Source organism: Chionomys nivalis, chromosome X (assembly GCF_950005125.1).
Source record: "Chionomys nivalis chromosome X, mChiNiv1.1, whole genome shotgun sequence".
In the NCBI taxonomy this organism is placed as follows: domain Eukaryota; kingdom Metazoa; phylum Chordata; class Mammalia; order Rodentia; family Cricetidae; genus Chionomys; species Chionomys nivalis.
The window spans coordinates 70691161-70827350 of NC_080112.1; the positions used below are offsets into that span (position 1 = coordinate 70691161).

At 46.7% G+C, this 136190-nt stretch overlaps 2 protein-coding genes across 5 annotated transcripts; one reads left to right on the forward strand and one right to left on the reverse strand.

Moving 5' to 3' along the window:
• The first annotated feature begins 12067 nt into the window (after positions 1-12067).
• On the forward strand, positions 12068-103899 carry Nhsl2 (NHS like 2). Of its 4 annotated transcripts, XM_057758957.1 has the most exons (6): positions 85018-85117; positions 85411-85603; positions 87961-88092; positions 89235-91553; positions 93477-93609; positions 94392-103899. In XM_057758957.1, the coding sequence occupies exons 1-6, from the start codon at positions 85115-85117 to the stop codon at positions 94711-94713; spliced, it is 3102 nt and encodes a 1033-aa protein (XP_057614940.1). In that variant the 5' UTR covers positions 85018-85114; the 3' UTR covers positions 94714-103899. The 4 variants fall into 4 exon arrangements, with proteins under 4 accessions (XP_057614941.1, XP_057614942.1, XP_057614940.1 ...); XM_057758958.1 differs by lacking the exons at positions 85018-85117; positions 85411-85603 and adding an exon at positions 12068-12188; XM_057758955.1 differs by lacking the exon at positions 85018-85117 and having other exon boundaries at positions 85326-85603.
• Rtl5 (retrotransposon Gag like 5) lies at positions 78461-83013 on the reverse strand. The gene is made up of 3 exons (XM_057758960.1): positions 82688-83013; positions 79259-82563; positions 78461-78827 (listed from the first exon to the last, which is right to left on the reverse strand). The coding sequence occupies exon 2, from the start codon at positions 82503-82505 to the stop codon at positions 80709-80711; it is 1797 nt and encodes a 598-aa protein (XP_057614943.1). The 5' UTR covers positions 82506-82563; positions 82688-83013; the 3' UTR covers positions 78461-78827; positions 79259-80708.
• Positions 103900-136190: the final 32291 nt, after the last annotated feature.

The following is a 136190-nucleotide window of genomic DNA, read 5'->3' on the forward strand; positions in this document are numbered from 1 at the left end:
CCTGCAATTTCAGCTACTCAGGGTGCCAAAGCAAGAGTATTGCTAGTTCAAGGCCTGCATGGGCTGCTGGATGAGTTCCAGGCCAACCTGGGCAATATAATGAAATCTTGTCTTTTTTTTTTTAATTTTGTCTTAAAACAAAAGAGGTCTGGGGCTATAGTCCAGCAGAAGAGTGCTTTTGTGCCTAGCATGCACAGAAACTTGAGTCCAATCTGAGGAAATCTGCTACAGAGGAAAGAAAAGAAGATGAAAATGGAAAAAAAAAAAGATCACTGGGAAGCTAAGACAGGAAGATTTCAAGTTCAAGGACAACCTAGGCCACATAGCAATACTGAGTCTCAGTTCCCCACCACCAACACCTACCCTGTGTTTCTCCCACTGCTTTCAAACTCTAGTGGCTTCTCAGTGTGCTTCAGATTAAACCCAGCCTTCTCCCCTCGTTTCTTCCGCGTCCGATATACTAGCCTTCTTTCCATTTCTCAAAGACATTGAGTGCCTCACCTCAGGGACATGGCACTTCGCATTCCCTTTGCTGGTTTCTTCTTGTGCCCAGTTTTCAGCTTGAGAAACCTCCCCCCCGCCACACATCCATACTGGTTCCTCACAGTCACCCAGGGGCACAACCCCTTGCTGGTTTTCTTTCCAACACTGCCCACGAGGTTATCTTGCTTTGCTGTTTTGCATATCTGGTACATCTGCCCCCAATATCTCTCTGTCCCCAGTGTCCACATGTTTACCCTTTCTTTTTGCTGCCTTCACCATCTGACTATATGGCAGAGGGCTCTTCTGCTAGAACTGGGGCCTCCAAAGCTGAGAGTGCATTCACCTATTAGAATGTGGGAAGAAAATATTGGAGTTTCTATTAACATTCATTTTAGCATTTTAATTTCCATATTTGCCCATGTTTTATCATTTTAAAACCCAATTAGCACAATATTACATATATATAGTTTATATATAAATACACATATCTTGGAGCACAGGCTTAAAAATACTTGGAGAACACAACCGGTAGGAAACAAGTAAGCAGACTGTTGGCAGCGTGATACAGATCCACTGGGTTGGGCCAGTGCAGATGTCTAGATTGGGGTATTAGAGGATGAATGCCTTGGGATTAAAGTAGGGATGGAGAGGGCCATTCTTCCAGCACATATGTTGCCCTTTTTCACAAATGGCCCTGCTAGTTCAGTTCTTCAGAGAGACTTGCAACTTTCCCTTTCTAGGAGTTTTTTGCTTGTTTGTTTGTTTTTTGGAGACAGGGATTCTCTGTGCAGCCCTAGCTGTCCTGGAGCTCTCTATGTGGACCAGGCTGGCCTTGAACTCACAGAGATCTGCCTGCCTCTGCCTCCCAAATGCTGGGATTAAAGGTGTGTACCACCACTGCCTGGCTCCAGGAGAGTTTCTTTTGCAAGTCTCCAGAGAACCTTTGACTCTAGAGCTTGGCCTTTTTCCATCCCCAGAGGCAAGCATGTACGGGGAAGACTGGGGTCAGGGACTTCCTGAACACAGGCTGGTGTTTCTCCCATTGGTGCGTTCTCTGTAAGCAGAATGGCGCCTTGAGTGCGGTGGGTGTCATCCTTGCTGATCAGCATCAGTACCCATGACCCCCCCCTCCAAGTGTCTGAGCCGAGAGAACACTGAGGGAGCAAGCAGGCCCATTGTTTCACTGCCAAGATAGAAACTAACTGGGGCTCAGAGAGGCTGGGGCTGGCCCAAAGTTGTGGAACGTCCAGCCATCCTTGTTTTGTGCCTGTTTCTCTGCTTAGCCATTGTGAGGAGTGCTCGTTTACCACCATGGGATCCTTGGCCTGCTCCTTACAGCTCCCGTTCTCCAAAACTCTCTGGCTTTCTTACTGGGGCAGGAGCCAAAACTTGAAACATTCCAAATTACAGTTCCACTGCCTTCACCAAACCCACATTCTTTTTCTTTTTTTTTTTTTTTTTTTTTTTTTTTTTTTTTTTTTTTGATTTTTCGAGACAGGGTTTCTCCGTGGCTTTTGGTTCCTGTCCTGGAACTAACTCTTGTAGACCAGGCTGGCCTCGAACTCACAGAGATCCACCTGCCTCTGCCTCCCGAGTGCTGGGATTAAAGGCGTGCGCCACCACTGCCCGGCTCAAACCCACATTCTATAGACCTGCCCACTCTTTCTATGGGTAGTAATAATGTCACTGCCCTCCCAGCTGATTGGGTCTCAATTACAAAGTATTCAGCTTCTACTGAGTAGATGCTACTAGATCTCAGACACTTTTTTTTATAGAACATGCTTCAATTTTTTAAAGTGTGTGTGTGAATGTGTGTGTGTGTGTGTGTGAGAGAGAGAGAGAGAGAGAGAGAGAGAGAGAGAGAGAGAGAGAGAGGAAGACGGCATGCATGTAGAGGTTAGAGGACTCTGTTGTGGAGTTACCACGCTCCTTCTACCTCTGTGTGGCATCTAGGGATCAAACTCAGGACTCTGCAGTTATGGTGACTTGAATGAGAATGTCCCCTATAGAAGCAGAATTTTGAATACTTGTTCCCCAGCTCATAGCACTGCTTGAGGAGGTTTGTTCCTGGGAGTGGGCTTTAAGGTTTCAAAGTCACACAGCATTTCTAGTTTGTTCTTTGTACTCTGTGCTAGAAATTTCTTATGGATGATTAACATATGCACCAAATAGTGCGCACACCAGCTGGTGATCACCAAGTACACCCAGGGCTTGGGAGTCAAGGTGTGAGCCCTCAACTTCTGCTCCAGTCCCTATCTGTGCCTGCTGCCATGCCTTCCTCTCATGATGCTGAACGGATCTTTTTTTTTTCTTCTTAAGACAGGGTCTCACTATGTAGCTCTGGCTATATAGTCACTCACTGTATAATCCAGGCTGCCGTCAAACTCACAGGAATCTGCCCATTTCTGCCTCCTGCGTACTGGAATTAAAGGCATACGCCACCATATTTGGCTTGGTGTTAGCCTCTTATCCCTCTGGTACTTTAAGCCTAAATAAGCCCTTTTTTCCATAAGATGATGTTGTCGCATAGCAATAGAAACGTAGCTAATATACCAGGAGTGAGGAGTATGCATCTTTGCTTGCTGAATCATCTCAGCAGCCCTAGAAATTCTTCATGGGCAATTAACATATGCACCAAAGAGTGTGCACACTGACTGTGTGCACTTGATCACCAAGTACACATCTTGTACTCAGTCTCATCTCCCCTGCTTGAGATGCTGACTGGGACCAGGAACAGGACTGCAGCGTCCTCCCCTGCACTATTGCAGACGACTCTGTGAGTAGTTTAGTCCAGTTTACAAACACACATTATTAGTCTTTAAACCAACTGATTTAATTTTGCTACAAATATCCAACAAATTAGGCTTTTCTGACACAGTCAATTTTTGTTATTAGATTCTATTATATACCAGCGTACATGTAAATTTACAGGTCATGCAGATACTTCTAAAATCCTCCTCTGCGCTATCAGCACATATCACTTGCCAAGTGTGTGTCACATTTTCTGAGACACCGTACTGGGGGGATTAGTGTGAGGGGAAGTCTGTTTCTGCTAGCAAATATCAAAAAGCTATCCAACCTGATGGGGCACATCTATACTGAACCCAAACTTGGTGGCCCAGATGTGGCTATGCAGAGGTGCCCTCCATTCTGATAGCAAGTCTCTGAGAAGATGTCCTGAAAGTGCTTGGGTTGGGGCTTGAGAAATGAGGCTGGCTTTTCATGAGTACAGTTGAAAGTGGGAGAGAAAGCATTCTTCTGGGGATAGAAAAGGAGAAAATTTCATCGTGGCTGAAAGAATGCTCTGCTTCACGTTTCAGAGCTATGGTTGTGGCCCCATGGATCAGAATCTCTCAGACCAGGGATAAGTAAACTTGCATACAACCCATGAGCCCTAGAATGGGCTACTGGTAGACCACTGGGGTCACAGTTGAGCTGTGTCTCAGAATTCAGTGGCACCAATAAAACTTCCTGAAAGTCCCCACACCAAAATGAAGTGTGTGCAGGTCACGGCAGGTGTGGCCAGCAGTGTGACCAAAACCTGGTCTTAAAGATGGTTAACTTGGGTCCAAGACACAGCCAGGCCACTTTCTAGCTCAATCTCTTACTCTAGTCTATTTTTCCATCTTCTAATTGGGCCCCGTGAGCCAGGGCATTACAGAATGAGAACAGAAGAGCGACAGGCTGGCTCTTGTCCCAGTTTTGGGGATCCAGGTGGCAGTCTGGAGATAGCAGACTGCCTCCTTCCTGCCCACTTCTCCACCCTTCCCTTCACCATCCTTGGAGATTGGAGACTCTGATGATGACATGGCAAACAAAGAACATTAATCTCTTTCACTTTGGAGACATGTCCCCCAGTGTTGCTTTCAAGATCCAGATTTCTCTGTCTCTCTTCTGCCGATGTATCATAAGCATCAAGTATGGTGAGACTGGAGGCAGGAGATACTAGCCAAAGTATCCCACCTCTCCCTCCAACCCTCCTCTCCAGACTTGGTTGCTCCTGGTTTGACTCAGTCTGAGCTTATTCCGGAAATTCCTCACTCAAACTCTATATGAAGACACCGCAGAAGTGAAGCCCCCGCCAGTGTCTCTCTCTCTCTCTCTCTCTCTCTCTCTCTCTCTCTCTCTCTCTCTCTCTCTCTCTCTCTCCTCCCCTCCTTCCCTTCCTCTCTCAGCACTCGCATAGTGATCAGGAGTGAACCTTCCTAGTCCCACTCCACAGACAGTCACTTCAGACCAGGGGACTAGCCAGAAGAGCCACCAACACCCTGTGCATCCCAAATATCCTTTCTGATGAGCAAGAAGCTGGAAGATTTGAGTATGTGGGGCACAGGGAGCAGCGTGTGAAGCTTTCAGAGGAGCCACCAGGAAGGAAGATCGGGGAAGAGCTGTAGGGCAGAATGGCTGGCCCCATGGCTAGGACCTAACTAGCTACTGGCTGGGTGCTCTCTTCTCACTGACAGAAGCTCACTGAGGCATAGTCTATGCCAGGCCATCCCCAAGGGGAAGCCTCAAGCCACCCTACTCCCACACAACCCTCCAGGAAGTAGAGACTAGCAGGCAGGGAAACCTCACAGCCAGTGCTAAAAGTACTCAGAGCAAGAGCAGGGTTCGGGGGAGCATAGTGGCATTTGAGCTAAAATTTGAGGAACTGCCTATAGGGCTTGGAGTCTCACATGGGGAGCAGAAAGAAAGGGAGGACACATTTTAGCAAATACTGACTGTGCACCTGGTATCATGTCATAGAAGACTTACAGTTCCCCCTTATACAGGGTGAGTGTATTCCTGGATCTTAAAACTACCACTAAGACTGAACCATGAATAGACTATGCTCTTTTCCTCATAAATACACACATGCCTATGAAACATTTTAATTTATAAATTGGGCTCAGTATGAGGTTGACAGCTATAACCATTAACAGAACAAAACACAATATAAAATAATAAAGTGATGTGACCACAGGTTCTCTGTCTCTCAACACATCCCGTCGTGCCATGATTACCTTTATTGTGATGCGGTGAGATAATTCAAAGTCCATGTGATGAGATCGAGTGACATGAATCACGTAGACACTATGGCGGTGTCAAACTGCTTATGACCTGAAAATTTGTCAAGAGAGCTGGGCGTGAAGGCTCACTCCTGTAATCCCAGCACTTGGAGGCTGATGGTTGTGAATAGCAAGATGGCACTCCCTGCTCCCTCTTACACACACACACACACACACACACACACACACACGCTCACGCCTTTTGGGTGGGGAATGATTGGGTGTCAGGAGATGATGCCAAAGGCTGGGGATATTTCATACATAGGTCAAGGTTTTTTAAACAAAGGGTTTTTGGAAGATTTTGTAATCAGAAGTTGTTCTCTTCGAGTCTCATGTCCCAACGATTGTTACAATTTTACCAAATGTAGGTTCTCCTGGGTTTGTTCTTCCAGAAGGGTCCGTGGAAGGCTTGCTTTGATGCTGGAGGTCTAGCATAATGCTGGAGTGCTTGTATGACATCCACTGGGGCCTGGGCTGGATACCCCAGCACCTCAGACACACTTCCTGTGGCTGGTAGCTCCTCTCGTTAATCAACTTCTTCAGCTCCTCTAGAACTGAGACAGCAGCTTCTTCGCTGGTAGACAGACTGTCCTGACATTTTTCTATTTTTTCAGCCCAAACCTATTCTTGAATCTGTGTAACCAGCCCTTACTTGGGAAACATGGCTTGATGTCACTCCCTTCCTAGCTTCCTTGCTGGAGTTTTCTCATAGGCTCCATGGCTCTGATGCCACACGCTGCCAGCAACAGTTGGAACGCGTTTTCTGTTCATGTCTTCCACCCACGAATTTAATTCCTTTTGCGTGCATTTCTTCTTCCTTCACGGTTTTGCAGATAGATTTGTTCTTACCATAGTTTTAGCAACCTTGGCACACAACGCCTCTCTTTCCCTCATTAGCTTGAGAACTTTCGCTTCACGGAAGCTCTTGGTGGATTTTCTTTGGCACAGCCAAATTGTTAGGTAGCTGGTTAGATATTAGCAGGCTTAGAGGGATTAGGGCTGGACTGCTGTCCAATACCAGCAGCTTGTGAAACCAAGTGTTCCAACTGCAGCCTGATCATCCGAACGGGACCTGATTCTTATCTCTGGCCTAGAAGGGGGGAGGGCATCCTGAACCGCTCAGATCATTAATTGAAATTATCCAAACCTGGTTCAAGGATCCCTGAACCTTATAAAATTATTGTGAGTAGGAGGCTTTCTGATAAAGAGTAGGGGTATACCATTGCCCCCTCTTGAAGAGACCCAACCAGCCTGACAATCACCTAGACAGGAAAGCACCCCTTAGGAAAGCTGTTCCAGAGACAATGTTAGAAATAATAGAGTCTGTCTGGAATGTAATTCAGCAGATAGTCAGTCTTACTGTTGTCACTCTCGCTGCTTGAGAGTGTGTCCTACAAAAATCCCCTTAGTCACTGGCCTTTCTCTACTCTGTAATAGATGCTATCTGTCTTCTATATTACATGTGTGCTTCTCATCCAGATTCTTTTGATGGCGATCACAAGGACAGAGGAAGGAGCCAAGGAGTGGAGAGGGGGCAGATTTAAGTGACCATCACTCTTTTTGAGATTTGGGGCCATTATTAAGTAAAATAAGGATTGCTGGAACTGAGATAGCCTCTAAGTGATTAAGGAGCAGGCAGAAGACGCAGTGTATGGACAAAAGATTGATGTAAGTCACCAGTGGCCCAGAGTGCTAAGAAGCAAGATATTATGCTACTCAGAACAAGGCACAAACTAAAACTAATTGTTTATTTCTGGAATTTCCCTTTTCATGTTTTTGGACTTTGACTTCAGAAAGCAAGGCTAGAGAAGGCGAGACTACCATAGCTTTCAGGTTAGGTATTTTCATTGCCTTCCCAAAGTGAAGAGGGATGTAGTGGGGTTTACAGAAATCAGGTGAGCATGGGCGACACAGGGTGTAGGCTCTCCATATGAAATGAGGATTAAGAGGGATGATGAGGAATGCAAGGAGAAAGGAGGGACCCAGCCTCTACAAATCTTTGCTCTTTGTGTTGTTTTCTAAACTTGTAACAGATTTAGTAAATGTAAAAACCCAAAGGAAGAAGAAATTCCTAGGTGTTGCTAGAGATTTTATAGAGTCACAACCTGGGTCCTGGCCACCATAACAAGCTAGGCTCAGCTACTGGTTCTCATACTGATTAAAGAGACAAGTAATAGAACCTGGTGCGGTGATGCCAAACTTTAACCCCAACACTCAGGAAGCAGAGGCAGGAAGAGCTCTGTGAGTTCAAGGCCAGCCTGGTCCATATATAGTGAATCCCAGGTCAGTCTGGGTTACATTGTGAGACTCAGTCTCAGAGGAGAGGTGTGTGTGTGTGTGTGTGTGTGTGTGTGTCTGAGAGAGAGAGAGAGAGAGAGAGAGAGAGGAGAGGAGAGGAGAGGAGAGAGGAGGGGAGAGAAGGAGAAGACAGACATAGGGGGAAAGAGAGAGAGGGAAAGAGAGAAGAGGGAAAGGGAAGGAGAGAGGGAGGAAGGGAGAGAGAGACTATTAATGTTGAAAATAGGGAAAGGATGTCAGTATAACCTCATTGGGAAGAACAACAAATAAAGGAGTCATCTGTCCCCAAGTCCATCTGCAGGGTCCTAGTATCGTGGTTTTAGGTTTAAATAGAAGGCAAGAGGTGTACATAACTGTCCTAGTTTCTGTTGCTACGCTACAGCATTGAACAAACCCAACCTGGGGGAGTAACAGTTTTATTTGGCTTACACATCCAAGGTCACAGTCCATCACTAAGAAGTCAGGGCAGGAGCTGAAACAGGAAGAGAGGCAGGAACCATGGAGGGGTGCTGCTTACTGACTTGTTCTCCATGACTTGCTCAGCCTGCTTTCTTATACACCCCAGTACCACCAGCCCAGGTATGGCACTCCTCCCGGTTGATAGGACTCTCCCACATCAATCATTGATCAAGAAAATGGTCCTGCAGATCTATCTACAGACAAATTTAATAGAGGCACTTTCTCAACTGAGGATTCTCTTTCCAAGAGACTCTAATTTGTGTGAAGCTGACAAACTAGTGCACACGATAACTAACCAGTTCTGCTCCAGGCATGCTCCCACCCAGGCGCCATTCTGTTGTAAGGAACTGCGGACTGCGTTCCTGCCGCCAGCTCCTGGCCGCCTGGCTAGATTATGCCCTGAAATAACAACACACAAACTGTATTCTTTTAAACACTGCTTGGCCTATTAGCTCCAGCCTCCTACTGGCCAACTCTCACATCCTTATCAACCCACCTCCATTAATGTGTGTAGTACCACGAGGTGGTGACCTGCCAGGAAGATTCTAGCGTATGTCCATCTTGGGCTGGAGCTTCATCATGTCTGCCCTGGAGAGCAGAGGCATGGCGTCTGCCTCACTTCCTCTTCTTCCCAGCATTCTGTTCTTTTTACTTCACCCACCTATGTTCTAACCTATCAGGCCAAGCAGTTTCTTTATTAAGCAGTCTCTATCCAGAAAGGGAGTCTGATTAGTTGTAAGAAGTGTGTGAAATTTTGTGCTGCAAGACAAATTCTTCCTTTTGGCGGACACTAGTACTTCATCTTTCCCCTCTATAGCATGGTCTTCTTGAGGAAATTCCAGTTCCTTGGGGTTATTTTCTCAGTGATCTGATCGCCAAGGGGATGGGCACATGAGTCTCTTTTGAATATCTTCTTTCCAGCCAGTAGGGTTACATAGAGATCTTGGCCAAGCTGTCTCCATCTCTTAGCCTCTATTCGGATTTGGTAGAGTGAATTTGAGCAACACCTGTCAAACAGGGCTGTGGTGAGAAAGATTTGTGATGATGAATTTGAACTGTGCTTTGAAGAGCTGAGGATGAAGCCAGTGGTCAGCCACTTACCTTCCTCGCCAGACCCTGGTTTCCATCCCTAGCGCTGAAAAGAATGCTTTGGGGCCGGCTTCTGGAGTCCCTAGTCATATTTAAATTAAAATTTGTACTACATTGGTTCATTTTATTTTATGTGTATTTTGCCTGAACGTATGTATTATACTGCATGTGTGTTTGGCACTCAAGGAGATCAGAAGAGAGCATCAGCTCCCCTGGAACTGGGGTCACAGATGGTTATGAGCCACCGTGTGGATGCTAGGTATTGAACCTGGGTCCTCTGCAATAGCAGCCAGTGCTCTTAACCACTGAACCAATTCTCCAACCCTGTATTCAACTTCTGGCTCAGGGCAATGAGTGCACAAGTGTATTCAGTTTGTGTTCATCCATCCATCCATCCATCCGTCCATCCATCCATCCATCCATCCATCCATCCATCCATCCATTCCTCATCCCCTCTTGCCCATCTTCTCTCTGAACACTTTCAAACCTCACCTTTTTTGTTCATACTCCCTCACTTCATTGAGGATATAATCTAGAGTCCCATGTGTACGAATCAGTTGAATTTTATTCTGTTTCAACTTCCAGAATGTGCCTCACACTATGCAATTAACTCACAATGCCATGATCACCTTTATAGGTTTCTCTGAGCTTAATTTTAGTCCATTTTTACAATATTGAACCCCCAAAGACTCGTACTTAAGACCTAGCATAAAGATATTTTTTTTAAAAAAACAAGAACCAAATGTTTCCCAAACTTCAGTTATTCACTTATCACCTTCAAGATTTTTACCAGGTTCATTAATCTCCATGATTTGCAAAAATCACATTCATAAATCTATTTTCCCAAGATGCTTTACTATGGGTACTTCCTACTTGCTCTGGGGCTCTTTCCCTATTTTAAACCCCTACTTTGGTCTCCTGTTGGTGACATTGGAGACATCTTGTCACATTCCACAGTGAGTTGCAAAGCCCAAGGAGGGGTTTCATCTTGTTGCACTTTGGTGTTTTGTTTTTGCCCTTTCTTCCTTGCTAGGTCAATAGTCTGAGGGATGTTTGTGAATTTGCTGAAGCTTGAAGAGACCCTTGTCAGCTGGGTCCCTGGAGCTTGCTGTCCCTGGGTTACCAGTATGCTCTTTCCTTTTCTAGTCACCTCTTCATCCTGCCTAATGTACACCTCACCCCTTCCGGATGGAAGCATTTTTTTCTCTGATTCTCCTTTAACTCCGTTAATTCTTCTCTTTATTGTCATCGCCTTTTGATGTTTCAGTCGCCCCTCCTAGGTGACTTGTGCCCCTTGCCCCTACTACTAGCATAGGGCTTGGGTAGAGCAGATGCCTAGGAACTGTTCTCAGAACGCCTAAATTAACAGTTGAATGAGGGGGAATGTGGGCAGATGTGTGAATTGATCTCATTTTAGATTTCTTGTCCCCAAATCAGAAAGCTCTGACCCACGCCCACAATGCTCTGTGGCTGTGATTATGACAGACGGGACCCCTGTCTCTGTGTCTGATGACATCAGCACTGAACAGTCTTACTACTCGCCTAAGTGACTCAGGGCTGTCTGGCTCTTGCAGACTCGATTCCAGGACCGATGGCCCTAGCTTACTGCCAGACTGTGGGGCTGGAACAGGCTGCTGAGCCAGCACCACCTGCCCCTTGTCACTTATCCCACAGGGCTGCAGCACTCGCGACAGGCTGCTGCATATGTGTGTGAGAGCGCGCGCATGCGGCGCGCGCATGGATTTTCTGTGGGACATGAAAAGAGCCTTCTCATTGGCTGCCGAGGGTCCCAGTTCCAGTCTGTGAATCTCTGGGCTGCTGGCTCTGCCCTCCCATGGGAAGGCAAAGCAGGCAAGGGAGGGGAGAGTGGAGTGAGGCTTCAGGTGTGTCTGACAAGGAAGCAGGTACGCCTGGTGGCCGCATTGGGCATTCCAGAGGCGTCTGGATGTGCTAGCGCCAAGCCTGCAGCCTGGAAGCCTCGTGCTCTGCCCAAATTTCTTCAGGTTTCTCTTAGGACTGGCGCCCAGAACGCACTGGCAGCTGTCACAGAACTGGATCCGTCCCCCAATGGAACAGGGAGCTGTGTCACTTAGAATTCCTGGGTAGCACATTCCTTCACTGGTCCTTGTCACACTCATGGATGAGGCTCTGTTATTGGCCCCTCGCTCCTGCAAGCTTCTGCAGATCCAGAGAGCAAGCGGCAGCAGGAATGACAGCTCTGAGAGCAGAGGCAGCCAGGGACAGTAAGGGCAAACGAGTCGGGTCCCGGGGGTTGCGGGGGCTGGCCCCATGTGCAGATTCGGATGAGGTGGGGCTTGCACTCAGGGTTTGCTAGGGTTCTTTTTTGGAACCTGGGCTGCTAGACCTGACAGGAGCGCTGAGCAAGGGGGAGGGGATAGAGAGGGAGGAAGGGAGCGAGGGAGGAGAGAGGAGAGAGAGAGAGAGAGAGAGAGAGAGAGAGAGAGAGAGAGAGAGAGAGAGAGAGAGAGAGAGAGAGAGAGAGAGAGAGAGAGAGAGAGAGAGGAGCCCTAGCAGGCTCTAGTCCAAGATCTGGACAATACTGTGCCAAGGGCACAAGTGGGATTTGGAAGAGCCATGTGTGTAAGAAGCAAAGCTGAGGTGATGTAAGCACCTGGGGAGGAGCACAGGTCGAGGAGGAGGAAGAGGAGGAGAAGGAGGAGGAGGAGAAGGAGGAGGAGGCGGTGGCGCGGCGGCCGCGGTGGCTGCCAGTCCAGAACAGAATGATGGGCAACTCTCACCACAAGCAACCGAGGAGTAAGAGCCAAAGCAGCAGGATGCATTCAGCAACAGGTACTCTCTTTCCTTCCCTCCTTTTCCCCGGGCTTCTCTAGCCAGGGCCTCCCTGGCTCACAGGGCCCCTGACCCTTGGCGTGACTTGCAGGGGCTGGCAGGGGGCGGGGAGAGAGCCTGAGGGAGATACAGGGTGAACTCCCAGCTCCCTTACTCCAGAACCAGGCTGAATTGCATAAGTCTGAGCTCCCTGAGCAGGCAGGAGCTGGCTCCTTAGCCAGCAACTCCTTGCAGCCTCTGGAGGGTGGCTGGAGCGCCAGCAACTGAAGTTTATTGCTAGCACTGTGCTTTCTCCCTGGAGCCTTGCAGGGCTTACCCTTCAGGAGTCTCCTTTGTTATTCAAACCTCCGGCTCTCCCAGCCCCCAGCCCCGCCCCACACGTGTACACCTACACCTCTCCGGGCTCTATCTCAGCTGCTGCCTGCTCTGAGTGAGCCAAAAGAGGCTGTTTCTTGCTGTGTAATGCCCTGCCCCCCACCTCCTGGCCCCAGCCCTTACTGAGATACTCGACTTGCGTGGACAGAGGGGCGCATTGGACAGCCTGGAGTCTGTTGTCCTCCTACTTTCAATGTGCTCTTCTTTGTCCTCTGTGTCCCTCCAGAGGTGGACTCAAGGGTGCTGGCATAGTTTTCCCCCAACAACTTCTTCCTAAACCTCACAGTGTGGGGATTAGGGTCTGGAGACAACTTTTGCTAGCTTGCCTTTGCACTGCAAGAGGACTATGGGAGAAAACTGTTTTATTCCTACCCCTAACAACTTAACTTTTATCCCCTTCCCCCACTTTTGGAACCTGGGCCTCAGACATATTCAGCAAAGTACACCACCACTGAGCTGCACCCCCAGCCCTGCTCTCTTGGCAGAACCCCATTTTTCCCTCCCCCTCACACAGAGTCCCAGAAGAACCCAGAGTTTCCTCTGTGCCCATTTGGGAAGCTTTCATCCACTATCCAGGATGAAAGGAAAGGGAAGTTTCTGCCAAGTGTAGCCCAAGTTTAGCGTAGAAAGTAGTAGATGGGTCAGTGCCATTCTCAAGCACAGAGGATGCCTCTATCTGGTCCTGGGGCTCTGCTGGCTGTGGATGTGACGGTAGTTGTCTAAGGCAGCTCTAGAAGTGGAGGAGCTTGCAGGAGGTTTGCGGGGGGGGGGAGGGGGGGCGAGCAGCTACAAGAAGGTCAAGAGGCCATGCCGATGAGCCTCACTCCTGGAGCCTGCTAAGAAGAGTATTTATTGCTTTGTACTTCTGGGTACGCTGAATTGGCTCCTTTGGTGAACTAAGTCAAGGACAAGATTCTGAGTATTGGCTTTTCTTTGTAATATTCTGAGAACACTCTTTTAAGGCTATATTAGCAGGTAAATGACCTAGCCACCACCTTGTAGCATCTCTCTTCTCTGCCATGGAATTGGAGGCTCAGTACCTTCAGGCATTACATGGTGATGTTTTGCGCAGCTTTGTCCAGGAACTGGAGGAGAGTTTTCCACTTGCCAATGTTCAAAATTTGGGCAGTTACTGGCTGGTGTTTCATTTCTTAGCAGTTGCTTTGTGTTTTCAATGTCTGTCCCAGCCCAGGGTCATCCTGCTAGGCAGTAGCTACCAGAGCAGCCTCTGGCAGCATGAGGAGGTGTCCTCATGACCCCTTCTCTCTCCCTAGTACCCTCCACCTCCTGACACAGGACCATGCCTGCTCACTTACTGTCTCTAGGCAGCCCCAGAAGCCTGCAGGAAAACTCCCTCCCACTGGGCAGACCTAAAGAGTAAGTGTTCAGTTGCCCATCCCTTGTCTATAGAGCCTCACAGGCTGCTCAAAGAGGGAGAAAGGTGCAATCAGCCATGCTCTTAGCGAAAAGCTGAGAGCCTGCCTATTGGAAGCCCTGCAGTGACCAGGAAAGCCTTCCTTCCTTCTCCCATCATTAGAAGAAAGTGTCCTGTCCTCAGAGCTGTGGCTTAGGCCTGCTTTTCCTCCCACTCTGCACCTCTCCCTTAGCAACCTAGGCTACCCCGAGGAAACCACTCTATAGGCTTGACCCCTGTATCTCCGTCTCCTGCCAAGACTAACATAACCCACTGCTCCAGTTGCAACCTAATGTCCCAGGAGTACCCACACTTGCTGAGCACAGCTTGCTCCATCCTTTCCCTTCTTGGTTGCCTTTCTCCCGTTTTACTCTTAATGGCATCAGCATCCTTCTAAGAAAGCAAACTAAGAACCTAGGAGTTATCTGTCGCTCTATTCTTACTGATCTCACTGTTTTATTTGCGCATCCACCCAGACCTCTACCTGCCAATCATTTGTTGCTAAGGCTTCCTCTGAGACATAGCCCCTGTTCCTTTATGCACTGCCAGTGTCCACTCTTGCCTGTTCTAGGACTGATTCCTGGCCTTTGCCTCTGACCTACTCCTAGCTAACCTAATAGCCACCATAGTACTTTCTTGTGGTGGGTCCGAACCTTGCTGACTTTGGAGTGGGAGTATCAAGACTGTCTCCCTGTGTGGAGGTAGATCCCGAGTGGCCCGAGGATTATCGTGGATGCTGGGGAAGAAAGCTCTTACCTTTCAGTTCTGTAGGTATTGTAACACATATTAGAAAAGTCTACATAGTGTATCAAACTCTGGTTTCTCATAGTTTTTATTAGGGTAAGGTTAAGCACTTGTAAAATGAGTCTCTTTGGATAAAATGATTAATAGAATTCCCGCTGCGTGGAAAAGGCTAAAGTTGAGAAACTGAAAAAATAATGCTTGAACTTTGAGGGGAAAACAGTTTCCGAGGCACATTTTAGTGACCTCCATGCCTGGAGCCTGCCTGTTTCCCCAACCTCACCTGCGGTCACTTCTTCCCCTACACTCGATGATGCAGTAATGTTGAATGGCTTCTTCTTTCTCAAAGTCACCCATTCACCATTTCTGTGATTTGCTGAAAGTGTTTTCCTCTGCTTGGAGTGTAGCTTCCAACCACTATTGTTTTGTGGTGACTCCCTGTTCGTCCTTGTCTAATGTCATCTCTTCTCGGAAACCTTCCTCCTCTAGTCTCCCTCCTTCGCCACTCTTTCCTTTAGATACACTCGATACATTTCCACAATTCTACCAGTGCGGAACTGTTATTTGCGTCCTTATTTATTTTTGAAGTATAGTCTTACTTTGTACTTCGTGCTGACTTCGAGCTCCTTTTGCAGCCAAGAGTGGTCGTGAACTCCTGCTCTTCCTGCTTTAGCCTCCCCAGTGCTGAGATTCCAGGTGCACACCACTACACTTGGCATTGTACTTGCTGTTCATTCATTTACTTAATGCAGTACTGGGTGTTGAGCATAGCGGCCTTTGGCAAACTAGGCAAGCAGCTCTACCCTTGAGTTCCACTCCCCGTGCTGGAGTTGGCATCGCGGGCTTAAATGGATTTCAAAACTGCACATCTGGGAATGAGAGTGAGCCCATGACTAGGACTCCTGGCTTTCTTGCCCATGAACCTGCAGGCTGATCTTAAGCGAGTCACTTGCCCTGGCTTTTTCCGTCTTTTGTTAAATAGTCAGGGATCCTTGGAGGGGACTCTTAGAAGCCGTGGCAGGGAGTTGTGAGAATGGAGTATGAGCTAGGTTGGAAAGCTGTTTTGAAAGTTGATGTTGCTTTCCAAATGGGGAAGATGATGATCGCAGGAGGGGACACTGTGGGCTGTTGCTCTCAAGCTGGAGACAGAAATTGCCCCTGCGTGTTTCAGAGAATACCAGGAGCAGCCACTAAGCTCAGCAGTTGGTATCACTGGATGGGGAAAAAATCATTTACCTAGTAGGAGAGGCGGGATGCGGAGAGACAGTAGCAGCATGTGGAATCCCAGCAGGACCGTAGAACATAGTAGGCTGCTTGGAGGGGAGAAAGCTTCTCTGGCAGCTTCACAATCTGGAAATGATTTCTCACGAGCCTTCAAGCCTGTCACTTCTTGATCAGATGTGGCTCTACCACCCTGTTATTCTGTTTGTGGCGCAGTAGTTAATGTGTGCTTGTGGCACTGTTACTCCCTAGCATATGCATGGCTTGCCGCATGGGAGCCATTCACTTGAACTAGTACCTTGCCGAGAAGGGAGACGGACCTTGTATTCATCACACACCTATTACATGCCAACACTTTACATCCACTCCTTAACCCTGCGAACAGCTACCAGGGATGGATTATTGACGCCTTTTTACAGATGAAAAAATGAGAAGAAAAGGGCAAGGGTGGTCCCGTGGTCTGATAACAAGGTCTTGTAACACGGTCTGATACAAGATATAGAAGGGAAACTCGAGCTCATGTCTGTCTGCCTTTTGAGCGGGACCTATTATGGCATGTCATGTGCCTCTCATCATCTTTGTAGCTGTGACAGGAGTTAGTAACCCTGGAGACTGGGTGCTGTGGAAAAAGGAGACCATGGCTCCGTTCTGGTAGGATGAGCAAATCTCTATAGCAACAAAGACTGCAATGCCCAGCTTGGTAGAAGTCCCACCATATGTCTGTTCGATAGCACGTTTGTATTGTTGCAATAATTGAACTCATGAGGCTGTGTGTTGGGTCCAGAAGCTAGAGCAGGGGATGCCCGAACTATCAAGAAAGTGAGATTCTTGTTCTTAAGCCTAAAGTAGGTGTCCGGAGAAAGGCTTCAGGTCCCACGACTCCTGGTATCAATGCTGGCTTCCAGCGTCCCCTCCCTACAGGTGAATACTATGAGAACAATGACCCTGTTCTCTTTTCTATATTGAAACGAAATGAAGGAATCATTCGATTGCATTTTCAAGGCATTTTTATAGTTGACCTGACTCTTTCATCTTCACAAATTTATTGAATTTATAGCATCCTTGCTATCATAATGGAAGGTAAATGACAGAGACTTAGCAGGAAGTCAAATTACTTGCACCTCTTCCTCTGGGGTCCTTCTTCCTAAAGACATATTTCCTATTCAGACTTAATGATTCCATTGGAACACATGGAAAGGGTTAAAATTCTAGGACAGTGAACAAAAGTATTTCCCAGAAATCCTTGCCTCCTATAACTGACACATAGCCTTATAGCAAAGGTGTGGTCCCTAAAGGTCGATGCCCATTGTGGTACTAATAAATTGTATTAGTTATTTTGCACATCTGTGACCAAAACACCCAAGAGAACAGCTTTAGTTCGTATCTTGGGGGGCTCAGCGCATGGATGTCATGATGGAAACATGTAGAGATCAGGTTCTCCACCTATGGGAGCTGGATGTAGAGCATGGGGAAGGGACCAGGTGGAAACCAGGTAAAACCCTCCTTCCGGTCACCACACATTCTAAAATTCTGCCTCACTAAATAGCACTGCCAACTATGGACAGAACAAAACACATAAGCCTGCTGGGGGACATGTCATAGTCAAACTGTGACACCCACATCTGGAAGGAAGTGAAAGAAGGTGTAAAGTAAGCAAATGGACAAAAGCATCGTGGCCATCATAATGTCAAATTACAGGGAAATTACTAAATTGAGAGCATCCAACTTCACCGCAATATGGTGGAGCTGTGTGAGAGCGGATTAAGAAAACTATTGCACAACATGGACCATGCTTATAAAATATAAAACATGGGGGGAAAAGGGAAGGGGAATGCCATGATCATAATCTCAAGAATAAAAAATTAGAAAATACGGAACATAAAAATACACAAGACAAAACCATTTCTGCCTGAAGTCAAGAGTGAGAACAGGATGGTGGAGAAATGCAAACTTGATTGACTGTGAAGTACAGGGTGGGTGACTCTTTCGCTTAGATTCCCATTAACAGTGTTACATGGTTTGTGCAAAGAATAATATACACCATTAAAACACAGAGCAATTACACTGGCAAGTCATTCTCACACTGAAAAACCACATCGTATCTTCCTGACCCAGCAGAAGCCCTAAATGACGTCATACAAAAATCAGGTGTCTTCTTTAGTGGGGGCTAGGGAGTGTGCTGGAATGAGTTGGGGTAGCCCGTGTTTGAATGGACTCAGATCCTTATGTTGCATCTTTAGACAAGGTGTTTATTCCAGGCCTCATAATCTCAGTTTCCTTATTGATGATATGAGGATAAGAATAACACAGCTGAGCTGAGTGGTGGTGGCGCACGCCTTTAATCCCAGAACTTGGGAGGCAGAGACAGGCGGATCTCTGAGTTTGAGGCCAGCCTGGTCTACCGAGTAAGTTCCAGGACAGCCAGGTTTACACAGAAACCCTGCCAAGAAAAACCAGTAATTGAAAAAAGAAAAATAGAATAACACATAACCACCTTTCAGAGATGTGATCAAGAATAAACAATCAAAGACGTTTTAAAGGATCCTGGGAGGTATAAAATGCTGACTAGTGTAAAGCAGCAGTTCTCAACCTGTGGGTCGTGACCCCTTTGGGGTTGAATGACTGTTTCACAGGGTCACCTAAGACCATCATAAAATATAGATATTTACTTTATGATTCATAACAGTAGCAAAATTACAGTTGCAAAGTAACAATAAAAATAATTTTATGATTGGAGGTCACTACAACATGAGGAGCTGTACTGAAGGGTCACAGCATTAGGAAGGTTGAGAACCACTGGTGTAAAGTCTTATCATATACTTTTTTTAAAAGAAAAACTGTTAGGTACACCAGGTAATGGTGGAGCACACCTTTGATCCCAGCACCCAGGAGGCAGAAGCAGTCAGGTCTCTGAGTTTGATGCCAGCTTGGCTTACAAAGCAAGTTCTAGGACAGCCTAGGCTGTTACACAGAAAACCCCTGTCTCAAAAAAAAGTGTTAGGTACTGTCATGATTTGGATATGCTTCAAATGTGTCCCCTGGAGGTCCGTGTGCTGGAAGCCTGATCTTCAGTATGGCAATGCTGAGGTGACAGTACTGACGTCACCAGAAGTGTACCCTTACTGGAGACTACGGCAGTTCCCTTAAGACCCTAGTTAGACCCCACAAGAGCAGGCTAACCTATGACCTCAGACTTCTTGTCTCAACACGTGCTCCAACCTCACACACAACGCTAAGAAGGCGCTCCCCCAAGGCCAAACAGATAAGACCACCTACCTAATCTTGCTTCTATTTTCAGCTTCCAAAACATGAGTTAAATAAAGCCTTCTTTCAGCAGTAGCCTCCCCTCAGTACTTTGTGTAGCTTCAGAAAACGGACTCGGGTACTGGTTCCTACTGTGCCCTTCTATTGACCCCCAAGGCCATTCTGGACCCACGCTGCTAGTGGCTTCACGTGGCAGATGCCTTGTCTTCTGTGAACACTGGGTGCCCCCGAAGTTTGATTGGGCAAATGGACTTTTCTAGTTTTAGTCTTGGAGGAGGAATAATCTGGAATATGTTATGTTCTTTTTTTCCCCTTCCCTGAAATGCTTAAATTCTATGGAAGGAAGTTTGAATAAGTGGTAAAGGACACAATGAAGACGTCCTCGGTTGCTTACATCCTCAGACACACTTGACCAGTTCTGAGTTGTGTGTCTTAGGCAAGTGACCTTAGTTCTCAGAGTGTCCACAGCCTCCTTGGTCTGTGCCTCCTTCATAGGACGAGACAAGGTGCTGCATGAGAAGCACCTACTGTGTAGTAAACAATGCACGTGAGTCACTTGAGACTCCCAGGGTAGGGAGCGTCTCCAGGAGTTACCTGAGCTCAATAAAGGAGTCTTGGATGGACATAGTGTGTGTGTATGGACATGTCCATTTTATTTATTTTACATTTCCATGCAGGTATATATTATATGTTGAGTACCTCCACACACCTACCCTTCCTTTTCCAGCCCTTTCTCCCTTCTAGTTTATCCCTCATTCCCTAGACAATTTCCCTTCTGCTTTCATTCAGTATAGATGGGCTTGATTTCATGTGACTGTAAAAAATGTCGGAACCACAAATGAGAGAAAGCTGGATGTTTGTCTTTCTGAGACTGGCTTAATTTGCTTAATGTGATTATCTCCAGTTGCATCCATTTTTTCCAGCAAATGACATCACTTTGTTCTTCTTTCTCGCTGAACAACCCTATTGTCTCCATATGCCACGTTTTCCTTCCCTCCTGTGTTTCGACACCTAGGTTAGTTCCATAACTCAGCTGTCATGAGCAGAGGTGCAGTAGACAGTGCTGGGCTAATACAGAGCTTTAAACTATACGTTTGGTGCTGGCGATGGAAGCCAGGACCTGGGCATGCTGGGCGATCCGTCATCATTCAGCCCCAGCTTCATGATTATCACATTTTTGCATGTCAATATTGAAGTGTCTTCTACGGGAAAAGCAGACATTTTGTCTCTTGCCACATTGGAACCCAGGAATTTTATTTCATTTTATTGTGTTTATTGAAGAGCTGGGACATCCAGGTATTTTAATAAAAACGAGATGTGTGTCTGGAAATTACTCACCTTCCATCAACCTTTCAATTTAAAGACCCGCAGAACTGAGGTGATATTGCCAAGGTCACTCGGCTACAGAGATTACTAGGGGCAACAGTTCAGCTGCTCCCCTCCCTGCTGCTGCCTGTGATGCGCCCGAGTTGTCCTTTTGACCTCTAGAGTTTTCTCAGGCCCATTGTGCGGACACTTTGGGCACATGGCTATGGCATGTAACCATAGTCCACATGGGAGAAACTAGACAAGGCTCTCTCACTGAAAAGCAATGACATTTGATAAAGAAGTCCCTGGTAGGAGGTCTTCCATGCTGACAGGTCAGCTCTTCGTCGCCCTTGTGCAATATCTCTGAATGAGTTGGGCTCCTGCAGCTTTCTAAGTGCCATCGTTGTCCCTATGGAGTAAATGGGCTTTGGATGTAACCTTCATTTTTCTCAACCGCAAATTTCTTGTTTTCGAAGTTAGTCTCGTGCTCAATTCTCCACAAGCACAGATGGAAGGATGTGGGGTCCTAGGCGTACCTTGCTCACTGTCACTTAGAGTCCTGTTCCTGATATTGGGGAGGGTGACACAGAGTCACCTCTGGGAATTCCTTATGGGGTTAGGACAGGGGTAAGCAGTGCTATTTACAGTCCTGAAAGCTTGTCTCAGAGAAGATACACTGCTGCCTCGGCCACTCAGGAGGTGAGCCATGTCCACCATCCAGAATACAGCTCCCTTAAGTGCTTTGGCTCACCTGTGAGTGAGCAGGGGCGACATGTGAGCGGCTGTCATTCTTGTTGAAGACCCTTGGGCTTTGGAGCCCCTGCTCCTGCTTCTGAGCTCTGGCGTGGAGATTTCTGACTTCCCAGGCATCTTCCCTCCTGCCTCTGATCTCACCGCATGGTTGCACAGTATTGCTTCCTCCGGGACCTGACCTGGGGAACTGGGGCTCTGCCTGGGGAAAGGAGTAAAGTTTCCAAAGTTGAGATTTCTTCTGGTGGCCAACCAAGTGACAGTTGTAATCCACAGAACCCAAAGTCACACTACTGGCTCTGGGGATGATGGTGGCTCTCTATCCCTACCATTACCAGGGTTCCAACCTTCAAAGGCAAAGTCTGTGTTCCAGAAACTTCCACACACCATTTCCCTCCCCAGGGACATTGACCCTGACAGCACCCAAAATCTAAGCAGGGGTGTGGTAGGGGAAAAATGTTAATATCGACTGGGACTTTAATCTTTAGAGCCGTCGAGCGTTCAGTAGTACCTCTCTGACTATGTGGGATGGCAGCTCCAACAGCAGTCAGCCTCGGCTCGAGGGGGACCTGAAGTGAGAAGTAGCTGCAGCTGGGGAGGACGGTGACAAGCTGAGGCTTGTGAAGCCACGCCAAAGGTCACAGCCACTGAGATCCCTGAGCCAAGAGCAAGGCCAACAACATTTTCAAAGGGAAGCCTTCTTGACCCTTGGAAAGAGGCCTGGAGTATAGCTGAGATAAGGCCCTAGGAGCAGCTCCAAGAACCGTAGGCCAGCACCGGTAGAGCTCACATTGAGCCGGGCACTATTAGCAGATATTAGCTCAGTCAAGACAACACTTGCGTAATGTATGTGTTTTTATTGCCTCTCAAAGGGAGTGTATAGATTTAAAACCATGCTTTATGCAGCTAATCTGTGGAGGCCTAGAGAGGTTAGGTGTTTAAGAACACACAGGCAGTAAAGGAAGAGGCCGAGATCTGAGCCTGGTTGGCAGAGCTTCCGAAGTCTGTCATCTTAGCCCCTATACTAACCTGCCCGTGTGAGGGCACCCCGGCTTTGCCCCTCTGCAGTGGCCACACTTTAACACTGAATTTCAGCAACTCCCAAGAATTCCCCTAGCTGGACATGGGGACACAGCTTGTCACCCCAACACATAGAAGGGGGATTGTGAGCTCGAGGTAAGCTTGGGTTACACAATAAGACACGGGGGGGGGGGAGGATGTTGCGTGATGGTTCTCAACCTAGGGAGATTTCAAACAAACTAACTGGGCTCTACCCTTGAGAAGGCTTGGTCTTATTGGTCTCGTATAAAGCACAGCCTGTAGGGAGCAGTGGAAAGTGTAGACCAGCAGACTGCACAGCCACGCCTCATTCCATCCACACCATCTGACACCATCCACAGCTTTGCTTGTCTCTCCACCTATGGCTGTCGCTTTTTCCTCTCTAGCAACAACCACACTTCCCGAGTGGTATTCCTAGTCCTCGTCCCTTCCCTTCTCTAACCTGCTACAATGTGGCCTCTACAAAACCACCTTTGCCGAGTTTACCCCATCACTGCCTGGGCACTAGGCAATGCCTTTCTTAAATGGAGTCCCTTAGTCTTTTTGCCAATGGTTTTTCTACCATGCTGCAGAAATTGGGCCTGAAGTTAAGAGCCCAACAAGCTCCTGAGCCTGTGCTAAAGCAGTTGAAAATCTTAATGTAGGTGATTGCCACCCAACCACCGGAACCTCAAACTGCATTCCCATATCTGTGTCTCTATCAGGAACAGATGAGAGCCCAGCTCACACGGTGTCTCCTCCCACACTGTGGGCAAGAACCAGCCGTGCACCGTTTGGATTAGAAAATGGTTTACTTGGACACAGGCTCAGTCCCTGGCCCATCTTCATTTCATCAGTCCAGCCATTTAGTGCTGGGTAACAAGGGAGTCCATTTGTAATTGGCTCCTGACTCACACGCCTTGCTTCTGTGTCCTTGTCCTTCTAAACCTACAGAAACAAATGCAAACAAGTTGTGCATTCAGTACTTTAAAGCCAGCGACTCCTTCATGCTTTGTGCCCTGGGAAACAGGCTTTGCTAGAATTTGTGATCCACTGTCTAACGGAGGTAAAAGAAGCAAGAGGAAGGTTAGCAGTCTGCTCCTAATGCCACAGACAGGGGCTTGGCCTCCAAGTCTCATTGCCTTCTGGCACATGTACCTTCGGAGAGCCCCTGTCTCTTGTTGAGCTTCCCTTTCTTCGCCTGTTACATGGGACTAGCATCTAGTTCTTCTGTCCGTGGTGAGATGCCATGGAGTAGGTCCTTGCTAAGAGCTGGAGAGACTGAATTGAGTTACACCCAGCTATAGTTTATAGACTTGTTCCAGGCCAAGAGGGAAAGTGTGTGCGCTCCAGAGACCTGCAAAAAACAGGGCCTATCTCTGTGCACGTCTCTCCTCTGGGAAGGAAGGGGCCTGCACAGTGACAATAGACCAGGCCGCTGACTCAGACAGCCAGTTCCTGTTCATTTCCCCTCTCGGCAGGACGACCGCTGAGCAGGAGGTCAGCCCTCCATGAGGCTGGTTCTCAGCCTTTGGCTGAGAGCTGAGATCCTTACCTAGAGAAAGATAAGCCTAACTCACAGACAGCTCCCCTCACTGTCCATCAGCTGTGACCTGGGGGAAAGAGAACCATTGAGCTTGTGGGTGGAGAGCCAGGGGTGAGAAAAAAAGAAAAGCGAAACTCCCGTTTTTGAATCCAGAATTGCTTTACCTGGACTGGACTGCCCAGGAACTTCGCTGGGCAATGTGATTGATGGGGCCAAACTGACCCAGCCACAGTGCTGGGAACTGGCTAAGGACGTGACTCTGGGTACTCTACCAAGGAATCTAGGGACAGGTTTGGAACAGCGTGGAGCCCTTGGGCTCTCTGCTCCCAGAGTGAGCCTGGCACACCCTTCTCTGTTGTGTGACGATTGGCTACAAGTGGATCCTTGGGTATCCACACCACTGGGATGGAAAGAGGCGAGTCTCTCACCCTCTTCTGGAGCCGGGGAGGTAAGTCGTTGTGGAAGAGGGGAGGGGTGGATGGGCAACTTGGAGAGGGGAGAGGGGAAGGGATTATGGGCTCTTGGTGGAGGATTTATGCTGTAGTGGTAGCCTGTACTGTCCCAGAACAGAGAGAGACCTCTGGTTTTAGAGGTGTGCAGGGAAGCCCAAGAGGGACACTTGGAAGGGATGTTGCACAGCAGAGCTGAAATGGGCTGCTTCTGGATATGCAGAGGGTGGATGCGATCACATCCCAACCCTAACGTCTTGGAATCTTAAGGGATTATAAAAGTGACCGAAGAATTGCATGCACGTGCACGCGTGTGTGAGTGTGTGTGTGTGTTTATACATGCCTGCGTGCACATGCGCACACAAGTTTGCATATCTTTTATTTTCCTTAAGTCATCTTAATGTAGATTCTGAGGCTTTTAGTTCAATTGCATTTAATTTGGGGACTTACCCTAATTCTTGGAAATGCACTAAAATGCTGGATTTGCTTTTGCAAAGCATGGTCTCTGGGAGAGGCAGGTAAAGTGTGTTCATCGCTGGCCATCTCTCCTGGCCATCTCGTGCTGTCTAGATCAGTTCAAGTCAGACCTCCTGGCAGCAAGATAAGCTCGGGGTCCTGGATCACACTGGGAGCTTTGTCTGGCTTCTGCGAAGAGCAGCCACAATGGGCAATGTAACATGGCAGCTCTGTGTCTGGAAACATCTGGGAAACTGCTCTTTTAGTGGAGGCAGCCGGCAGGACAGAAGTCCATGAGGTGCCTCTGGGGCTCTAGTCAGCCCTCTGTGGCTCGGAAAGCCTTTATGAGCTAAAGTGATTAGAAAAGCAGAGAGATGCAATCAGAAAGAAGTCATGTGGGGACCATGGATTGCAGCCTGGCGCGGGGAGAAATCAGAGGTGTTTCGTCTTCAGGTCTTTGAGGGGTTGTCGCGGGGGTGTGTGGGGTGTGGAACGTAACTAGATGGGGTCCGTGTAAAGTCTCGTGTGACCCAATTGGGGCCTCTAGATCAGGAGGAGTTTCCTGACGGGCTCTGCATAGATGCATCAGGCAGGAGGAAAAATTCAGCACCCTCGCAGGGAGTGCCTTCTCCCCAGCCAGAGCCGCAGCCCTTGACGGGAAGCAAGCATGGCCTTCCTCTTCTGCAGGAAGGAGAAGAAGGAGGGGCAGCTGTCACCTGGGATGTCGCCCAGCCCCACCCTGCAGTTGCCTCCCTCCTCCCCCCTCCACAGCTGCTCCTCTGGTTGCAGCCCCCTCATTTCCCTCCCTCACACTGGGCTCCCCGCTTTCACTCTCCACCACTTTTCCCCTCTCCAAAGCCAAGGGTGTCTTTTTAAAACAGACCCTGCTGCTCCAAATCCTCCAGCCACCTCCCCTCACCCCCTGGTGAAAGTCCCCATTTCTTTTTTTTTCTTCTCTACTGCCTCCTTTCTACTCTAAAATCAGAACAGAGATAAGATTATTTCTCACTCTAATACCGCTCTGACATTTCATAAATCTATGTCCTAGACAACTGGAAAGGGCTATATTTAACCTTGCATCTTGTAGCTTTTAATGGAGGGACTTGCTGAAGGCTCTGCCTTCTAACGCCACAGGAGACCCAAGGCTTGTCTTTATTCTCTGCTAGCCCTGCCAGCAACCTGGAAGGCCAGAGCAGCCTCCTCTTCCAATGAGATGCCCATCCCTCCATTCTCAAGCATCCACCATCCCCTCTGCCCCTAGGTGAAGAAGGTCCCTGTCCCACTTTCTAAAGTGTGCCCCTTAACTTTCTTAGCTGCAGGTACTCTTCTTGACCCCCTAACTAATGTAAGTGGGGCAGCTGGTGAACACGGGTTAGAACAGATAGCCTGGAGGTATTGGCTAGAGCTGGGCTGGGAAACAGAGCCAGGAAAGAAGAAAATGTGTTGTTAGGGGTCTGTTGAGTCACTAGACAGGGGGGAGAGCGATGCTAAGTAAGGTGTGGCGGACTTGGGACCAGAAGCACTGCCTCATCGCCTGATGTGACTGTTCCATCCTGTGAGCTAGTTACTGGCATTCGCCACATTCCGCTCCAGCGAGGAGACTTGGACTAAAAGGAATTAAGTGACTTGTTCAAAGTCATTTCTATTGAGAAAATGGCAACAGGGGTCAACGCCAGGCTGTCAAACTCCAAAGTCTAGTTACTTTACCCAGACCAGCAGATCCCTTATTGAATTGGTCCTGGCCTTCGGAGCATCTCTTATGGTTGCTCTTGCCACACTGCCAGTCATCTTGTCCGAGGACCACCTCAATTTCTGCCCCATGCCAAGGAGTTGAGCCTGGTTGTTGGGTTTTCTTGTGGTTGATTTGTAGTTATTTTTGTTTGTTTGTTTGTTTTGTTGGGAAAGAATCTCACTGTGTAACCCAAACTGACCTCAAACTTGAGGATCTCCTGCCCCTGCCTCTGGATCTGCCCCTGCTTCTGGAGCACTGGAGTTACAGGTGTGTGACATCATCATGCCCGGCAGCTTTCTGCTCTCCAGCCCTGGGGCTGGCTTTTCTCCCACTGTTCCAATCTGCCTTGCTGATAACAGCTACTCGAACCACTAACAAAGTAAGCTCTTCCACATTTTTTTTCCCATTTCTGCCTCCCTACTGCTAACACTAATGCTTTCTGTGGCCTGGGACAAATAATATCCCCATTTTGTCCCAATTTCCCCAGCTGCAATGTGGGATGGAGGGGATTCTCTAAAAGCACTTCTGGTTCTCTGAGTCTAGGATGCCCAGGGTCCTGTCCCCTGAGCAGCCCTACTCCTGATGCCTTCTTAGTGGTGTTGGGATAAAGGTCACCACAGATATACGTTTGGAAAGCTTTGCTGAGCCAAGCGATTGCTCCCGAGCCAATCGGCAAAGCCACAGCTCGGCGATAACACCACACGGTCAGGCCTTTTTCTTGTTTACCAACTTCTCGCAGTGGGCAGTGTGTGTGGGGGTGGGGTGGGTGGGGGCTTCCAAGGCGATTTTCATGGTACACAGTGCTGCTGTAAAGAACACTGAATTACATGGTGAGAAAATGATTCTCTCTCCCACTTTCTGATTACCTTAAGGAGACAGTCTCAGTGTGGTACTATTCTTTGACCTCTATAATGCTTGCTAATCTTCTGCTCTAACAAAGTTAGACCTGCCTCAGGCTCAAATACAGGGACAGGCGACAGCATCTACTCAGAATTTTAATTACTGTGCTCTGTTTCTATTGCATTTCTTTTTACAGTTGCTTTCTAATTATGGCAAGTGATACTTCTTTGCTTTCTGTTTTTATGTTGCTCATTTCTATGTTTGTTTGGGCAATGCTGGAGGTCAAACCAGGACCTAGCATGTGCCTGCGAAGATCCATCACTGATATATCTCTCTAATCCTTTGTTGTTGCCATTGTTTTGGGAGGTTGCCACGTAGCATTTCTTTCAGCATAAATATATCATTATTATTTTGTAATTTTTTGAGCAGGGAAGATGTATATTTACTAAGGAAAAACATAAAGCATCTTTAAGCGTGGGAGGGATTCCAGGAGAGGAATACCTTATTTACTTATTTATTTAGTTTTTTGAGACAGGGTCTCATTATGTAACTCTAGCTGGCCTAGAACTTGCTATGTAGAGAAGGCTGGCCTCAAACTCAGAAAGATCTGCCCGCCCCACCTCCTGAGTGCTAAGATTATAGGTGTGTATCACCCCCCTCTGCTTACCCTATTTATATCTGGGGCAGTCTTATGTATACCAGGCTGCCTTCAAACTTGCCATGTGGACAGGGTTGACCTTGAATTCCTGATCCTCCTGCCTCTACCTCCTGAGTATTAGGATTTTGTGTACTGCCATACCCAACTTTATATAAATCCATTTAAATATATGTTGTACATATATAAGTATATATGTGTATGCATATATACACATAGGACTGGAGAGATTGCTCAGGGTCAGTGATTGTCATGCAACAGGAGGACTAGAGTTCAGATCCTCGAATCCATGTAAATGTTGGAAGTGTGGTGGCCCACCTATAATTCTAGCCTCAGAAAGCAGAGACATGCATGGTTCCTCAGAGCAAGCTAGTTGGGAAGACTATCCATATCGATGAGCTCTGGGTTTGGTTTACAGACCCTGACTCAACAAATAAGGTGAAAAATTGATCTAAGATGATTCCTAACAGCAACCTCAAATTTCCATGTACACACACACACACACACACACACACAGAGAGAGAGAGAGAGAGAGAGAGAGAGAGAGAGAGAGAGAGAGAGAGAGAGAAGAGAGAGAGAGAGAGAGAGAGAGAGAGAGAGGCATAAACACATGAAAATGAAAAAAGAAAAAACATTAAAAATTTTTCAACCAGGCCTGGTGGCTCACACCTTTAATTCCAGTACTCAGGAGACAGAGGCAAACAGATCTCTTTGAGTTCAAGGACAGCCTGGTCTACAAAGCAAGTTCCAGGACAGCCAGGGCTACATAGAGAGATTCTGACTCAAAAAAAACTATTATTAATTAATTAATTAAAAACAGAAGAAAAAGACAAAGTAAATAGTAAATTCAAACTTGTGGGAATGGAAACAAAATGACTGTGGCTTGACCCATAGTGGAATGTGCTACTCATTCCATGGACGTTTCTAGAGTACCAAGCTATAGAAGGCCTTGCATGACTTTCCTCTATTGTCCTACACTCCATTGCCCCATTCCCTTTAATCCTAGACTCTTTCATGCATCCTGGCATGCTGGTCCCTGTCTGAAATGTCTCTCACATGTCCCTATCATCCTGTCAAACTTCTGCTCATCCTTCAAGACTCAGTTTAAATGGCTCCTCCCCTAGGAAGCCTTCTTCCAAATGCCCAGGTTGAGTTTCTGCTCCTGAGAAGTGTGGCATGGCCACACCTCTGCCACAGCCTGTCTCCTGTCACTGAACTCATTTGTTTTCAGACCTAAGTCTCCCGCCCTTTGGGTCCCAAAGACATTTCCGAAGGAAAACTTGGAGGGTGGGGCAAGGATACATAAGTAACTGCAAATGAAGTCTGTGACGGCGACTGTGCCCTGGGGACTGTCCGACTCCTGGGGTCATTTGTAATGGAGACTTCCCAGATTCAGAGCCAATGCTCACACAGGCCACAAATCCAGTCTAGGGACTGCTTTTGAGGCTCCGTGTAGGAAGATTATTGGGATGTCTTTGGGACTTGCTGTCTGAAGGCAGAAGGAAAGCAGAATTGGTTTGAGGAAGAGGTGGACTAGGAAAGCATTTTTTTTTTTTTAATTTTATTGATCTCTACATTTTTCTCTGGTCCCCTTCTTGCCTCTCCCCTTCCCTTCAACCCTCTCTCAAGGTTCCTGTGATCCCAATTTACTCAGGATATCTTGTCTTTTTCTACTTCCCATGTCAATTAGATCTATGTTAAGGTCCTCATTTGTCTAGGTTCTCTGGGAATGTGATTTGTAGGCTGGTTTTCTTTGCTTTATGTTTAAAAACCACATATGAGTGAGTACATGTGATAATTGTCTTTCTGGGTCTGGGTTACCTCACTCAAAATAATGTTTTCTATCTCCATTCATTTGCCTGCAAAATTCAAGATGTCATTATTTATTCCACTGTGTAGTACTCCACTGTGTAAATGTACCACATTTTCCTTATCCATTCTTCAGTCAAGGGGCATTTAGGTTGGTTCCAGGTTCTGGCTGTGACAAACAGTGCTGCTATGACCATAGTGGAGCACATGTCCTTGTGGCACGATTGAGCATCCTTTGGATGTATACCCAAAAGTGGTATTACTGGGTCTTGAAGAAGGTTGTTTCCTAATTTTCTGAGAAATCGCCACACTGACATCCAAAGGGGTTGTACCAGCTTGTATTCACACCAGCAATGCAGAAGTGTTCCCTTTACCCCACAACCTCTCCAGCATAAGTTGTCATCAGTGTTTTTGATCTTGGCCATTCTTACAGGTGTTAGATGGAATCTCCGAGTTGTTCTGATTTGATTTCTCTGATGACTAAGGATGTTGAACATTTCCTTAAGTGTCTTTCAGCCATTTTAGATTCCTCTGTTGAGAGCTCTCTGTTTAGGTCTGTACTCCATTTTTTATTGGATTATTTGTTTTTTTGATGATCAATTTCTTCAGTTCTTTGTATATTTTGGAGATCAGACCTCTGTCTGATGTGGGGTTAGTGAAGATCTTTTTCCCATTCTGTAGGCTGTCGTTTTGTCTTGTTGACCGTGTCCTTTGCTTTACAGAAGCTTTTCAGTTTCAGGAGGTCCCATTTATTAATTGTTTCTCTCAGAGTCTGTGCTGCTGGAGTTATATTTAGGAAGTGGTCTCCCATGCCAGTGCATTTGAGTGCACTTCCCACTTTCTCTTCTATGAGGTTCAGTGTGGCTGGCTTTATGTTGAGGTCTTTGATCCATTTGGACTTGAGTTTTGTGCATGGTGATAGATATGTGTCTATTTTCTTTCTTCTACATGTTGATATCCAGTTATGCCAACACCATTTGTTAAATATGCTTTTTTCCATTTGATTTTTTTTGCTTCTTTGTCAAAAACCAGGTGTTCAAAGGTGTGTGGATTGATATCCGGGTCTTTGATTCAGTTCCATTGGTCCTCCTGTCTGTTCTTATGCCAATACCAGGCTGTTTTCAGTACTGTAGCTCTGTAGTAGAGTTTGAAGTCAGGGATGGTGATGCCTCCAGATGTTCTTTTATTGTACAGGATTGTTTTGGCTATCCTGGTTTTTTTGCTTTTCCCATATGAAGTTGAGAACCATTCTTTCGAGGTCTGTGAAGAATTTTGCTGGGATTTTGATGGGCGGGAAAGCATTTTTAATGTCCCGCTTCAGTCAACCACTTGGGGGTCTGGTGCTGGGAACTCATAGGTGTTCTCAGTTTGGGTGAGTCATTCCTTAGGTGCAAGCTGTACCCATGGATGGAGCAGATGGAGTTTAGCCATGTTGAAGAGGGAATTTTGCAGTTCCCAGGGATGACTATCAACTTGTAACAGTCTTGCTGGTCAAGGAAATAAGACTCAGTTAGGAGGGTACATCACAGTGTCCACCACAGAGCTCTAGGCAGGGCTCTGGGAGCTGCAGTGCTGGGGAAGCAATCAGAAGAGAATAACAGTGGTCTAGAGAACAGACATAGCCATCAAAAGTCGGTAGATGGCTAAGCCTGGTGGTGCAGGCAATAATCCCAATTACTGGGGAGGCTGAGGCAGAAGGGTCACAAATACAGACTGAGTCAGAGCCCATAGAGATAGTTCAAGTCCCTCCTGGGCGAAAGAGTTAGACCCTGACTCAGACATAATGATAGAAGATGACCAGGTATCAGTGGTAGAGCACTCGCCTACCGTACATGGCATGAGGCCATGAGGTCAACCCAATACTAAAACCACCTCCCCAGCAACAACCGTAAAACCACATGGTGGCAGGACCTAGTAGCCCTGGGTATGATATTCCTGTCCCGTGCTGAGAGGACGTAGAGACAAGAAAGTCACAAGGAGCTTCTGGTATAACTGGGGCAAAAAAAAAAAAATCGTTAAAGGAACTATTGAAAGCAGTGTGCTATGTGCTCCCCCTGTGCTGTGTGCCAAAAGACCTCGCTGCCTTATCGTAACACTTTGCTCCTGCTTCTCTCCTGAAGACCTTATTATCTGGGTCTTCCCTTGAAGTGTGGTTGTTGGCCTCAATCTACACAGGTGAAGAGTGAGATCCAGAGGTTTGCTTCAGTCCTCACTGCAGGTCAGATTTCCCCCAAGCTGGGACGTCTCCAGCACCGTGTGCTGTCACAGCCTGTGCCCTCTCCCCAGCACCTCCTGCCCTCTCAAAGACACATGCAGTCCTCTGCAGTTTGCAAAGAGCTCATTACATATATTTCATCTTGGCACGAGCCTGCAAGGTAGCAAAAGAACGGTGTCGAAGAAAGCCGGTTTCTTCCTTTGTTTTCTTAACCTGCCTGATACGCAGCTCAGAAATAGATATATTCAGATCATATTTCTATCAGTGACATTCTTTTTTTATTCTGCTTTTCTTTTTCCTACACATTCTTAACCACCTGTGAAATTCTCCCGTTGCATTCATCTGTTCTTCCATATCTTGTCTCAAAAGTGAGAAAATTGTCATCAAAATCCAGTTACTTCCTTTTAAGCTGTGAGGGAAGAAATGGAGGTTTTTTAATTTTTCAGCCTTCCCCAAAAGCAGATGTTCTTGGTTTGAAACATGAAAAATATATGAGCTCAAGAATACATCTGATTTTATGTGTGATTAGTACTCTGTGAACACTTTCTCTTTTTTCTTAATTTTTTTTTCATTTTTTATGGGGGTTGGAGATACATACCATGAGGCACACTTAAAGGACAGAGGGCAAATTGTGGGTGTCATTTCTCTTTGTCCATGATGTGGGCTCTGAGGATCAAACTCAGGTCATCAGGCTTGGTTGCAAGTGCCCTTACTGGCTGAAGCATTTCACCTGCCCAGGAGACCTTTCTTGTTGAAGGGATTTTTACACTTAGAGGCCACCAAGGAGCTGGGCTCTCTCAGTTCCTTCCCCACTGCCCCTTGTCTGTGCTCTTTTCCCTCTTGCGTCCAGCCCCCTCTTCAGACCCCAGGCCAAGCCTGTGTCTTTCTTTTCATTCCGTGCCTGAAAAATTCCTCAGACTGTCTGTCTCTTCCCCTCAAAATGCCAGTGAGCATAAGTCTTGAGGTGGAACAAAGAGAATTGATCCATGTCGTTCAGTGAGTTTTGTGGTTGTGTGCCTGGTCTCTGGGTTTATCTAAAGCGAAGCTTTTCTCTAGAGTTTCCCTAACAGACAGGCCCACGAGCCCTGGTCTATGCTCACAGGGGGAAAAGTCTTCATGTGTTCCCGGCAGAAGCAAATGCACACTTTCCGTGGCTCTGCCTGAATTCACATGACTTCATTTCCCAAACTGTCACAGGACCCTGATTTAAATTTCCTCTCTTTGGAACTACCAATATACTCTGCTGCCGTTTTGGTTAAGCAGGGTGAAGGGCTCATTTCCTTTACTTCCTTGTAGGGAGCCTACGGTAAGTAATGGGGGCCAAGGTGGAGATCAAGGGTCAGCGTTGGGCTTTAAAGATTAGCAAAGAAAATAAATGATCCTTATCGAAGTGTAACTTCCAAAGAGTTAAAACATGAACTCATTCAAAAATCTGTTGTGATCAGATGTCAGAGATTTGTTTAGCTTACTGATGAAGGAGCCAGTATCATGGTAAAGCTGGTTTGGAAAAACTGCATAGAGACTGTGGAGCAGATACAGAGGGTACATTACCGTGCTAGTGTGAGGACCCGAGTTAGACTCCCCAGCAGCCATGTAAAGGGCAAGTTGGTGTTGCCGCCTATCTATAAACACCATAGCAAGCTGACTCTGGACTAGCAAAATCGTCGAGCTCTAGGTTCATGGAGAGACCCTGCCTCGATATACAAAGTGGAGAGAGATCAAGGAAGACACCCAGATTCAACCACTGGCTTCCACACACATGCATGCATATATACTCCTGCCCACACACGTGAACATGCACACACACATGCATGTGCAAAAAGACATGAGAGTTAAACATAGAATTACCTCAAAAGGTGACTGGAGAGATGGTTCAGTGGTTAAAGAGCACTGGCTGTTCTTACAGAAGATCTAGGGCCAATTTCTTAGGTGCAAGCTGTACCCATGGGTGTAGCAGATGGAGTGTAGCCTTGTTGAAAATGGGACTTTGCAGTTCCCCAAAAGTTAATGCAGAGCGACCATGTAACCTACAAGTGCCACATGCAGGTACCAGCCCCAAAGAATTACAGACACTTGAGCAGATATCTGTGCGCAAATGTTCGTGGCAGCAGTGTTCATGATGGAAAGGTCAGAACAACCCAACTGTCTTTCAGGGTTTGAAGAGATAAAATAATGTGCTATATGCATGAAACGGAATATTATTAGGCCATAAAATGAAGTTCTAACACATGCTGTAATATGGATAAGTCTCGACATTGCCCTAACTCATAGAAGCAAGACACAAAGAACAAATTTTGTGTAATTCCATTTATATGAAGTATCTTGAATAGGCAGATTCATAGGGGAGTAGATGAGAAATTACCTGGGCCTAGGAGAAGGTAAGAATGGAAAATTGTTGCTCTTTTAAAAGGCAGATATTTATGTATGTGTATGTGCACATGTGGAAGTCAGAGAACAATTTATGGGAATCAGCTTTCTCCTTCCTCTGCTGTGGGTTCTAGGAGCAAATGGAGATCCTCAGGTTTGGAGCACGAGCCTTAGCCTGCTGAGTAAACTCCCAGGCATGGAAATTACTGCTTGATAGATACATAATTTCAGTTTGAGATGATGAAAAAATAAATATAGATAGTACTGATCATTTTACAGCATTGTGCATCTAATTAATGACTTCTTTTAAAAAGGGAGCCTGGAGAGATGGCTCCACAGTTAAGAGGGCATACTGCTCTTGCAGAGGACCTGAATTGCTTCCTAGCTCCCACAATGGCTCGCAATTCCAGCTGTTAGCATCCAGATGAATTGGGCCCCGCCCTTTGAGGACCTGACAGTGTGTCACGCCCTCTGCCTCGCCTGCACGCAGGTCAGACCCTGTCTCTCTAAATGGTGAAACTCCGCCTACTTCTCTCTCTTCTTCCTCTTCCCCTTTATCTGCATCTCTCTGTCTCTCACGCTCGCTCTCTCTCTTTCTCTCTTCCTTTCCTTTGCTCTCTTTCTTTATCTCAATAAAACTCCCAACTTAAGCTCTGTCTGTATGACTTATTTGTCTCTCGCCAGCCGCAGGCTCTCACCCGCTGTGCTTTGGACTCACCTGCCACCAAGGTCCCTCCTGCTCAGAATTATTACACCAGTTCCAGAGGGCTACGACACCTCTGGCCTCGTGGGCACCAACAGTCGCATGCACAGACCCACACACAGACACACACATACAGAGGCCACCTGGTGGTTTGAAACTACCCATAAATCTAGTTCCACGGAATCCAATACCCTCTTTTGACTGCTTCAGGCAACAAACACACAGGTGGTGCACATATGCACATGTAGGCAAAACACTCATATTTTTTTAAAAAGAGGAAAATGAATACATCTAATATTTTTTTAAAAGAGCTAGGATGTAGGTAGGTGGTAGAAGTCATGCCTAGTACCTCAACACAAAATATTTTTAGAAGTAGCTGGACAGTGGTGGTGCACACCTTTTCCCAGCACTCGGGAGGCAGAAGCAGGTGAATCTCTGTGAGTTGAAGGCCACCATGGTCTACAAGAGCTAGTTCCAGGACAGCCAGGGCTGTTACACAGAGAAACCCTGTCTCAAACAAAACAAAACATCAAAAAGAGAGATTTGAAGTAAGATTAAAATGGGGTGTTCTATGAGGTGTGGCAACTGTAATTTGGGGGGACTACTTTTTGTGATGAACAGAATTAATTTTAATTGCTATCCGAAAAAGTTATTTGCATCTTATCATTCGCCCACAAGTTAATGTAGAGCTTCAGAGTCTGGGCCTTAAACAATGATGACTAATAGTCTAGTGTCCCGCGGATGGTGTTCCCGTCTTTCCCTGAAAGGCTACTCAAAGATATTTTCTGCCTTGTTCTCAAACTTTACACGGTTTTTACTTCTTTATTTTCCCTTCTTTCCTTCCTTCCTTCCTTCCTTCCTTCCTTCCTTCCTTCCTTCCTTCCTTCCTTCCTGCCTGCCTGCCTGCCTGCCTGCCTGCCTGCCTGCCAGGTTTCCCCATATTCCACGCTAGCCCCCAACTTTATTTGTAGCCAGGGATGACCCTGAACTCTGCAGTGCTGGCATTACAGACGTGCAGCACCACGCCCAGTTTGTAGAGTAGTAAGGAGCCACCCGAGGGCTCCCTGCACAGTAGGCAGGCTCTCTGCCCACAAGCTACATGCCTAGCTTACATTGCTTTTCTCAAAACCTTAAACAACACCTGGCAAAGAGCAATTTCCATGGGAGTCTTCACGGAAGAGCCTTTTTACTTTAGCTTCCAGGCCTGACTCTCATGGCTATGAACATCGTGGTGACATCTTCTGGTACCATATTTCATACCCATTTGGGTCCATACCAAGCATGGCCACCAGGCTGCCTTTTCAAAATGTGCCTTTTGATGCTCTCGGCTTGAGGGTGGTAATCTACCTCACATTTCCTAGGACATCTTCTAGAAGCATCTGGAATCTGGCTAGAGTTTGGAAAAGTCTTCTCAAGTATCCTTGCCCCCCGTGCTAGCCAGAATGTGTCTCTCCCCCCGGGGCTGAGCCCACCCTGCTTGCACCTTTGTGCTTACAGGTGCTTCCGCTGAATGCTGCTGGGGTCCGCTCTTTCAGCTCCTGGCCCATGCCAGTGGCTCCTGAATTCGGTCATGCATGCTCAGGAGCCACACCTTCCATTTCCTATTTGTACTGTTTTCTTTTTCTGTTTTTGTTTTGCGTCCCCCACCCCCTGAAATAGTGTCTTGCTATAAAATATCCCTGACTGTTCTAGAGCTCACTATGTAGACCTAACCTCCTTGAACTCCCCGCACTCCTGCCCTAGCTTTCGAAGTCTGGAATTGCAGCCGTACGCCATTAAACCACGCTTAGCCGTACTATTCTCTAACTGTAAAACCTCTTTCTTAAAAAAAAAAAGTTCTAACTTCTCAAAAGTGCAGCTAATATTCTGCAGAGTTAATATGCTAAAGAAAAAGTTCATTAGAGTACCACAAAGCCACCTCCATTTCCTGTTGAGTCCTTTTTAAAAATTATTATTCTTTGACAATTTCACATGTGTGTAGATACTGAGTTTTGAACATTTTCATTCCCCATTACCCTCTTCCATTCCCCCACCAGCACTGAGGAAAATGGCACAGTCCCTCAATGAGAAGTAGGACATCCCATGGGCCCTCAGTGAGAAGTAGGACTTCGCGAACCCGTCTCTGTGTCAGAACTGTCGCGAACCCGTCTCTGTGTCAGAACTGTCGTGAACCCGTCCCTGCGTCAGGACTGTGTTGAACCCGTTTCTGTGCCAGAACCATTTGGAGCCTTTGGCCTCACCTGAAGCCGGTGGCAGTCTTTGGGTCCTTCTAGCACTCTGCTTCAGGACTTTCTTCTTACACACTCCATCACAGTACGGATGGGAACTCAACCCAGGTCCTGGGCAAGAGCAGCGCATGCGCTAACCTCTGCAGCCCAGTTTTTGTCCATATTTAAATTGTGTGAGTTGGGGGTTTGCATTGTTTGTTTTACTGGTAAGTTTAGGACATTAACTTCTAGTGGTTTGTGAACATTTTCTCCCACTTCGTTTTGTCTCTTTTCTCTTTGTTACCTCCTTTGCTATGCAGATTCTTTTTTTTATTTGACAATAATCCCATTTGCCATAAGCATTTTTAGGTTTTATTTTTTTTTCTTTTATGTGCATGGTCTTTTTTTGCCTGCATGTATGTCTATGCACTACACGTGTGCAGTGCTGGCAGAGGCCAGAAGAAGGCATTGAACTCTGGGGCTGGAGTTACAGATGGGTGTTAGCTGCGATGTATTTTATGTGCCTGAGTGTTTTGCCTCTATGTATGTCTGCACCCCATGTATGCTGGTGTTCATAGAGGTCAGAAGAGGGAATAAGATCCCTTAGAACTGGTGTTATAGGTGGTTGTTAAACATCCATCTGGGAACTGTACCTAGGTCCTCTACAAGAGCAGTAAGAGTTCTCAACTACTGAGCTATCTCTCCGGCCCCTTCTTGTGAGTCTTGAGCTAAGTTTGCAGCTAAATTCTTAGCTCCCCAACCATTTCTACTTACTTTGTTTCAAAAGTAAAATGAAAGACTTTCCCCTCACCCCCACCCCACTAGTTGATTTAGCATGGAGACTAGAGAAGGCATCTTATCTGTTTGTCAATGTTCTTTCAAATACTTGTAAATTTGCTCTCCCTCCGATGTTCCTTCAGCCTCAGTTCTAGCATATTCTTTGCACCATTTCTCCGTTTCCTTGGACTTGATTGTTGGGCAGCGTTTCTTACCTGCAGATGTGGGACTCTGGCCTGCTCCCCTCCTATGAGTAGCAAGTCTTTCTCCATATAACACAAAGACATTTGCAGGTCACCTCCAGGGTTCCTGGCCCTGTGCTATAGACAATCTTATTTCTTCCGCCCAGGAGAATAGGATAGGCAGCTTAAAAAGCTTGCTTAGTCCTCGTTCGCCCAAAGTCCACGACATTCTGTGAGGTGGGTGGTTCACTGGTTATTTATCTGCCCCAGCACCATTTGATGGATACAGGGTGACAGCAAAGTCACCCTATTCCTAGCAGTGGGCCGGGTGCGTTTTTGTGCATTTATCTTGCCCCCATGTAATTATTCTCCTAGTGTAACTTTATGAAAGTTCAGCTATTAGATCAAATAGGGCATGAGTAATTGTGGTGACTCAGCACTAAAATAATGCCCTCAGAAAGGGGCCAGAGTGCAGCTTGGTGATAGATGCTAGCCTACCATGCTCAAGGCCCTGTGTTCAATCACCAGAGTGACAAAATCAAAGTTACACTCTCACCGCCACCCACATATTCATGCTACAGCAGCTCTCATATGCATGAGCTGTATCAAAAACACTATGAATAGTCACAATGGCAATTGTGCACCTTTTGTTGTTGTTTTGGTTTTTTTAAGATAGAGTTTCGTTATGTATCCCAGCCTGTCCTTGAACTCATAGCAGTCCTCCTGTCTTAGCCTCTCAAGTGCTGGGGTTACAAGTGTGTACCACCGTGCCCAGCTATGACAGCATTGATTCTGACTGCTTTGTATGTATGTAATGTAGGGCTATGTACATATGTGCATATGTGCATGTAGGTGTGTGTGTAGGTGTGTGTGTGTGCACAAATACATATGGGGGCCAGAAGTTGATATTGAATGTCCTCCTCTATTGCTCCCTATATTATTTTTTGAGAAAGAGTATCTTACTGAGCCTAGAGCCCAGCCTTTGTCTAGTTGTGGATGGCTAGCCTTTCTTCAGCACCGGGAGGGAATAGAGATTTGCCACGGCACCTGGGGATTCCAAGTCAGGTCCTTATGCTCACACACAGGGCGCATTACCAACAAAGCCATCTCCCCAGCCCCCAATGTTGTTTTGAGAATAGAGAGGGGAGGGGGAGGAAGGGGGAGAGAGAGAACAGAAGAATAGACAAAATTGTATGCTCCAATGCGGGGGGGAGGGGGGGCTGCACACCAGCAGCCCGTCTGAACAAGGACATCCCCTATCAGCATGGATCGCTCTCACAAACACACCATGAAGCAGAGAAAGCAAGCTGCAGCAGGGTAATGTACAATTGGCCGTGGTTCAGAATATACAAAGCAATATGGAAGAGCTTATCATCTGTGAGTGCGCGCACACGGCACCTTTTTAAGTATGCGAGTGGGACAGAGACACGCAGTTCAGGACAGCAGCTCCTCTGTACAGCCTGGGAGGTACAGAAGCTTCTGCTGGGGCCAATGTGGGGAAGTGAATTTGCTTCTGAGACTTTTACACAGCTTCAAATAGCTCAGTATCTAAAACGAGAGGACAAGAAAAGCAAGGCAGAGGGTGTTTCTGCTGCTCCTTTTTATTTCTTTCTTGATTCGGAAACTGAGGCATGGGGTCGCTGGCTTCTGCTGCTTTGGAGAGGTAGATAGTTTTCACGGAAAGAGGCCTTACTCTGATTCTCTGAAAGCCTCTTCTCCGCGGACACTGGAATAAGCCCTTGGGATGCATCGTTTGGATGCATGATTCTTACCTTCCTTGTCCACAAGAATGACGGCTCCTGAGTTTACTACTGCCACCCTCATAGTGGAGCCTGTCAGCCCGTTAGGGAACTCTGAGGGTACTGAACCAAAAGTGAAGAGTGCTTAGGACAAGCGTCCAACCCAGCCATCGATGTGGCCGCTTCTTTTGCTGTGAGTTTACCGCTCCAACATGGCACCGTGAAGCAGGAGCATTCTAACACTTTCTAGGAGCAGAATTTGGCCACGGTGCCTCTTGCAAACAGTGTTGCCTAATGAAACGACAGGGTGAAGCCATCAGGCCTTATCAGTACCACTTGGTCTAAAGCAGAAAGCAGGAAGGGTGGGGAAGGCTGTCTCTCAATGCTTGGCCCCCGTTGCCATGGCCCCTGTTGCCATGGTTCCCAAGCAGTTTCACTTATGATTTCCCTCAACCGCTTGCTTATGGCATCCATCAGTAGCAGGACCTAGAAACCTGTTTGTGCAGACCAGGAAGAGAGCCGATAACGGCAAAGATGAGCGAGCACAGGAAGTAATTAAGCAAACATGGAGAAAGTGGAGGTGGTAGGAATTTGGTGTGAAGCCCAGAAACAGTTTGGGTTTTTTTTATTTTTAATCTTTTCGAGACGGAATGAACTGAAGTGGCGGGGTCACAATTTGCTGAGACGTCCCCATTATGTAGCTACCATGTGGCACAGGTGCAGCAACTCCATGACCTGGATTTCCAGAAAAAGTCCTAGTTTTAAATATTCCATTCTCTTTGTTGGACCAAGAATCCTGATTTTTGATTCAGAAAATAAGGTCACTGTAGTTACAGTGGCTCTCTAAGTCATCCAGGAAAGCCTGATTTAGAATCTCTCCGCTGCCTGGCTGGCAGGGAGTCCCCCACAGGACCGGCCTCCGGGCCCGAAAGGCCTGAGTGAAGAGGCCTCTTATTTAACCAAGAAATATCAAAGTGCTATGACTTCACACCACTTTCCTCAGCTCTGTAGTTCTCCAAGGATGCGGAGCGGGCAAGGCATGGCATTATGACCCCTCGGAGCTGCGTTAACTCTCGTTAACTCTCGTCAGAGTAGGCAATACTCAGCCTTGCTTTCCTCACCTGTGAAATGAGAACAATAAGAGCTATGTCGGGGTCGCCCTGAGTGCCAGCTGAGCTTTGGCTACCTTTAAAAGGCAGTGAGCATGTTAGCTCTTAACATTCACCCCTTGAGTCAGGCTAGACAGCTCATGTCTGTAACTCCTGGACCCAGGAGTTGAGGCAGGAGGATTGACAAGAGTTCAAGTCTATGCTAGCCTCTAGAGTCAGTTCCAGGTCAGTCTGAGCTGCAGAGTTATACCTTGCCTCAAAAAGAAGAAAAAAAGAAAAGAAAAGAAAAAATGCACTCCTTCACTGAACAAATAAATGTGTTCTCTATGCCAGACCCGAGGCCAAGCCTAGGGGACATGAATGTGAGCAAAAATCAGACAGGGTCCTTGCTGGTATGACAATTTCAAACCAGAGGGTTAGGCAGACTTTGGTTAAAAACTCATCTCATGCAAGGTCCAAGCAGAAGAAAGATATGGCAGAAAAATCATTTTCTTCTTATTTACGTTTTGAAACAGCATCTCACCATGTAGCCATGGATGGCCTGTTACTAACTCTCTCTTTAGGCTTAGAGATCCTGCCTGCCTCTGCCTGTACAGTGCTGCTAAGATTAAAGGTGTGCACCACCATGATCAGCCTGAATTCTTTTGTGTTCATTTTACTCTTGATTTTTAGGTTAACACACAAAAAAAAATTGTTAGGTCATGAAATATTCGTGTGTGTCATTATCCTTTGTTCTCGTCATTCCCTTCCCCAGTGCCCTCCCCTGATGGCTCCTGCCCATCTCCAGCTGGTTTCCTAAATTGACTGATTTTGCTGGGGCCATGGCTCAACGGTCTAGTGGGAGAATAGCAGTGGGTTCCTATAAACAGACAGACAGACAAACGAATGATTGCGGATGCTGGGTAGAATTAGAAGACAGGAAGAGAGAACTTTGGGGGACTTCTGCCCGTGATGGCAGCTTACATTAAGTGGTGGTACTGCCAGTGTAAGAAATGATCAGATATGTGTCGATTTTAGAAACAGAATCAATGGGAGTGAGGGAGGGATTGGTTGGGGTGGGGGTGGGGTGAGGAACAGACAGTAGGTATTTTGGCTGCCTGCACATACATGACTTGGGTCACTTGGGATAGCAGCCAGTCCCAAAGGTGCTGAGGATTTGTTTTTAAGGTTCCATGTCCCTTCTTTAGAGCAGTGTGATGCTAGTCCTTCAGTCCAGAAATCAGATGTTAGACTGCATTGTCAAGGACCATTTAGCATTTTAAAAATTTGCCGTTGTGAAGAATAATAAAGCCAGATATCCATGGCTTTGTGTTGGATGCAGATTTCCCTTTAAAGGTAAATCTTTCACTTCCAAGGTCTGAATGGAATATTACTTTAAAAATAGCATAGTTTTCATTAAGGGAGGCTGTGGAAAACATTCTTGAGTCTAAGATCTCCTGGGGGCCAGTGGATGTTCTTTGAATTGGATTCCTTTCAAACCTTTAGCCCAGGAGCTTTTGTTCTGAGAGGCCGGAAGACAAGAGGGTCTGAAAGGGGAAGAGATGGTAAGGGCCAAGGACAAACTTGAGTCTCATAACTGCAGGTAAACATGCATTCGAGTTCCCAAGGGGTCGTCGTCCAAATGATTTATTGTCATATTTTGCAGGCTTTTGCTCCTCACTGCGCAGCTCCTGAAACCTTTCTTTTAAGCAGGGAGGGTGTGGGTTCCACATAGGCACCCAAGGCCCCTCTTTATTCGAAACAGTTTGTTTCATGTGCATTGAGAATGAATGCAATAGAAAAGGTGCTATTTTCCCACACCACTTGTCCCCCACTCTCCTCAACCGGGCTTTCATTTCTCAATCCGTGCAGGCCCACCCTTCAGAAGCTATTATCTGCCGACAATTGGTGGGAATCTCTTGTCTTTTCTGCCTCTCTCAATTAAACTCTAAGGACTGAGATTCCCATTTGCCTCCGAGCAAACAAATCTCTTGTTACATCTACTTCCCAGAAGCCGGAGAGCTTTCCTCCTTTCTCCAACCTCTATAGTTCTCCTTTTTAGAATGCTTGACCCTCTTAGCGATTTTTAACTGCAGGTGGCAATTAAATTGGTTTCCCAAAGTTGGATCAAGTCATCTTGCCCCCTGCATTTACCCCTTCCCAGGCGACCCTTGAACCAGAGAAGGAAAGAAAAAAAAAAAAACCTATTTTCTGGGCCGCTATTTTTTTCTCTCCCTAAGCAGGCCTAGTAATGTGCCAGAGTCACGAGGCAGGATGCTTTTTCTCTAGATAGGTCCTGCTGCCCCCTGTACATGAAACTGGCTATGGTATTAACAAGGGCATGGGGCAACCCCCCTAATACAGAGCTAGCTGGACTTGCCAAAAGCCCCACTTGAGTGGAGCCAGGGGCCAACAAAAGGGGACTGGCTCTTCATTCACAGATTCTCATGGGTTTTGAAAGTGCAGGAGAAGAAGAAAAAGGACAGCAAAGGAGGAATAAGAAAGAAGAAATAAGAGGGCTGTTTACAGATGCACAGAAAGAAACAGCTCTTAAAATAGAAAGTGGTTGATTTTTCCTTTAATAGTCTGATTATAGAAACTATTCTAGTACATTATCTTAATGTATGAAATAATAATGCATTTTATCTATTTTTGTTCTGGCAGTTTCCATTGGAAAACCTCCCATTTGTTAACATTTCAAATAGTACTGGAAGATCTCAAAGGAAAAGGACAGGTCGCAGTTGTTCCCCGCACTCTCACGTCCTCCACACGCTTCCCAGAGCCCAGCAACGGGAACAGTAATTTGTGTGGCATTACAGACTTGTTCCCTGCATGTAAAATCCTGTTTGTGCTTTTGCATGTGCATCAAGGATGGCATTATGCATACTGGCCCATTCCTTGTCCCGCTTCTTCGTTGTTGCTCAGGGTGTTGTTTATGAGGCACTACCTTGCTGTGTGGCCAAGGCTGTATACCAGCTTGTGTTCCTTCTGCTTCAGCCTCTAGAATGCTAGGGTTACAGGTGTACACCTACCACACCCTCTGCTTCCCCCTCCTCCACTGCTAAGGTATATCTCCAGCCTTTTTTTTTTTTTTTGGAAACAGACGTTCCCTGAGTTACCCATCTGGTCTCAAACTCACTCTGTAGCTCAGGCTAGCCTGGAATTTTTGATCCTCTTCAGCTTCCTGAGTAGCTAGGATTACAGGCATGTGCCACCATGCCCTATTCTTGCTCTCCCTCCCTCCACACCGCCTCAACCCCTGTTTTTAAATTTGCCTTTACCTTGGACATTTTCCCATTTCCCCCTCTTTATTTTTTCTGTGCTAGGGACCCAGGGCCTTGCATGTGCTAGGAAAGTGCTCGGCCACTGACCTATAACCCTAGCCCTCATGCCGTTGTGGGAATGCGGCGTGAAGTATGGAGCCATCCCTATTGCTGGGCATTTGCTTCAAGAGCCCGCACCATTCTAACAAAGAGAACTGCTATGCGAACCACAGGAACAAGCCACATAAGGAACTTGGGATTTCCCAGCGATGCTCACACATTACACAAACAGATGTGAAATGCCACCTTGTTGTACCCTGAATTCTCCTGTGTACAGGATTTCGCTTTAGATGATCTATTTTAGTCCATTCATCTATTTAGCAGTTTTGGCAGCAGTAGTGGCCATTTCCAGTAGTCACATTTAGGAAGGAAAAAGACTAGAGGCATAGCTCAGCAGTAGAGCACCTGACGCGCATGTGTGAAGCCCTGAGTTCTACCCCCAGGACCACAAAAGAGCAAAAGATTAAGGATTATATTTTATTTAATCCAATATGTAAAAAATAAGATCACATGTAATCAATATTAAGATCATTAAGATATTGTACTTTCTTAGTTGGATTTTGAAATCGTGTGTGTGTATGTGTGTGTGTGTGTATTACGATTCTATCCAATTTCGAATGCTTAAGAGGTGTGCATGGCTGGTGGCAATGGTAATGGGCAGTGGAGGTTGAGCAGCAGGGAAATCTAAAATGTTACCTCTGTGGGAGCCTCTGTGGTTGTTAGGAATGGATTAGGAAGCTAGATGTTGTGCCTTCTGGGCCCTCTCTGGCCTTGAGTTGAGTGAGCAAAGGTGCCACAGACGCCAAGGGTCCTCCTCTTCTCCATGAGCTCCTGTTCTGCCAGCGAGAGGTGAGGAAAAGTCCTGCTACCTAGGGGGGTTCTGAGGCCCAGCACTCTTACAAGTTTCATTGTATTGAAGACCCACTGTCCATTTCCTTTTTCAAAAGCTTGAGTTGTGTGGCAACCGGGCTTTGAGGAAAGCCCTGGCTCTGCGGTCAGGGAGGGTGTGGTGGGAGGAACCCACATTGTGGCTTACTCAACTGTGAGATCTTAACTCGGGTGGCCTGCAGCTACTGTGGTCCTGTGCAGCAGCGGTGACAGCCATGGCATCGCAGACTGGAGCATGGACTGGTGAGCAAGGGTACAGTTGCTGACTGTAAGGGGATCTGAGTTTGGGGCTTTGATGCTGATGGATGCTGGCAATGTGGATGGAGACTAGTAGTATCTGGAGAGCCCAGGAGATGGGGCATCCAGCTTTGGCTCAGTCTGAGTCCTCCGGACCAGTTTGGGGAAGCATTTGGACTCTACAGTAGCCTTGAGGGCTGCCCCCCTCTGAGGTTGGCAGGATGCTGAGAAATGGGATTATCCCTTGCAGGACCATATCCTTTCACTGGGCAAAGGCGGTGGCCTAGTGCCCACTGCTTGGTGATTTCTGAGCCAGCCGCCCCTCCTTTGCCTGCCCCCCTAACTGGCCAGCTAGCTGAACAGAGCCTGGGGCTAGCCAAGGTTCAGAGCAGCTTTGCTGCAGGAGAAAAGAATTTTCTCCCGTAGCAGCCTGGGAGGGAGCGCTTAGTTACCAGCCCTGCCTGCAGTCTCCCCATTGCCTTCGAAGTGCCCAGGGTGGAGTGCCAGCATTCTTCCTTCATCCTCACTGCCCTCTCTGCCAGACCTCATGCCAGAAACTCTCAGTGGCAGCAGGCTCCGGAAGAGCCCGGCGGCAAGCTAACATCTTTCTGCCTGATCACGCAAGCTGGAGCCTCCCAGCAGACCGCGCTGGACCAGTAAAGCTGGGCAGTTGCACAGAAATACAAAATGCAGCCGTGCTAGCATTATGCTTTCCAATATTCCCGCCCCTTCACCGGCTGGCCAAGAACCAGAAGCCCTGTTGAATATACCTCTGTCCCAAATGTCTGCAGCGCAGAGGCTGGTGGAGAGCCTGGCGTGTCTGTGGGAACTGCCCAGTTGTTGCCTCAGATGAATGGGTGCATCCATGAATATGAAGGCATTGCTTCCATGGAGTCACACGGCCTCGATATCGTTTTTGCTTGTACCTCTAGCCCTCAAAGTCCCCAAATTTAAACTGGTCACTATGTCACTTTGGAACACTGTATGTAGACACCTGGGCACCTCCATTAAGAAAAGGTCCCAAGGTAAAGACCAACTGGGGACACTTGAGAATAGGCTCAGTAAATAGTCGTGTGACCTTATGTCTCCCCACATTATTACTTTGGGGCTCTTCCAGGCTGAAACACCCACCTTGAGAATCAAAAACATGAGGGTTGGCATTCAGCAGACGTAGTTCGTCTTAAGCCTGTTGTCTCCTATGTATCCTTAATCAAAAGGCCTTCCTTTTCCCCTCTGTAAAATGGGGCTAAGAACACCTATCCAGGAGTGCACTGAGAAACAAAGAGAACATGGAAAAGATTGAACCCTATGAAATAGCCCAAAGCAATTTCCTGTGGTTTCATATGCTACGCAAAGTGCTTTATAAAGGAAAAAACACTATAACAAATGGCCCTAAATAAGTATTTTTATTCTTAAGAGATATTATTTCAAAGTCACAGAACATGTTGCTTTTTGAAGAAGTAACTAATCCTTTTTTTCATCAGAGTTATGCATCAGACGTCAGAGTTATACTGACAGACGCCCCTTCTCTACTAACATGGGTTTGTGGGCATGCTCCGAAGCGTTTGCGCTTGGGAAGAGGGGACCAGGTATTTTTTAAGACTGGTTCATGGAAAACCAAGGAGATGGCAGAAGGGTAACTCCTAACTCTTGCGTATGAATCATTCTTTCACAAAAGCATCCTCTTGCTCTGGGTGGGAGTGCTCCCTCCCTGGATCCAGTTGCAATTCGGAAGCTACTAAAGACAGGCTTTCCTTCCCATGGTCCAGAGTACCAGAGACCTAGCAGAAACTGAAAGTGGAGCCCACCCAACCTTGCCCTCCCTAATAGAGACCATCAGGCCTAGGTAGACCCTCTTGATTTTTTTTTTTTTTTTTGTAGTCCTGACAAAACTTGCATTTGAACTCCAGTGGTCAGAGCCAGGGAGAGGCTTCTCTTAGCATCTGTGACTCAGTTCCAAGGCAGGCTGTAAGAAGGACCTACCTTCTAGGCCAGAGGAGACTGCGAGGGGCCTTGAGAAATGTGCATCAGTTGGTTGCCCCAAATGCCAGCACCCAAACCAGGACCACTGTGGCACTAAGCAAGCTTCTGCAGGGTGTCTGCTCAATGTTTCCTATGGAGGGCACAATTGTCAATTCGGATTCCTCATTGTACAGGACTGTCCTATGCTCTCTGCGGGACATTTTGAGTGTGATAGCAAGACAAGGATGGGAAGCGACTGGAAGCTCGGGAGTCTCATGGTTGCTGGCCTGAGCAGTAACCTCCCCAGAGTTGCCAATGACATCCTAGAATGACTCCGTCAGCCAGGTGCTCTAATAATCAGCCTGGTGGCCATGACCAATCCTGGGAACTTGGTGCCTGGATTCTCTTTTTCAAAAACTATTTTTAATAATTATTTATTTTATGTGTATGGATTTTTGCCTGCATATATGTATGCATCACACGTGTGCCTGGTGCCCTCTAAAGTTAGAAGAGGATGCCAGATTCTCTGGAACTGACGAGTTATAGACAGTAGTAAGCCACCATGTGGGCACTGGGGACTTCAACCCCATAGGGCTTTCTTGATTGGGCCGGTGGAGGCGAGTAAAGTCACTGAAGTAAGTCTAGAACCAGAGAGTAAGAAGGCCAATGAAGCCAGTGGGTGGTGGTACATGCCTTTAATCTTGGAGACAGAGGCAGGTGGATATCTAAGTTTGAAGTCAACCTAGTCTCCAGGACACCCAGGACTACCCAGAGAAACCCTGTCTCAGAAGAGGGGAGGGCAATGAAGATACACCCTGGCAACTGCCCAAGTGGGCTCTGTGCTGAACAGGCAGTGAGCTGTGCTGCTCTGGGCTCTGAGCCCTGGCATTCTTGGCAGAACACTGAGGGTAGTGGTTCCACCGAGATGGACATAAGCCGCATGACATTCACTCAAGAAAGCGCTAATATCCGATCAAAGCTATGGCTAGAGGCCCTGTAGCCTAGGCATGCTCAGCCAGATGACCACAGACCTGTAATTGGAACTTAGCCTGTTTTCCACACAGTGCATTCCAGTAGCACTAACAGTACCCACAACTTTCTCTCGAAAGAAACCACAGACATGTCTCTGTGTCACTGAAGCTGCTGCAGAGATCACTAAAATTTCTTCCACTCAATGACCCCGTCACCATAGCCACAGTTAAATGCTGTTAGTTAATGTGTTAATAATAAAGCACGGGTTACCTGTCACAAATTCAGAATCTGTAGAGATAACTTTAAATCCAGCTAGCTTCCTTTGCAATCATGTGTTTTCTTTTATGCTTGTGAAAACGTTCTGGAAAAAAAAAAACATATCTATAGATATTGTCAGACTCTCAAAGGAACCCAAGCCATAAACATATTAAGAGATCAGGGCTGGAGAGATGGTTCAGAGGTTCAAAGCACTGGCTGCTCTTCCAGAGGACTTGATTTGATTCCAGCACTCACATGGCAGTTCACAACTGTCTGTAACTCCATTCCTGGGGGACCCGATGGACTCTTCTGGCCTCTTCAGGAACCAGGCCCATACATGCTGCACAGATATATTTGCAAGCAGAACACCCATACACAGAAAGATTTTTTTCCTTAAAAATAGAGATTAGAGAGAAGACTCAGTAGTAAAGAGCACTGACTAGTATTCCGGAGGTCCCAGGTTCAAGTCCCAGCACCCATATGACCACTAACAACCGTGTATAATAACTTCAGTTCCCGGGCATCCAACACCCTCTTCTGACTCTCATGGGCACCAGGTGTGCAAATGGAGTATACACATATACATGGGCAAAACACCCACATACATAAAGTTTTTAAAAATTGAAGATATTAAGAAAAGGTATTAGAGGCTTAGCAGGAAACCAACTGATTGGGGTCAATAGGGATGGCTTGAATGCAAAGATGGGAAGTGGCGCCTGATACTCAAGGGTTCTGAGCAAGAGGCTGTGCACAATGATTCTGAAGTCTGTCTCCAGTGTGGAGCTGCAGAGGTGCAGCTGCATGAACGACAGACTTGTGGAAGAGTAGAGTAGGGCAGTGGAAGAGGGTTCTGCCTCCAGTAGGTTGAATTTGAGACAAAAATCTTAGATACGCAGGTGAAGATGTCTCTCGGGCTCTGAGAAATGCAAGTGGGCAGGGAGGGAATGCAGCCATGGCAACAGAAAGATTTGGGAGTCATCCTTCATTTGCGTTGATCAAGGAAGCCCCGGAGTAATTGAAGTCACCAGCGGAGAAAGGGCAGTGAGAGAAACGAGGCCAAGACAAGGGATCGGCTTCTCCGGGGCCCAGCTTTCCAAACAGATTGGTATACAGGAGGTATGCTGGTGACTGATTGCTTTTTGAAGTGGGAGGGAATTGGGAGAATTGTTTGTTTCTGTTTAGTTTTTAGGAAGGGTCTTACTACGTAGCCCTGACTGGCCTGGTGCTTGCTATGTAGCTCAGATTAGCCTTGAATTCACAGAAATCTCCCAACTCCAGCTCAACCTCTTGTCCACCCTGCTGGGGACTGGAACAACCCCTTTAGTGAGGGACGGTGTCTGGAGCCAAAGACAAGAGTTGAATTCTTAGCTGGGTGGTGGCGGCTCATGCCTTTAATCCCAGCATGCAGGAGGCAGAGACAGGAGCATCTTTGTGAGTTCGAGGTCAGCCTGGTTTACAGAGTTAGTTCCAGTACAGGCTCCAAAGTTACAGAGAAACCTTGCCTTGAAAAAACAAAACAAAACTAAAGAGTTGAACTCTTTCATACTGCATGAGAGACTTTCATCCAGCGTGTGGTCCTAACAGAAACCAGGCAGCCTGGCCTCTTTTTTATTCACTTGACAAGGTATTGTCTAGACTCTGGGTGCAGACAAGGTTGTTGCCTTGGACAGACTCAAATGTGAGCTATGAGCATTGCCAGCTTAGGCATGTGTGCCTTGGTCCTGAACCATGTCCAGGCGCAGCTCAAAGTCTGTGTGCTGTAGAAAATGCAACTTCCCTATACAGGCCTCCGGGTGAGCCTCGTGTAAACTCCCAGAGTCATCATTGCAATGGTAGGACCAAAGAGCCTGATTCTGAAAGGAACGAGAGTACCTTTCAATCTGGTTCAATCCTAGGTCCTGAGGATTTCTTCCAACTGCTCCCATTTAGAGCCATGCTAGAGAGCATAAGGTTCAGGAAGCTGGAGGGAATGGAGCCAGTGCCATTCTCAGCACACTGTGTGCTTGAAAGCTTACCAAATTAAGCAAGTCAATGCCACAGAAGCTGGTTCTGTGGTCTCCGTGCCCCTTCCTTCCTTTTGGGGTGACCCATATCTCAAAGAGAGGGTGTCATCACATTGAGGTTACAGGCCTATTCTAAGGCCTATGGGTTGCCTGGGAAACCTGATATTGTTAAGAGCTGCCAAGGGGGAAAAAGCTGAACTTGATATTAAAAGACAGAAATCAAAAAAGTTGGCTTTTGATTTTGACTTTCATGTCCTTATACCAACTGACAAGGCACAAATTCTTCCCAACACTTGAAATATAGAATAGCTGTAGGAGACTTGGGAGAACACAAAGAGAGAACGAGAGAGAGATAGAGAGAGACAGACAAAGAGAGAGAGATTAGCCTTTGGCAATTGATAGGCTAAAAGATCCTCTGTAACCTGACAACTGTTTCTCATTCTACATGGACTTTAAATAATTTAAGGACCAGAACTTTTGGCAAAAGCCTATAATCCTGAGACTTGGGAGGTTGAGGCAGAAGGATCTCAAGTCCAAGGGCAGCCTAGACTACATACTAAGAGTCAGCCCTCCCCCCAAAAAATTAATATCTGAACTGTAGCTCAGTGATCGAAAGTGTGTCTCCCATGTGCAAGGCCTTGGATTTTATTCCCAGCACCAACATAACTGGGTTGCCAATGTACTTGTTTTGTTTTTCTTTTTTGAGTGGCTCTGAAGCCCAGGCTGGCCTTGAACTCATACCAATCTTTCCCCCTCATCCTCTTGAGTGCTGGGGATTAGAGACCTGAGCCAAAACATGACTGAAAAAGCATGGGATAAAACCGGACTCTCTGAACATGGCGGACAATGAGAACTGACGAGAGGCCAAGGACAATGGCACTGGGTTTTGATCCTACTTCATGTTCTGGCTTTGTGGGAGCCTAGACAGTTTGGATGTTCACCTCCCTAGACCTGGATGGAGGGGGGAGGACCTTGGACTCTCCACAGGGCAGGGAACCCTGACTGCTCCTGGGACTGGAGAGGGAGGAGAAGAGGAGTGGGGGGAGGGGGAGAGGGGCGGGAGGAGGGGGAGGGAAATGGGAGGCGGGGAGGAGGCAGAAAATTTTTTTTTCAATAAAAAAAAAAGCTAAAAAAAAATTTAAGGTGTGGCTGTAGTGGAAGCATCAGCTAGAACTAAGGAGTGCTGCCCCCTTCTGGGTGGGCAGGTGGCCCCCCAGGTAGATTCAGGCCCCATTCAGCATGCATCTCTCCTCAGCACTGTCTACCTGGGTCCTGTCAGCTGAGCTGCTTGCCAGGGCCGTGATGTTGCCTTGCACTGTCACTCTGTCAAGGGGCTGTCTCTCCCCTCCTGCCTCCGTGGTCACCAAAGGACAGGAGACAGACTCTGGTAGAGTTTGGGGAGAAGGAGTGATAGGCACAGTCATGTGGAGTTGGGAAAACGTCACCGAGATTCTAGAAGACTGGCGGAACCACTGCTGGCTGTAAGGGGGGGGGGGGTGTCAGTTTAGAGCAAAGGAAAAATTAGGAGCAGGAGAATGGTGCTTCTAAGGAAGAGGCGCCTGTCAGACTGAGAGAAGGTGGGGGCCGGGTCTGGGGGAACCTGCCTGCTGGTACGCGGAGTTTTTGGCCCTGGGGGTTTTGAGGCAAAAGGGTGAGCTGATCTGTGTGTCTAGAAGATGAGCATGGGGCGCCATGTGGGTTGGAGTTAGATGAAGGAAGGGATAGAGGATTTAGGAATCACACTAATTGGTCTCAGTGACTCCTCAAAGCAGGAGGAAAATTTGCACACTCTGGCGCATGAATTCTGTCTGTGATCCCAGCCACAAATTAGCTGTTGTGTTTTTGGGGCTCTGTGACACTGACGGCACTTACCCATCCATTAAGTCACCGAAGCTCACCCATCTACTGTCTGGCCAGCAGGATACTTGGTAGGCACCAGCCAGAGGGAAACCCAATTTTCACACCTCCCTTGGGAGTAGATACTCAGACACCCCTTCAGATAGCTTTGGCTAACTTAATACTTTATGCCTTAGTCTACATCCTTACCATGTGAGGAAACTGAGGCACGTAGGGTCAATGTGATTTTCCCAGGGCTGCATAGCTAAGTGACAGAGCAAGGATTTGAACCTGTGAAGTGTGCTACAGAACAGAAGGACTGCCCAACACTCAGTCCCTGTTGACTAGTCTATGCCGACTGTAGCTGGCTAGGGGCACATGCAGGCTACACACCGCTTCTGCACCCCAAACCTTGAGTCTGCTGGTGGCCCTGTGAGCTCAGAGGACCTTGCTATATCAAGGTAGAGAGGAGAGAAAGGCTGAGCACAGGTCACCAGCAGTGCAGGCCATGAAGCAGCCTGTTTGGTCATAGTGCATCTCATTCCTGCCCTGAATCAGCCCTTCTAGTAACTTTTGATTGTGCTAGGTATTAAATCTAACTTCCCAATCAATGGCCTCCAAGATCTTGTGGCAATGTGACTCTTGATCACATCAGCAATGTCTTTATTTTTCAAATATGCTTCCCCTCAGTTACACCCAAAGATACATTTGCCCCTACAGTCATTTTTCCCCACTCCGCGGCCTTTGTACTCGCATTGCCCTTGCCAGGCATGCTCTTTCCCCTCTTTTGTATGGCTGCTTTCTTCTGGTCCTATGTAGTTCCTTCGCTGAAGTGGGAACTCCATCCTCTTCAATGTTATATCCCCCAGGGTCGATGTGCCCAATACACAGAAAGAGTTCTCATTATCATGGCACCAACTATGTCTTAGGCCCTTTACAAATGTCCTTTTAATCTTTGAAAAGGCCCCTCTAAGTTAGCTGTGATTGTTCCCATTGTGTAGTAGGACACATAGGCTCCCTGTAACACATCACTCCAAAGGAGGCATTCAAACGTGATCTTTTTTTAAAAAAAAAAGTTTTTCTGGATTTATTTATTTTATGTGTATAGGTGTACTGCACCAGATGTGTTCCTGGTGCCCAGGGAGTCAGAAGAAGGCATCAGATAACCTGGAACTGGAGTTATAGGTGGTTGTGAGCATTATATGGGTCCTGAGAACTGAACCCAGATCTTCTGCCAGAGCAACAAGTGCTTTTCATTGCTGGCCCATCTCTCCAGCCCCACTAAGTGAAGTCTTAAGAAGATTCTGGACTCTTTCTTCCCCATAACATGCCAGTTGACTGACTTGAACTTCCTCAGGAAGGAACTGAGGCAATTCAGGTGGTCACTAGCTGGAGCTGTTTAACCACCAGGATTATACCACATTTTCATTCTTGTTTATGGAAGACCCCAGAAGTACCTCAGAAAGCAAAGCAGAATTCCCCACCCACTCAAGTGAGAAGTAGCCCCACTCCAGTGGGAAATGCAGCTGAGACCCATAGGACTGAGTAGCCTCTGGAGGATGCTGGGAATAGAGGGGTAAGATGCTTCCCGCTGGCCCTGAAATGTCTTCTCTTCCAACTTCCAATTTGCCTAGCTCCTTGCCTACCTCAAAGTAAGAGATGAGAACTTGGGAGGGCAAGCAGAATGCAGAGACTCTGTGTGCCGCCTTCCTGCCTATTGCTTCCCAGCTGGCATTTCAGTGAGATCCCCAGGGATTTGGTGACTCCTGAACACAGAACATTTTGAGAAGCAGTGTCCTTGAAGGGCAGCCTCTGAGTACTGGACTGGGGTTCCCCAAGGGCAGGGAGGGATCTTGATATTGATCACCAGGACCTCTGTGCAGGCCTGATCCCAACTTGCTTCTCAGTATTGCTTGCTGAATCTAGCAACCGATAGCCAGCCACAGATGGAATAATTTACTATGCACACTCTGCGGTTCTGTTCCTTTCTGTCACCCCTCCTGGCCTGTGGTCCCATGAGGGAGGTCCAGCAATTTGACATTTGTATATGTAAGCCCCAGACCTCAGAAAGTCCTTGAATGGCCTTGTGCCTTCTCTCTTCCCCAAAAGCCCCAAGAAGGAACTTCTAAGGTGTCTACACTGTTGCTCTCCTTGTCATGGCCTTCTCTGTTTTCCTGGCCACTGAGGTCTCTATGCCAGTTCTCAAATGCCCCCTGGAAATTCCAGTCCTACACAAAGTGCAGAAGGTGTTGCCAAGTGCTGGCTACCAAGCCCTCACTGCACACAGAACCAAAATAAACCCCTGTTGATATGGAAACGGGTCAAATTATTTTAAGAAAAAAAATTACTCCTTCATTAAGTCATGTTGTTATAGAAACCAGAATTAGGAAAGTAATTTGGCCGTGGAGGTTAGGTGCCATGTTTGGGACAGGGGGTTTTCCAAATAGTGGAAAACAATTTGTGCCCATGTTTCCCCTGGCCTTTGTGTCTAGGCCAGGAATGACGGGAAAGGTCAGTTTAGAGATCCCACTGCTCCATCTGGACAGCTCACTCAGCAGGGCCTTGTCAGTGGAATGCACCAACGTGGGAAGCACGATATAAGCTGAAGCTAATTGAGGGGTGTCCGGCACCACCCAGTATGCAAATCAGCACCTCCACTCAGCAGCAGAGTGAGTGTCCCAGCTTCCTGGAACTAGAAGAAGGCAGCTAGACCTGAAAAAGAAAATTAGCAATACCTGGTTTTTTACTGTCCTTTTTAAAGACAGAGTTTCTCTGTATAACATCCCTGGCTGTCCTGAAACTCTCTTTGTAGATCAGGCTGGCCTCGAACTCACAGAGATCCACCTGCCTCTGCCTCCCTGCTGGGAATAGGTATGTGTCACCACACTGACTATAAATGTAATTTTAGAAGAAAAAAAAATATAAAGAAATCCTAGCTGAGCCTAATGTGGTGGTATATGGCTATAATCGCAGCACTCGGGAGGCCCAGTCAGAAGGATCATGAGTTGTAGGCTAGCCTGGACTACAGAGTGAGCCCCTGGCTCAGTTTCAAACAATAAGGAAGTGGGGTTTTTTTATGACTGAGAATGTAGTTCGGTGTTAGAGTGCTTGCCTATCACATGCAAGCCCCTGGATTCCATCGTTAGCATCACTATTCTGAAAAATTGAAACCTTATCTGTTTTTCACAAGGCTTTTAAGCTTTTAATTTACATGTATATGTATATATATAATGATATACATACTTATACATAGTAAAAAAATTCATGACTAAAAGATTCTCAAGGAAAGCTTTTAAAATTCATCTTAGCCAATAAATAAAAACATAAAAATTGCATGTATCAGCGGGGTAATGCTCCCATGAATGTATATATATTAGGTGATGTTTAAGTCATGTTAACAGCCAGCTCTTCAATTGCATATCTAGAAACTGTATCTGCTTTTGCTGAGTGGGCTGGGAAATTAACTGCTGGAGGGACCTGAATTTCAGCGTGGATCTATTGTTTACCAACTGTGACCTGAGCAATTTATAGAGCCTCTCTCGGTCTCATTTTTACAATGGAAATGTGTTGTGGGAATTAGAGATAATGCATGCACAGGACTTGTCTGGTGCCTGACACACAATAGAGATCCAATAAATGTTTTTGAAGACTTGATTAGGGAGCTTTTAAAAAACAGTTCATGTTGAACCCAACTCAGAGCAAATAAGTCAAATGTGAAGTTCAGAATGGGTATTTGGATGGCCCTGGATGGCCCTAAAGTTCAGACAGGGTTGGCAACCCACACCTTCAGGCAGGTGTATGCCCACCCTTGGCTCCAATTTGGGCAGAAAAATAAACAAGCTTCCAGAGGAAACACTACTGAATACTCAAGCATACAAAAGACAGCACACGGAATCTACCACTGGGTCATACTGTGGGGTTCCAGAAATGGTGATTATGGCTTCTTCCCCTCAGGGGGGTCTTAAGCAGGCAATAGAAAGGATAAAGGCCAGTAAGTAGCCACAGTATATATGATCAAGCCTGCAGCCAGGGTGCTGGGTGTGTGCCGGGGATGTCAAGTAGTAAACTCCATGAAGAACCAACTGGAAGAATTACAGGACTAAGCACAGTGGTGCACTCCTATCGTCTCATTGCTAGGGAGGCTGAAGGCAGGAAGATTGAGGGGTTGAAGGCCAGCCTGGGCTATATACAGCAAGACTCTTCCTGAGGGAAAAAAAGAGGAAAAAAACCATAGCAGTCATTTCCTGGTAGCATTTTAGTGGCAGGGAAGCGCTGCAGGCACTCTGGTCAGTGAGTCAGTCTCTCTTCCTCGGAAGAAGGAGTGGGTATTTGTTCAACTAACATGCATTTGCTGGGCATCTATTACGTGCCTCAGACTATGGGCATGCTGGCAACCACGGCAGACAAGACCCCTGGCCTCAGGGTAAGGCAAGTGGTTTAATAGTGAGACCAATAAACCAGAAAAGTTTTAGATGGTGGTGAGTGCTGTGACGAAAAGCAGAGGGGCGTGGCTCGAGTGACTAGGATGGAGACACTATAGCAAAAGCCCAGAAAGCCTTCCCCGATGGGGTATGTGAGCACATTCAAATAGTGTCTCTGGCAGAGTGGATAGGTGTGCAAAAGTCTTAACACTGGAATTGGCCTGTCGTATTTGAGGAGCAGCAAGAAGGCCTTTGTAATGAGAATGATCCAAGCAATAACGTCAGATTGAGGGTGGGGAACAGAGGCAAGCTCACTCGGACCCTGGATTGTACTAAGAACTTGCATCTTAGTATACAGTGATGAGACACAGGGAGGGGAACAATGGAATGTGATTTGCCTTTTTCTTTACTAACAGCTTGAAATAGATCTCACTCACCATACAACTCACCTATCTAAGACATACAAGCCAATGGTTCTTAGTATGTGGTTCCCAGATATATGCAGGGGTCACCACATTTGAGACAAAGACTTTTATTATCCCTAAAAGGACATATTTTACTCATGAGCAGTCGTCTCTCACTTCTAGCAACCCTTTCACCCACCCCTACCTTAAGGCAACTACCCATCTATTTTCTGTCTCTGTAAATTGCCTATTCTAGACACTTTATCTAAACAGAATCATACAATGTGGGACCTTTTGCGACTGACTTCTGCTACGTAACATAGTGTTTTCAAGGTTCCCATGTGTTGTGCTCTAGGGCAGCACTTGGTTCTTTTCATGGCGGAATAAAACCCCACTGTTTTTCCTTTTCCATTGCCATTTGATGAGCATTTGGGTGCTGTATTACTTATTTTTCTGTTGCTGTGGCAAAACACAATGACCAAGTCAACTTAGGGAAGAAAAAGTTTATCTGGGCTTATGGTTCCAGAGGCTTAGCATCCGTGATGTTGAATAGAGGTAGCTGGTGTGAGTCTTTAAGCCCTCAAAGCCTGCCTCCCGTGACATGCTTCCTCCAGTAAGGCCACACTTCCCACACCTCTCAGTGTCATTAACTGGGGACCAGGTATTTAAATTTTAAACGTCTGAGGCTATGGGGGACACCTCATTCACACTACCACAGAAGGTTTATTAGTTTTGCCTATTACACATAACATAACTTGAAACTCTTGCCAGTGTTTTCTCTCTTTTGGGTGGATGCTCAGGGTAAGCTGCTGGGTTCTATGTGTGAGCTCTCTGGTTAGTTGTCTGAGGAACTGCAGAGCTGTTCTCCATAGCGGCGTACTGTTCGCCTTCCCCAGCACTCGCTATCAGCTGTTTCTTCTTGCTGGCCATCCTAATGTCTATGAAGCGGTTTCCATTGTGGTTTGTTCGTATTTCCCCATTAATTTGGAATTCCTGGCATGTGTTTACCGATCATTTGAAATAAGGTTTTACTTTGTAGCTCAGGGTGCCCTGGTACTCCCTATATATACCCAGGTTGGCCTTAAACGCATGATGCTCCCATCCCTGCAACCCAAGAACTGGGATTATAGATTTGCATCACCATATCCAGTTGTTACTTCCTTTATTATTTTTTTTAAATTTTATGTTTATGGGTGTCTCGCACGCCTCTATGTCTGTACAACACGAGTCTGGTGTCAGAAGAGGCCAGAAGAGGGCATTGGATCCCTGGAACTGGAGTTACTAATGGTTGTGAGTTGCCATGTAGGTGCTGGGAATTGACCCCGGGTCCTCTGAAAGAGCAGCCAGTACTCTTAACTTCTGAGCCATCATTCCAGCCCTTTTTATTTTTATTACTGAATTGTCAAAATACATAGTACTCTAGACACAAATCCCTTATCAAATACATGATTGGCATATATTTTCTTCATTGTTTGAGTTTCCCTTGATTTTCTTTTTTCCCTCTTTCTATTTATTGTTGGAGAATTTCATACACACAGAAAATTCATTTTTATCAAATCCAACCCCCATTTCCCCTCCAATTCCTCCCCTATCCCCCACCACTTTTCCCTCCATCTTTATGTGCTCTCTTTAAAACCCACTGAGTCCACTTAGTGTTGCCAGGATGTACAGCGGAGCAGGAGCGTCCTCTGAAGCACGGGAAGCCTACCAGGAGCTGCATCTGAAGTAAACTGCCTGACCCTCTGGTAGCAGTCAACACTTCCCTGTAGCTCCTCAACTAGAGGTGGGACTTCACGAGCCCCTCCTCCCCGTCCATGCTGAATTTTGGCTACCTTGATCTTGTGCCATCATCGCTTTGCCTGCTGTCCCAGATACTGTGAGCCATTTCGCTTTCTTGATGGTCAACTTTGAAATTCAAGAGTTTGTCACGTCGATGCAGTCCAGTTCGCCTATTTTTTCCTTGTGTTGCTCATGCTTGCATACCAAATAATCCACAGCCTCATCCGTGAGTGAATTTCAAGAAGAAAATTTCTTTGCTTGTTACACAAGGAACGGGGGGGGGGGGGGGGGGGCAGAGCTACAAGAGAAGGGATAGCCGCAGCAGAGAGGGACCCTCTGTCCACAGCTTTCGGACTCCTGTGAGAGTTCCACACATAGCGTTGGGTTCCTGGCGGAGGGTGGAGCCCTGAACGCTTTGAGGTGACCTGAACCCGGGCACACTGGTGGGCTGGCCTCATTTTCTTGCACTATTTTTATATCCATGCCACTTCCTGCTTCTTTCCTGCTTTGACCCTTGTTGGGCAAGTCAGACATTTGAAAGGATGCGGGCTCAGGTCCAGGTCAGAAGGTAGTCTGGGTGATCTCCTGTGGCTCTGCAGAGGAGCCTCTGTCTTAGGCATTCAGTGTGGAACCCAAAAAGAGCCCTTCCCCTTTCTGGACCTCTGTCTCCACGTCTGATGCTTGCGGGAGCTGTATAAGACCTCTGACTTCCCACAGGCTTCTCTCACTTCTCCCAAGGTAACTAAGCAATAAATATTTATCAAGGTAGCAAGGGAGAGCCCACGCAAACTGCAGAGTGATGTTTACAGTATGGTCACATCTTTGTTTGACACAGGAGACCTTCCAGAAAGATGCACCCAAGGTATGTATCCACAGTGCTCGCCTCTCGAGTCAGGTTAGGGGTTTCCTACTTCTATCTGTTTGCTTTGATCTCTAACCGTGATAAACTTGTTTTTGTAAGAACATGAAAAGCATGACAGATAAAATTTTAAAGCTGACAAATTTTTCAAAGAGAAGTTGTCTAGAAATGATTAGCAGGCAAAGGGAGTGGGAAGGTGGCAGAGGGCTACCTCATCCGTCAGCAGTAGGGACCTCAAATCCACGAACCTCCCTCCCTGGCAGGTCAGCTGTGAGGCTGACATTAGTGCAGGAGGGCTGTTGGGGAGGCTCTTGGGGTCCTGGACTGTGAAAAGCGGGTGTACCAAGGGGCTGCCATGAACTCAGTGCCATCAGAACAAGCCCCTTCTCCCACACCCTCTCAATGCCAGGGGAAGCTCTGAGGCTGAGCTGGATTCTTGGAGTTGCCCTAAGTTGGGATGAGGTCCCTCGCTGCTGGAGGAGGTATGACATCACACAAAGCAATCCTCAAAGCAGGTAGATAATAAAATGCTTTCTCTGGGCAACTCCACCATTGGGAGACTAATCATTTATCCCCAGGCAAGAGCTCAGCAGCTTTTCAAAGCACCCACTGCCTAGCTAGCAGTCCTGACGGTAGATATTATGAGCTTGCTTGCTTTTTCTCTCTTCTTCCTCTCTTTCCATCCATCCTTCTTTTCTTGCGCATATGTGTGCTGAGGCTTGAACTTAGGTCCTCACGCATACTAGGTCATCTCTCCACTACTAAGCTACAACTGCACCTAGGGGCTTTTGAAAAAGGAGAAAAATCATTGTGTAACTCGGAGTCCTGACTGCTTCTACCACTCTGAGCACAGACTCACATCCGTGAGGGAGTGGTCATTGCAGGTCTGCCCGGGTCAGTCCTTAGTTATTCCAGGATCCAGGAACTACCTTGGACTTATGGTTCTTTAACTTCTCTGGAAGCTATCAACAAGGAAACCTAACTAAGCTCAGGGAGTTCACACAGCTGGGTTAGGTAGAGGCAGTCTCAACGCTAGCGATGTCCAACTCCAAGGCTCCATCCTCTCTCTCTGGAAACATAACTTCCCCAACTTGCCAACTATATGTTTCTTGGTTAGAAAGATGAATTTTCCTCTGGTTAGTGCTGAGCCAGTTGGTTTCCCGTGTTCACCAATCAGCATTTGCTGAGCTGGGTTCCATCAGTAGATCCCAAAGCTGATCTAGACTTAGTAAAGCCCTTACTTTTCCCCAAGGCTGTTCCCTTTGTAAAGACAGCTTTTTTTTTTCCTACCATAAACAAGCCAGAATTTCCTCAAGTTTGGGGGAAAGAGGAGACTGTGGGCAGTCCAGCTGAGTTAATCTTGAGCTAATCTTATTTGCCTGTGAGATCAATTGGCTGCGGGCACCAGGCAAGTGACAGCACAGGCATTAATTCAGCAGCAGTTGGAGCGGCCTCGCAGCCAGGGACTGATTTATCAATCCCTTTAATGGATGGGATCACATTTAGCTAATTGTGTCCAAAGCCAGCACGAATAAGATGACCTCCTTGTCATATGGCTCTCCTGCATGCATGAGGAAATGAGAGGAGAGGGTGGGTAGGAAGTTAGGCCACCTTCCTGGCCACTCCTGTTTTGGTTCTGGGTAGTAGCCCTGAGCTGTGTGTTACTGTCTAAGGCAGCATAGTGTAAGTAAAACAAGTGGTCCTTGCACCAACAGCATCAGCATCCCTTGGGATCCCATTAGGCATGCAGATTTCTGGGTTCCTTCCCTCAGCTGGAGTATCTGGAAGTGCTGAATAATAAATAAATAGCTAAATATTCTGCTTTAATTTCCCCAAAGAGTTGTGAACACAAACTCTGGTGCTAGGCAGCCTTGATTATATCTGTGTGACCTTGGACAAGCTCTCTGACCTCTCAGTGTCTCTATGTCTTTATCTGTAACATGAGGGAAATAATAGTATCTGCTTCACGGGATTCTTGTGGAGATTAAGTTTGTGCCTAGAACAATGTCTGTGACATTGGTGTGTGTGTGTGTATACATATATACACATACATATGTATGTGTATATATTTTTTCCTTCAGAACAACAGTGATTCTAAAAGGATCATAAAATTCCTGTGATTTATTAAGTAGAATTCTATTATTATTATAATGGTATTTATGTATAAATATATGTGTGTGTACAAGGTGGACTTATGAGTGATTGCTTTCTACTGTTACAGACTTTTATAATATAATTTGAGATAATGCATTGTTAGAATCCAATGAGTCTACTCTGGTGAAGTAGAGAAGCACAATGCTTCATGAGCAAACAATGGGCAGAGTGAACGTCAAGGCTGCTGTAGGGGACATGGGGTAGTATGGCTTCTATCCATGGAGCTCCTCCCCACCTAAGGGCAGGAGAGCTGATCTCTGCTCCTCGGGTGACATTGCAGTAGAATGGAGCTTGAGGTTCCAGAAGTCTAGAAGTGAAAAGGTGTGACCAGGCGTCTGTTACACCGAAGGAAACCTGGCCGTGGTATTGAGAGTGGCTGGCCTGGGGAGTTCAGCTGAGGAATGGATGTGAGACTAAGGGCTGAACACAACAGAAAAGAAGAGAGCTTCTGTCTAAGATGCAGGGAAGTCTTGGAAGCTGTCTGAGCTCATTGATTGCTGTGGAGATGTCTGAATTACCCGATGTGGGTCCAAGTAGCTTTCGATTTTCAAAACTGGTTAGTGGGCTCTCTACTCATTGCCATCTCCTTTTTCACAAGTTCCAGCATCCTGACTGGACTGTGAAATCTGGTATAGGGCCGGGTAATCTGATTACAAGACCAGGATCCAACTTAGGTTATTGGGGTGGGGGTGAATGGGGTGAGTTTGAAGCTCCAACCATGCTATTCCAGCCCCACTTGTTCCTTTTAAACTATGGTCCCCAGAATACAGACACTAGTAAGAGTTTAGTATAGCGCTTGCCTCTGAAGCATATTTCTCTGCATCCCAATAAACACTTTAATTCTTAGTGGGCCTAATGCCTACTTATATCTGATCACTGTCTGGGCTCTACTGCAATGCACTGGGATTTTGCAGCTTGTCACATAGTTCGCCAGTCAAATTTTCCCCCTTTCTGTCGGTGCTTCAGAATGGTTTTTGGTATACTTCTACTTTATAAGGCTTGTTGTTTGGTTGAGGTTTTTGTTTGCTTCTTCTGTTGTTGTTTCAGAACAGCTTCATTGAGACAAAAGCCTGTAGACACCATAAAATCCAGCCATTTCCAGTTGTGCAATCCAGTGGGTTTATACTGCACTACAGTAACTTCAGAGAGTATGCAGTCATCACCATTACCAATTTCAGAGCGTCCCCCTAATGTGCCCATTAGCAGCCTCTCTCCAGCCTTAGGCAAGTATTGCTGGAGTTTCTGATTTTGTGAATTTGCCTGTTCTGGATGTCATGAAATGGGATCATTCATTATGTGGCCTTTTGCAGCCGTCTTCTCTCATATAGTGTGATGCTTTCAACATCTATCCATAGCATAGGATGTATCAGTACTTCATTTCTGCCGACGAAGAGCTTTTCATTGTATGATTGGTTTATGTACTCGCCCGTTGATGAACATTTGGATTGTTCTACTTTGGGGAGAGAATAAATAGTTCAGTTACGAACATCCATGTGTAAGTTTTTATGTGGACATATATTTTCATTTCTCTCGGGTATATCTTTAGGAACAAAAGCATTGCATCATGCGGTAACTCTGTGCTTAACGTTTTGGAAGACTGCAAAGCTGTGTTCCCTCAGCAGTGTATGAAGGTACTAGTTTCTCCACATCCCAACTAACATGTATCTAATTATATCATTATCATCATCATTATTATAGATATACTAGTGGATGTCAAGTAGTATTTTTTTTTTTAGTTGTTTCCCTAGTGATTGCGTGTTGAGCATCTTCTCGTGTGTTTTTGTGTATGTTCTTTGGGAAAACATCTTTTAAAATCCCTTGCCAGCTATTGTCCTGGATTATTTATCTCATTGATTTATAAGAGAGGCTTATACATTTTAGATGCAAGACTCTTATCATATACACAGTTTGCAAATACGCTCTCGTATTCTGTAGGGTGTCTTCACTTTCTGCATGAAATTACTGGTAGGGTTTGATGAAGGAGGAGGAGATAGGAGGATCACGAGTTTGAGGCCAGTCTGGGCTACACAGAGCTCTGGTCTTTGGTGTCTGACTTCTCCTGGGGACACCGTCTCTGGACCACATGGGGAGTCTGAAATACTTTCTGGAGGTCGTCTTGGAGCCAAGGGAGAATGGGAAAAAAAACTAAGGATCCACCTGAAACCACCTGAGTTTCATGGCTACTTTCACCACTGGGTGCTGACCTCTATTTATAGCAAAAAGTTTTAAATTTCAATGAAATTCAACTTGTCTGTATTTTTCTTTCATTTTCATATCTAAGAAACCATGATCTAATCCAAGGGCTCAAAGATTTATACCTATGTTTCCTTTTAAGTTTTGTAGTTTTAGCTGCTACATATAGATATTTGATACACTTAGGTTTACTTTCGTGTGTACATAAGAGTGGATTACAGTTCTACATTTTTTGCATTTACCTAGACAGTTGCCCCAACACCACTTTTTGAAAAGACTTTGCCATTGAATTGGCATCTGTGTCCAAAGTCAGTTGGCAATAGATGAGCGGGCTTGCCTCTGGACTCTTGATTCTGTTATATTGTTTTATATGTTTAATTTTAATCTGATAATTAAGATTTTAATAATCAAAAACTTGTGTGAAGCTTTAAAATCAGCAAGTAATTCCTTCAACTTTGTTCCTTTTCAAGGTTGCTTTGACAATTTTGGACCATCTGAATTTCCATGTAGACTTTGTCAGTTTCTACAAAGGAAAGTGTTACAAGAATTGTGTTGTGTCTATATATCAATATGGGTGCTATTTTTATAATATTAAGTATTTAATCCATAAACATGGTATATCTTTCTGCTTGCTTTCATGGTTATCTTTTCCATGTATCGTGGTTTTCAAAATACAAATTCTGCACCTCTTTTGTTAACTTTGTTTCTATGTGTTTTATTCTCTTTGGAGAAGAGGTGTTGGTACTACGGATTGAACCTAGGGTCTTATGCATGCCAATGAAGTGTGCTACCACTGAGCAATATTCTCAGCCCTCTGTTTTATTTTAATCCTCTGTAGACCAGGCTGCAATTAAAGGCATGTGTCACCATGCCCAGCTTTATTTTAATTTTTAAAAGGAAAAGTCTTATGTATCTCTGCCTCAATACCCTCCAAGTGTGTGTGGTGTGTGTGTGTACGTGTGCACGTGTGTACGTGTGCACGTGTGTGTGCATGTGTGTGTGTGTGTGTGCATGTTTAGGTAGGTGCATGCATATTGTGGTGCACATGTGGACATGAGGACAACAGTTTTTGGGAGTCAGTTCTCTCCTTTCATCTTTTTGCTTCTGTTGCTGAGCAGCGAATTCCAAGATAGCTGGCCCACAAGTGTCCAGGTGATTCTTCTGTCTCTGCCTCCCGTGTCTTCGCACAAGTACTGGCATTACAGATGATTACCACCACATCTGCTTTCTACATGTATTCCAGGCAGAAAGTCAGGTCACTGGGCTCGTATGAGTAGTATTTTGCCCTTTAATTCATCTTTCTAGCCCACATTGCTTTATTTTTCCATGATGATGTAGTAAATAGACTCGGTTTCTCTTTTATTAGTGGTCAGCATTGGATAGCAAATGAACCTTGTATATGCCAATCAGGAGCTCGCCTGTTGAGCTACCGACCTAACTCTCTTTTTTGAATTTTTATTTGGAATCATGGTCTCAGAAGTTGCCCAGGCTAACCACCAGCTTGATATCTTCCTGTTGATGTCTTTTGAACAACTTGCACTATCCATCACTCCTGCTTTATTTTTCATTTCAGATTTTATTACAAGTATATAATATTACATTTTTAAATAATTCATAGGCTACAACCTCATCAAACATATTATTTTTAATAGATTTCTAGTGGATTTCTTAAAATCTTTCATGTATGAGATCGTGTCATCTTTGAAATTTAATTTACTTCTTCCTTTCGAATCTGTATGTATTTTATTTAATTTTTAAAGGTAATTTATTTAACCGGGCAATGGTGGTGCATGCCTTTAATCCCAGCACTCAGGAGGCAGAGGTAGGTGGATCTCTGTAAGCTCAAGGCCAGCCTGGCTTACAGAGTGAGTTCCAGGGCAGCCAGGACTGTTGTATAGAGAAATCTTGTCTTAGAAAACTAAAAAATATATTTATTTTTATTTTATGTGCATTGGCATTTTGCCTGCATGTATGTCTGTGTGAAGGTGTCAGATCTTGAAGTTACAGACAGGTGTGAGCTGCCATGTGGGTGCTGGGAATTGAACCCTGTTCCTCAGGAAGAGCAGCCAGTGATCTTAACTGCTGAGCATCTCTCCAAACCCTTTTATTTAATTTTTTAATTTAATCATTCTGGTTACAACCTGTATGTATTCGTTACTTTTCTGATGCCATGATAAAATGCCATGATCAAAAAGCAACTCAAGGAAGAAAGGATTTATTTTAACTTATGGCTCCAGAGGGATCGATCAAGTTCATTGTAGTGGGGAAGGCATGGCAACAGAAGCAGGAAGTAGAGAGATCACATTTCATCTGTATAAAGGAAGCAGACAGCTGGAACAGGAAGTGGGTGAGTCCTCAAAGCACACCCCCAGTGATGCACTTCTTCCAGGAAGGCTCCATCTCCAAAAGGTTCCATAACTTCCCTGTTGTATGAACTGTGGTGGGCTGCGTTCCGGCCACCCCGGCTCCCGCATGGCTAGCTTTATACCCAAAATAATTACGCGGAAACTGTATTCTTTTAAACACTGCCTGGCCCATTAGTTCCAGCCTCTTATTGGCTAGCTTTTACATATTGATCTAACCCATTTCTAATAATCTGTGTAGCACCATGAGCTGGCTTACCAGGAAAGATCTTAACCTGCGTCTATCTGGAGTGGGAGAATCATGGCAACTCACTGACTCGGCTTCTTTCTCCCAGCATTCTGTTCTGTCTACTCCGCCTACCTAATTTTCTGTCCTATTAAAGGGCTAAGGCAGTTTCTTTATTTAACCAATGAAATTAACTCCTCCATCATTTCCCCTTTTTCTGTTTAAACAAAAAAGAAAGGCTTTCACTTTAACATAGTAAGATTACATATAACAAAACAGTTATCAAGCAAGAATTACAGTTACAATATTTATATCTATTTTATCTTATATCATAACTAAGAAAAACTATAACTAACCATTCTTCAACTCCATCAAAGACTCCAGAAGGATATAATATTACCTAAGCAAACAAGAAATAAGTAACTTCTAAAATTCTAGAAATGACAGAGACATCTCGCTGCCTGGACAGTCACCCAAAGTTCCTCTGTACCGTTGGGGCACCCATCTTGGCCTACAGGCCCATAGATTCCAGCAGACATTTCCATGAAGCAGGAAATTCCAAAGACAGTTCAGTCACTATCTACTGTGTCCTGCAGAATGTCTCGCAGACTCTTTCATGAATCAGGAACCCCGAAAGACCATCTCACCTTTAGGCAAGTTCAGCAGTCCTCTCTCTGCAGGTTCTCTGTGTCCAGTTTATACAATAGTCCAGGCAAGAGCAGTTTTTTGCCCAAATGGCTAACCAACTCCATAAGGAGCCTCTTCAATGCCCATCTTCCTCTTGAAGTATATTGGTGCTGCCAGGAGCAGACATGTCTCATTGTCATGAAAAGCCCTAAATTATTAAAACATTAAATGTCATATTCTGTAGTCTTTGAAAGATATGAAGAATGACTATCTAACTGAACTATATATATATTTAGAAAAATCTAACTAACATGACTACAAGCTTGATTATTATTGATGATTATCCATTAACAACCTATATTTCCTAATTATACATTACATTTTAAAAATGAACTACACAATCACAATACCTTAATCAAGATTAGAAATATGCATATACATATAACAAAATTGACCTTAAAATCATACCAATGCAAATTATTCATATCTATATCATATCCCCCTTTAAATGTAAAAGAACATTTATAAACCATATTTGGGAACATGGGCGCAGTTTTTTCTCTCCAAACTGCTTCCTGCTGAATGGGGGCGCTGTTATTCAGGTCTTTTATGGGATAACCTGTGTGCTAGGTTCATCTCAGTCGGCAGTTGAGCAAAGTAATTTTTTGAGGGTGTTCACAGCAACTTTTCGGGAGGGCGTGGTCTATCATACCATATTGGGATAGAAACAATCCACAGGGTCTCGTCCTCTGTGAAAACAAAAGAAGACCCTCTCCAAAGCATCATATCCTTTGACCCAAATTCTGAAGTCATAATACCCATATGATATCCATTCTGGTTCCACTTGGCAACCCATATAATGAAATGTCTCTCAGTACTTAGCTTCTTCACAGTCAAAAATTTTAAAGAAAACATAATGTATATAATCCAGACTCTCTGTGAATTTTCCATTTGTACGTGGTTTATTTTTATTTCTTTTTAAATCTATAACTATCTGTACTCTGTCTCTTTAAAGACTTTACCTTTTTTTAAGACATTAACTTTATTCTCTATATTCTATTTCTTCTCTTTCCCAAGCCTACGTACATTCATCCAACACTGTGACTCATTTAGTGGTCTTTTATGTCTGAATCTGTCTTTTTGTGAATCTGTAATTTTTTTACTATCCAGGAGCATTTCTTAAAATGTTAAGCACTTCTTAAAAACTTGAGTTGCACCATGTACAAGTAATACGGTATGGCCTGTCCTGCCCAGTCTGAACCTTAACTGTGCTTTATTATGGTAATTATGGTAGTTCCTGCCTGAGACCAGCACAGTTCAGCATGGCGGAGCTGAGCCCTTCTGCCTCAGAGCCATTTGGTGCCCCTGAGCCACACACAGTTCTAGGCACACAGCAGTCCACATTGCCATCAAGCAAGCCGTAGCACTTTACTCCAAATGATCCATTCAAAGACTCTGTCTCCCACAGGAGCCAGGCAGAGATCACGATGGTGGCACAGCCCAGAAAGCCAGCATTTTAAAACAGCCAGTTTTTTCCTGCTGCTGAGACAGGACAATTTCTCTCTGCGGCACGCAACCCAGAAACAGCAAAAAGCTGTCTTAAATTTTCTCTCTCTCCTTTTTAAGCCCTCTCAGGTTTTATGTGGCATTAGTTAATCACGTTGAGTGCCACTCTGTAGTGATGAACGGCAGGCTGCGTCCTGCCACCCAGCTAGCTTTCCCCGAAATAATTACACGGAAACTGTATTCTTTTAAACACTGCCTGGCCCATTAGTTCCAGCCTCTTATTGGCTAGCTCTTACATATTGATCTAACCCATTTCTAATATTCTGTGTAGCACCACGAGCTGGCTTACCAGGAAAGATCTTAACCTGCGTCTATCTGGAGTGGGAGAATCATGGCAACTCACTGACTCGGCTTCTTTCTCCCAGCATTCTGTTCTGTCTACTCCGCCTACCTAATTTTCTGTCCTATTAAAGGGCTAAGGCAGTTTCTTTATTTAACCAATGAAATTAACTCCTCCATCACTTCCCCAGACAGCATCCCCAACTGGGGACGGAATAGTGTTCATATACATGAGCCTGTGAGGAGGATTTCTCATTCACACTCAGTATAATGTTGAATGGAAGTAGTAGAGCATAGACACCCTGCTCTTGTTTCTGATCTTTGGGGAATATATTCAGTGTTTCAACACATTAAATATGATGCTATTGTGAGTTTCTCTTTGTCTATTCTTAGTTTGTTTGCATGCTTTTATCATGAAAGGATATTGAATTTTTTAAATACCAAAGCCTTTTTGTGCCTTCTGAAATCGATCATGATTTTTTTCATTCTATCAATATGATGCATTATATTGATTTTCAGATGTTAAAACAATCTTTCATTCTTAAAATAAATTATCCTTGGTAGTGGTATATGATTACTTTTTTATATTACTGGATTTGGTATGCTAGTATTTCATTGAGAATTTTTGCATTCATTTTGATAAGGGATAATGGTCTGTATTTGTATTGTTTGTTGTCGGTGTTAGTGTCAGTGTAGTGGTGGCCTAATGGAATGACCTGAAAAGTGTTACATTTTCCTCAATATTCTGAAAGAGTTTATATATAAAGAATTGATCTTTTCTTTAAGTATTTGGTAGACTTCACCAGTGAATCCATATGTTTCTGGCCTTTCCTTTTTTAAAAAATTCCATTGTGTATATATATATTATATTTTATTTATCCATTCATTTTTAAAAGATTTATTTACTTGTATTTTATGGGTATTAATGCTTTTCCTACATGGAAGTACATCTGTGCACCACATGCACGCAGTGTTCATGAAAGGGAGAAAAGGGTGTCAGAGTCCCTGCACCTAAGCTGCCAAGTGAGTGCCAGGAACTGAACCTAGGTCCTCTATAAGAGCAGCAATGTGCCATTTTCCCAGCCCCCTGAGCTTTTCTTTGTAGGTAGCTTAGTCTCTTTAGTTATTATAAGATTATTTGAAGTTTCTAAACTTCTTTGCTACTTCAAATTTTTTATTGAATAGTGTGTGTGTGTGTGTGTAAGTGCAGGCATGAGCATGCCACAGAGCATGTGTGTCTTAGTCACGTTCTATTGCTATAAAGAGGCACCATGACAAGATTATAAAAGAAAGCATTTAGTTGGAAGCTTGCTTATAGTTTCTGAGGATTGGTCCATTATCATCACGGCAGAAAGCATGGCAGCACAAATAGCTCTGGAGAAGTAACTGAGAGCTTTACATCCTGATCCAGAGGCAGTAGAGAGACAGAGACAGACAGACAGACTGGACCTGACATGGACTTTCAAACCCTCAAAGCTCACCTCTAGTGACACACTTCCTCCACCAGGACCACATCTCTTGATCCTTTCGAAGAGTTCCACTCCCCAGTGACGAAGCATTCAAATATGTGAGCCTCTGTGGGCCATTCTTATTCAAACCACCACAATGTGTGGTGATCAGAGAACAACTTTCTAGAGTCAATTCTCCCCTTCTCCCATGGACTCCAAGGACAGGAGCCAGAGCATCAGGCTTGCCCAGCAAACACTTTGATCTGCTGGGACATCTTGCTGACCTCATTGCCAGGCATTTTTGACAGTTTGTGTCTTTCTAGAAATTTAGTCATTTCACCTAGGTTGTCTTTTGGGCATACAATTGCTCTCAGATTCTTCCTTTCTATTCCTTTTGCTTCTATAAGGTCAGTTATAATATCGCCATGTTTGCTTCCGAGGTTTATTCACTGACATCCTTCTGTCTCTTCTTATTCTTGGTCAGTCTAACCAAGAGTTTTGGAAATCCCATTGTGTTTGAACATCTACAAATGCGTGTGCATGTGCTTTACAGGCAAGAAAGTAAGTCTCCTCATTCCTGTGTATGTAGCTTTCGGCCTGAGCCTCAAAAAGCATACTTTTCTGTTCCTCGTGCTGAGGCAGATTTATCCTCAACTAGCAGCGTCTTTAGTACCCAGTGGCCCTGGTGCACAGGGCTGTCACAGTCCTACCTCTCACTGTGGGAATTACGCTGCAGCTTTTTAGTACATGGCCCTCAGCCAAAGTGGCTCATTTCTAAGTATGAGGGCCTGGAACAGAGCCGAAGGCATCAGGTTCTAACAGCAGGGACCCTCAATCCAGGCATTGTAGATAGGCCCGGGGCTTGATCATCTGGAACATTGTCTACATGGTGTCCTGAATGGGAACTGAGGCAAGGAAGGCCTCCTACTGTTCTGACCATACTCTCCTTGGTCCCAGTGCCCAGTACTGTGCTGTCCTGCTTAACAGGGACTCTAATGACAGGTGGGAGACTCCAGAAGGCAGGAAAAGGCATTTGAGATACGGAGCAAGGCCTGACTCTATCTGATGATCTGGGGTGACTGACCCAGTTGGTAGTTTTCCCCCTTTTCTCAGCATGCCCCAAGTCCTAGGGTAAGGCATTCGTTAGTTCAAAAAATGCGTTAGGGTCGATAACACGTCTACTTATTTGGATGGGTTTGCACTGAGCCAGAAATGCAAACCAACTGTGACAGCAACAGCCCCACCCAGGGCTGCTGACTCAGGACCAAGAGGAAGAGGGAGCTGCCAGACTTCATGATTTCTGTAAACAGTTCTTGAAAGAGAAACCACACACTTGCCCTTCTGCCAGCCGCAGTTTGTCCCCACAGCTGACAGGGCAGTCATTGTCTTTCCTCTGATGCCCTCTGGCAGGACTCCTTAGTTTGAACTCCATGGATCTCTAGTGAGTCTACAGCTAGAATTTAGGAGATCTGAGAACTGGGGTAGAAAAACAATTTGATCTTTTCTCTACGAACCATGAACAGAATTTTAGCATTTCCTTGAAGTCTGAATGTAGGCAACAATAGTATTAGCCGAATCAGGATTTTCTCCCCAACAGAAATCACAACTATTTTCATATTGTGATACAGTTGTTACATCTCAGAAATCTCCAGACTCTAATCTCTAGACTTGCCATCAAATCTTTTGTTATTAGAGATAAAACTGGACTATGAAATGATTTTTAAAAAATGAATCTCATATGATTGATCTCCTTTGTTATACTATATATTTCATTTTATTTTATGCATGTAAGACAAGAAAGAATGTATCTTTTTAAAATATTTATTTATTATGTATACAATATTCTGTGTACACGTATCCCTACAGGCCAGAAGAGGGCACCAGACCTCATTACAGATGGTCACTACGAATTGAACTCAGGACCTTGGGAAGAGCAGGCAATGCTCTTAACTGCTGAGCCATCTCTCCAGCCCAAAAGAATGTATCTTTAAAAAATGTTATTTTAAGAAAGGATCCAGGTTTACCAAACTGCCAGAGGAGTCCACACATGACTTGCCAAAGTTGAGAACCTACCTTAGATCTTAGACCACTTATGTCCCTTGGGCCTCGTTCTGTTGTTTTGTTTTTGTGTTTGTGCACTTTTCCCTATTTGTTGAGATAGGGAAGGGTGTCTCACTATATAGCCAAGGCTAGCCTTGAACTCGAGGTCATCCTGCCTCAGCTTACCAGGTGCCATGCCTGAGTACTAGTGTGTCATTGCTTTGTTTTCCTTGAGACTGGGTTTTACAGCCAAAATGGTCTTATAGCCAAATCTGGCCTACACTTGCCATCCACCTGCCTCAGTGCTTGGATTACAGGTGTGTGACACCATGCCCAGCTCTCTTGGGCTTCATTTCTGAAGCACAAAAGTTTGCCTATCTGCGTGCTTAGTGTTAATGACATTGGTCAGCTTCACCTCTGTGCCATGTGTCTTAGTCTACCAAAGTAGGACTAGGAGCACTGCTCATAGGAATGTTGTGATGATTAATGAATGTGAAGCATTTGAACTGGACCCATGGTCAGTGCCAGCTAGGTATTGGCTATTATTGCCAATGCTGGTTCATAGCAACGAGCTCAATAATATGTTCTCCTATGACCTCCATTTTTAGAAAAAAAGGAAAGCAAGACTTAGAGAAGCACGGTGATCAACTCAAGGGCATGCATGCATCACAGGAATGGCAGAGGCCGATGTCAAGGCTAAGTTTGTGTAAACCCCGTGGAGGTCGCTTTTCACTACAGAGTGAGAGGAGGTCATGGCCCTCTGAGAGATGATGGGTGTTGCCGAGGAGCTCAGCTGAGAAGGAGCAACTAGCTGCCTGGCAGTCTGAATAAGCTCGGCTTCGCCGCCCATCCTCAATATACCAATTAAAGAAGAACTAAGATTAAAGAGAAAGTAAAGAGAAGTAATAATGAAAACCAGATAAAAGTGGTTTTCAATGTGGCCACACTGAGAAGAGGAACAGTGAGTCCAAGACCATATTTGGGGTTACAGACATGGCGGGTAATCATTGAGCCATTATAGTCTGGGCTCTGGTCTGTCCTGCAGATTGGTCTCGTAAGTTGTCAGAACTCTTCCTGGGAGGCAGGTTCCTCCTCTGGCTGACACCAGGGCTTCAAGCCAAGCCCTTCCTTTCTGGGATTCCAGAGAAATTTTTTATTCTTTGGGGTCCACTGTTTCAGAAGTCTGATGGCAGAAGGGAGGGGCATGAGCCTCTCCCTAGAACACCCCTCTCCTGCTCAGATGGTTACGGTCCCTATTGTCTCCTCTCCCTGTGTTTACAGGGACCTCCCAGCTTCATATGCCCAGCAGCAGCCAGGTCTAAGGGTCCAGTCCTCCTTCCAAAGGAGCATCCATAGTCCACGGGGTAAAGCTGCACAGGCCTTGCAACAATGAGCTCGTGTCACAACCCAGAACACCCTTGTTCCTAAGTGGAGCTCCGGCCACATGGTTCAGTGGAGCCAGGACAGGATGGGGGAGGGGCTGAGAAGAGCAGGAGCTGTTGGGATCAGAGATGGTTTCCTGAAGTGATCTTGGAGCTGAGCGGATTGCCACTGGAGTAGAGCCAAGAATGTTTATAAAGTCCACCCCTTTCCCCTTCTCCTTTTCCCTTTTTCCTCTTTCCTCATTTTCTTCCCTTCTCTCCTTCTTCAGAAGGTTCTCTTTATAGTGTGCGGGTTGGGTCTTGAACTCTTGGGCTCAAACAATCCTCCAGCCTCAGTCTCCCATATAATGTAGACAGTAGGGTCATGTCATCGCATCCTGAATGTTTATGAGTTTTTATTTTTTCTTATTTTATTTTTTTTAAAAAAAATATTTATTTATTATGTATACAATATTCTTTCTGCGGGTATGCCTGAAGGACAGAAGAGGGCACCAGACCTCATTACAGATGGTTGTGAGCCACCATGTGGTTGCTGGGAATTGAACTCAGGACCTTTGGAAGAGCAGGCAGTGCTCTTAACCACTGAGCCATCTCTCCAGCCCTGTTTATGAGTTTTTAAAGCAGAAGGATGAGATGTGCAAAGGCCCAGGGCATGAAAAGGTCTAGTGTGTAAGTAGAAAAAGGAAGTGATTCGACATATCTGAAGACAGACTAGAAGAAGGAAGGATGAGTGGGCATGCCTCCCCGATCAGATAGTGAAGAATGTCAGAATCAGGTCAGGAAGGCTTCCTCTCCAGAGAGAGAGCCATTGAGAATGAGATTTGTAAGCTCAAGGCGGCATGTGTGTCTGTGCACATGTGCACGCGCACACACACACACAGGAACACCACCTCAGATACCTGGAACACCACCTCAGATACATGGAAAGTGGCTTGATTGGTAGGAGCAGAGATTAGGAGCTGGTTAGGACAGCAAGGAGCTACAATAGTCAAGGGAAGAGATGATCGGGACTCAGCTAAGGGGATGGAGAGTCTGGGCTTGGCTAGATTGTCTGACTTAGTCCATACCCCAGCCAGATTTCGTTCTTGTGCCCTAAATGGGAGAGAAAGGAATTGCAAGGAAACTGGCCCTCCTTGTTTTGACTTGTGTGGGTCCTGTGAGATAAGCTCCTCCCCCAAGCCATGGCCAGCACTTCACACATTCCATTTTAACATTCTCATATTAACAGCCAGGGCCCAATTCCCAGTCCCCACCCCACCCCCATCCCCCATCAGGAGGGCTGCTGAGGTAAGGGGCCCCTATTCTGCATCTGTGTGTGGCAGACAGGAAGGGGAGGGGGTGCAGGGAACAGGTCAGGGCCTACTCATTGTCAAAGGAAATAGCCACCCTTTTAAGCCTTTAAGAAACTGTTTTCTTCCAAGTAGATTCCCTGTTACCAAGGCAACTTGAGAACTCTGGGCTTTGTGTTTCTGCCTAGGGTCCCTGGGGAGAAATGGCCTGCTGAGCTTTCCCGAGTCTGGGCAAGATGCAGGACTTACTAGCTGGAAGTCCTTGTGTGGGGGCAGTATCTCACTTCATTCCTTAGGTGCTTATCCTTAGGAGGAGCCCACGCCACCCCTTGCTCAGCCCCAGAAGCCAGTTTTGGCCATGGAGAGTACAGGCTTCACACTGATAGGCCCAGCTTCTCCAGAACAAATGTCTGCACCCACCCTATGGACCAACCCTCCTAAAAGTTGGGGCAGGTGTCGGAGAGGGGTAAGGTATCGCTGTTCCGTATGTTTCTCAGTCATGTACTATATATTAGAACCGTGTCTCTGGCCTCGTGCCTGCATTGGGAGCTGTATGGGAAGGCGCGGGGGAAACTGGCCAGTAAATGTCATCTGGGCTACTTAGTCCCCACAGCTAGACTGGCATTAGAGTTGCCTAGGAAGTTTTCCAGAAATAGAAATCATGGAAATTGATTCTATCGGTGGTGCAGGTGGTGTAGGCACAGGTCCTGGATGTCACACTCTTGGGGTGACCCAGAGCCAACTGTGTGAACTTTCAGATCTGTTTCCTCGCTGAAAGGTCATTTAAACATCAGAAGGTATAAACAATGAACAGTGGGACCAGTGTCATAGGCAGCAGAATCTCTGTCTTCCTCCATCTCTTGAGAAGAGGGTTTTGGGAACCCTCAAGATCCTTTTCACCCTCCACCCCCACATCCTCCTTCCTTTCTTCTGTTCTGGCATTTTTCTTGGCATACCAAAGGTCTGCTACTGTGAGGTGCAAAGGTCCCTCAGGTTCGGGGCCCAGGATCCCGGGCAGGGCCTGTCTACCTTTGGGTGGCAGCAACAACCCAGAAATGTAGTAGTGTCTTTGGCTGCCCTGCCTACTTGCCTGTATGTACTGAGTGCCGTCCATTCCCATTCTTGTGTGCCTTCTCGCTAGCTTCTTCAAGTCACCTCTCCTACACTCAGGCATGTGTGAGACTTGATGGGGTTTTTTTTCTTTCTTCTCTCTCTAAATCATGACTGCGTTTTCATTCTAGAGGCTGGCATCTTTTAATCCTCGAAGCATCTTGACATCTACAGGTATCCTTAGTAGTCACTTCTAGTTCTCCACACAGAGGCTTGTTTAGACACCCACCTTTTAAGTTATGGACCAAACTGCTGCTGCTGCTTTCCTGTGTGTCCCATGCATGCCATGAGCTGGTTCTGTGAACGCAAAGGTGTAAACAAGAGGGTGTGGCCAGCAAGAGGGTTGCTTGCAGCCCTGGGAGCCCGCAGGGCTGGCACACAGTTGGTCTTTTTTCCTACTGTCCTTCACCTGCTTTCGTGAGTCTTTATACAAACTGACCCCACCGGCCCCGGCCTGCTACGTCATGAGAAATCTCAGGGCTGCTGGGTACCCTGTCTGACCTCCTAACGTCCTAGAAAGCATGGGGACCGCTCACAGCCTATATAGCCTTGTCCTTCCTCAGAATGGGCCATCAGCCACGTGCTCAGCACTGCCACTGGCCCAGCCTTGTTGGCCTTTTCTGCTGAATTCTAGAACCACCGCCTGGCTGATTCCTTCAGAGCCCCCAGATACAGTATACTGAACCCAGAGTCTCCCATTGGACCTAAGATTCCTGAGACTTGGGTTCCTCAGTTCTAAAGGAGAGACCGACCGACCATAGTCTTCCTGGATTGTAGCAATGAAATGGTTCTCCCTTTATTCCGCTCAAAGGGTCAAGTCAAACGTCTCTGTAACTAGGACTGGTTCTCCACAGGAACCCGTGAGGAGGGAGAGCAGGGCAGAATCGGGAGACAGACCTGGCTTTTTAGACAGTTGGATGGGAGGAGAGCGGGCAGGGAGGAGCTGTTCTGGGATGACAACCAACAGCTACAGGGTTGTGAAGAGGCCACTCACTTTCACCTACAGCGCAGTGACTTCTAAGCCTGTATCCTTAACTTGAAGAGCGTGAGGATAATAAATAACCTGCTGTCCAGGGTGGTTATGGGGATGAAGGATAATGGTCGTCCCTAAGTGCCCACCCCAGCACGCACAAGTAGCAGGGCTTCTGAGGGAAAATGTCTTAACTCATTTCTGAGCGAGCTGAGCAAGTACCAGAATGGGCTGTAGTTTTTTTTCTGACTCCGCTGTCTGTCTAGGAGCAAGAAACAGAGTGGTCTTGCTGCCTCTGGCTAGCCTGCTCTGGGAATTTGTTTCCAGCTAGCTCAATGGAGTCCCATAGCACCATCTAGTGTCCCAAAGTGGAAAGGCGCTCTCTCCACCCTGCCTATCCTCATTCCTTCCTTCCCAGCACTGCTTTGCCTAGAGGATTTCAAGGCTTCAGGCTAGCACAGATCAGCTAAGGTGCCTGGGAAGTTAAGTAACCGCAGGTCCCTGTCTCTGTTCGTTCAGTAACACAGACAGACACAATGTTTACACACCCTTTTTGGCTTTTTATTGGGGAGAAAAAGCGTTAGCGTACAGAACAATTTCTCTTCACAACACAATGTAATACAACAGCAATAGTCACAACAGTAACGTATTTGTTTCTCCCAGGCTTCAGGGAGTCCTTGGGCTACCCTTATACCCTGCATGCATTCCCCCACCCCCCCACCCCCCCACCCTTCCTCCTCCCCTAACCCCCATCCCTTCCCCTCCCCCACCCCTCACACCCACCCCCATCCCCATCCCCAACCCAAGGAGGCACTCAAAGCTTCAGACAGCTCCCGTAGCTGTCACATCACACACAAAATATATTGAAGATCTGGGAAAGAAGGGGAAAGGTCAAAGGAAGTCCAAGCCCCCTCTGCCCCCAGAGGCCTACAAACCAGTTTACTGCTTGTGCGCACTCTCCCTGGCTGAGGCTGTTCAGAGTAAGAAGAGCCAATGCGGTCCGACAAGGCCTGTACCAAGGAGGGCTCCGAAATTTGAGGTACAGGATGCCTGCCCTTTGCACTTCTCCACAAGCACAGGGTCAGCATGACCAGCATGCTGACATCAGCAGACAGGGTCCAGAGCTTCGAAGAACGGTGTTTTCCCGTTTGGAAGTCTCGCCTGAGGAAATAAGCTGAAAAACAGACACAGAACAAGGCCTTCACGTGGTGTTTTTTACTCCTGCCCCTGTGAGAATGGGGAAGCCAAACAACTGACATGTCTAACAGCTCGGGAGGGTGAAATGATTCCATGGCACACAGGTGACAGCCATTTCAGTCCCACTGCTGGCCCTCCAGCAGGATGACCTCCTCTTTAAGAAAGGGCAGTGAGAACCCACTAGAAGGAAATGAGCGACTGCTGCTTCTGCGCAATGCAATTCTGCATGTTTGCACGGGGGCTTTTTGTCCTTAGAGTGTTCTCTGCTTCCCAAATTTCCCATAATGACTATATGTTAACCCTTCTCTTGGGGGAAACCACTGTAAAAGGTAGCAACAGATTATAGGAACCCAGTTCCACTGATCTTCAGGCTAAGAAACAAAAGTAATAAGCAAACAGGCATCTTACCTCTTGCAGATGAACAGAGATCTCACCCTAAACCAGTCTGAGGACTGGGTCTGTTTCCGATTCGTCTTCCTCAGGTTCCTTCCTCTGGTCTTAGGTTCAAATTCTAGGGCTGAGCTCTCATGTAATTTCCCTCCTGCTGGCCACAGACACTTGGGCTGCACTTACCCAACTGCTAGGCGCTGTGCAGCAAGTTCAGTGTCCAGGGGACAAGTGTGGCCAGCAGTGAATCGGGCTGCCATTTTTGTGGCCAGAACTGATAATAACACATGTGTGGCTTTCACCGCAAAAGCAGTATTTTCTGGACCCAACTGAACAGCAGATGTCTTTCTAAGGGCACCTGAATTTGTGCTCCAGAAGCCCCTGGAGTGTGAAGGAGGCAGTCACCCCTGAAGCTGGCTAACTGAAGTTCGGCAACAGGCCTGAGAGAGATTGCCCCTCCTGAGAGAGCCGTGGGGGTGTTGGGCAGCTGCACTGCATGGGTGCAGTCTCTAGTGAGCTAGTCCTGGTCTCTTCTCTCAGAACCAAAGACTCCTTAGAGTCAGAGGGGCTTGAAGAACAGGGCAGCAAGGCCACCTCCGACACAGTCTGCAGACCAGAGCTTAGCTGGGTGAAAAAGGCCATGTACCTAAAGCAAGAGTCACTCCTTAGGATGTCAAACTGAGTTGTGACGCTGCTGCCACCTCGGCCACCCCACCCCTCGCATCCCTAACACCAAACCTTTAAGGGAAAAAAAAGTGGCCAAAGTCTGTTCAAGGGTCGTGGTGCAGGAGTCTGAGGGAAGATGACTCCAGCACTCAAAGTGGAGTCAGGTTGCCACCATCAGGCCAAGAGAGCAAGTCTCAGTCACTGTCCACTGCACGTGTGACTTCGTGTTCTCGCTGCACTGGGTGTAAGTCAGTTTCCCTTTCAGGCTCTTCTGCTGCAAACATAACAAGTATATACTTCTTGGTGCCATCCTGCTCATTGTCCAGGAAGTGGCCTCAGTAGCATTAGGAGGTTAATGTAGCCTGTCCTTTAAGTCATTGGGGCAGATCAGTGAGGCATTGGGTGAAGTCCTGTCTAGTCAGAGTAAAACCGTAAGAACACAGGACAAAGAACACACAGAGAGGCGAAGGCTGGGGACAACTAGAGGAGAGGACAAAGGTGACCAGTGCATTTACAAGAACAGGCCCAGAAACTTGGTCTCCAACTTGTGCAAGGACTGAGCACAGTACATGGCAAGAGGACAGCGACGACTGACCTCTCCCTTCTTAGATGGCCTTGGTTGGGCACATTTCACTCGCTGGTTGTGGTTGCAAAACAGTCTGGAATTCTACAGGTCTCCCTTGAGTTCTTCAGGTCTGGAGCTTTCTTAAGGACTGGTCAGTAGATGTGGCAGGTACAGCAGCAATAGCAAGAGCAAGGAATGCGGTAGAAGGGTGTGTTCCCTGTGGCCAACTCACCAAAGGATTCACACGCGAATTCGGCCTTGAGCTCGGTGCCCGCCCTGTCTAGGAGTGAGGCAGAACAGCACTGAGGGATGTCTTCGCACTTGGTCTTGCTCCAAGTGACCTGCATGGTGAATCAGTGGTGGTGAGCTGTAGAAGGGAGAATTGGTATCTGGAAGGCCCTCCAGAAGTGGGACGCGATTTTGGCTCCCCTGTCTGCTCGGTTGCATTATGGAAGGTGCCACGCTCAGGTAATTCTCGGCATGGTAGCCTGTCGCAGAGCTCACGGTCTGGGTTGACGTGTCCACAAGGACAGGTTCTTCTATCTCCAACACCTCTCCATGTAGGCCATAATGATGGGCAGCAAGCGCATGCATGTGTAAGTGAATGCAGTCGTGCACATACACATGATCGTGCTCATGCTGGACCTCCTCTATCACTTGCTCCTGTTCTGGAAGCAGGACCCTAACCTCAACTTCAGCTTCCTCCTCGTATTTATCTTCACTGCCGTCCTCATTCTTCTTCATCTCCTCCTCCTTGTCTTCTTCCTCATCCTCCTCCTCTTCCTCATCATCCTCCTCTTCCTCATCATCCTCATCTTCCTCCTCATCCTCATCTTCCTCATCCTCCATCTCTTCTTCCTCTTTCCTCATCTCCTCCTCCTCCTCCCTCAGCTCCTGTGAGAAGGCCTTCACGTGCCTCCCCTGGTCCACCAGATAAAGCCTGTGCCCGCCTGCCTCTTCACCCTCAACCTCATTCTCAATGTGGCACGCCACCACACCTTCATTTCCATTCTCATTGAGAACCGGAGCCAAAGGGTAGAAGCTGCTTTGAACTTCAGGGAGTGGGGTTGGCTTGGGGACCCGCACTTTCCTTTCTATCTCCGCACACTCGAGAATCAGCTCATCCAGATCTGCAATTTCAGTTGACCAAAAGAGCTCCCTTCGGACACATTCTGACAAGCCTTTAAGGAACTGCTTTTGGAGGCGATTGTCATCCCAAGACAAGAACTGGGCCAAGAATTGAAAAGCATCTGCATAGCTGCTTAGGGTACAATCTCCCTGCTTGAGCTTACGAATGGCCTTTTTAGCCACGCGCGAGGGGATGGGGCCACAGAATACCTTACGCATTTCATCCAGGAAGAGCGGGAAGTTGGAATTCAAGGAGCTTCCTTCCTGAGTGACTGAGATAGCCCAGTCTCTCGCTTCCCCTATGAAAAAAGAAACCAGAAAGGCCACCCGTTCCTCGCCCCCAGGGAAGTAATCTTCATGATCTGCTATGAAAGTCTCTAGCTGCATCAGAAATTCAGCCAGGTAGACCGGGTCGCCTGCAAATGGTTCTATGTCTGGCCGCTCAAGCGGTGGCAGAAAGACCTGTAGGGACAGCTCTTTTGGCGCGGGGGAGTGCAGCTCCGACTGGGACAAGCTGGGTGACAGAGGGGGGTCAGTGGACTCCTCGGGGTTGGAATAGTCCTGGACCACGTTAATCAAAAGATCATCTGAGACATCCTCGGGATCTGTGCGCGGAGGAGGCCAACACAGGAAAGGCACCTCCTCCTCCTCCTCCTCCTCCTCCTCCTCGGGAGCGGGCTCGTTCTCACTGGGCGGGTACTCAAAGTTCTCCTCGGCAAGGACGGGCACTATGGGCACCGGCCGGTGGATGTGGCTCGAGACACTGCCCCTCAAGGAATTAACCTCGGCCAAGGCTCTCCCGAGCTGCAGGCCCAGATGGGCATTCTCTCCTCGAAGGGCATTTAACTCCTCTTGCAGGGCCACATTCGCCAAGCGGAGGCTATTGAGATTTCCCGCCGCCTCTGACATCGTCACTAGTTCTTGGGGCTTTGAGTGTCCCGCAGTTGGGGGCAGGGAGTTACAGGGTCTGCGGGAGGAAGCAGAAATGAGGAGGTGGGCGCGGGAAGCTACCGAAGTGCGGCCAGAGGGCGACGGGGCCAAGCGAGCCCGAGCCACACCCACCCGGGGGACTCGGGCCCGGGACGCGTTACCTTGCTGCAGGGGTCGGAGAAGGCGGGCGGCAGCGCGGGTCCTGGAGGCAGCAGGCGCAGGGCACGAGTGAGACGCTGGCAGCGGTGGTGCGGTCTGAAGTAGGCAGAGCGGGAGGGAACGGACTGCGGCAGGATCTGTTGAGGAAAAATCTTGCGGACAGCGAGCCCTCGCCTTTTAAGCGCCGCCAAAGAGCGCCCCCAGCAGGGGCGGGCCTTCGGGAACGGAGGGAGCCCACTGGCTCCCGCGGCTGCGCTCTCACTCACTCTCTCCTTCCCTAGCTGCAGCTAACTCGGGTCGGGAAAATGCGACAGCGACTGCCCACTCGAGGTCGTCATGGCGACAGCCAGTGAACGTGTTCCTCTCCTCGGGCAGGCCCCCGAGTGTAGAGGAACTGCTTCGCGAGGCGCAGCTCAATCTCCAGAGCCTGTTGCAAGGTACTGCGAGGGAGGGGGGCTGCCCAGAGGCGGCTGCGCAGCAGGAGGGGGGCAAAGAAGAAACCGGGAACAGCGAAAGAAAGAAAACAGTTCCAAAGCATCTCTCTTTCCACCTTCCAGACTGATGATGCTAAGACTCTGTTTCCGGGGCTCTTGCTCTCTCCCTCCCTTTTTGATCCAGTAGTCCCTAAGTGGAAAGCATACAGGCTGAGGCCGGGCAAGTCACAGAGAGGGGAATAGGAGACTCCCTCAAAGGAGACACATATTCCCTCCAGCACTCCTGTCGTCATATCTTCCATGCCTTGGAATTCTGGCACTAGAAAACAAAGGGGACATCTATAGGGTCTCCTAACCCGGACTCCACACACTCTGTACCTGTAATAACCTCCCAGTCGCAATGAGGTTCTCCATAGAAATCACATGCCCAAGCTGGAGGTGTAGCTCTGTGGTAGCATGTGCAAGGCCCGAGACTGTATGTCCAGCACTACAAAAAAAGGCCATTTCTTGCTACCCTTGAGTTTCTCTTATTACTCTTGAGTTTTTCGGGCACACTGGACACAGAGCTGGACCGCTCCCCCAAGAGGTTTCTAATGAATACTAAATGAACAAAAGGTCTTCTCAGTTCTTATTTCTCCATACCAGCAAAAAATTTTTTTCCTAAGTCGGGTGCAGACTAGAAAATCCCTGATGGGCCTCCCAAGTGGGGTGCACCTAAAACTCCTAATCTCTGCAAAGAGCAGTGGTGACCTTAGAGAAGCAAGATGCTGAGTGCTAACCATGAGCCCCGTGTCCAGCAAGGAAGAGGTAAAGTGCAGGGTGTAGGGGGGTGACGGCACTGTTCCGACCACAGGCAGAATCCAGAATCCAGTAGGACTAGTGAGCAGGAGCTCAGGGAGAGTGCATTCCACCTCCTGACAGAGATGGGTTTTTCTCACATGCCCAGTAGCCACAATCCAAAGGAAGAAGTCGTCTTCAGGTGTCTGCCCTGAGACTGAAAAGGCACCTGAGAGGGCTCCTGAAGAGGGGGCATAGACTAGGAACACTGGTGCAAAAAATGAGCCTTGAGAGCAACAAGCCCCAGGACCAGTCAAGAGTCTGTTGAGCTCTCGCTTTCTTCGCCATTTCATCTAAGCCATCGCTTTGGCCAACCCTACTCCATCTTACACATACTTACCTCCTCTCGTTGGCTCGTGAACTTCGCTGTCTTCTATGCCACCACCTTCAGTTCCCTTGCTTTTCGCCTGCCTAGACCTGATCCCATCCGCAGTGGATCCAGACCTAAAAGCCATCAAGTATGAGTTCTTGCATCCAGGTATGGTGGCACAAGCCTGTAATTCCAGCACTCAAGAGACTGAGGCAGGAGGATCTTGAGTTCTGAGGCCAGCCTGGGCTACATGCAAGATTTGGTCTCACAGAAAAACCAAGAAACCGTAAAGTTCTTGCGATCCAAGACAGAGTTCCAGACTGGACTTCTCAGTGTGGGTCTCTTCTTGCTTCGTGCACATTGTTCCTTGGTAGCAGTGCAGAACACCCGAAGAGCTGCAGCGCCTCAGAAAATGGAACTGTTAGCAAAGGGTGTCTACATCCCGAGTCTTGGCTCTCCGGGCTGAGTGCTTAAGGTGGGGACCACTATAGAGGGCATGGGCCCCAAAGCAGCACGGCTTGGATTTACTGACTTCCTTTCCTCCTCTGCCTTCATGGTCCTGGGAACCAAGCACTTTTCCATTTCTGAACCCAGTGCCAGGAAATAGCTCAAAGAAGCGATATGAGTCAGGCTGGGCAGCTTAGTGCAGGAGCCTGGCTCATTGTTCTCCCCCAGCCTGGCACCTGGCTCCCTAGAGTGTGTCTCCACTATGCTATTTTTCAGAAGAATATGAGGAACAGTATTCGGAGGCCAGACTTCTGGGGCAGACCTTCCGCTCTTCTGATGAGGCCCCTGAGCCTACTGCCAGCCAAAGGCCCCAGTCTACCAAGCGTCTGGAGTTTGTATTGATGGTGAGTTGTCTCTTCCCCAACCTGGGAGAGCCAGCGTGCACCCACCGGCAGGGCATCTTGAACTGCTTATGTGATCCCCTGGAAGCTATTGTTCATCACTGCTCACAAGCAGGGCTACCGCGAGGTCCCCCTGGGAAGGGCCCCGCACAGCAGGTGCCTAGCCAGGCACCCTGTACAGTGCTTTCCTGCCTTCAAGAGGACGCCTCCAACCACTCTGCCTAAGCAGTCATCCTATGGGCACCAGCTCCTTCAGTCAGAAGTGCACCTTTCCATCACACCCTCTCTCCCAACAGCCTGCAAAACGGCAGCTGAGCGAGGATGAGACCACGACCCAGGGTGTGAGGGCCCCCGAGGCCTGCCTGAGCCTGCCTACAGCCGACAAGCAAACTGCCTGGAATGGCCCCTTCCCTCTACCTATCCTAAAGGAGAAGCGCTGGCTTCAACCCTGCTCCACGCAGTCCGACCTTGTGCCCATCAACATCTCTGGTAGAGTTGCTTAGCACCGCCTGTTTGTTTCCCTCATGCCAAAGGCCCATCCTCTCCGAATGCTTTGGGTACTGGGGAGGGAGGGCCACTCTATCTGCATTGTCCAGGTCATGGCTCCCCCGGGAGTGGAGGGGACTTCGGGAGCCAGCCGGAGGGGGCGATGGCTCCTCTTCCCTCACTCCCTATCTGCAGTCACTGTAACTGATACCATGGAATAGCGAACAAAAAGTTTCTTTGCAGAATGTGCCAAAAGCTTGATGAACGTGGGTTTTCTGAGTTTAAGTGAAAACAAAGTTTGAGAATTTTGTTTGTTTCAGGTAAAGATAATGTTAGAAACCCAAAGTTCTGGGTTTGGAATATACAAATAACAGCCAGAAGGAGGTGAGAATCTGAGCACATGTGGAAGGGCACAGAAAGGGCACACAGGGAAAAGAGAAAGAGCCACAGGAGGCCCAGGATGACCTTGAGTGGAGTGGTGGGGGGATACTTGCTCTGACAGAAGCGACTTAAGGGGGCGGGAGGGGGAAAGAGTAGACCGGTTCACAGTTCAAGGTCCAGCTCGTCAAAGGCGGCAGGAACTTGGAAGCAGCAAGTCTCATTGTCTCCGCAGACAAGAAGCAGAAGACAGTTGCTCAGTTCCCTTTCTCCGTCTCTAGGGTCCAGGATCCCCTGTCCGAGGAATGGTGCCATCCACAGTTAAAGCTGGGTCTCCTCATATCAGTTAATGCAGTTAATCCCCACACTCATGCCCAGAGGCACATCTCCTGGGTGATTCTAGGTTCTGTCAAGTTGACAGCACAATCATAGTCTCCGGGTTGGGGTGGTGTGGCATTTCTGCTTCCCACTCCAGTGGCTGGAAAGGAACAGGGCCAGTCCTATCAGGAACCCCTGTAGGGCCCTGATGGAAGCAAGACCTCAGTAATCTGAAGGGACCGGAGCAGGCCTTGACTAGCATGGGACCTGCTGTGGTGGAAAAGGTCGGTGAGAGCAGTGAGGGTAGCTCTGTCTCGCGTGACCATGCTCCCCGGATCTGGGTTCATTCACAGCCCCTAGAGTCATCTTGAGGAAGAGAAGCAGGAAGTAGAGCTCATTTGCCAAGGGAGGGAAAACTGTGCTGAGAGATTCGCAAAACAACACTGATGTGCTCTGTCTAAATGTCTGGCTTACTTTCAGGCTGCTCTTTTTTTTTGTTGTTGTTTTGTTTTGTTTTTCGAGACAGGGTTTCTCTGTGGTTTTGGAGCCTGTCCTGGAACTAGCTCTTGTAGACCAGGCTGGTCTTGAACTCACAGAGATCCGCCTGCCTCTGCCTCCCGAGTGCTGGGATTAAAGGCGTGCGCCACCACCGCCCGGCTTTTCAGGCTGCTCTTGACTCTGTCCTGTGGAACCATTTGCTGGGATGGGGCTGCAGTGAGTGGTGACTGGTGGAGGACGGGTCCTGCTTAACCAGCCACTAAGCTAGAGACAGGGCGGGGGAAGTGCCTGTTTAGCCCCATGGACTAACCCTGACTTTGCCTCCAACAGATTCCCAGAACTAAAAGCTGACCCAGCACCTTAAGAGAATTAGACAGGGTACAGTCAACACCAACTGCCAGTTTTGGTAATGTGGCCAGGTAGCTGTAGGTCAGACTATCCGGCTGCTTCCTAAATGTTGGGATCAGTAGGAGCGCTTCTTAGAGATGCCGTTTTCACCTGGTCCCTGTGAAGTCAATCTGGGCATGATGGCACAAATCTGTAATCGCGGCACTCTGGAGGCAGAGGCAGGGTGATGAGGGCAAGTCCAGCCTGGATAACCAAATAAGTCCTTGACTCACAAAAAACCATACCCAGGAGTACAGGGTGCATCTCAGTGGTCGAGTACTTGCCTTGAATATAAAAGGCTCCAGATTCTGTCCCCAGCACCACAGGAGAAACCCTGTGATCATAATCAAATAACGCCTAGCCCCCGCCCATCTCTCCACAAGCAGTGATGCTCACCCCTGGCTATGCATCTGAAAAACCACCCAAGGACTCCTAGGCAATGCTTCTACCTAGGCCCTCCTCCCGGAAAGTTGAATGTTCTGGAGTTCAGATTGTGGAGTTTCAAAGCTACCCAGTTTATTTCAGTGTGGGGCTGAAAAATAATGCCCAGTGCACCTAAGAAGTGCAAATGAGATGGGTGTGGCCTGTAAAACCAAGAGTGTGTGCCCAGCACCAAACTGGGGGGAGGGGAGGGATGCGGGAAGAAGTACCACCTTCCTGGATGCTGCTGTTCATGCTCATCGCTACTGCCGTCATCCTTTCTCTCTACCTCAGGCCAGTTTTCACTGTGCTTTAAACAGAAACCAGGATGCACCCAAGTGTCTTTATTTTGGCTACAGGGCAGCAGTTTGATAGACATGCAAGTTTTCGACACTCGTTGTTTAACACAGAGACAGCCGTGAACCCCAAGTCCACCCTGAGGCGGAGGCGAACCATTATTGGATTCTCTAACTTTTCTCAGCGAGAACCAGGTGACCCCAATACAGTTGATTCCCTCAAACCCTTTCCCCATCTCCCACTACTCCTGTCATGCAAGTGCCATTGAGGCAGTGGGGACCTGAAATAATTCTGGTTAGAGGGGCTTTGACTATCCTGAGAAAGCCAATGTGTGATTAATGTCAACCAGGGGCCCTTGGCAAAACCAGCAATTGAGTGTGGAGGGCAGGGATCTTGGGCTAATAAATCCACCACATCCTTGTTTTCCATTACAAATGTACTGTAAATTAGATATGAAGTACACACCTTTAATCCCAGCACTCAGTAGCAGAAGCCGGAAGATTGTCTCCAGTTTAAGACCAGCTTGGTCTCCATGAATTCTAGCCCAGCCAAAGACTACATAATGAGGTCTTATCTCAAAAAAAGTATGCCAAATTTATGCAAATAGAAGTGGGGAATCATCCCCCGAATTGTAATCTTGTATTGACCCAATACAGTCACTGTGGTAACTAAACATATCTGTGTAGACTGCCTGCCATGTGCCTGGGATATAGTCAATATTCAACAAATTCTGGCTATTATCAATTACCATGTCAGTAAGGTAGCAATAACAGTAATGTTAGAATAGCTGTGGATGTGAGAACACTTCTGGAGGTTGGAACATCTGAATGGTGTCACATCTGTGAGTTACCCTAAGTCTTTTATGTTCAAAGGCAAAAGGTGGCAGATGCCAGAAATCTAGCATTCTGGCAAAGTCCAGATTTACAGCTGGGGCTGTGAGCCACATGCTGCTGTGGGCTTTAGTCAGTTTAGGAATGTCTGCTCTCACCTCAGGCCTGACGACCCCTGAGATCTGCTGGTTCCGTGAACCCAGGGAGAAAGAAAGTATGGGAGAAAGCCGAGGTAGTCGCATGTGGCACTTGTACTCTAAAAGAAGTCGCCAAAGCTGGAAAGTCTTTGGCAGCCATCTGGCCAATCCAAGGGTACCCTGTGACTCACTGTGTGGCGATGGGCAAGATCCCAACTTCCCCCAGTATCCTCATCTGTGAAAAGGAAGAACCAAGGAATTCTGACAAAGCTGTTGGCAGTGCTGCTTGGCACAAAGCTGGTGTTCTGGTTATAAACAGCTGACGGGGGATCCCTTGCTGTAGCAGTAACATGTGTTTTCCATCTCCAGGGCACAGCACCAGCCCGGTAGGTAGCCTGGCCTCAGACATCAGGCCTGGCCACTCGGCTCCACAAGTTGTTCAGGGAAGAGTTGCTATTGGACAGGAAGCTCGGTTTCCAAGTCTCACCTCGCCAGGACTGAGACACTCATCGAGTGAGCCTGCAGACCCTCACCAGGCACGTGGTGGCCCAGACCCTCCTGGCACGGAGAGCATGGCAATGGTGTACAGTGTCCCCAGTTCTTGCAATGGACCAACAGAGTCAACGTTCTCTGCTTCCTGGAAGGGAGATGCTTTCACGTACATGACTCCAAGTGCCAGCAGCCAGGGCAATCAAGTCAGTGAAAATGGAAAAAATCCTTCCTCTGGGAATTCTTGGGTCTCTCTGAACACACTCCCACCTCTGGTCCCTAAAGAGGCGGCTACCCTCTTTGTCACCCGTGATAACCCAGCAGGATGCACTGGGCTACCCAGCTACTCTGAGCACCCCACTCAACGAAGGCAAATACCAGAAAGACCTCCCAAGATTGGCCTCCTGGCCCGTGGTACCTCAAGACTGGAAACAGGCCCAGGCGGAACTAACAGATTCCGGGAGCGGTCACTCTCTGTGCCCACGGACTCAGGTGTCACCTCAGTGGACTATGGTGAAGAGCAGAAGGCTGGTGAGGCCTGCATCCTGCCTTATGCCAGTGCAAACTCTGAAGGCAGTAACAGTACCGACAACATTGCAGCCCTCAGCACTGAGCAAGAGGCGCGGCACAGGAGGCAAAGATCCAAAAGTATTTCACTCAAGAAGGCCAAAAAGAAGCCCTCTCCACCTATGAGAAGCGTCTCACTAGTCAAAGATGAGCCAGTCCTCCCACCAGAAGGTGAATTGGCACTGCCCAAGGACCAGAGACCCAGGAGCCTTTGCCTCTCCTTGGAACACCAAGGGCACCATTCATCTCACCCAGATCCTCAAGGTCATCCATCTGGGCCAACTCTCAAAGATCCAGAAGGTTCACAGTTCTCTCACCACTGGTATCTTACTGACTGGAAGTCTGGTGACACCTACCAATCCTTGTCCAGCTCCAGCACAGCCACTGGCACCACAGTCATTGAGTGCACTCAAGTTCAGGGAAGCTCGGAGTCTCTGGCCTCCCCTTCCACCTCCAGAGCAACAACACCCTCCCAGCTCTCTATTGAGGTGGAAGCCAGGGAAGTAGCCTCTCCTGGAAGGCCCACTGGACTGATGTCCCCTTCCAGTGGCTACTCGAGCCAGTCAGAGACACCCACACCCACTGTCTCCATGTCCTTGACCCTGGGCCACTTACCGCCTCCAAGCACCAGTGTCCGAGTACGTCCGGTGGTACCAGAAAGGAAGTCATCACTGCCCCCGATGTCACCAATGGAAAAAATCTGCAAGTCACGGTTATCATTTGACCTACCATTGACCTCTTCAACCACCCTGGATCTGTCGGGGATGAGTATCTCCATCCGCAGCAAGACCAAGGTGAGCCGCCATCACTCTGATACCAATTTTGGAGCCAAACTGGCACAGAAAACTAGTCCAAACCAGCCAATCATGCCCATGGTTACTCAGTCTGACCTCCGTTCTGTTCGCCTGAGGTCAGTCAGCAAGTCTGAGCCAGAAGATGACATTGAGAGCCCAGATTACACCGAGGAACATGGAGCAGAAGAAGTCTTCACCTTGCCAGAGAGAAAAGTGAAACCTCCCATAGCTGAGAAACCGCCACTGGCCCGAAGGCCTCCAAGCTTGGGTCACAGGCCACCCTCGCTCCCTGGGGAGTATCCGATAACTTCTCCTACTATGACTATGACACCCAAGAGCTCCGTTCCACACGTGAAGCAGCTCCCCCAAGACAGCTACACAGTGTTGCGGAAACCAAAGTCACCTAGCTTCCCCAGTGGCAGGAGCCCTGGGGAGTCTACAGCGCCCTCCACCCTTGTCTTCACACCTCTTGCCAGTTCCTCTGGTGCTTTCTTCTCAGGAACACAGCAACCTCCCCAGGCCAGTGTAGAAGATGGGGGCCCCAAGGTGAGAGCCCTGCCAGAAAGAATCAGCCTCCAGAGCCAGGAAGAAGCTGAGAAAAAGATGAGCAAGATTCCACCTCCTGTACCAAAAAAGCCCAGTGTGCTCTACCTGCCTCTCACCCCCCCTGTAGCTCAAATGGATGCCTGTATGGCCGAGCCAAGGCTGCCTTTCAGCCCCATCATCACCTTGGAGGAAGATACCAAGTGTCCCTCCACTGAGGAGGACCCGAAGTCACCTGGTAAAAGGATGACTTCTGCTCTTCCTGTTGACGGTGAAAAGGAGGCCATCTCTCCAGGTTAGTAAACTGTCTTGGCTTTGCCCTTCAGTTGCAGGAGGGATGAGGGTGAAGCTGGAGTTAACCCTGGAAAGACAGAGCAATTGCCCCAGCATGACCAAAGCTGTAGGGAGTGCATCTAGAGGGCGTGAGTTAACTCTGTAAAGGAACTTCCAGTTGGCCTTACTGTCCAGGAGATCAGGACTGACCCAGGACAGATCCCCAAGGCTAAGTCTAGACAATCTACCCTTGGCACAGGCACCACGATAACAAATCAAACAAAGCCTTAGCACACTGGGACTTCCTGACCACATCTGGCCGGTCAGGCGTGCAGCCCTTGCCCTGGGACTCCCACTCAGTCGACAATAGTTTTCATTAGTCAGACTAAATTTAGACTAACGCTTGGGACTCAGTATCCCGGAAGTCCACATCCAAGAGTTCTGGAAGGCTCGTGGGACTCTGAAATGATGACCTGCACACTTTCCCAGTGTTTTCCACAGGAAAGGGCACAGTCTTCCTTGGAAGGTTTGATTCTAACTCTTCCTGGACCCATAAGAGTAGGCTAGTTAATGATTCTTCACTTAGGTTGGTGTTGTTTCTGTGGATTTTTGTTTTAATTGTAAGATACACACAACACTTATATTTTAACCACTTCCCTATGTGGCCGGCGGTGGGTGGGGCACAGGTTGTGTTGAGTGTCTTTGGCTCTCAACCTTTACCCTGTCTTTTGAGACAGGGTCTCTACAGGAATCAGAGCTTTTTTATTGGCTAGACTGGCTGGCCAGCAAGCCCTGGGCATCCACCTGTCTCCATCCCCCCAGATCTGGATTATTAGGGTTATAGGCATACACAAGAGTGTGGGTACCAGGGATCCGAACACAGGTCTTCATGCTTGTATGGAAGGTGCTTTACCAACCGAACTACCTTCCTGGCAGCAACTCCTTTTTTGAGACAGAATTTCACTGTGTTACCTAGGTTGGCCTGAAAGTCAATATTCTCCTGTCTCAGCACTTCACCCCCAAATGTTGGAATTGTAAATATGTGCCGCCATCCTGGGCTTAATTTTAGCCATCTTGAGCCATGCAGTTCGTTAGTGTTTAAGAACATTCATGTTGAGAGACCCATCTCTAGAATGTCTTTTATCTTAGGAAAATGAAAGTCTATACCCTTGAAACAACTTCTCCTTTCCTCTCCCTTTCCTCCTCGCCTGCTAACCACAGGTTTATGACTCTGACTGTTCTGGATGCCGAGTGGAGTGCATAGATTTGTTGTCTTTTTTATGACTTGTTTATTTTTATTAATATCCTCAAGGCTCAACTCCATCTCGCATCATTTTTGAACCTTTAATGTTAAACATTACAATCTCATGACCTTCTTTAAACTGGTTTAGACTTTCAGCATAAGTTAGTCACTGTGACGAAAGCAAGTGAGCATGTCAAAGCCACAGGTTATTTCCAAATATGCTTCCTCCAACTCCACAGGCTCCCTCCGATTCAAGCAAGTCTCATCCCCCACTGGGCGAGGATAATTGCTTTACCCTTCTCTCATTATCTTGAGTTTTTAATTATGTATTTATAACAAGGGGGCTGGGGATATAGCTCAGTGCCAAAAGAGCTTATCTAGTGTGTTCCATCCCCAGCACTGGTTTTTTTTTTTTTTTAATAAATAAGAAAACGAGCATGCTCAGATGACCTGTATTAACGAAAAGCAAGCATGAGAACAGGGATTTTTGGCTAGTCTTCACCATGGGGGCATTGAAAGGCCTGGGGGGTAAATCATTAACCTTCTGAACTTCTTGTTCCTCCTAGCAAAATGGAGATATCAAAAGGCTCTGTCCTGCTGTCTAGCTAGAGTTGCTTTGAACATTGAGGGGAATGACAAGAGAGCATGTGCCCTGTCCTAACTCTCAAGGCCAAAGTCATGCCTTTTGGTTCTTATACCTAGGGAGGACTGTGGAACCAAGTGCCGAAGAGAAAAGTTTAATCAGTGATAAGACAGCCGAATGGATCTCGGAGGAGGACGATGACGTGTTTGTGGCTTCGCGCACGACTGAAGATTTATTTACTGTGATACACAGGTCAGGATCCTTTTCCTTCATTATAATTGCAATTGCTTTCCCCTTTTCTGCTTAAAGAAAAACTGCTGCCTCTGAGCAGCCACTGGAATTGCAACTGGAGATTCAGTTCAGTACCTACCTACGTATGTGAGCACAGTCTGGGGCCTCACATCTCAAATTCACTGATATCTTTGGTTGAAGCGGGGGAGGAGGGGAGGACCAGGTGCTGAGAGAGGCCCCTCGTCTCCTAGCAACTGCTTGGCCTATTGTGTCTCCATCTGCTGCCTCACAGCTCTATCTGCAGAGAGAGACATTTAACCCTTCACGGAACTTCTTGTACCACAGAATTCTGTCACGAGGTGATACAGAGCACCGGACAACATATGAGAGCAGGGACTCAGGCAGAGGGGGTACAGAGGTGGGCACTGGGGCATGAGGCAGGGGCTTGTAATGAGGTACCTGGATCCACGAGCCCAGTTACTGGAGCTGGAGCAGCAGCTCAAATCAGTTCCAAATCCCTGGCTGTCTTGATTCAGTCACTGAGCTCCTGGTCTTGACCCTATACGTTTGTTCTTGATCTCAGAACTGACAAGGACTGAACCTGTAGCAAAGGGCAAGTGACTCCAGTTGTGGCCATTGAAAAGCATGTGGGGAACAGAGGGACCCCCAAGGGGCCTGGGAGCGTGGGGCTGTCATATGCATGATCTTGAGCACATCCCTGGTTGTCAGTTCTTTAAAGCTTTGCTAGCTGTCTGCTCCCTGAATTCCCTGACTTCGCTCAGACCAGTCTTTCCTTCGTTTAGGTCCAAAAGAAAGCTCCTGGGCTGGAAAGAGCCTGGGGAGGGCTTCCCGGGCAGCAGACCCAGCTCCCACTCACCAGTGAAGAACACAGCTGATTCTCCCACCACTGAGTCTGCTGCTGCCACAGGGCCAAGTGGCAGTGCCTGCCTAGACGCTGGCAGAAATGATGATTTCAAGGCCCTACTCCAGAAGAAGGGAAGTAAGGCAACTCCCAGGACCCGCCCCTCAGCAGCCGAGCTGCTCAAGACCACGAACCCTCTGGCTCGAAGAATCATTGCACAGTTCTCAAAAGACTATGAACCCACTGACAGCCCCAGTACCTAAGCCCTGCTTCTTATTCACTAGGTCTGAGGAGAGCAGGGGGAAGATAGAGGGCTTCAGAAAGGAACCAACCGCAGGAATGACAAAACATTCTGTCTTTGACATTAACTCACACTCTGGACAGCAGAGAGGCCAACACAACACACCTGCGCTCCCCAGGCACTCTGATAGACCAGACCATCTGCACTTCCATGCTTACCATGGCTGAACATCAGTGTTCTTCTTAGATTCTCCCAGCACTGTGCCTCAAGAAGAGATCCTCAGATTTGAGAGCCCGTATGCCACCTTTTTCAATGTCCTGGCTGTTTTGTCCATTGGCTCCTGTCGCTGAGAGGCACGGTGGGAGAACAGATCGGGGACCTTCCAAACCAGGGCTGGGGACAGAGGCACCAATCTCACTGCTGATTATCTCCTCTCCTGGGGTGGCTTTGCCGGCCCTATGTGAAGACCCAGACAGACACCGAGGCCTCATCAACCCCAGACAGACACCGAGGCCTCCTCAACCCCAGACAGACACCGAGGCCTCCTCAAGCCCAGAGAGAGCTCTGCAGGAGGCGTGCACTAATTTCAGCATGGGGTTGATTGGGTGGCTTCTGTGGGGCAAACATGAGTGTGACTATCGAAAACTCCATGCCTTTTTCAGTTTGATTGTCTATGCGGAGATCAGGGTGATGAGTTTCAATAAACTTCTAGGATTTCCTCCCTCCCCCATTAGCTAGAAAAAATGGGACTGGGTGGCTTTGGCTGAACCAAGCTCTGCAAACGAACGGGACATTTGTTCACTCGCATCTAGCCAAGGTAACTCGCATGCGCGCCTTGAGGTCTTTCGAGTGTCTGTCAACGTGGGTAGCCAGGATCTGTGCCAAATTCATGCTGTAGACTCCAAGAACTCTCATTTCACTCGCATGTAACATTCATTACAGGAAGTAATTAGGCGAAGGACTGGCATCATCAGAGGCTCCAGGAGTAGAAAGGAAGTGTACCTTGCCCCACACCGTTCGATTCAGAGTGCGCTTTTTGTGGTTCTTTGGGTTTTGTGTCAAGGAAATCTGACTCTGTTTCAACGATCAAGAACGTGTAAACTGAAAAAGATCTACGTGAAATCAAAAAGACAGCCCATAATTCAAGAAGGCTACGTTTTGCCATTTAGGTACTGCTGTTTGGCCAACTTTCAGCTTGCCACAGCACGAGGGGGCGGAGGGAGCAGCTAGGATAAAGAAGATACTGAAAGAGTTCCAAAACAATCACAATTACCCCTTCCCTTCCAAAGCCAACAGGCACTGGCTGTTCTTGTCAACTTGACTTTGTAAGTAGAGCAAGAGCACCTGACCTCCATACACCTGCTTTCTGAGGGGCTGGGGACAGGCTGAGCAAAGCACCGAACAGAGAACCTGCTGGCCAGTGTTGGGAAGTTCTTTGTCTTCTGCCCCCAAAGGGCCCAAAGGAACTGAACTTGTAGTGTGCTTTGCAAAAACAAAAAAACAAAAATGGGCCCTGACTCATTGCCCGCACTCCCTGCCCTAAAAGATTCCTCGCTCAGTCTCCCGGAGGAAGCAGTAAGAAGTCCAGGGACAAGCATATCTCCATTTTGATACGTCACACTCCTCACCAATGAGAAGCAAACTGTTAGCTCTACTGCCCACACTCCAGCAAGGCAAAGTGGCTGCAAAACTACCCCCAGTACTGGGAGGACTCGGGTCTCTGGCGTAGAAGTCCTAGGCTGAGGGCCTTGCTGCGGTGGTTCTAGTTCCAATTGGTCTAATTCTAGACAAATGGAAAGAGCTCAAGCTCGCCAGCTCTCTTCCAGCTAGCTCTTCCCTCTCGGGTCTAGAAAGAAGCCACTTAAATAATCAACAGTTAGGGGAACTCTGAAAGCGCTTAAACCACTTAACATGAAGATCTTCTTTGCCAAGTTTCATGAATCAGGCGGGAATGCGGGAAATACACTTTGAAGCACCACACCTGGGAGATGGAGACAGGCAAACTTCTGTGAGTTTGAGGCCAGCCTCATCTACATAGGTAGTTCCAGGATGCCAAGGCTACATATTGAGACCCTGACTTCAGTCTTGGCCTTGGTTTATACATAAGTACCACACCTGACTTAACTCAGAATTCCAAAAGACAGAGGCGTTTTACTCTGTAGGGAAATGAAGGAGTGCCCTTGCTTCTGCCTATCAGGAGAAAACGTTCCCTGGGTCTGCTCCACAGAACCATTATGAATCAATCGTTGAATTCTAAAGTTTGAGCATATGAAACTGTATAGGGCTTGCTACTTTTGCTGATTTTTTTTTTTTGAAGTGTCTTGTTTGTTCCTTCTCATGGGTTTGGCCTCTCCCTTCACCTTGCTACCTCTGGAGGTCCCCCCCCCCAAAAGATTCTAAACTGAATGCTTAGACTGTTTGAGGTTGTTTCAGTGACCCGAACCCCTGCTCTCCTCCATACGACTCTGTATGCCTGGGATGTTTAAAACATTTCCTCATCACTATGACCCCCAGGAGCCCAACTAGCACAAGAGATTTGGGGCAGAGGCTTTACAGTCAGAGGAAACACTTTGGACTGGGAGTAGTCGTTCTGTCCTTCCAGGCTTGGCAGGGAGTAGACCTAGTCCTACACAAACAAGCAGATTGTTAAATAATAATAGTAACTAAAACAGTCATTGATTAGCACAGCACCAAGCATCTTTCTGAATACTTCACCTCTCTCCTGTCCCTATTATCATAAACATCATCTCTCTCCCCTGAGGACAATGTGTGCTGCCCAGGAGGCTGGATTGGGAGGGGGACCCCTTTCAGGAAAGTCTCAGGGAAGTTGCTGCCCCTGCTGCGACACACAGCACACGTAAAGAAAGAGAGGAAATGAAAGGGGGTTCAGGTGGTCAGCCTCTGCTTCGGGCTCTTCCTATCCCCTTGTTTTCCTCCAACTCCAGCCCTCAGTGGCAGGTGGCCCTGTTAGAAGAGCTTTGGTCCAGTCAAGGGTGGGGGGAGACCCCCCAGAGGCAGTTAATGTGTACCTATGTGCTTTGCATTTGGTGGCTATGTATTTGTGGTTCAAATGTGAGTGGCAGAGAGCATGTTGGTCTTAATACAAAGGCTGGCTTTGCTTGTGGATCCTCCCCGTTGCCTGTACTATTGGCCTGCCTGGGCTTCTCTCTCCCTCCTGGCTCCAGCTTGTCTTTCAGTCCTAACACCCAGGAACTGCACCGATGAGACCAGCAGCTCAACCACAAAGGAGTCAAGGCCACAGGCAGCCAGTTCATTCACAGTAGCCTCACGACCACAAGGTTGATCTGGAAAAAATGACCTTGAATGTACAAAGACGGGCAAATCTCCAAGGTTCCCCCAACAAGCATTCTGCCTGGCATCTACGTCATCAAGACAACAGAGATCCAGTTGTCGTCTCTGTGTACCTGTCACTCTGAGCAGATCTCCCCAGGCACCCGTCCCCCTCCTCACCTCCAAACCAGTCAGGAAAAAGACTCGGTACCACTCAGTGCTCTGTTGCTCACTACTTCCGCCCTCTGTGTTTGCCAAGTCTGTGGCACAATGGTGAGCTTTTCCTTTGCTATGATTTGCCAGGGCCAGGATTAGGGTGAGGCGATTGGGGAGACGCCCACTCTCAAGGCCCCCGCCAGTGCCTTACCCTTGCCACGGCCCTGTGATTTGCGCTCTGTAAAGTAGTATGAGTTGCTCTTTCTTCCTCTGAGTGTGGTTCTGATTTGGGGGCAGGTTTTGCGCCAAATGTTTTCTTGCTGTTTCTCCATTGGTTGCCAGCAGCCTTTGTATGCGTTAAAGAATCTTCAGTATTATCAGAAACATTTCAGCTGGCAAGTTAGCGCCCCGTTCAGGAGGAGCACAAGGGCCAGAGAACTTCAACAGGAAGTTGAGGTCTGCCCATGTGGCCTTCTGTCTGCTCTTTCTGCTCCCTTCTCCCTTGTAGTCCTTGTGGCCCAGCACCGATTCTCCTCAGTGCCTCCTACTTCGTTCTCCTCCTAAGAAAAACATGCTCTCAGGAAAGGGATGAATTCATTGACTCTGAGACTGGGAGGCTTCATGCTACCTTTTCCGAGGGTTGCTTGCATTTTAACAGGGGAACAGCCTTAAGCCAAAGGAATGAAGTCCTTGCAGAATGTTAGGCGTCACCTAGTTGTACAAGTTCTTTTTCACCGTGGAAAGACCAGACTCCCTGACAGCTGACTCCAGAAGAACCTCTGGTCTTCTCCTGGAATCATTGGAGTTAGTAGCCGCTGGTCAATTATCTAGATAACCCTGTGCTATTTTACTACCAAGGGATTCTGAGAAAAAGCTACTTACAAGCCTCTGAGAAGGCCTAGATCAAGCATTCATATTGTACATTAACATGTTTGTGTAAACAGTATTAATACTACTTACCACTTAGGTAAAAGACACAAAGATTTAAGAAGTTTGTGAAGTGTGTCCTGTTTGTGCAAGGTGACTCTGCCGAGTCCACTTCTTACTGCTATCAGTCGTCCAGTATCAGTGGTGGTTATTAAACTGGGTGGAGGCCTAGTTACTAAGCACAGGCCTCCACTACCCCTCCTGCCGTTCGTCTCTGTGGTGTGCTATGGCTCCAGCTTGGTGTGAGAATGAGACCTTTTCTAAAGCAGAGCCCCAGTCCCTAATGCCTTTGCATGTATTCAGCTCTAAGTGACCAAGATAGGAAGGATTTAAGAGGACAAGCGAGTAGGAAAGAGGTACAAAACAGTGCCTTTGTCATAAGTCAGCTGACAGTGTGATGACTTTCACGTGACTTGAAACAAGCAAGTCAACTATTTTAAAATACTTTGAAATCAGTTTGTAGAGGACTATGGTTGCGAGTGGTTTTTGAACACATGTTGGAGGCACTTTAATAATTTTAGCAAAAAAGAAATTTGCCTAATGAAGACTGTGTGAAATAAATATATACCTTTGTTTGGTAAAGGCCCAAATCTAGGCCACTGGTTCTCAAAGGATGGTCTTGGAATCACCAAGAGCAACGTATGAGAGAGAAGAAGGGGGAGAGACAGAGAGAGAGACAGAGAGAAACAGAGAGAGAGGGGTGTCACACCTTTAAGTCCTCTGAATCGCTAGAGCCACGCCTCTCTGCAACAGGTTACCCTTCTGACCGTTAGTTACAGTTAGCAGTCCAGTCTCTGGCAAAGAAGCGTGTCTAGCATCTTCTTGCTCCGCTACACATTTGTCTGGCGCTAAGAAAGTGCCAGATTGAATCAGGCCCATCTGGCCTGGTTTGGGATTTTAAAATAGTAGCAACAACAACAAAACCTCTGGTGGTGGTGGTGGTGGTGGTGATGGTTGCATTTGGTAGGACCAGTCCTTAAATGAACGTCCTCACTGCCGTGACTGTTCTCTAGGAGGGCTCTTGCAGAAATGGATTTGCTTCTGAGGCTCTGCCCGAAGGCTAAAGTGTGGCATTTGATAGTAGTGACCTCCCCCCTACAGGGAAACAAACACCTGAACCAGAACAACCAGTTAACCCCTCTCAGCCTCTTTGTAATGCTAAGCTTTATAGAAATTTATTCCGTATGTGGTCTTGAGATTTTCTATGTCCAGTTTTATAAAATGTTCTGCATGCAAATACAGCATTGTGGTCACGTCAAAGTCATTCCTCCTCCATGTGTGTGCTGGTGAAGAAATATCAACATGTATGTTCTGATGTTTCCTGATCAACTGTAAATTACATTTTCATTAATTTTTAAATGAGATATATTTACTCTGGCTAGCAGTTAAAATTTTATTCTTTTTATTATCTTTCATTGCTACTTTTTTCTACTGACTCCAAGGCTTACTTTGGGGGGGGATTTCTTATTTCTAGATTGTTGTATCTCTCTTATTTCTATATTTATCTATAATCACAGAGTGTAAGAGCTGAAAGGGACCAATCTCCCTCGTTTCATAGAGGAAATTAAGGCCCAGATGGGTCAAACGGCTTGCCGCAGGTCACACAATGAGTCTGAGGCAGGGCCCAGCCTCAATTCTAGGTTGCCTGCCTCTGGGATGAATGTTTTGTCATTTAAATCATTATATTTATGAAGGACCCATGACTGGCTTCTACTTGTCTGGCTCATTAATTTCCCAGGTATTTCAGTGAAAAAAATCTATATGCTTTAAAAGGAACGCTTGTTCTTCAGTTAATGAATCCAAAGAAAATCTGGTTTTTAGTTTAGAAAATCATTTCCCTCCATATTTGCTATCTGTGCCCTACTTTGTACAGTGGATGTTTCCCCTAAAATCTGTGTGTGGGGGGATTGATTTATATAGAGTAAATTTCATTTTTTAGTAGGAAAGCTTCCCTGTGTAAGGGAATCTTCTAGGGGCTTTTTTGGAGAAACAAAACTAAAGACTCCTCTTGTCGTTTGTTCCTTAAGGTCTTTAATTACTTATTAGTGTGATTTTTTTGTACTTGCTTTTATTTAAAGTAGGGCAAACCAGTGTTAGCTTTCCTAGAATCTACTAGAACCTTACCTTCCTAATCTTTTTGAGAAATCTTCAGACTGTTATATGCTTATGAGCTATTCAATTGTATTCTAGAAACTTCACCTGACCTGACATTTCGCCAATCCCTGGGCTCAAATTCCATCTCTATCTGATCAGATAAGAACAGAGTTCCCTAATCAGTACTTATGTCTACATATGGTCTCTTTTCCAGAACATTCTGTGCTCTTACTTTAGCCATCTCAGGCCTCTTTCCTAAATCACACATACCTCACTGTCCTGTGCACTTTTGAGCACTACACCTTGAGGGCCGGGCTAGTCATTCTGAGCAATATCTCCAGTTACTTCCATGTGCCCATTTCTCTTGGATCTCTTCCGGTTTCCCTTCCCAGACTCAAAGGCTTCTCTCACCAGAGACTGCTGGGATTTTCCCATCGTTTCAGGAAATCAATGAACTTCCCCTTCAAAGGGCCTGAGAGGAATTGTTTTTGTCTTTGTGGGTCATCTATGGTTTTTGTGGCAGATTCTTGTGGCTGATTGTTCATTCACTCGTTTTACACCCTTTGGAACATCTGAAAACCATTCTCAGCTCACAGGCCATGCGAGGCTGACCCCTGATTCACACTACCATTTTTTGACCGTCCCCATTGTGAAAAGTGGACGAGGGCTGGCATGATGGATTAGCACGTAAAGGTGTCTGCCACCAAGCAGACAATGGGATCTAAGTTTGAGTGGAACCCACGTAGTCAAAGGAGAGAACCCCTGCAAATTATCCTCCGACCTCTGTAAGCATGATATACACAGGCTCACACACACACACACACACACAAATAGATAAATGTAATACTAGAAGAAGGGTTTTGTTTTGTTTTGTTTTGTTTTTGTTTTTCGAGACAGGGCTTCCTCTGTAGCTTTGAAGCCTGTACTGGAACTAGCTCTTATAGACCAGGCTGGCCTTGAACTCACAGAGATCTGCCTGACTCTGCCTCCTGAGTGCTAGAAGCCACCACCGCCAGGCTTCTAAGAATGTTTTTTAGGTTGAGTCTTGTACCAGAGGCTGTCGCTCACTGCCTCACATACGCTGTACCATGAAACCAGTCTGCTCACATCAGGACACGAACAGGTGGGGGGGGGCTGCATGTTACAGTCTTTCTCTATGTCCCCCTGTCACTAATTATATTGATAGAGCACACCTTATTTCCTCCTATGGATCTAGCCCATTCATTGCGCCTCTATTTGCCCAAGGTTGGGGTAAGGTGGTAGGAACGTTTCCTTAGGTTTTTTGTCCTGTCCTTGCTCTCCCTGTCTTGGGCCACCTGGTCATATCCCACACTGCTGTCACCAGTTTAGGGTGCTGTCATTCAAAAGTCTGAGAGCATACACCCTAAGAGTCCAGTTCAGTTTACAATTTCCTGGAAAAACCACTAACTTCCTGGTTCCACAGGCTGGTTTTAAAACCCGGAATACACACATATCTCTGTCCTAATACGGTTGAGACCTAGCACTAAACAGCATGGAACCCCAGCAAGGAACCAATGGGGTACAGGAATTATCTGTGCCACAGTGTCTCCAGCCTCCTGAATCCCCATCGGCTAATGTGCTTCATTGCATCCCTCCAACCGATGGGCATCCAACACATCACATCCTGTTTCCTTCACTTCTCCGGCTACCCTGCTCTCATCCCGCTCTCTCACGCTTTCAGGAACTGGAGTTCAGATTCACAGTTCTCACACTTACCGTGTGTGAATTGGGGTGCACTGCGAAAGCGTGCACCTGTGTGCGTGTTTTCTGCACCTGGCTGTGAATCACAACTGAGCACATGCACCATATATACAGCGCTCTCACTGGTTCTCTGGTCCAGGACCAGATCTAATGAGACTGGTCAAGGAAGGAAATAGCGGGAGATCCTGAGGCATCTCTCTTCCTGTCCTCTGAGAGCTTCTTTGCATTGGCTTGGGCTGGCTCCTCTCGCATGGAGCCCTTTAAAGGACTCCTCTATGTCATTCCTGGGCACGCAGCATCCACAGAGCCAGGAAATTATTGCATGTGAACTCAGTTACTGGGACAGAAGCGTCATCTTTTCCAGCTCAACAGATGCACGTCTCTGGCCCTTTAGCTTGACTTCTGTCATTTGAGCCCAGGGATCCACTCATTTCCTGAAACCTAAATTTTCAAACATCAGACTCGAGTAATTTTCAGGGTTTCCTTTCTCAGAGTTCCCGTGAAGTGGTTCATTTCTGCCTTTTCTTTAGGGTTTGCAGAGTTAGGAAGGGAAGGAAAGGAGGGCTGTGCCTTGGACCCAGAAGCAGAGCAAGGACAAGGAACGACCTGTAGCGCAGCAGCCCCCGCAGAGTTGGGTCAGGTTAGTGCTGCAGTCCGTGCTCCCGGGTCCGCTGTGCCCTGAAGACAATTCCAGGTGGGAATGTGCAGAGTGATGGGCTACACTGAAAGGCAGGGCTAATGCCCACCCCCAGGGATGGGACTACGTCTTGGATTCCAACTCCAGGAGAAGCAGTAACTAGGAGAGATGGCAAACCTTGTCTTTGGAGAATTGCATCGCAAACTAGAAGGGAGTCCTCTGTGGGGTGATATTACAAAGGTGGTTTCTTGTGTTTCTTTTCCTTGGTTGTTTTGTTTTGTTTCTTTCAAGATTCCTTACTGGCTTGCTGCCAGCAATTGAACTGTGTTCTTTCTAGAGCTAGAGCTGTTTGTGTCTTCTTCGAATAAACTTTTTCTGTTAAAACCACCTTCTGCTTCCTCCCTTGCTTGTGCTGCACGGATCAAAGCCCCAATTCAGGAGCAGGTCCAGTTCATGCTTTGGTTTTACTCGCCACACAAATGGCACTGAACCAACCCGCTCGACCCGCTCACAGCATGTCAACTATGGAGACAAGTTTTGTGAAGCAGAATGTACTCAAGAAGCAGGAAAGGAGGGCAGATGTCCTCAGATGTCAAGGGGCCACTCATTGGACATCTGGCACAAGCAGGGAGTCAACAGAAGCAGCCCTTCAGTGCTGGAAAGGCCGTTATCATCATGCGCACACAGCTAAGGGATTAGCCATAGCAGAGCTGGTAGAGACTAAATGCTCGGCTCAGCTGCATGGCCTCCAAAATCAGGGTTTCTTGTTCGTTTTCTGCTTCCGATCAATCCCAGGGATTTACATAGGCTAGGCAAGGGCTCTACCACTAGGCTCGCGTTCCAGACCTAAAACAGTGATTGTTATGTTCTACTAAAGCCATAAGCTAGAAAGCTTACTCATGTCTTCCCTCAGTTTCATGAGGAGCTTGCATACACTGCAGTCAGTGCTCACAAACCCTGAGAACACCCAACAAACAGGTGACCCACAATATCTTCCAGAAGCAGGCCCAGATGGATCTACCTTAGGCCCTAAGGGTATCTGGGTGGGTGGTTCATGTTCTGAGACTTGCTCTGAAGGACGCAAGTCCAGACACTCACAGAGATGGCAAGAGCCATAGATGTGTACAGCACTGGGGATTGGGCCGCACTCCCCCTGCTTTGTTCTCTGGCTCAATAGGGCCGTGCAGCAAGGAAGACTGCAGTGACTAACCAAGAGCCAAATACCCAGACCACATGTGACCCAAGTCTGCTTCTCAAAGAATGTGGTCCCACCATGCAACTGTGTAGGAACAGCTATCTATGAGTCAAGTCCCACCTGAAATGAACATCAAAGCCAGACATGGTGGCACAGGCCTGGAGTCCCATCATTTGGGGGGCTGAGGTAGGAGGGTCCCAGGTTCAAGGCCAAGTTGCATAGAGAGACCTTGTCTCCAAACAGCAAAAAAAAAAAAAAAAAAAAAAAAAAAAAAAAAAAAAGGAATTTTTATTACCTGGCTTATCTTTCTTTTTTTTTCTTTTTCTTCTTTTGAGTTATGATCTCACTATGTAACTATGTAGCTGTGGCGGCTTGAAACATACTGGGTAGATGAAGCTGGCCTCAAATTCACAGAGATCCAACTACTTGCCTTTGCCCCCAAGTGCTGGGATAAATTTGTTCTTTGTCTTTGAAGGCTGCGGCCCTTGCAGCTCCACATCTCTGTCTTTTCCAGAGCCCAGTGTGAGCTTATGTCGCCTGATGCCACCAATTTGCTCTTCCTACAAGATACAACAGAACTACAAACCACTTACAAAGCCAACATGGCAAGGGAAGGGGTAGGGCTACCCTCGGCTTGAGGCTAGAAGGGCCAGAAAGATGGCTCTATGGGTAAAGGCCTGCCACCAAGCCTCATGGATGTGAATTTGATCCCTGGGACCCACATAGTGAAGGGAAAGAACGAACTTCCCCTTGCAAGTTGTCCCCTGACAGCTGTGTGTGCCCTGTAGCTTGTACACCCCAAGCATATGAACTGAGGCCTGTGCGGTTTGGGTCCTGGAGTCCTGACAAAGGTGTCAAGGGCCTGAGGAAAGGACTGAGACATAAAAACAAGTACACCGAGGCTAGAGCCGCACAGGATTCGGCTACCGGACTTTAAAGCAGACTTTAAAGCGTTTACTACACACAGCACAGGGGATGGGTTGCCTAGTCTTGGTAGGAAGTCTCTGCAGACAAACAGTTTCAGGAATGGCTGTCTGTGCCCATGTTGACATTACACAAACTTGACAAGAGTACTTGCCTAATATGTGCTAAACCCTGGGATTAATCTGAAGGAAAAAACAAACAAACAAGAAACCCTGATTTTGCCAGGCAGTGGTGGTGCATACCCTTTAATTCCAGCACTCAGGAGGCAAAGACAGGCGGATCTCTCTGAGTTCAAGGCCAGCCTGGTCTACAAGAGCTAGTTCCAGGACAGCCAGGGCAGTTAAACCCTGTCTCAAAAAACCAGGAAGGAAGGAAGGAAGGAAGGAAGGAAGGAGGGAGGGAGGGAGGGAGGGAGGGAGGGAGGGAGGGAGGGAGGGAGGAAGAGAGAGAGAGAGAGAGAGAGAGAGAGAGAGAGAGAGAAAGAAAGAAAGAAAGAAAGAAAGAAAGAAAGAAAGAAAGAAAGAAAGAAACCCTGATTTTGGAGGACTTCATTCTTTCAGGACTTTCTCTGCTCTTCACATATGTACAACACACACTAAATAAAATCTAATTTAAAATAAAAGCTTTATAGAATTGAGGTGATACAGACGAGGAGGCTGGCCTCATGACAGGTACTTCCTTAGTGGGACCTTGCAGTTCAGTTCAGCATCTGGCTTTTGCTGTGGCAGCCTCACAACTCCTGTGGCCACCGCACCAGGAGTTAGTGATGCTTTTAGGGATTCACCTTACTGAGCAATCTCACCGAAGGCAAGTCCTGGCAGAGTAATTAGGGAAGAGAAAGAATCCCTTGGGCACAGGGCATGTATGCACTTCCAGACTAAGTGGACTTACAAGCATTTCATTGGAGCCTTGCTTGCAGCTTCAGAGGGTGAGTGCAGGTCCATCATGGTGGGGAGCACGGCAGCAGGCAGGTAAGTGGGGCAGTGGAGCAGTAGTGGAGGGAGGGAGGGAGGGAGGGAGGGAGGGAGGGAGGGAGGGAGAGAAGGAGAAAGAGAAGAGAGAGAGAAAGAGATTATGAGACTATGCCTGGTGACTTTTTGAACCATCCAAGGCTGCCCCCCAGTGACACATCTTCTCCACAAGGCCACATTTAGTCTTTCCCAAAGAATCCACCGATGAAACCAAACATTCAAATACATTAGTCCGTGGGGGCCATTCTCATTCCAAGCACTGCAGAGGGGGATCCAGGTGACAGATTATACATTCATCACAGGCGTCTTTCTCCCCAGAATCGCACACATCACACAATAACCAATTCCTATTATCGGAGTCTCCTCTTCACAGATCTCATCCCGTTGACACTCCATGTCAGTTAAAGTTCATTTGATTATGTTTACAACTTTTTAAAGTTGTCATCGACTTCTCGGGACACACACATACCAGCAACCTTCACTGGACTTGGTATTTCCCACACCCCACTAATATCCACTAGGAAATCCTTGCCAAGGGAATGGCATGGAACACAAGCAGATGGCTAGTCTACCCATTATAGAGAGCCATGAGGAAAATAATGCTAGTATCTACCAAGCGCCCGGAATGCTCCGGGCCCCACTTGCCCCTCCATTGCCTTCTTTTACTCTTTCTTCAGCACTGGCGGGATGAGCTCCTACTTACACACCAGGCACAGCACTAGGTATCGTGTCCAGTGCCGACTCTATGCCCACTCTCATGGAGCTTGCCATCAGCTGGGCCGTCTCTGGGCCCAGAACCAACAAGCCCACATTCCCGTTATTGCAGAGCCACCATTCCAGCTCCGTGCTCCCGTGGTCACCTATCCTCTCCCAGCATTCATTCTGCAACGTTCTAAGCAAACATCCTGCTTCTTTTCATCAGTGCCCATTGGAACCTCAGTTCTGGCAACTGAGAGCTTCCCTCAATACCTTTCATGACTGCCTGCCTGGCAGGCTCCCGAGGAACCCACTCCTTTAGTAGGCCTTCCAGGGCATCCTGCCCTCCTGTGATTCTCTGTGTGTGGGGATGGAACCAACCCCTGCCCATCCCCACGGCCCTTTTAGCTGTTGAATGCTGACAGGATCCACATCCTGAAGATCTAGCAGTACCACCCCCACATATCCATCAGGGGGAATACGCATGTGGCTCCCAGAGGAACTGTCTACAGCCGTATTGCATGCAATGACCCACTTTGTACAATGTCCATCCAGAGCAGGACGGAGCTAGCCACCGTGACACATCTCTGTAACCACAGAACTTGAAAGGTAGTGGTGGGGGAGGAATCTTAGGACAGCCTAGATTGGAGAGTGAAACCCTCAATTTTGTTATTGATGCTGTCATCTATAAAGTAGATGGGTAAGGTGGATATGGTGAAGGGCAGCAGGAGTCCCAGCAACTCTGGAGGCTGAGGAGGATTCCTGAAGCTGAGGAGTTCAAATCCAGTCTGAGCTATATATTAAGGCTCTCAAAACAAAAGAACAAAAAAATAGAATGGAAAAATTATGAACTACTATACAAAAATAACCACAACTACAACACACAGCAAAATCACCACAACTACTACAACACACAGCATATCTGAATCATGTGAATCTAAAGCTGAGCAGGCTCAGGGTGTGGCTCAGTTTAGTAGAATGCTTGCCTGTCGTGTATGAAGCCCTGGGTTCCATCCCTAACCCAGGGATGTCTGTATAAAATCAGACAGATTGGTACATGCCTATAATCCTAGCACCTAGGAGGTGGAGGCAGGAGGATCAGAAATTCAGGTCATCCTCAGCTGTGTAAGGAATTTTAGGCCATCCTAGAGTATGGGAGATCCTGTCTCAAAGAACAGCAAATTGGTGTGTATGTGCATGCATGTGTGTGCATGCATGTGTGCATGCACGTGTGTGCATGCCTGTGTGTGTATGCATGTGTGTGCATGCATGTGCACATGCACAGAAAAAGCAGGGCACAAAGGAATACACAGGCTATGATTCCATTTGCATAAGGTCCAAAACCAAACAAAACTAAAAGCATTGTGTACATGAAGATACAACTATAAGGCTCATGCCTTTAATTGCAGGCAGATCCCTGAGTTCCAAGCCAGCCTGGTCTACAGATAGAGTTCCAAGACAGCCGGGATTACATAGAGAAACCCTGTCTCAAAAAAATTTTTTTAGAAGTTGATGTCAGGAATGATGTCACATGCCTGTAATCCCAGCATTTGGGGGATAGAAGTGGGAAGATCACAAGTTCAAGGTCGCCTGGGATACATAGAAAGGCTCTGTTTTTAAAAAGTTAAGAAAGTGGGGGCTGGAGAGATGGCTCAGTGGTTAAGAGCACTGGCTGCTCTTCCAGCAACCACATGGCAGCCCCCAACTGTCTGTAACTCCAGTTACAGTGGATCCAACATTCTCACACAAACATATATGTAGGCAAAATACCAATGCACATACAGTAAAAATAAATTTTAAAAAAAAGTAGCTACTTCTAAGAGAAGGGGTAAACTACAATTTACGAGGACTCGGGATGTAGCTCAGTGGATGGATCATTTGCCTGATGTACACGAAGCCCTAAATTCAATCTCCAGGACCACATAAGCCAGGCATGGTGGTGAAGGACGGGCCACCTAAACCTCCCCAAACAAGTGCCACAAACTGGGAGCCAAGTGTTCAAATACCTGAGCCTATGGGGGCTATTCCTCCTTCACAGCAGCCCAACAAGTGTGAGTTCAACATGCAACAAAGCCTAAGGAAGGAAGAAAGAAAGGGAGGAAGGAAGGAAGGGAGGGAGGGAGGGAGGGAGGGAGGGAGGGAGGGAGGGAGGGAAAGAAAGAAAGAAAGAAAGAAAGAAAGAAAGAAAGAAAGAAAGAAAGAAAGAAAGAAAGAAAGAAAGAAAGAAAGGAGCAATTGCAAAAACAAGCCAAGCATGGCACACACCTATAATCCTAGTGCTCCAGAGGTTAGTGACTTCAGAGAGATACATGAAAGGTTTCTCAAGCAAAGTTCCATTTCCCGAGTGGTGGCCATGATGTTCATTTGTAACTAGTTTTATAGGTCTGCCAGCTGGTTTAGGCATGTAGTGTTTACACCTGTATTCTGTATGACGTCATTACATTTTTTGTAGCATTAGGGATAAAATGGAGATCTCATGCACGGTAGGCAAGCACTCTAGAATCAAGCTACATATGCCTTGCCTACAACTAGGAATTTTTAACGAATCAGAATACGTTTCTGAGTTACCCTGATTTTTTTGGTCCAGTGCAGGGGGAGAAATGTGTCCCTAAAAGAGAGATGGGGGAGGGGCAGCCAGGGGTGGCTGGGCAGAAGAAAATCAGGAAATCGGTTTTGCAGACCGCACGGAGCAGGGCCAGGCCATGCTGAGAATCCTCTTGCACACTGGGAACAATGAGCTGAGACACCGACAGACAGGAAGCAATCATATTGGGGAGCAAGCACGTGGAGAGCTGTCTCCGCTCCCTAATGAGCAAATCCACACACAATTCAAAAAACCCAGTGGTCATGCTTTGCCAATTATTGTAGTGAAAATGAATCGGGAGGTGGAGGGGATGGCGATATGTCAGGCTGTGGAGAGTACTAAATTGACACATGGTTACTGGTTGCTAACGCTAAATAAATACCAGCCTTGAAAATCGAATCTGGCAGTATGCCCTGGGGAATTTGAAATGCTCATATCTTTTTACTCAGTAATCCTATTTCTGGGATTCTATTCTAGAAAAACTATGTAAAGGAAAGAAGAGGCTATATGAATGAGTCTAGACATGATCCCCAAAGCTCACTTTTCACCCTAAACCCTGTAGTGTGGGCAGTGTCTACCTAGCATCAATACTTGAGGGTTTCATATGTTTAAAGCGGAGTCACGAATTCCTTGGTCCTTCCCAGGCCAGTCGTTGCCCACATCCTGATAAACAGCTACCATCCTGGCCCACACCACTGCCCTCTCCACCGGGATACCTGCAGCAGTCTCCCGGTCTCCCACCCGCCATTGCTCTAGCTTCTCTCCAGTCTGTTGCACACAGCAGTCAGAATAGTGTTTGGGTTTGTTTTGTTTCTTAGGCAAGCTGCTACAAAAGCCGCTTGCTTTGTTTTGAAATATGAGTCTCACTGTGTAGCCTATGCCGACCCTCTGTTTCAGAACTTTGCTCTTGTTGTTGTTTTCAAGACGGGGCTTCTCTGTGATGTTTTAGAAATTTTAAAGCATTCTAAAGACAGGCGCACTGGCTCACAACTATAATCCCAGAACTCTGGAGACTGAGGCAGGATTCAGATTGAGGTTAATATACGAAAAGATCATGTCCAGATCCCATCTAAAACTGTGAGGATTCCTCTGCTTGCCGAACAGAATGTGCGCTCACAGCCACCCTGCTTCACCCCACACTGGTCTTCTTACTCTTATTGTCCCTTGCAAACAAGGGTCTCTCTCCCTCCTCCAGCCTTTGCACCGGCCACCTCCTGCCCAGAACATTCATTCTCCCTCTAGGCTTCCTGGGCTTGCTGAGAAAGGTCTGTGATCTAGCCTTCTAAACCAGGGGTTCTGTGATATGGCCTTCTAAGCCAGGGGTTCTCAACCTTCCCAACGCTTTAACATCCCATGTCGTGGTGACTCCCAACCTTAAATTATCTTCATTGCTCCTTCATAACTGTAATTTTGCTACTGTTATGAATCATAATGTAAATATCTGTGTTTTCTGGTGGTCTTAGGTGACCCCTGTGAAAGGGGTCACTCCGCCCCCAAAGGGGTTGAGACCTCCATGTTGTGAGCTGCCTTTGAAACAACCTCCCTGGCCAGCTTCCCTTATCACACCTCCTGGTTAGCCCTCTAAACTCTTGATGGAATCTGGAGCGACTAGAGGTATTTACTTGCATGGAGCCCTGTTGTCTGTGTCTTTGAACTGGAATGCAGGCTTCATGGGAGCAAGGACCACGGGTCTCTGGTTTAGTGCTGGATCCCTAACACCTAAATTCCAATGTCCAAGCGAAATGAATGAATATATGTATAATAAAGGCTCTGCCAAGGTTTGTGGTAAAGAACCATTGTGATCCTGCATTTGCAAAAATCTATTAATGATGCCAGTTGATGCAGGGGATGCCTCAGGAGATACCAGCAGAAGTATATTTTCCAGGTAACAGAATGGAAATAACAGAGGTTCCATGTTCAGGCAAATGTGTATGCTTATGTTCTGACTCTGACCGGCTGTACATCCGTGGCAGATGAAGCTGAGTCGCTGAGCTTCCGTTTCACCATATATGTAGGTTTTATTTGTTACTTTTTGGTTTTGTTTTTTCCTGTGTTCTATACAGAACTCAACTCTACCGATGAGGTGCATCCCCAGGCCTTGAGATAGGCCTTTTTGAGATAGGGTTCCACTCTGTACCTCTGACCTCAAAGTTACTCTACAAGTAACTGGGTCTTGCTTTGAATGGAATATCCTCCTGCTTCCGCCTCTCAGATGTTCAGATCACAGATGTGCCACCACGTCTGGTTTAAATGGTCCCCTCTTCTCTTCTGCCACAGCAGGAACTCAACCCAAGATTTAGTGCATGCTAAGCAAGTGCACTGTCACTGAAGCTCACCCACAGCCTCTCCCCACATTTAAACACAGGGAACAACAACAAGCTTTCAAGGCAGGTCCATGGAACTACATACAGTAATATTCTGGGGCTGGTGTGAAACCTTGGGACTGGGTGGCTTTGTCGGGGAGTGGGTGAAACAGGAGAAAGCCCTGGGAAGGCTAGGGCCTAGAAGTCAACCACATAAAGACCAGCCTAGAAGGAACCTGCTGTGAGAAGGGCTTTAACATTTTGTGCACTGTTGTTTTGCCTGCTTGTATGTCTGTGTGAGGCTGTCAGAAGCCCTGGAACTGGAGTGACAGACAGGTGTGAGCTGCCATGTTGGTAACCTCTGAACCATCTCTCCAGCCCTGTAGCTATGGTTCTTAATTGGGGACTGAGCAGAAGGAGGCCCTGTTTTATTCAGCCTTTCTGAGCGGGCAGAATTTCACCTTAACCTTTGAATCCTGAGTTCTACGGAGATCTAGATAAAGAAGTCCCCTTTGGTGGCTGTGATAAAGCTGGTGCCTGGGGAACAGAATATCGCCCTGCATGGTCAGTGCAGTGGCTGCAGAACTACAGTCGCTGATTAGGACAGTAGTTGCTTAAGGGGCAGCTACTGAATTGAATGAAAAACAACAGGGAAAAATAGCAATTGGGGACTGGAGAGATAACTCAGTGGTTAAGAGAATTACTGCTTTTGCATGGGACCTGGGTTTGGTTCCCAGCACTCACATGGCAGGTCACAATCATTTGTAACTCCAGATTCTTGGAATCCCAACGCCATTTTCTGGCCTCTATGAACACCAGGCATGCTTGTGTTGCACATACACACATGGAGACAAGCTTGACACCAAGCCCGATGACTTGAGTTCAGTCCCAGGAACTCCGTGATAGAGAAAAAGAGAACCCACTTCTACAAGTAGCCTTCTGACCTTCAGACTCAAGCTGTGCTGAGCATAAACATAAATGAGTGTAAAAATGAATAAATTTTTAAAAAATAACAGCAGGGGGACTGGAGAGATGGCTCAGCGGTTAAGAGCACCAGCTGCTCTTCCAGAGGTCCTGAGTTCAATTCCCAGCACCCACATGGCAGCTCACAACTGTCTGTAGCTCCAGTTCCAGGGCATCTGACTCTCACACCAATGAACATAAAATAATAATAATAAAATAAATTTAAAAAAATAACAGCAGTTGTTAGTGCTATATAATTGAAAATAATTTCCCACGTTTCTGGTGATGTGTTGTCATCTTTTTCTCAAGGGTTTTTGCCAGATCTGTGCTTCCATCTGTCTCTGCTACATTCAGGGGCTCTGTTCCCAGAAGCCTCAGCCGCTCTATCCTGTCTCTTCTCTTGTGGCTCCTTTTAAAAACCTGGACAGCATTCCTGGCCTGCTTATTTTTGTTGTTTTGTTTTGTTTTGTTTTGTTTTGTTTTGTTTTTGGAACAGAGTCTCACACACACTCTCTCTCGGGCTGGCTAGGAACTCACTCTATCACCCAGGCTGGCCTGAAACTCACAGCAGTCCTCCTGCCTCAGCCTCCTGAGTGCTGAGAGTTTGCAACTGGCTCTATTTAACTTTGACTCCATTCAGTTTCATCAACAGATGAGTTCAGTCCCATGTCACCTGCAAAAGCTCGTGAGAGTCAGTTCCTATAGGAGCCCCTAGCTGCTAAGAGAGACAGACGTGTAAACTATACACAAAATCCCCATGCATACTGTGCTGGTCAATTTCTGTCAATGACACCAACCTAGACAGATCTGAGAAGACGGAATCCTAATTGAGAAAATGCCTCCATAAGCCTGGCCTGTAGGCAAGTCTGTAGGGCATTTTCTTGATTAATAATGATTGATGTGGAAGGACCATACTCACTGTGGGTAGTGCCATCCCTGGGCAGGTAATCCTGGATTGTATAAGAAAGCAAACCACCTACGCCGAGCAGTGGTGGTGCATGCCTTTAATCCCAGCACTCAGGAGGCAGAGGCAGGCAAATCTCTGTGAGTTCGAGGCCAGCCTGGTCTACAAGAGCTAGTTCTAGGACAGGCTCCAAAGCTACAGAGAAACCCTGCCTTGAAAAACAAACAAACAAATAAGCAAACAAAAAAGCAAACTGAGCAAGCTGTGAGGAGCAAGCCAGTAAGCCACATCCATCCATGGCCTCTACATCAGCTCCTGCCTCCAGGTTCTTGCCCTGAATTTCTGTCCTGATTTTTCTCAGTGATAGAAGCGACCTGAGAGTTGAAAAAGAAATAAACTCTTTCCTTCCCAAGTTGCTTTTGGTCATGGTGTATTATCACAGCAATCAAAACCCTAACTAATACACACGAGAATATACACATATGTACACGTGTACACACACACACACACACACACACACACACTTAGTCTTTCCTATCTAGGAACTCTGACCCTGTTTGTATACACTTTCCTGCTTCAGCTCAGTTCTCTCCAGCTTCCAGATTTGGCATCAGCAAATCCTTGCGATAAAAGCTTCCGCTTTTATTCAGTGGTTAAGAGCTCTTGCTGCTCGTGTGGACAATCTGGGTTTGAGTCCCAGCACCTTTATCTGACAGGTCACATAACTGCCTAAAACTCCAGTTCCAGGGGACCTGAGGCCCTTGGGCCTCCCAGGCACCAGCACGCATGTGTCCATAAACTCAAACTGACACACATACATATGTTGGACTCTAGCGTCCAAACACCAAGGAGGAGTCGCCCCCCCGAGACCACCTCACACACCACAGCTGATGAAAAAGCATGAGGATTTTATTAATTCTGTCATGACAGGGTCCCTCAGCATTCGGGAAGCCGAGAGATCTCGAATAGCTGGCACAGGCTACTTTTAAAGAAGGCCACAGAAGCAAGGGGGGTTGTTCTTTGACTATTATGATTACCAATAATTGGCTGGAGAGCTGTTGCCAGATCAGATGAGGTAAGAGGTCATTTTGACCCTGTTTCCCAGGGGACCGAATCAAAACATACGTATATGGGTAATTGTTCAGGAACTGAGTACATGTGAGTGTAGCTGTTAGGTCCTTGGTTCCCAGGGGAGGAGGGGAAGCACTATGGCACGGAGGCTGAGAGGATTCAGAATTGTCAAAATGGCTTCAGAATTGTCTTAAAGTCTTACACATACACAGAAAGAAAGAAACCTTTGTGTTTTTTTAGAAAGATTCCAGTGGAGTCCCCATCACAAAGATGACCTCTCTGCCCTGAGTAGATGGAGTGGACACTAGCTTGATGCTATTAGTGAGCGTGAGAGTTTAGGGTTATGCTAATGTTATCCCTGCCTCCCTGAGTGGTCTGGACCAGCTCTGACACAGGGTTTCTGTAGGTGTTGCTAGAGGGGGCGCTCCTTGCACTGTCAAACACACCGTCACCTACCACGCCACCACTGCCTTCAGAGCTTCTGTTACGGTATTAGTGAATTCTCTGAAGGAAGAAAGGCTCCCCCGCCCAGGAGACGGAACCATGTAGTCCCTGGGAAGCTCAAGTGCCACCCTAGAGACTCTGTTCAGATTCATTTAATCCTCCTAAAAAACCCAGGGGACATACACTGTCATCAGCCCTGTTCTCCTGTGACTGTTACAAACACTAGGTGACAGAAGTGAGATTCCTCCAGAGACATTCTCACTGCTCTCCACAGATGCATTGATTTTTTTTTTTTATTGTTTTAAGTCGCCAGCACTGCTTACTACCTGGGTCACATAGCCTCTGAAGACAAGCCCAACGCCAGGTTAGAAGAAGCAAAACCCTAAGACACCAAAATAACCTACTAGGATCTAGTGACTAGATCAAGTAAGCCTCACAGGCAGCTTTGGCAAAGGCATTCTGTTGAGATCACAAAGGAGTGACCCCTGCGACAGAACTGAAAGACCCGATGTCCTGAAATACTAGATTAGACCCTGAGCCCTAAAGAGATCAGGAATCTGGAATAAGATCCCTCACCCCAAGGCCAGGGATTAATTCAATTCATTTCAGGATGCTATTTCAGTGGAGCACAGGCTACAGTCGCAACATGACATGGCTCCTAGTAAAGTCACATTGGCATGAGGCCTTGGAGAAGACCCACGAGACATACATTTCTAAAGCACTCGTAGCTGGGGTCTTCCCTTCCTGAGACATTCCTGTGGCCTAGCTACAGACAAAAATGTTCTTGGCAGATCTCGTTATACTGTGAGCTACTTAAGTAAGCAATATAACTCCATTAGGGGCGGGGAGGAGTGTGGCTCAGTGACAAAACTTGCTCAAAACTCTGGGTTCAAGGCCCAACAAGACAAAAAGGAAGCATTGTGAGAATAATTAAGGTTAGTGGCAAAACAGGCACCTTGGCATTTTCCTGATCAGTGTTTATTGTCAGCATGACAGGATCTGGATCGCCTAAGAGACAAGCCTCCAGGAACCCCTATGGGGGTTATTTAGACTCTAGGCATACCTACCTATAAGGGATTGTGCTGATTTACTTAACTGAGGCGAGAACACACATCCTAAAAGTGAAGGGTGTCTTGGGGGTGGAGGAGGGTCTATCAGCTGGGGAAAGTGAGTTGCTCCATGATTGCCAATGTGACGTGGTCAGCTCTGTCAAGACCCTGCTGCCTTGGTCCCCCTGTCATGATGGACGATCCCTTGAAATATAAGCTAAAATGAAGTCCTCCTTCCTCAAGCTGCTTTCGTCAGGGTGTTTTTATCATAGCACTGTGAAAAGAGACTAAGAAAGGGCATAGTGCAGTGTTGGCCGCTTCTCTCTCCTCAGAGGGAACTTGACAGTTCTACAAGTTCCAAATGCATGTGGCCTGAGCCAGTAAGGTGAATCAGTGACTGAAAGCAGCTGCTCTCAAGTGTGGGGACCTGAGTTCAATCGTGCAGTGGGACCCACAGAGTCAATGGAGAGAACTGGTTCCCACGCAAGGTATTCTCTCATCTCCAAATATGCATACGCCCACCCACACCCACATCTACACACAAATACATAAATGTAATAAAAACGTGCACTCCTTTGTCTCACCTGTTGCTCAATCAGCAGCACACATAAATAAAAAACACACTCTAAAAATAAGAAAACGTTCATTTAATGTAGTAATAACTCCAATTTTAAAAAGAATAAAATGCGACCCGCTAGGGCTGTTCGTAGAGTGCTTGGCGAGAATGCATGTAGCCTTGGCTTCCACCCACAGCACCATGTAAACTAGGCGTTGTGGCCAGTACTCCAGAGGTGAGCCAGAGGTTCAAGGTCGGCCAGGCGGGCAGGCAGGCAGGCAGTGGAGCTGCTGCGACTGCACATGCCTTTAATCCCAGCACTTGGGAGGCAGAGGCAAGAGGATCTCTGTGAGTTCGAGGCCAGCCTGGTCTACAAGAGCTAGTTCCAGGACAGGAACCAAAAGCTACAGAGAATCCCTGTGTCGAAGAAAAAAAAAGAGGTTCAATATCATCCTTTGATAGTATCAAGTTCAAAGCTAGCCTGGGTGATGTGAAAAAAGATAACAAATTGCATCTCAGTCCATTTTGTGTTGCTATAACAAAAGTAGAGAGTGAATGATGCATAAAAACAGAAATTTATTTCCTCACAATTCTAGAGGGTAGGATACCCGAAACTAACATAGCGGCAGCAGCTGGAGTATTTGGCTGCATCATGTCATATGAAAGGGCAAAGAGATAAATGAAGAAAAGGAGAATAAGAGGGAGGTTACAAAAGGGTAGAGACCCTGGACCCATCCTTTAAAAGAATTGCATCGTGTGTGTGTGTGTGTGTGTGTGTGTGTGTGTGTGTGTGTGTAGGCAGGCACTTGGGCATGCCACAGCGTGAGTGTAGAGCTCAAAGAACAACTTGCAGAAGCCAGTTATCTCCTTCCACAATGTGGAACCTAGGGATGGAACTCAGATTCTCAGGCTAGGCAAGAGGTGCCTTTACCATTATGATATCAGAAGGTGCCATGCAAGCTTCCAATGAGCCACATCAATGACCAACATGGCACAATAATTCTAAGGATTCAGTAGTGCCTTGGCAGTGACCAGAAGCTCTGTAACTGGACTTAAGACCTTGTGGTTGTTTGAGTAGGAATGACCTCCACAGGCTCATATATTTGAAGGCCTGGTTACCAGGGAGTGGCAATATTAGGAAGTGTGACCTTATTGAAGTAGGTGTGCCTTGTTGGAGAAAGTGTGTCACTGGGGTGTGGGCTTTGCCGTTTCAAATGTTCAAGCCAGGCCCAATGTCTCGCTCTTCCTGCTGCCGGTAGAACTCTCAGCTACCTCTCCAGCACCATGTCTGCGTGCCTGCGTGTTGCCATGCTTGCCACCATGACAATAATAGACTAAACCTCTGAAACTGCAAGTCAGTCCCAATTAAATGTTTTCTTTATAAGAGTTACTATCATCATGGTATCTCTTCACAGCAATAGACTACTGACTAAGACAGACCCAATCAACAAGAGGGAGACCATGTCTAGTACTGGAACTAAAGCTAACTACTCAGTGCTAATGAAGTAAATCATGGTTATTGGGGGAGATGCTACAACCACTAATTTACTAAAACAGCATAATCACTAACAACAACCTATAAACACTGGTCTTTATACCTGCAGGTAAGTATAGCCCTCATCCTTCACCAAGGAAACTTCTCTTTGTAACAAATGGAGACCACTACAGAAACCCATAATCAATCAAAATACAGAGCTGTGGAGCCCAATCTCGATGAATACATCTACAAAACACTCCCACACCTAAGGCTCTGGGAACGTTAAGGAAAAGAGGGTGGAAAGAGTGTAAGAATCAGCACATCAGGGAGTTTGCTAGGAGCTCGTCTATCTCCTAGTAATATCAGAAGCTGCACCCATAAAGTCTCACTAATATGGCTACCCAAATGTGAGCCTAACAAGGATGATGCAAAACTGGGTGGAGCAAAGTCCACAAGGCCTCGCCCCTTTCTTAAAGACCTACAGGCACCTGAGAAAAGCTGGGAGTGAGAAAGGTGGCTGTTAGGAATATTCCTACCGTGAGCTCTCTCTGCTGACGCAAAAATCCCAATCACGCCAAACGACAACAAGCCGAATTAAAGGACGACACTTTCCAGGGAGCAGTTGAAATAGACTGGGGGAGTGGTCAAGGTTTTGGCGGGCTACCTTGCCCCTCCTTGGGCGAGGGTTCCTAATGGTATATGGGAGGGTTTGGAGGAGGAAAGGAGAGGAAGGAGAAAATGTAATCAAATTATAATCTCAGAAATTTTAAAAGAAAACGTCCTGAGTCGGCATGAGGAACCACTGTGAGAGATCAGGCAGGGATGAGTGTGGTGGTTTGAAAGAAAATGGCCCTCTAAGGGAGTGGCATTATTAGGAGGTGTGGCTTTGTTGAAGTGGGTGTGGCCCTGTAGGAGGAAGTCTGTCGCTGTCCAGTGGGCTTTGCTCAAGTTATGATCCGTGGGGTAAATGTTGTACAGCCATTTCCTGGGGGTGGAAACATTCTGTTCTGGCAGCAGTGGGAGGCTTACAAGGCTTCTGAAATTCACAAGAAATTGACAAATCAAAGCCCCTCTTTGAAGTTTTTTAAAAGGCTCTTTTTTTACATTTTATTTATCCAGCATGTGTACAATTGCTGTGTGTGTGTGTGTGTGTCTGTGTGTGTCTGTGTGTGTCAGCAACTTGTAGGAAATGGTTCATTCCTACCATGTGGGGCCCAGAGATCAAATTTACATCATGAGATTTGGTAGCAAGCACTTATACTTCACAAATCACTCACCTATCTTCTCTGGGGTTACACGAGTGGTAAACAATTGTTGAAGGACAGGAGACACTTCTGTGTGACGCTACCTGAAAGTTGTGTAGGGGACTCGGCTGATGTAGCTGTTGCCCCCACACTGGTGTGAGCTTTATTGGTGATGCAGTAGCCTGAGTCACCTATGCCGAACTTTCAAACCTTTTAAAGCTGTAATAACGAGGAACGTTAGCAAGTAGATGAAAAACGTGTACCCCTCATCTACCTCTGCTGGGGATGTTGAGTAACTCTGGAAAAGAGGAAGACAGTGGTGCAGCCTTTAATCCCAGCGCTCCAGAGGCAGAGGCAGGAGGGTCTCTGAGTTCAAGGCCAACCTGGTCCACACAGTGAGTTACAGGCCAGCCAGGGCTGCATAGTGTGACACTGTCTCAAAAAAAAAAAAAAAAAAAGCAAAGAAAGAGCATGCTAACATCTTGCAAAACTAAACACAAAAGCTTTATGCAACGCAGAGATTGTGCTCCTGGGAAATGAATGCAAAGAAATGAAAAGCTTTTGTTCACACGAAGAATTGTACAATTATATTTGTAACAACCCCAATCTGGACTCCAACAAGCAAATGCTCTTCAGAAGTAAATGGAAGAGCAGTGCGGTGCTCCAGATGGAGCACCTGCCACCAAGCTGATAACCTAGTGAGTTCAATCCCCAGAATCTACGTGGCGGAAGGACAGCACTGATTCTGAAAGTTGTCCTCTAACTTACATACACACACACACACACACACACACAGCACATGAATGTAAATTTGAAAATAGTTTACTTTTAAATTATGGATTGTAGTGCCTGTGTTGCGGAGACGCCAAGAAGACCACCAGAGATATATATAGACTCACCGCAACACACAAGCAAAGTTTATTAATCCTGTAGCACAAATTGCGATAGGGATCTCGTCTTGTACACCAATGCGGGTGGCGGGGGGCAGAGGAGGTGCCCCACCGTTCTTAGGCAGGGTTTATAAAGGCACAAAACAGTAAATCTATTGTTATGGGTATAAGGGGTAGGGGTGACTCTCTGATTGGCTCCAGTCTAGGGGATTTTCCACTCTGACGATATCCACCTTCAGCAGCTAGGCAGCAGTCTAGGGAACTTCCTGCTCTTCTGATAGCCACCTTGGAGCCTAGCACGAAATGGACTTGGTTTTGTCCCTTCGGGATATGTGGATGTGTCTGTGTAGGGTTATGTGTGCATGTGAGCACAAGTACCTGAAGATGAAGAGGGTATCAGATCCCCTGGAGGTAGACTTACAGGCACTTGTGAGCCACCCAATATGGGTGCTAGTAATTGACCCTGGGTCCTCTGCAAGAGTAATATATACTCTTAACTACTGAGACATTTCTCCAGCTCATGGATGCAAAATTTTTAAGAAAATTTTTCAAGGTAAATAATTAAGGCTGGGAATGTGACTTAGTGATGTTGAAGCGTGAGGACCTGAGTTTGAATCCTCAGCACCCATGTAAAAGCCAGATGTGATGGGGTATATCTGTAAGTCCAGGTATGATATGAAGATAGATAGATCCCAGGGCCTTCCTGGACAGCCAGTGTAGCTGAAATACCAAGTTCTGAGTTCAGTGAGAGATCCTGTCTCATAATAGAAAAAGTGGAGGGGCTGGAGAGATGGCTCAATGGTTAACAACCCTTTGCTGCTTTTGAAGAGAACCAGAGTTCGGTTCCCAGCACCCACATTAGGTGGCTCACAACTACTTGTAAAATCCAGCTCCAGAGGACCCACTGACCCCTTTTAATCTCTACAGGCACCCCACACATGCATATACTCTCCACACATATCCACCTAATTCAAAATAAAATAAATACCTTTTTTTTGTTTGTTTTTTGTTTTGAGACAGAGTCTCACTATGTAGCCTCAACTGGCTGAGAACTTGCTATGTAGACCAGGCTGGCCTCAAACTCACGGAGATCTGCTTGCCTCTGCCTCCCAAGTGCTGGGACGAAAGGCCACCACTCCGAGCTTAATAAAGTAAATTTAAAAAATAAAGTGGACATGTGATTGAGGAAGACATCCGGACATCAACCTCTGGCCGCCTCCACACACACCCACGCAGGTAGGTGCACCCACATGTGCAAATACAACATACACAAAGTGAATGGTTAAAAAAAAAAAACTGTGGTACAGCTATGGCTTGGTATACTACTCAGCAATAGAAAGTGATGAGCTACTGATTGGAATGGGTCTCCAGTTCTATGTAGTCTCCAGAGTCTCCAGAGACTAAGAACTAAAAAATCAGTCCCTCTCTCTTAGCTGGATGTGGGGGTGCATTCCTTTAATTCCAGCACTGGAGAGGCAGAGGCAGCTGGATCTCTGAGGCCAGCCTGGTCTACAGAGCAAGATCCAGAATAGCCTGGGCTATTCTGTCTTGGGGGAGGGGGATCCAAATTACTTTCATTAATTTTTTTTTTTTTTTTTTTTTTTTTTGGTTTTTCGAGACAGGGTTTCTCTGTAGCTTTGGAGCCTGTCCTGGAACTCCCTTTGTAGATCAGGCTGGCCTCGAACTCACAGAGATCCGCCTGCCTCTGCCTCTGCCTCCCAAGTGCTGGCATTAAAGGCATGCGCCACCACTGCCCGGCCCAAATTACTTTTAAAAGTCCAAAATCTTTTTAGCTGTAGGCTCCTATAAAGAGACTAGTGACATAAACACTTTGATTCCAAAAAGGAAGAACCAAGGCATAAAAAAAATCACACCAAAGCCAAAGCTTAATATACCCTGTAGCTCAAGGTCCAACATCTAGGACTGGTAATGATCTGGGCTCAAAGAGGCTTGAGTAATAGACTTCTCCCTCTACCAGCCTGAAGTAGCTATGGATGGGTTTTTAGGCTGTCTCCACTCCACACTTGAAGCTCGCATCTTCAATATCCTGGGGTCTCAAACTGAGGCTTCACCTCACCAAAGGTCTCTCAGGGCCTCTCTGCAGGAACTCTGTCCCAGACAGACGGTGCCAAACCTCAGCTGTTCCCCATAAACACTTCAATCTGCAACTTTTGTGCCTTCGACTGGTACCATATGGGTGCTGTTTACATCGCCAAGTTTAGCTTGAGATGTAGTCTGGTCCCCTTGGACCACAGCTGTGTCAGCTACTGTTTTCTGAGTCCGAGGAAACATTTTCCTATTGTCCCAGGAAGCCCAGAAAGTTCTCCCTCAAGGATGCTGCTCTCTTTAACAATCGCAGCCGCTGCTTCAGCACCAGTGTGATCAACAAACACAAATTCTTACATAAAATATCACACAAATGGCCAGGGGCCCCATCCCTGGTAAAGTCCTTGCTCTCTTCAGAAACATTTGGTCCTTATTATCTGTTTCACTCGCAGTCTTCTAAGCCCCAGCAAGACTGGCCAATTAAGTAAGCTCCGCCTCCAGCACACGACGACAGCTCTTCCGGCCCGTGTTTCCAAACGCTTCCATGTTCCTTTCATAAAAACAGTCTAAGGCAATAAAAACTGACACGGTCAGTTCCATCACAGCAACACCTCGCCTCCTCTGTACCAATGTCTAGCCTAGTTTCGTTTCTGTTGCTGTGATAAAATATCCTGACAGAAAGCAGCCTAGGGTAGGAAAGGCTTTCCTTGGCTTACAATTCTGAGTTACAGTCCATTATTTCAGGGACGTTCAATCAGGAACATAAAGCTTCATGTTCACAGTCACTGAATGGAGAGACAATAAAGACCTGGGCCCTTGCTTGCTGCTTGTCCTCAGCTGGCTTTCTTCACTGTTAAACAGTCCACAGTAGACTGCATCTTGAACTGTAAAAGAGACATAGATATGGATATAGAAATAGATATAGATAAAGACAGACAGAGAAATGCAGGACTGGCAAGATGGCTCAGCAGGTAAAGGTGCTTACTAGGGTCTGAAGAGATGGTTTAGTGGTTAAGAGCACTGACTGCTCTTCCAGAGGACCAGGGTTTAATTCCCAGCACCCACACAGCAGCTCACAACTGTCTGTAATCCTGTTCCAGGGCATCTGACATACAAGTGGTACACAGACATACATGCCAACAAAACACTCTTTTTTAAAACTTATTTATATATTATGTATACAACGTCTGTCTGCATGTACGCCTGCCCGCCAGAAGAGGGTACCAGATCTCATAGATGATTGTGAGCCACCATGTGGTTGCTGGAAATTGAACTTAGGACCTCTGGAAGAGCAGCCAGTGCTCTTAATCTCTGAGCCATCTCTCCAGCCCCCAACAAAACACTCTTATACGCAAACTAATAAAATAATTTTAAAACTTAAAAACGGTCAAGGAGCCGGGCGATGGTGGCGCACGCCTTTAATCCCAGCACTCGGGAGGCAGAGGCAGGCGGATCTCTGTGAGTTCGAGACCAGCCTGGTCTACAGAGCTAGTTCCAGGACAGGCTCCAAAGCCACAGAGAAACCCTGTCTCGCAAAAAAAAAAAAAAAAAAAAAAAAAAAACGGTCAAGGAAAACTGGACATGGTGACATGTGCCTGTAACCTCAGCACTCAGAAGGCAGAGGCAGGAGGATCAATAGTTCAAGACCAGCCTGGGCTGCACAGCAAGTTTGAGAAAAGCCTGTACTACGTGAGAACCTGTCTCAAACAAACAAACATGAAAATGGGCAAAGAACATGAAAAGGCATTTCACTGAAGTTGTCTACAGACGGCAAACACATAAAAATACACTCCACATCGTAACAGAAGGGTGCAAACAAGTTAAAAGCAAACAATGGGCCAGGGAGGGTCAGCGAGGCCAGAGAGGGCTCAGTGGTCTATAACTTCAGCTCCTGGGAATTTGATGTCTTTTTCTGCCCCCTGTGGGCACCAGGACACATGGAAGTATACTAACACAGAGACATACACACATACACATAACTTTTTTAAAACTTTAAAAATCTTTTTTAAAGTAAAAAATGGAGCATGCCTTTAATCCCAGCACTCAAGAGTCACAGACAGGCAGAGCTCTATAAGTTCAAGGCCAGTCTGGTCTACATAGAGGACTCCCAGGCCAGGCAGGAATACATGGTGAGACACTGTCTCAAAGAAAAGTAAAAACATGGAAGAGTAAAATGATTAATTTTGGTTGTCACTTTGACTGGATCCAGAATCAACTAAAAGAGAAGTCACACATGAGAGAGATTTTCTTGATTATTTATTGATTAATTTTTATTTTACGCAGTGTTTTACCTGCATGTATATCTGTGCACCATTTTCATGACCAGTACCTGCAGAGAGCAGAAGGTGTTGGATTCCCAGAACTGGAGTTACAGACAGTTATGAGCCATCATGTGGATGCTGGGAACCGAACCTGGGTCCTCTGGAAGAGCAACCAGTGCTCTTAACCACTAAGCCATCTCTCTAGCCCTTGATCAAGTTACTTGAAATGGAAAGCCCTGCCCTCAATGTATGTAGCAGCTTTTGGTGGCAGCCAAAGAAACGGAAGGCTGAGGGAAAAGCTTTGCTTTTTGACTAATTGCCCTCACTATTGTATCAATAGTGAGTTTGTCCACCCTGCTACTGCTGTTACTATTGCCATGTTTCTTCGTTGGTGTCAAAACCCAGCTTCTTCAGGCTTCCAAAATAGACTGCAAACCAGTGGCTCCCCACAAATCCTCCATGCTTTCAGCACCAGGTTATGACAGACTTGTGGACAGAGCAGCCACCAGGTTCTCAGACTTCCCTGTAGAAAGACAGCCATTATTGGACTGCTCAGACCACATCACATAAGCCAATCTAATGAATATCCTTTTAATAGTCTACTGGTCTTGCACCTCTACAGAACTCTGACTAATACAAAAATCCTATATCATGCTAACCTTAATAAAGGGAAATCTGGAATGGTTATGTTAATATCAAAATAAATGTATGAGCAAATATTACGAGGATTAAAGAAAGTCATTTCATAATGATCAATTGACCATTCATCTAAAAGATAAAGCAATCCTAAACATTTATGCACCTAGTAACGGAGTTCTAAATTATATGAAGTGAAAACCATTACAACTGGAAGGAGAATAGACAAATCCACAGCAATAGTAGAGAAATTTAATATTCCTCCTTCAACAATTAGTGTAACTGCATTGATTTAGGAAGGACATAAAAGAATTAAACAGCACCATCAACAATAGGATAACATTGCCGTATATAGAAACCTCCTCCAAGCCTGAAGAGAAGGAAGGCTCAGGAGTTAAGAACACTTACTGTTACAGATGCAACACAATGCCCATCAAAATCCCAGCAAAATTGTTCAAAAACCTCGAAAGAATGGTACTCAACTTCATTTGGAAAGGCAAAAACAAACAAACAAACAAACAAAAAGGATAGCCAAAACAATCCTGGGCAATAAAAGAACTTCTGGAGGTATCACAATCCCTGACTTCAAACTCTACTACAGAGCTACAGTACTGAAAACAGCCTGGTACTGGCATAAAAACAGACAGGAGGACCAATGGAACCGAATAGAAGACCTGAATATCAATCCACACATCTTCAAACACCTGATATTTGATAAAGAAGCAAGAAGTATCAAATGGAAAAAAGAAAGAATATTTAACAAGTGGTGCTGGCATAAGTGGATATCAACATGTAGAAAAATTAAAATAGACCCATATCTATCACCATGCACAAAACTCAAGTCCAAATGAATCAAAAACCTCAACATAAAGCCAGCCACACTGAACCTCATAGAAGAGAAAGTGGGAAGTACACTTGAGCGAATTGGCACAGGGAACCACTTCCTAAATATAACCCCAGCAGCACAGACACTGAGAGAAACAATTAATAAATGGGACCTCCTGAAACTGAAAAGCTTCTGTAAAGCAAAGGACACGGTCAACAAAACAAAATGATAGCCTACAGAATGGGAAAAGATCTTCACTAACCCCATATCAGACAGAGGTCTGATCTCCAAAATATACAAAGAACTCAAGAAATTAGACACCAAAAGATCACATAATCCAATAAAAAAAATGGAGTACAGACCTAAACAGAGAACTCTCAACAGAGGAATCTAAAATGGCTAAAAGACACTTAAGGAAATGTTCAACATCCTTTGTCATCAGAGAAATCAAATCAAAACAACTCTGAGATTCCATCTTACATCTGTAAGAATGGCCAAGATCAAAAACACTGATGACAACTTATGCTGGAGAGGTTGTGGGGAAAAGGGAACACTTCTGCATTGCTGGTGGGAATGCAAGCTGGTACAACCCCATTCGGATGTCAGTGTGGCGATTTCTCAGAAAATTAGGAAACGACCTTCCTCAAGACCCAGTAATACCACTTTTGGGTATATATCGAAAGGATGCTCAATCGTGCCACAATGTTCATAGAAGCTTTGTTTGTCATAGCCAGAACCTGGAAACAACCTAAATGCCCCTTGATCAAAGAATGGATAAGAAAAATGTGGTACATTTACACAATGGAGTACTACACAGCAGAAAAAATAACGACAGCTTGAATTTTCAGGAAAATGGATGGAGCTAGAAAACATCATTTTGAATGAGGTAACCCAGACACAGAAAGACAATTATCACATGTACTCACTCATAGGTGGTTTTTAAACATAAAGCAAAGAAAGCCAGCCTACAAACCACAATCCCAGAGAACCTAGCCAACAATGAGGACATTAAGAGAGATTTGCATAAATCTAATCTACATTGGAAGTAGAAAGTAGAAAAAGACAAGATCTCCTGAGTAAACTGGGAGCATGGGGACTTTGGGAGAGGATTGAAGTGGGGAGGGGAAAGGCAGGGAGAGGAGCAGAGAAAAATGTAGAGCTCAATAAATATCAATTAAAAAAAAAAAGGCCGGGCGGTGGTGGCGCACGCCTTTAATCCCAGCACTTGGGAGGCAGAGGCAAGCGGATCTCTGTGAGTTCGAGACCAGCCTGGTCTACAAGAGCTAGTTCCAGGACAGGCTCCAAAACCACAGAGAAACCCTGTCTCGAAAAACCAAAAAAAAAAAAAAAAAAAAAAAAAGAACACTTGCTGTTGCCAGGCAGTGATGGCGTGCGCCTTTAATCCCAGCACTTGGGAGGCAGAGGCAGGCAGATCTCTGTGAGTTCGAGGCCAGCCTGGTCTAAACCCTGTTACACAGAGAAACCCTGTCTCAAAAAAAAAAAAAAAAAGAACACTTGCTTATGAATGAGAGTTCAAATCCCAGCACCGTGTAACAAGGCACGCATTCTGAATATGCATGTAGTCCCTGCTCTGAAGGAAGACAAAGCAGGGCACCCACCAGAGTTAAGAAAACACAAGCCCCAGGTTGAGGGAAATATGCTGCCCCAAAGCAACTGGGGGGGGAGATGAATGGGGGAGGACACAGAGCACCCTCTTTTGGCCTTTGTGTGTGCACACAGGCATATATACCACACAGACACGTGTGCATACATTCTCAAAGACACTCGCAAATTAAACAAATAAATGAATACCCTTTTAAAATTTAATTTTAAAAACTTCCACCTAACAATAGGGTACACATTCTTCTCAAGAGTATATGATAAATTCACCAAGATAGAGCATGTAATGGGTTAGAAACCCTTTACATATTAAAAAACAAGTAAAGGCATACAAATGTTAGGGTGCTTTGGGATGTACCCAGACCTCACGGGAGAAGAGGTCTGGGGAAAGCTTCCATGCCAAGGTAGTATCTACACTCAGTTCTGGGGATTGAACCAAGGCCTCCTGCATATAGGCAAGTGTTCTACCATTGAACTTTTGATTGTTTTCGGTTCTGAGAGAGAGTCTCACTATGTAGTCCAGGAAGATCACAAAGTTGAGATCTTCCTGCCTCTGCCTCTAGCATACTGAGATTACACACCTCACTACTAAATGTGCCTCTAAACTGGGCCTTTCATTCTTTTCAATTGTGTACTCACAGGTACGTGTGGGGGCAGGTGGGTGTGTCTGCATTCAATGAGTGTAGGCGCTCCCTGTCTTAGAGTTGTCGTTGCTGTGATGAAATACCATGACTAAATGCAACTTGTGGAGGAAACAGTTTGTTTGACTTAACACTTGACATCAGAGTGCACTGCTGAAGGAAGTCAGGGCAGGAACGCAAACAGGGCAGGAACCCGAAGGCGATCCTAGGAGCTGACATAGAGGCCATGGAGGATAGCTGCTTACTGGCTTGCTCTCCAGGGATAGCTGAGCCTGTCTTCTTAAAGAACCTAAGGGATAGAACCACCCACAGTAGACTGGGGCCCTTCCCCATCAACCATTCATTAAGAAAATTCCCTACGGGCCTGACAGTGGTGGGCACCCCTTTAACTCCAGCATTTGGCAGAAGCAGAGCTCAAGGCCGTCTTGATCTACAAAGGAACAGAAACAAAAAGTGTCCTACAGGCTTGCCTGTGGCTGAATATTATGAAGGCATTTTTCTCAAGTGAGTTTTCCTCCTCCCAGATGACTACGTGTCAAGCTGACATAACACTAGCCAGCACACTCCCCTGAAGCTGAAGTCCCAGGCGACTGTGAGCCGTCAGCACAGATATTGGGAACAAAACTCAGCCCCTCCAGAAGAGCAGAGTCATTTCTTCAGTTCCAGTAAGCTTAGTCTTAAAACAAACAAAAACAAAAACCTCAGTCTTGAAGGATAAACAGAGTTATCCAACTTGATCTGTCCTGACATCACAGGATGGTAATCTGAGCATTCAGAAAGCAGAGCAGCAGGGTCACAAGTTTGAGATCAGTCGGGGCCACATTGAAAGATTCTGTCTCTGCCGGGCGGTGGTGGCGCACGCCTTTAATCCCAGCACTCGGGAGGCAGAGGCAGGCGGATCTTTGTGAGTTCGAGACCAGCCTGGTCTACAAGAGCTAGTTCCGGGACAGGTTCCAAAACCACAGAGAAACCCTATCTCGAAAAACCAAAAAAAAAAAAGAAAAAAAAAAAAAGAAAAGAAAAGAAAAGAAAAGAAAGAAAGATTCTGTCTGAAAAAAATTAAAAAGTACAAAATAAAGGAAAGCATCCCAGGTAGGGAGAGCAGCATAGAGGGGCTGTAAAATGGTGGCTGTCTGGTACTTAAGGGGCATAGCAAAACAGCTGTCTGTGATATTAGCAGAATGGCCTTGGGACCTCAGGCTGAACAGGGGGACACCATCCTATTAGATACTGGAGAAGCACTGAAGGTCTCAATTAGAAGAATGACAGTGTCAGATTTCTGTGTCTTAGAACTCCCTTCAAATGTCACAGGTGGCTTAAGGATCGATGCTGAGACTGCTCCAACGGTATATAAAATGTGCAGGAAGCTGGCGCAGTGGGGAGGATGATAAGGGGCAGTGCCTAAGACCAGCAGTGAGGAAGTTAACTGTCTGACTAATGCAGAGTTCAGGAATGGAGTCCACTGATGTCTGTGTGTCATTTTGAAATGCTACAAAAAGGGCTAGCAAGATGAATCATCAAGTAAAAAGTACTTTCTGCCAAGTCTAATAAGCTGGGTTCAAACCCTGGGACTCGTTTGTTAGAAGAAAAAAGCAAACTCCCGCAGGTTGTTCTCTGACCTCCACATGGTGCATGTACACACACACACGGAGGGGGGGGGAGTCATTACATAAATAAATACATGTTTTTATTTGTAGTGATTTTTTTGAGTCAAGGTCTCACTATGTAGCCCTGACTGATCTGGAACTCCCTACTTAGACCAGGCTGGCCTTGAACTCATAGATATTCATCTGCCTCTTCTGAATGCTGGGATTTAAGGTCTGTGTCACTAGGCCCAGTCCTAAAAAATGTTTTGTTGTTGCTGTTTTAATTAATTAATTAATTAATTAATTTATTTATTTATTTATTATGTATACAATGTTCTGCCTGCATGTGTCCCTGCAGGTCAGAAGTTGGCACCAGATCTTTTTTTTTTTTTTTTTCACATGCTTTTAAAAGTTTTTATTAGCTTTTACATTTAGGTCAGTGGGTAGTTCTTTACTGAATAATTATTTTTTTTCATTTTTTTTATTCTTTTTTAATTAAAATTTCCAACTGCTCCCCGTTCCCATTTCCCTCCCCCTCCTCCCACATATTGCCCCCTCCCCCCGCTCCCCTCCCCCTATCCCCACTCCACTTCTCCTCCCCCCAGTCCATTCCCCCTCCCTCTTGATACTGAAAAGCAGTCCAAATTCCCTGCCCTACAGGAAGACCAAGGTCCTCCGACTTCTATCTAGGTCCAGGAAGGTGAGCGTCCAAACAGGCTAAGCTCCCACAAAGCCAGTTCATGTATTAGGATCGAAACCTAGTGCCATTGTCCTTGGCTTCTCATCAGCCTTCATTGTCCGCCTTGTTCAGAGAGTCCAGTTTCAACCCATGCTTATTCAGTCCCAGTCCAGCTGGCCTTGGAGAGCTCACAATAGATCAGTTCCACTGTCACAGTGGGTGGGTGCACCCCTCGTGGTCCTGATTTCCTTGCTCATGTTTTTCCTCCTTCTGCTCCTCATTTGGACCTTAAGAGCTCAGACCGTTGCTCCAATTTGGGTCTCTGTCTCTCTCTCGATCCATCGCCAGATGAAAGTTCCTGTGCCATTCTCCTTGGCCTCTCGTCAGCTCTCATTGTCCACCACATTCCGAGAGTCCGGTTTTATCCCATGTTTTTTCAGTAGCAGTCCAGCTGGCCTTGGTGAGCTCCCAATAGATCGGCCCCCCTGTCTCAGTGGTTGGGTGCACCCCTCATGGTCCTGACTTCTTTGTTCATGTTCTCCCTCCTTCTGCTCCTCATTAGGACCTTGGGAGCTCAGTCCGGTGCTCCAGTGTGGGTCTCTGTCTCTATCTCCATCCATCGCTAGATGAAGGTTCCCACTGCTGTCTCTCCTGGTGCCGAGATGGCACCAGATCTCATTACAGATGGTTGTGAGCCACCATGTGGCTGCTGGGAATTGAACTCAGGACCTATGGAAGAACAGTCAGCGCTCTTAACAGCTGAGCCATCTCTCCAGCCCAAGAAATTTTTTTTAAAAAGAAAAGCTCCTTTGAACGCGGGGCTGACTGGACAAAAGGATATACTGTGTAGCTCCCAATGCCACCAGGATGAATGAGAAGGGTGTTGGAGAGATGGGAAAGACAGAGGAGGGAGGAGGATTTTTGTTTTGTTTGGTTTGGTTTTGAATCAATTTTGGGGATTTTCTTTTGTGGGGGACAGTGCAGGGGTGAGGGAAGCGAGCAGGATTGGGATGGATGATGTAAAATTCCAAAAGAATCAATAAAGAGTTATGTTACATATGAAAAAGAAAGAAGCTGGGTGGTGGTAGCGTACACCTTTAATCCCAACACTTGGAAGGCAGAGGCAGGTGGATTTCTATGAGTTCGAGACCAGCCTGGCCTACAAAGTGAATTCCAGAATAGGCAGAGAGAGATAAACAGTGAAACCTTGTCTTGAAAAACCGATAGATAGATGATAGATAGATAGATAGATAGATAGATAGATAGATAGATGATAGATAGATAGATGATAGATAGATAGATAGATAGATAGATAGATAGATAGATAGATGATAGATAGATAGATGATAGATAGATAGATAGATAGATAGATAGATAGATAGATAGATAGATGATAGATAGATAGATAGATAGATAGATGATAGATAGATAGATAGATAGATAGATAGATAGATGATAAGAAAGAGAAAGAGAGAGAAGAAACACTCCAACAACAACCAAAAAAGATGGATTGATGGGTGTGCTTGTGAAAAGATAAATCTAAATCTAACATGTTTACAGTTAATTATTGGTTCAGGGCAGGTCTAGTTTGGTGATGTACGAAGTCTCAGGTATTCCAGAGACAGGATGACCTATTGAGACTCAGAGTTCAAGGCCAGCCTGGGCGATATAGCAGATCCTATCTCAAAAAGGGGGTTGGGTTACAGAGACAGCTCGGTTAATAAAGGGCATTGCAGACAAGCATGAGGAAGGAAATTTAGTCCTCAGCACCCATGTTAAAAAAAAATTGATGCAGTCACACAAGTTTAATCCTAGTTCTGGGAAGGTGGAGACAGGTGGATCCTGCTGGCCAGTCAGCCTTATCCAATCAGTGAGTCTTGGGTTCCAGTAAAGGACCCTGTCTCAAAAACCAAGATGGACAGCTCCCAGGAAACAATACGTGAGGTTGACCTCTGACTTCCATGCACACCACCGTAGATATGTCCATCCATATGAATACACACACAGTGGGGGAGGAGGGCAGGGAGGGAGACTTAGAGAGTTAGAGAGGGCAACAAGGGCTGTTCAGGAGGCTTTATCACCCTCAGCTGGTACTCCCCAGAATGCCATGCTGCTCCAGCTTTGCCAGCCCCTAAATGAAACCCAGATACCTAGTTCCTTCTGTTTTCTGTTTCTGTTACACAAGTCAGCTCCCCAGAGACCATGAGGCATAGACAGATACTATTAGAAGTCCAAGAACCAAGTTATGGCCCAGACGTGGAGAACAGTTCTACAAGGCCAGGGGTACACAAAGTTGTCCTCGACATCAGCTCTGCATCAGCTCCAGTGCCTCACCCCTACACTCCTGTCTTACAACGCCCCTTCTCCTGAGCCCTGTGCTTCTGGGACCTGGAAAGTCCAGAAAGCCAGGTGGGGAGGGTGTATGCTAGGCTCTTTATGACCAACAAATGCTCCCAAAGAAGCCAGAGACTAATCTCTCAATGGCCTGCTATGGAGGATAATTTGGCTCTGACACTGTGCTCCTCCAGCTCGTGGTCACTGGGTAGCTGAGTCTGGGAACATACATGAGTCTGTGGGTTTCGTGTAGGAGCTGGGAAGTACCATCGGGGAGACACACAAACCCGAGAGCCCAACTCTGCCCCAGAGCCCAGCTAACAGAGAACTTGGATCTGATCATTGACTTCTCCAAGCCTCTTTCTCGAAAACAATAGTGACATTTTACAAATAAATCTGCCATGGAAACAAAAGAAGTATAGCTCAGTGATCAAGAGAAGATGTGAGGGTTCTGAGTTTAACTCCCAACTCTACACAGACAAAATCAAAGCAACCAACTAACACACAAATAAACCAAAACTAAAGTTATGGCAGAAGCTGAGGAGTAAGCCCTGGTTCGTAGTACTTATACCATAGATATGAAATGTTTTCTACTGTCAAATCAACACTACCTTGGGAAAAATTCACCCCCTAGCTATATTGCTTACACAATGCTGGACCACCATTAATGGAGGTCCTCTTCTCTGAAGCCCTCTTGAAAAGTCAGTTTCTCTCTACCGTGCGGTGGTGGCACACACCTTTAGTCCCAGCACTCAGGAGACAGAGGCAGGTGGGTCTCTGAGTTTGAGGCCAGCCTGATCTACAGAGTGAGTTCCAAGACAGCCAAAGCTACACTAAGAAACTCTGTCCCGAAAAATTAAAAGAAAAATCAGTACATGTCACAATAGTGTGAGGTGGGCTGTAGTCACAAAGACACACCCCTCGTATCAGCAATGGCCCTGCATCTGCTTGCCATGGTAAGCAATAGTTTTTGGTTGGTGGTTTTTATCCACCCTACAATGATTTTTTTCCTTCCTGATTTCAATCATCAGTTGTGACCCTTTTCTACTCTTTGCTTTATTGGTTTGGTTTGGTTTGGTTTTTGAGACAGGGTTTCACTATGTAGCTCTGGCTGTCCTGGAACTCACGATATAGACTAGAGTGGTCTCGAACTCACAGAGGTCCATCTGCTTCTGCCTCCAGAGTGCTGGGATTAAAGTCATGAGATATCATCTCCCCCAGCTCTTTTCTATTCTTGACTGCAGAGTGTGGGGCCCAGAGATCCCTATGCATTGCCCACCTGGAATGGGATTAACAAGATCTCTGTGTTGTTGCTTCAAGCTTTCCTCTTTAGAGTTAAGTATTGCTGGGATCACAAACAGATGAAAAACCACAGCCTCTTGGTTTTGGTGCAGGTGGAGTGGGCAGTGAGTTTGGGCCAAAGTTGATGAACCTCTTTTTCTGAGAAGAAGGCTTGCCAGCTTCCCTTCCTGATTTCCCTTGTTCAAATAACAGGTCCAAGCCTCAGCCCGAGGAGATAATTACTAGAAAAATACAGCTCAGAGCCATTACTGCTCTGACTCACTCCTGCTCTCCAGCAGGTGTTGCCATGGTTTCAAGACTGCATCTTCCTCCTCTCTGCTCTCTCTGCCCTCTCTTCAGTTAATTTGTCACTCTCCTCCACAGTCGGTCTCCACAGACTGACGCACACTGAAGCCTGGGTAGACGCTGGCTTTTGTGGCGTCTTTCTCAAATAACATTGTTGTTTTCTTTTTCAGTGTTTTTGAGATGGGCTCTCACGTCGCCCAGCTTGGCCTTGAACTTGCTATAGAACCAAGGCTGGACTTGAATCGCTTATGTCCCTGCCTTTATTTCCCAAGTGCCAAGGATACAGGCGTGTGCCACTGCACTTACCTATTGCCTTTTTCTTAAATTAAAAAAAAAATCTATACCAAGAGATAGAACAGGACATGTTAACAGAAGAAAACAAAAGTCATAAATTCACATTTCAAAATACTGCCGTTTTTACCATTTTCCACCCAATTTCTTGTGATGTATACTTTATAGTTGACATTATATATATACATTATATAGTTATTTTCTAAGACAGGATCTTATGTAGCCCAGGCTAGCCTCAAGCTCACTATGTAGCTGAGGATGGTCTTAAACTTCTGCTCTTTCTGCCTCCACTTCTCAAGATCATTGGTATATGCCACCACTTTTCCATGGTGCTTGGGGTTAAGTCCAAGGCTTACTACATGCTAGGCAAGCTCCCTGTCCTCAGCTATGTCCCCGGCCCTAGTGCATGTTTTTATACATGTCTGGGTGAGCCTGCAGTGGACCTTTCTTTTTTTCTAGAGCTATTGGTCTTCAGGTCCAGCTTTTCACAATCCAGTCACACACAGGCTTGATTATTGTCTGTGTAGCGTGATTATCTATTACAATGCGCCTAAGCTTCATGATGTTCCAGGTCCGGTGCATCGCCCATTAACTAGAGGTCATTGTTATGTCGTGTCCTGGAGGTGTGTGGGTGTTATGTACATATATACACACACGAGTGTGAAGCACGCATGCGGAGGTCAGAAGTCAACTCTGAGAGTCCCCCACTCTTCTGAAATCCTGTCTCTTGCTGGGACCTGGGAATCACTGTTTCAGATGGACTTATGGCCTTCCTGTGACCATCTCTCCACCATGGGGATTATGAGTACATACCACCAGGTCCAGTATTTTACCTTGGTTCTGGGGATCAAACTCAGGTTCTCGTACTTTCATGGCAGGTACTTTACTGAGCTC

Bases quoted from the DNA above. Each gene is read 5' to 3' on its own strand.
- Rtl5 (XM_057758960.1), bottom strand. From the start codon at position 82,505: ATGTCAGAGGCGGCGGGAAATCTCAATAGCCTCCGCTTGGCGAATGTG.
- Nhsl2 (XM_057758955.1), top strand. From the start codon at position 85,351: ATGGGCACCAGCTCCTTCAGTCAGAAGTGCACCTTTCCATCACACCCT. The intron at 85,604-87,960 runs GTAGAGTTGCTT...TTTTGGCTACAG, and splicing joins TGTGCCCATCAACATCTCTG to GGCAGCAGTTTGATAGACAT. The intron at 88,093-89,234 runs GTGACCCCAATA...TTCCATCTCCAG, and splicing joins CTTTTCTCAGCGAGAACCAG to GGCACAGCACCAGCCCGGTA.